The 144,179-nt window shown below is 42.2% G+C and overlaps 6 protein-coding genes across 7 annotated transcripts; 2 read left to right on the top strand and 4 right to left on the bottom strand.

Moving 5' to 3' along the window:
• Positions 1–4,921: 4,921 nt before the first annotated feature.
• Positions 4,922–6,497, top strand: LOC306972589 (beta-2 adrenergic receptor). Its single transcript, XM_079569251.1, has one exon. The coding sequence runs from the start codon at positions 5,167–5,169 to the stop codon at positions 6,205–6,207; it is 1,041 nt and encodes a 346-aa protein (XP_079425377.1). The 5' UTR covers positions 4,922–5,166; the 3' UTR covers positions 6,208–6,497.
• A 19,968-nt stretch (positions 6,498–26,465) lies between these two features.
• ndufaf6 (NADH:ubiquinone oxidoreductase complex assembly factor 6) lies at positions 26,466–58,086 on the bottom strand. Of its 2 annotated transcripts, none has more exons than XM_079569865.1 (9): positions 57,884–58,086; positions 55,572–55,671; positions 51,954–52,076; positions 50,044–50,100; positions 49,861–49,963; positions 49,632–49,765; positions 36,452–36,553; positions 29,675–29,731; positions 26,466–26,684 (listed from the first exon to the last, which is right to left on the bottom strand). In XM_079569865.1, exons 1-9 carry the CDS (start codon positions 58,072–58,074, stop codon positions 26,556–26,558), a joined length of 996 nt encoding a protein of 331 aa, XP_079425991.1. In that variant the 5' UTR covers positions 58,075–58,086; the 3' UTR covers positions 26,466–26,555. The 2 variants fall into 2 exon arrangements, with proteins under 2 accessions (XP_079425991.1, XP_079425992.1); XM_079569866.1 differs by having other exon boundaries at positions 55,568–55,671; positions 57,884–58,006.
• Positions 58,087–61,225: 3,139 nt separating this feature from the next.
• On the top strand, positions 61,226–68,441 carry LOC306972763 (N-acetylglucosamine-1-phosphodiester alpha-N-acetylglucosaminidase-like; the record flags this gene model as incomplete). Its single annotated transcript, XM_079569469.1, has 8 exons — positions 61,226–61,233; positions 62,476–62,642; positions 64,043–64,310; positions 64,378–64,465; positions 65,081–65,129; positions 65,217–65,328; positions 68,097–68,225; positions 68,333–68,441. The coding sequence occupies 8 exons, from the start codon at positions 61,226–61,228 to the stop codon at positions 68,439–68,441; spliced, it is 930 nt and encodes a 309-aa protein (XP_079425595.1).
• A 9,144-nt stretch (positions 68,442–77,585) lies between these two features.
• On the bottom strand, positions 77,586–87,916 carry ccne2 (cyclin E2). The gene is made up of 12 exons (XM_079569832.1): positions 87,909–87,916; positions 86,047–86,086; positions 85,619–85,703; positions 85,485–85,538; positions 84,636–84,781; positions 82,595–82,730; positions 82,200–82,346; positions 81,570–81,665; positions 80,618–80,752; positions 80,431–80,542; positions 80,161–80,318; positions 77,586–77,803 (listed from the first exon to the last, which is right to left on the bottom strand). The coding sequence occupies exons 2-12, from the start codon at positions 86,058–86,060 to the stop codon at positions 77,690–77,692; spliced, it is 1,197 nt and encodes a 398-aa protein (XP_079425958.1). The 5' UTR covers positions 86,061–86,086; positions 87,909–87,916; the 3' UTR covers positions 77,586–77,689.
• Positions 87,917–97,815: 9,899 nt separating this feature from the next.
• On the bottom strand, positions 97,816–110,694 carry tp53inp1 (tumor protein p53 inducible nuclear protein 1). The gene is made up of 6 exons (XM_079569885.1): positions 110,377–110,694; positions 103,040–103,161; positions 101,785–101,962; positions 100,414–100,631; positions 99,986–100,308; positions 97,816–98,960 (listed from the first exon to the last, which is right to left on the bottom strand). The coding sequence occupies exons 3-6, from the start codon at positions 101,903–101,905 to the stop codon at positions 98,750–98,752; spliced, it is 873 nt and encodes a 290-aa protein (XP_079426011.1). The 5' UTR covers positions 101,906–101,962; positions 103,040–103,161; positions 110,377–110,694; the 3' UTR covers positions 97,816–98,749.
• A 16,797-nt stretch (positions 110,695–127,491) lies between these two features.
• On the bottom strand, positions 127,492–143,936 carry LOC306972987 (N-acetylglucosamine-1-phosphodiester alpha-N-acetylglucosaminidase-like). Its single transcript, XM_079569765.1, has 13 exons — positions 143,767–143,936; positions 141,325–141,533; positions 140,161–140,428; positions 138,291–138,378; positions 137,120–137,171; positions 136,926–137,034; positions 133,213–133,341; positions 132,688–132,893; positions 131,719–131,766; positions 131,465–131,593; positions 130,993–131,124; positions 130,667–130,748; positions 127,492–128,192 (listed from the first exon to the last, which is right to left on the bottom strand). Exons 1-13 carry the CDS (start codon positions 143,841–143,843, stop codon positions 127,940–127,942), a joined length of 1,782 nt encoding a protein of 593 aa, XP_079425891.1. The 5' UTR covers positions 143,844–143,936; the 3' UTR covers positions 127,492–127,939.
• Positions 143,937–144,179: the final 243 nt, after the last annotated feature.

The following is a 144,179-nucleotide window of genomic DNA, read 5'->3' as shown; positions in this document are numbered from 1 at the left end:
AAGAAAAGAAAGAAAGAAAGAAAAGAAAGAAAGAAAGAAAAGAAAGAAAGAAAAGAAAGAAAGAATTCAGAAAGAAAGAAAGAAAGAAAGAAAAGAAAGAAAGAAAAGAAAGAAAGAATTCAGAAAGAAAGAAAGAAAGAAAAGAAAGAAAGAATTCAGAAAGAAAGAAAGAAAGAAAGAAAGAAAAGAAAGAAAGAAAGAATTTAGAAAGAAAGAATTTAGAAAGAAAGAAAGAATTTAGAAATAAATAAATAAATAAATAAATAAATAAATAAATAAATAAATAAATAAATAAATAAATAAATAAATAAATAAGTGCCAAGGAGAGCGCTAGTTACTTGTGCGATGTCACTGTGAAACCTCTGCTGGAGGCGACTGACACAGCCATGAGATAAAAATGCAATAAAGTTTTATTTGATTTGATACATTCATATAAAATAAGGCAATTTATGCGTGATGCCAAATTTACACCTGAGGCATTAGCATACGTGCATAACCTTTTTTCCATTATACTCTCATGACATTTACATTAGCATTTAGCTGCCCTGACGCCGTAAGCGTAATTTTGGCTTGTCATTGTAGAAGCGTACAACAAAATAGTGCTCAGGTGTTCGTCCTGAGCCGCTGCCACTGTGGGTCAACCTGGCTGCCCTCAGTCTCCTCTGATCCTCTGAAACAGTGCACCGCCTCCTCGGTTTGTCCCTGTGTCAGAGCGTGGTGTCCTGCACTGGTCAGCTCCACCTCCTCCCTCCTCTTCCTCCTGCAGCTCCCTCTGCTCCACAACAGTCTTTCACCATCTTCTCGTTTGTCCCTTTTTTTGTTTCTGTCACATGTCACTCCCAGGGGAAGCTCCTGGTGTAAATTTGGCGTTAAAAAGCCTTATTTTGAGGAAACACAATCTGAAGAATCAATAGAGCAATTGTTGTCATATTAGATACAAAGATACTTTCTAAAGAAGTGTAAAATGCCATCTTTAATTGTAGTTTTTAGTTTAGTTAAAGGTATACAGGAGGATTTTCCCGAATTTTCTCCACTTTTTAAAAAAAATGCACATGCGCAACGCTCTACCTGCCTCCGAGGAGGAAGAATCTCCCAAAAACACTCTAGTCTTGTTTCTCTCTTCTGAAGCCTTTCTCTTCTTCTCATACACTTCGAAGACACTTTTTCTCTTGCCCCTCTGCCAATTTCAAACGACTCGGTGCGTTCTGCGAGCAGCAATGGATGGCTAACAGCGTAACTCACATTGGGTTGAAAGTGCGCATGCGCAGAAATTAACAAGGGGCGAGCGCGCACGACGGCCTTACGTAGGCATATCACCAGAATGATTGACAATTAGGAGGACCAATCGTCTTGATGATCCACCCGGAAATAGAACATCCTCCGCTATACCTTTAAATAAATAAAAAAGAGACTTGTAAATTGCTCAGAAAAAGAAAATGTGTTGCCTGTAGGTGCTGCTTATGTGGAGATGTTGTAGGAAAAATGCATTTTGAACGGGAGGTGTTCCAGGCATGTCCTATAGGGAGGAGGTCTCGTGGAAGACCCAGGACACTCTGGAGGGACTATGTCTGGGCATCTCTGCTGAGACTGCTGCCCCCGCGACCCGGCCCCGGATAAAGCAGAAAAAATGGATGGATGGATGGATGGATGGAGGGATGGATGGAGTGATGGATAGATGGATGGATGGATGGAGGGATGGAGGGATGGAGTGATGGGTAGATGGATGGATGGATGGATGGATGGATGGATGGGTGGGTGGGTGGGTGGGTGGATGGATGGATGGGTGGATGGGTGGGTGGGTGGGTGGGTGGGTGGATGGATGGATGGATGGATGGATGGATGGAGGGATGGAGGGATGGGTGGGTGGGTTTATGGATGGAGGGATGGATGAGTCCTTTGATATTACAAGCTGAATCTATCAGTGCAATATATTAAAAGCGTGTTGTGAACATTTGGCATTTTCTTTGTTTCCTTGTGAAAGTTTCAATGGGAACAAACTGTCCTGAAACCCCATAATACTGTAATTAATATTCAGCATTAATTAAAGTTGGCTATACTGTGTGTGGTTTTCATCGTAGAAGGAAAATGGAATCCCAGCTCATTTCACGGTGCATATAGCCGGCCTGTAATCCGAGTCTTGGAAGAAGAGATTAAATGGGTTTGTTTACTATTGCAGCTGTGGGATTATGTTTACTGTGGGTGAGAGAGAGGGGGAGAGAGGGAGAGACACGTGAGGGGTGGCCGGGGTCAGTGCTGTCACCGCTCCAGCCGCTAACGCTAACATGACGTAATGGTAAAGGAGAAATCTGCAGAGCGGCACAGCGGCGGCGACACCACGGGATTAACCAGAGCGAGGATTATCTGACATGGAGACAACAGCGGACATGAAAGCAGGAATAAAACACGAGAACACCGGGACTTAAAGAGGACTTAAACTAAACCAGGGACTGAACTAAGGGTTTGAACACTTTCAGTCGTAGTGAGCGGAAAGACTTGACCCCAGTCACAATAAATCAAATATGTTTGAATTTGAATAAAGCCGGATCATCACTACTACTTCACTGATGGATGAATTCCCTAATTCACAATCCTCTCAGGATGCTGTGAACAAAGCCTATACAAATTTGACACACCTTTTGGAGGAAGAAGACCACATGCTTTAATTCAGTAATCCTCTCAGATTATTCGACGAGGGGTCTCTTCCCTAGAGACAAAAATGGGAAGCGATCCTGAATAAATGCTCCTCTGACTTAAAGGGACTACACAGAATTTAAAAATGTTAAAATTATGTATTTTCCTCCCCCTTCATGTTTCAGCCACGTCCTAATGTGTAGAATGAGCTCAGACCTGTTCACCACAACTGCCTCTAAAAATCCTGCACTGTCACTCAAAAAGTGTTTTTCAAAAATAAATGCTTGTATTTAAAAAAAATGGACTGGGTAAAATTCTACATGTGGCTTTAAGATCATTGCTGAAGTGAGGTAGACAATAAAATTAAGAACTGACATAGAGAAACATACGCAGAAGCCTAAACAGCACAGGGGCTATGTTTGTCCATTTAGACATAATCTATTATAGAAAACGCTATCTCAATGGCCGCCGCCTGGGCGCCGCCATGTTTATTTCCCATACCGACTTTGAAGCTAAGCAGGAAAGTGCCTGGTTAGAACTGGGATGGGAGACCGTTCCTCCGATGCTAAGCAGGGAAAGGCCTGGTTAGGACTGGGATGGGAGACCGTTTGGGAACACCAGGAAGCCTGGCGACAGTACTGAGTCTGTGCGTGGTTGGTGTTATTACATCCGCGGCCGGCCCCCACGTGACGAGTCCCACCGGCCGCGGGCATTGACCACGGGTCCATATGGACCGCGGTGCTGCTGTCCGAGGACAACCCGCTGTCACAAAAACGCGACTGCACGAGATCTGACTGCCGTGCGTGTGCGCGCGTACAAACAGGGCGATGTGTGTGTGCGTGTGTGTGTGTGTGTATGTGTGCGCGTGCGCATCCAAACAGGGCCATGTGTGCGTGTGTGTGCGTGTGCGTATGAGTGTGCGTGCGTGCCCAAAACCTCCTCAAACACGAGCCTCTAATCACACGCGCTGCTCCGACATTTATCCTCCGTGTGCGTAAAAGCGAAAATGACACTACAACTTAACGAGCGCATGGCCTGCACTGCGTAGTTTTTTTCCTTTTTCTCTTTTTTTTTCCTTTGCTGCTGTAACATTTGTTTTCTATTTTGCTTTCACGTATTGAGCCCGGAGGAACATTTGATTCTAAAGCAGCTTGGAAAGCATTGCCAATTTTATTGTAAGGTTATAAATACTGTCTAACAACGATAATTAGGCTATTTCATTTCAAAACCTACTCATTATTTGTTTGATTGTTCACTACCGTGATGCACCAAACCACGGGTCCTGCACTTTGAACCAAAGCGTTAGAGCTGAACCCCTAATATTTATCTATCATTATTCCACTGTCTCTTGAATTCTATTCCCTGAGTTTAGCGAAAATATTGTTGTTGTAGTTTATAAGAAAGGAGCACGGGTGCATCAAACACTCCAATTGCCGTTTGTTTGACATTTTTTTTTGCATTCATTCTTTTACTCATTTGTCGTGGCCATAGTTTTTGGCATGGGTTGGGAACCACTGGCCTACAGCTGAACTGTGTGACGGGTTGGACATTTCTTCGTAATCACTCATAATCTCAGAATATCAAATGTGGAGACTAGCGAGGCCCGGCCGAAGGCCGGGTCTCAGCTAGTGATAATAATAATACACCAAACTTATGTAGCGCTTTACATGGGAAATAAGACAAATCAAAAAAGGGGTTTAAGGAAAAGCTACTTTGAACAGATGGGTTTTGAGAACTGATTTAAACATGTTATAAAAATAAAGGCCCCTCCTGGAACCGCCACCTTAATGTGGTGGAGGGGTTTGAGCGCCCGAATCATCCTGGGGGCTCTGTTGTCGGGGGCTTCATGTCCCTGATAGGGTCTCCCATTGCAAACAGGTCCTAGGTGACGGGTCAGACAGAGAGCGGTTGAGAAGCCCCTTATGAGAGACCAACAGGCCCGGTTAGATTCGTGAGGCCGTCCTTCTGTGGACCCACCACCTGCAGGAGGAGCAAAAAGGGGCTGGTGCAATGTGATTTTGACCCAGAAATGGAAAAGTGGAAGAAAATGGATGGATGGATAAAAATATAAATAATATCAAAATCAACAAAAGGCACTGCAGTATTTGAAAAATAATCTAAAATGTTTTTTTTGTTTGTTTTTTTTCCAGGTCGGGACAAAAACAAGACACGAATGGAACAAAAGATGAAACTAGAACTGCAAGAAAATCTACTCCTCCACCGGACCGAACCACAACTTAACCAGGAATAAACCAGGACTACACTATACCTAACGTAGGACAAAACTATGCTCAGGACTAGTCAAAAGATTGGTTTCCTTTCCATCAGTGAAGATCGAAACTTTGGATCAAACAAAGCCCAAAACCAGGACTAACACGGTCAACACAATAACTCCCTGAAAATGGGACGATTCAGAAGATCCACTGCTTCTCCACCTAAGAGGACCTAAAGCTGGACTAAACCAGGTCATACCAAGGATCAACCCGAAACTAAACCAGGTCTTACCAAGGTCTTGACCCAGACCGAGCCAGGGCCATGATCGAGTCGAGCACTGACTCGTGGTGGGACTTCTCGGAGACGTCCCGTTGCACCGTCTGCTGCTGCACCACTTTAAACAAAGTTCTCATGGTGGTTTTCATGATCCTCCTCATCGTGGCCATCTTGTTCGGGAACATCGTCACCCTGGCCGTCGTCCTGGGCACGAAGCACTTCCACACCTCACAGGGCTACCTCAAGGCCTCCCTCGCCGTCGCCGATTTAGCCGTGGGCATTTTTGTCGTCCCCTTGTCCGTCTACGCCGAAGTGTTTCTGATGGCGACCGACTCTGCCCCCCAGTGGACGACGTTCAACTCGCAACTGGTCAGCTTCCACCCGTGCAACGTCATCGGACCCATCTTCGCCGGATGCACGTTCGTCTCCATAACCACCATTTTCCTGCTGACCATCGAGCGCAGCGTGGCGGTGTTGAGGCCTCTCCACAAGGACTCCTTCATCACCAGGAAGCGCACGACCATTTTGATCATCCTCTCGTGGATCGGCAGTTTTTTCCTCGCTGTGTCGCCCATGATCTTCAGCGGCGAGATCACGCTTGAGTACAACTCCTGCAGCCGCATGTGCAACTACGCACTGGGCACCATCTCCGAGTTCCCGTCCCAGGCCTGGAACATCCTCCTGCTGTTCCCCACGTTCGATTTCACGCTTCTGGGAGGAACCGTGGTCATAAATATCATTTCGTTATCGAGCATTCGCCAGCATTCGAAAAGAAGAGAGCACCTGGCGGAGAGGGAGCGCCAGACCACGAGCAAGCCCACGTTTTCTGACATCAAAGCGGCCAAAACGATCGGGGCGTTGACCCTGGCGTTCACGGCTTCCTTCACCCCGATCGCGGTGTTTGTGGTGGGAAACGTTCTGGGCAATGAGTGGTGTAACTTCTCGTTCTTTGCGTTTTGGATTCTGGCGTCGAACAGCTGCTGGAATGTGATCATCTACAGCGTTCGGGACCACAAGTTCAGACTGTGCGCGCAGAAGCTCCTCGTGCCGTTTAGGAGAAGGACCTCAGTCAAAAGTCAGACTTAAAACTTGAAAGGACAAGTGTGAGGGGTTTTCCATTGTAAACAAAGGTTCTTAAGCTGTCATCTCTGCTGGTTTGTTTGAGAGTTGATGACATTTCACCTCTCGTCGTAAGAGGCTTTGTCAGCAACAATCTTTAAGCAGCTGTATGACTATATATTGCTCTTGTGGGGAAGGGTTTACCTTTACATTGGTGCCATCCAGCTCCAAAAAGCTAGTCGTGTACTATACTTGTACAATAGTCTGTTGTTGAGTCTCTGTATCAGTGTTAATCAGGGCTGGACTGGCAGAAAAAATAGGCCTGAGACCTTTGGGTCATGACTGGCCCTCTAAAAAATCCATCAATGCAATAGTCGAGGCCATTAGCAATACAATAAGTCCTTGAACTAAAACAGTATAAGCTACAAAACCGAGGACAATAGCTGCATGTTGTTTCTGCCTAAGTCAGAAACGACTCATAGCACTCACGATTTAGATCTTGTCCTTTATTTGTAAAATTACTAAACAATCTTAACATTTGTGTTCTGTTAATGAGGTTCCTCTCGCGACTGAAACACAAAACATCTTCACAAAACCAACCAAATGCTCCCACTGTAGATTTGGATAATGAAATGGTAAAACTCACCACAGATTTAGGGATGTGTGGAGTCAGAATAGAAGTCACAAAAAAACCTTGTAAATGCTTTCAATGGAAACCAGAAGCAGAAACTGCAGCACTGACAATGATGAGCAGGAGGGCGAGTCACCAGACAACTCCCAACATGCACTTCTTTGCAGGCATTTGTCTAAAATGTATAACAATGTATGTGCTGGAGGGTGTTACAATAAACTCTGTTCACTTGTATTTGCAAATATGATGTGAGGGGAATAAATAATGTTATATCTGAGAGAGAGACCCACTGCTCAATACTGTATGTACATATATGGGAACCATAACTGAAGAAAGTGCTAACAGAGAGGTGTCAAATGCATCAGAGACCACTGGTGGATAAATTATGTAATTGCATCCAAATAATGATATGAACATCAGTAGAACATGTATTGTGGGCCGGTGTGGTGCAGTGAAGGCCTCTCTACTCTTCTGGTCTGACCGGCCCAAAAGTACGTTGTCCACCTGGACAACTCCTGGTGCTCCCGATGGCCAGTCCAGCCCTGGTGTGACTTCTCAGTCGTACAGAAGTTTGCCGTCGCAGAGACGTTTTTTAAAGTTGTCATCTGTACTGGTTGTTTAGAATGGACTTTAGCCTTTCACTTTGTCAACAGAGGTTCTTTTCACGATTGCGTGACGAGCCGTCAGTCAATAGTTTGGTTTGAAGTTTATTTATTTATCAGGGACGATACAATCAATATAGTTACAATGAATGTTTGCAGCTGTTGCGATGCAGGAAGAGCTTTTAGCTATTGCTAATTCGCAATATATGGGCCAAAATATTATATCACGATTAGGTGATGCAATATGTCTTAAAGTCCAGTGTTAGTCTTGTTTTGGTCCTGATGTAGTGTGTATTAACACATTGAGTGCCAAAAACAGAAATACTTGTTATGTATAGTTTTGGCAGCTCTGTGATGAACAGAAGTGAAATAAATGACGATCAAAAACTTATGAAGAGTCACGATCTGGATATGTCATTATATTATTGCGTTTCTTTTCTCTTTTTTTTAGTCCGAGGGGGCATGGAGTTTTTAAATGGTTAAAATTGGTCCAAGGACGACTGAGAAACATCCTGTTAAAGTCTTCAATCAGAGAACCAGGCTGTGTAAATGCACACATGATAAAAAGCGATCGATCTGCGGCAACACGCGGTGTTTCAAAACGTGTCAACAATGTTGTTAAAATTGACTTGAAACGGAGATATCTAGGCATTTGCCTCTTCTCAAAACGTTAGTGTCAGAGAGGAGAGAGGAGTTAATCTGAAAAGAGAGAGTTTCATAAAACATGCAATATCTCTGTTTCTAGAAAAAAATCTGTGATTTTGATCAAAACTAGCCTCTGTTTAGCTATAGCTTGCTCAGGAACCGAGGCACGTAGAATTCAACTGTTCTCACCGACTGAGAGCTTAGAGTCTCTCCTTTCAAACGAGGCATAACATGTGTCCATAGCTAAAACATAGAATATGCTGTGGTGCTACAAATATCATGAAATATGGTCTGGATTGTTGGCTCTCTACAGCTAAATCCTAAAAACAGCGCAGCCTCAATGCGTTAGGTCGTCTTTTGACACAATTTGCTGAAAAACTAGTTACTTGTGATTTGTGTTTGATTAAAATGGAACATATCAAGTTGAAATGGTTTAGTAAAATATTTCAATATCATATATATCATATCATATATATCAATATAATAAAATCATTGTTATTGCAGTATTGTACAGCCAAATCGCATATTGCAAATTACTTCACTTTTAAAACACAGTTGATGAAGCTTTCGCCTCCTATATTTTGAATTTCCTTTAAGGGATTATCACAATGAAACACCATAGGCTTTTATAGAAACAGGAAAGACAGTAGCACTGCCTAAACGCAGATGTGTGAAAAGGGCTTTTTAACTCAAATTTAGTCGGAGAGGTCCTTTTTATTGGCACCGCCTTGTCCAGTGTCCCTTTGGATTCCTCCAAAACCATTTGGTCCAGTTTTATACAAGCTCTGTCCCAGGGTGTCCACCAGTGCAATGCCAGAAAAAGCGTTTTTTTTTTAACTTGAAACGTAAAGAGTTTTAACCATGTCTGCATCAAACATGACGTTTCATTGCAAAACAAAGCTCAAAGGTCTATGGTCAATTAAAAGGATAATTGACATTTTTCAGCTCCTGCTACAAATTCTCATTGTGTCCAGGTTTGTAATGTGAAAATCTGGTCGCCTTACTCCAACTTCTATTGTTTTGTTGGCTGACAAAGCCTCTTATGGTGAGAAGTGACACGTCCTCAACACTAAAACAACCCAGTACAAATGGCATTTTTCATGACGTACAACATCAAAGCAGGATAAAAAGAGAGAATTTGTCAAACGTGGGTCCCTAAGTGCAATTGTTCTCTACTGCTGAAAGACTGAACTCTTGACTGGATATGTTTTCTGTGAAGTCAGACGTAAAGGTGATCCAGACTGAGCCTGTGTTTGATGAACCGCATGTTTCTGTGACTTGTGTTTAAAGCATGGACCGTTCTGTTCAAACATGAAGCCGTAACTGTGAATGGAAGTCATGTTTGTATTAAAGTCTGGTGAAAATGAGAAAGTGTCTGGTGTTGTTTTGCTCTCAGAAGGTTTAAGAGGAGAACGGGACAAAGAATGTAGGTTCATAACACTACTTTAGTGCACAGTGGTGATCGGTGCTGCATGTAGCCACAGCTGTCCTGGGGCAACGGAAGTGTGGACAACCAACCAACCAACCAACCAACCAACCAACCAACCAACCAACCCACCCACTAACCCACCAACCAACCCACCCACCAAAGCACCCACTAACCCACCAACCAACCAACCCAACCAACCAACCAACCAACCAACCAACCAACCAACCCACCAACCCAACCACCCACTAACTCACCAACCAAAATCCCAATCACCCACCCACCCACCAACCAACCAATCAACCAACCAACCAACCAACCAACCACCCACCCACCAAAGCACCCACTAACCCACCAACCAACCCACCCACCAAAGCACCCACTAACCCACCAACCAACCCACCAACCAACCAACCAATCCACCCACCAAAGCACCCACTAACCCACCCACCACCCACCCACTAAGCCACCAAACAACCCAACCACCCAATAACCCACCAACCAACCCACCAACCACCCAATAACCCACCAACCAACCCACCCACCAAAGCACCCACTAACGCACCAACCAACCCACCAACCCACCAACCAACCAACCAACCAACCAACCCACCAACCCACCAACCCACCAACCAACCCACCCACCCACCCACCAACCAACCAACCAACCCACCCACCAAAGCACCCACTAACCCACCAACCAACCCACCCACCCACTAAGCCACCAAACAACCCAACCACCCAATAACCCACCAACCAACCAACCAACCAACCAACCAACCAACCAACCAACCAACCAACCAACCAACTAACCATGTCCTGATGTGTAGAATGAGCCCAGACCTGTTCACCACAGCTGCCTCTAAAATCCTGCATTGTCACTCAAAAACGTGTTACTTCGGGTCTGAAGGGCCGTCATGCATGAGCTTAGTATAGAAGCTGCAGTAACACGTATGGCCTGAGGTGGCAGTAGTGAGTATAAAATGGCCAACTTGCATCTAGCCTCTTTAAATCCATCCCTAAAATACCTTTTGGCATTTCTAAGAGATGAACTCACGTATCAAACAATAAAAGTGCCTGTATATTGCATTCATACATTGTCACTAACACACACTCATTTGTACCAATATATATCCACAAATGCAAATTATGTTACGACCAACCCCAGTCATCCCCTAACTGTGGACAGACGGGCACCAGGACGAAGATTATAAAGACATAAACCAAAAAAAAGTGCCTTATTGAGCAAAACCATTGTGATTTTTGGATGCAGCAAAAATCAAAATGTTCCTGAATCAGTTCTCAATGGAGGTAAAATATGAACTGTAGCTGATGAATCCTGGCATTGACCAAGAAATCTATTGCTGGAATTATCTGGTTGTTCAGGCTATCAGCTGATCTCATTCTGTGTATATGAACTAGAATAAAAAAACACGTCTCCCTTGCGTTTCAGAACATGTTTGTATAAATCTACTGCCAGGTTTATAATGAAGACCCACGGGATATTTCGCTTTGTGCTGGAAATATTCTCATTTCACACCTGCATCCAGATGCCGGTGTTTACCCCGACACACAATAGCTACGGCTCCGACCAGATGGAACCGAGCTGATCATGCGGTAATGCAGCAGTTAAGCCTCACAGCAAGAAGGTCCCAGGTTCAATCTCCGAAACGAGTGAGTGAGGGATGTTTAAAGTCACAGTTTCAATGGATACTTTAGCAAAGACTAACACTAGCTAAAAAGTGGAGAAAAGAGCCGTGGAACGACTCCATTTGCTGCCGAGTCACTACGGTGCATATAGTTCATCTAGCTGTAGTGTCCAAGTGTGAGGGTCAAGGTTAGGTTTATTCATAACATTTACAAAGCTGTCCTAAAGTGCGGGACAGGTTTAAAACTGCCCCCGGTGACTCCATTTTGGCCCGGCATGGTTGCATTCCCACACTGCATCACTGGAAGTGCCATCTCCGAAACAGCGAGCTGGGTAAGGGGGAAAAAGCATGAGCAAAATCAGGCAAAAATCAATAATCCAGAAGTAGAGCTGAGTGTAGCTTTAAAGTGCACAGTAGATTAAATTAAAAAAAACAGATTAAACATTAAAGGGATATTTCAGGATTTCTGACATAGGGCCTCATTTCCTTGTTTTCCACAGTGTTGTTGATTTCCGGAGATATATATATTTTAAATTCATGCAGTCCTTATATTTAAAGAGTTTAGCGGTGCTAGGCTAGTGCATGTCTATGGTAACTACTAGCCTGCATTAATAACCTCCACTCCTCCACAGTGCACCAATTTAAAAAACAGTTCAAATTAACAAATATCAAATCTTACACACTACTGTAAATATTAGATTTTAACTTTCAGTACGTGTGGCTTAAAGCATAATACCTGCGAATCAAACCTTTTTTTTTTGTCTACTTTTTGTGTTTGAAGAAAGGGGCACTTAGCATAAGCGTTGTCTTCATCGTGCTCCTTTTCAATCATGTACAAAAAAAAAAATCATGTACAGTTGTTGAAATGTGAAAACATTTAACTAACATGACTAAAATAAATAAATAAATAAAAACAAATAAATAAAAAGCTCTTCAAAATCATGGGGTCGAAAGCTCCTTTGTGAATTCCACGTGTAGTAATGCGGCCGCAGGTAAACAAACTAGATCCGGTAACCTGGCAGATCACTCCACTTTCTGGAGATCTTTTTTTGTAATTCATGCAGTTCTTATATTTGAAGAGTTTCGTGGCGCTAGGCTAGTGCATATATATGGTATCAGCTAGCCTGCATTAAAAACAGTCTGACCCGCTCCACAGTGCACCTGAGGCAAATCACTTATAACGCCAGACTAACCATATAAATGTCTGTGTCGATAGAATCATTTTAACAATTTTGCATTTAAAAGAGCTTATATTTGAGCACCATCAGCTTTGTGGTTGTATAAGCCAGTGTCTTTCGTACCCCTTTGGCCTTTCAGTGGTCAACCGTGTACCCCCTACCTCAAGGGTGTTACAGTTTATTTAAAAAGTAATTACTTAAAAGTGGTATTTGTAAGAAAAAGGACACTGTTGCAGTCAAAATAAACCAAAGCAACACATTTTACTGAAAAATATAGCTTTTCCTATACAAATTATTTTACATTTTCCACTTTTTTCAATCTGAAATAGTTCCAAGTACCCCCTGCTAGGTCCTCGAGTACCCCCAGGGGTCCCCATACCCCTGGTTGGGAAACACTGGTAAAAGCTACGCAGCGGCGGAGTGATCTGCTAGAAAATAGTCCCTCAAAATGTGATCATTCATGTGATGCAAAGTCAGTTATATTCCAAAAATGATTCTATCGACACAAACATTTATATGGTTAGTCTGGTGTTATAAGTGATTTGCCTCAGGTGCACTGTGGAGCGGGTCAGACTGTTTTTAATGCAGGCTAGATGATACCATAGACATGCGCTTGCCTAGCACAAGCCTAGCACTTAAGTCTTCAAATATAAGGACTGCATGACTTTAAAAAAAAAGAAAAGAAATCCAGAAATCAACAACACTCTGGATATTATTCTGCCCTGCCTCTTCCTGCCTCTTTTTGCCTCTTTTTGCTCCGGATCGGCACTTCCTTTGTACTGACACTCCCCTGTTCATTTGCACCAGTAAGTCAACACTGCACTGTTTCTCTGGGCGGCCTGAAAACGGCTTTGTGCCCGTGTCCTAGCTGATTTTCTCTCGCCGTCTGCAGTCCTTTGTAAACTAATCGGAGTGAAGGGGCGGGCACAATTCATGGCGGCGCACACGGGAACTTAGTCCAGGATGAATGAGAGTGTGTTTGTGTGCGCGAGTGCGCTCCTCACATGCCCCGTCTCTATTGAAAATCTTCTCCTCTCCCTTGAACCTCATCAGAAACAGGAGCAGGTCATTGTCCTGTATAATGCAGGGGGTGAGTCATGCGCCGCCTCTGCCCATGTACCAAGGTCTGCTCTCCTGATGCATTAAACAGCCTTTTATCAGTGCTTTTGCACATTACCTCGCACTTTAAGATGGACGGTTGTGTCATCTGAGTTTTCAAACCCACGAAAATCCATGTTGAAAAGCTCAAGCTGGTGAGTTCAGACTTATTCATCTATACCATTAATTAACAACACGGCAATGTCAGAAAAACATGAGAGATGCACTTAATCGGTTCATGGAGAGGAAAGTTTTACTGCAGCAGGAAAAGAACGAGGGGCAGAAGAGAGACATACTATGATGATAAAGTTCCATTTTGCCTCGTCAGAGCAAATGTCCTGTCCTTCTCCGAGCAAAAAAGAGGCGACTCAAAAGGTTTTAGTCCAGTTTTAGAATCTCCTCGTCCTTTGATCATCAGTTTGTATCAACATATTGAGGCTGTTTTGGGATATTCTGTTGAGTGCCAACAATCCAGACCATTTTTCAAGATGTTTGTAGCACCACAGAGTATTCTATGTTATAATTTGAAAGGGGAGACTCTGAGCTCTCCGTAGGTGAAAACAGTTTAATTCTACGTGCCTCGGTTCCTGAGAAATCTAAGCTAAACAGAGGCTAATTTTGATCAAAATCACAGATTTTTTTCTAGAAACAGAGATAACAGGGCTTTTATGCAACACTCTCCTTTCTGATTAACTCCTCTCTCCTCTCTGGACGGACACTAACGTTATGGGAAATAAATGTCTGTTTTGAAACACCGCGTGAAATTGATCTCTTTTTATGGCGTGTGTTTTTAAACAGCCTGGTTCTCAGATTGAAGACTTTAACAGGATGTTTCTCAGTCGTACTTGGACCAATTTTAACCATTTAAAACTCAGAGAAATGTTAAAATCTCAACTGTTTCGACCTTTCCATGGGAAGCAGCTCTGCTTTGTCAAGAGCGCTCCAGAGAACTAAGCGACACAACGACCCCTCAGACTAAAAAAAGAAAAGAAACACAATAATATATATAAAATGTACAGATGTGACTTTTCACACGTTTTTGATCGTTATTTATTTCACTTCTGTTCATCACAGAGCTCCCAAAACCACACATAGGGTCTATAAGAGAGTCTAGATTCGTAAATTTAACCCCCCCCCCCCCCCCCCCAGCAAAAACACGTTTTTCACTCAATGTGTTAACAGCACCGTCAACGTAAACTCTTGTTTTAGTCCTGCCATCATTACGTCATCGTCATAAAAAAAGATCCATCAACTAAATAATGTCATTATGGGAAAATAACACTGTTCCTGGACTTTTTAAACATTTAGATTGATGTTGCTGTGCTAATGTTTGCCCAGTAACATCCATCTGATTTCCTGAACAAAGTCAAGAGCAGCGAACGCAAGAAAAAGATTTGTCATTATAACATGATTAACATTTATCGGCTCTTCGGTCTAGAATGACGAGTTTGTTTCTTTCTGGCGTCATGAAAAAGTAAATCAACAGAATCCTGAGCTGCCTCTTGAACTTTACATTGAACACCAACGATTGGAGTCCCATTAAAGAGCCATAGGCCTTTTTGTTTCATGGGTTTGATCGGCTACAAGAGACAGATTATTCCCGTGTCTGAGTCTGCGTCACTAAGAAGTGCCTGCAGTGACGCCTTCATCGCAATTTACATCAATCCATTTAAATGCAAATGTGGAAAAGGAGCTTCCGGCCACTTGCTCGGTGATATGAGAGCGCACAATGAGGAACAATGAGGCGAGGGGAAATAAACACCTCAAACAACCTTTCTAAACAATGCGGCTGCTGTTCTCTCACACGGCGCGATGATGGGAGAGTGCGGCCATTGAGTAAAGCCTTCTCCAGCACATCCTAAAGATCCTCAGTGAGTTTAAGATCTGGACTCTGTGGCAGCTGGTCCACCTCATGCTCCCTGAACCACTCTTTCACAATTTTTCATTTATTTATTTGTCAGGACGATGTACAATTACATCATGCTCGTGAGCAAAGGCGCTTGTGCCAGGACAACAGATAATGATGGACAATGATGGACATTCTTCTCAAAGCGAGAAGAGGCATGAGGACAACAACAGGAACTTTATCTTTTCCTAAGACAGTTTTAAACATCGCCACATCCGGCCCGCAAGATGATTGAATCCGGCCCACGACGTGTAGGGCATAAATTCCTGAGCATGTCAAAAAAAAAAAAAAGCCTCTAGCCCAGGGGTGCCCAAAGTGGGGCCCGCGGGCCAAATTTGGCCCGCCGAAACAATTCTGTTGGCCCGCCAGAGGGTGACCTACTTTTGGGCTGCGTGTGGTTAAAACTCTCTTCCATTCATTCTCAATGGTAAATATGGATGCAGTACACTTTTAAACCACCAGTGTCAAATTGGGGGCGCTGTTTCACTCCTTTTGGAAACACTATTGTGGTGTCTTGGTATTTATCAGTGTTGTAGCATCAACTTTCAGTTTTCCAACTTTTATTGCAAAGGTTGTAAACATCGACAACAGCACATGTTAAAAATGTACTTATAAAAGAATTGATGCTGAACTGACACAAAATAATCTAATGTGGCATTTTCTTTGAGTTAACGAATGAGGTAAAGTTACTGTAGATGCAGTTATTTTATTTTTTTTACATTTTGCATTAAATTGCTACAATAGTTGACTTGTTCTATTAAAACTAGGCTTTTGCCATAGTCACCATTTGTTTTAATACAGTATGTTATTTGCATAGATAGAATCAAATGCAAATGTAATTTGCAGTTATATGTGTTTCGTGCTTGACATCGCCGTGTTTGGCCCGCGACTCACAGGCACTTTTTCATTTTGGCCCTCGGAGACAAAAAGTTTGGGCACCCCTGGACAAGCCCATTCCTTTGCAGAGTTATGATTTTTTTTAAAGAAATTACCAGAATGCTGACTCCAGCCACTAGGGGGCAGCTTACATAAAAATAAAAGGAAAGAATTCCACACATGTCCAGCAGAGGGCACTGACATAATGAGAGATCATGATATAAACAACACATTGTCTACAGTCTTGTCAGGCGCATTATTATTCATTTATTGAAAGAAGTTTCCTCAATAGTATTTTCCCAATCAAAACATATTTTTATTTAGGAGCTTTTGTTAATGGACCCCGGCGATACACTCCCCATGTATGTTTTGGCCCCCAGGGAAATTCACTCACCCCCCTGCTATTGCTTCACTAGAACACTTGAATGAATTAGAAAAGAAGTCGATCGAGGATACATAACATAATTTTTGATTGCTGAAGTCTAAGTTTTGTGCTTAAGTGTTGCCATCGTTGGTATTAGAGAAATTCTCAGTCTCAGCTTCAGCCTAAACCCCTTTCGGTCAGGCATCATTTAGCACTTAGATTCTTAATGTATGTGTTTTCTTATTGTATAATGTCTAAAATCTTTGATTTAAATGTTCATAATGACCGAAGAAATTAAATTAACTAACTAAATTAACTCACTTCCCAGAAACTCTGATGGAAGCTCAGGGGTGCTTTCAGTGCGATGGTGACATTAAAGAGTATAAGACGTTGAAAAAGCGATAAACGATGCACACACATGGGCGTTCTTGTCTTGATATGGCTAAATAATTACCAGTTACTCAAAATACACAATTTAGTGTAATGTACAATAGGATAAAGTTGCAGAATAAGTTTGAGTTATTGTTGGTGCGGCTCCGACTCAATACAGGATTCTTATGTGGCCTCTTATGAAAATTAATTGCTAATAAATTGCTGATAAACAAATGTACAGACGGCATTGTTAGTAAAAAGAAAAGTTGGAAGTGAGGATCAGAGGACGAGGAGAGCGGGCGCTTTTGGGGAAAAGTCCTGTTCAGTGACTCTTCTGCCAGTGCCTTTGTGGTGTAGTCAGTTTGTCAAAAGCTATAAAGCCAAGAGATTATTATTATTTATCACAATTTGCAATACGTCCATCAAAATTAATTATTGCTTTTTGTAATGTACCGTAAATGCTCTAATATAGGCCGGGGCCTTTATTTACTCAAGGGCATCTAGGACCAGGCCTTTATTGGAACCAGGCCACAATTAGAGACAGGCCTTTATTTCTATTTGAGCAAAACGGACGACCAGGAAAACGAAGAAAAACGAGATTTGTGTCCATTTGCACCTAAAATATTAGGTTCAGTTATTAATTAACATTGCAAACACTCTCCCAGCGGCTGGAACATTGACGCCTTTTATTTTGTCGGGACAACAGGAAGTGTTTCGTTGCTGTTAGCGGAGCTTTGACATCAATGTCACTGCAGGTTTCTGTTTTGTTTTTACCGCGGACTCGGATTATTTGTTGTTATCTTGTGTAAAAGGCGAGTTTAGACGGAGCGTTTGTGTTTGTGATCGATCATGAGACTGACCTGAGAGAAGACGAGACGCTCGCGCTGATTGGAGGAGTTAGTTTGAGGCGTGGGACTGACCTGCACACGGAGCAGCTGGACGTGCTTTGAAGACGCGATGGAGACTTTATTAAAACCCTGGAGGGTCACACAACATCTGTTGCTTTCCCTGTGTCTACAAATAGTCACTGGAGGTTTGAAAAGTGTGAATCTGTGTCAAAGTTACGCTCGGATCAGCTCCTCCGCAGCGTCCCCCCTCGGCCCGGGTTCCCGTTTGTTTACTTCCTGCACGTGAGTTTTCATTTACACGAGTATGAGACAAATTCCTAACATGGGGAACATTTCTACCGCTATAGTTTCTAATTAAAGCCCCGGCCTGTTTTAGAGACCGGCTTTAATTTGCCTCCGCCAGCCGCGAACCCGGCCTCTGTCAGAGACCCGGCCGCTAATGGAATACAGGCCAGTATTAGAGAATTTACGGTAACTGACTAAAACGTGACTAAAACTAAAATCATTTTCGTCCAGAATATTAAGACAAAGGGCTGCCAAAAACATCACAGTGTCTGGGTAATAAGGATGTCGGGTCACCCTAAAGTAGCTGAAGTCAGGACCCACAGACTGACTCCATGTTCACACTGGCCTCAGCTCAAACCTCCCCGACTCGTCTGCGTCGTGGACTTCCTCTCATTGAACATGTTCTCATTATTAATCTTTGAACCCCTGCGTTTCTGCACAAATCCCCTGAAAGCAGCCGGCGTCGACCCGGACATCAGCGGACAGGGACACTTCAGAATAAATTAATTGAAATGCGCCGGGGAGCGAGACGCGTCGCCGTGGCAACGTGTTATTAACAGGTTTCCCGTGTTTCTAATGAGCTCTGGACATTAATGCGAGTGAGGAAGAGCGAGGAGGAGGAGGAGGAGACGAGCGACCGGCCTGTGATTACAAGAGAACTGAATGTCCCAGTGTCTCTATGAGGGCTTATTACACAACTCTGTAGTTCAAACCTTCATGGGTAGCTTTCTTCCTTCACATCTCATTTAAACACAGTTATTTTGGAGAATGGACTTTTTAAATAACTTTACTGCGGCTTAACTGTGTGAATAAACAAGTCTCTCAGTCAAATTGCTTTTGGCTTTCCCGCCGTTTTCGTCTTGCAGGAGAAAGTAACTGTGTCGCTAAAGTAAAGTGCGATCGCATTAGACTTGATGTATATAATTAATCAGAATTTATATGAAAAAAAAAGTCCCAGCCCTACTAGTTATGTTATATATAACTGACCTGGGCCTGCAATAAGTAGGCTAATGTTAATAAAATGTATTCCTTAGCCTCTTACCACCCGCCTGAACCAAATACGTTCGGTCCTCTTTGGCTATTATATAGGTCTGTGTAACACCTCATTTGAAAGCTAAGACCCACAAAACTGATCTTTTTCCTCGCGTTGTTGCTGTGTTGAGTCGCCTTTTTTATATTTGTTTTTGGTCACATTTTTGTAATTTTTTTTGTTGAGTTTTTGTCACTTTTTGTTTAATTTTTGTCATTTTTTTGTTTAATTTTTGTCATTTTTTTTTTAAATTTTTGTCACTTTTTGGTTGAGTTTTTGTCACATTTTTGTTGAATTTTTGTCATTTTTTTGTTTAATTTTTGTCATTTTTTTTTTAAATTTTTGTCACTTTTTGGTTGAGTTTTTGTCACATTTTTGTTGAATTTTTGTCACATTTTTGTTGAATTTTTGTCACATTTTTGTTGAATTTTCGTCACATTTTTGTTGAATTTTTGTCACATTTTTGGTTGAGTTTTTGTCACATTTTTGTTGAATTTTTGTCACATTTTTGTTGAATTTTTGTCACATTTTTGGTTGAGTTTTTGTCACATTTTTGGTTGAGTTTTTGTCACATTTTTGTTGAGTTTTTGTCACATTTTTGTTGAATTTTTGTCACATTTTTGGTTGAGTTTTTGTCACATTTTTGTTGCGTTTACATCCTTGTTTTCTTCTCATTTTTTGTGGCTGTTTTGGTGCTTTTTTCCCAAGAAGCTTTTTGATTAGGGTAAAGCCAAACTGGAGCAAATGGGATCCGTTCAGGTGGGAGTTAAGAGGTTTATGTTTGTCCAATCAGGAGGGGACATTTTCAATCTACTGCTTTAAAAGGTTGTTTTATTTCCACAGTGCAAATGATGTAATAAAAACTCCAGCATAGCTTTTATTGTGGTTATTGTGTAAAATCTGGGAGTAATCATGGAATCAGCCCTGAAATGTTCCTCATTAAGACTCATCAAGTCCAGCTCCACTAAGATAATAGTATCCGACAAATACCTTTTATTTTAAAATTGCTGTTAGCGAGCGGCTAACTTTAGCTTGTTTACTTTTTCAGTGATGTTTATTTGTGTATTTAGTCCTAGCGATTTGGGGCCACAATATTTGAATAGTAGTTTAATGCTTATCCATGTTGTTACATGTCACGCTAATACTCACTGTGTCTGTTCAGTTTCATTCATGCAGCCAATAAAATACTCATCAAAGAGGAACAACGGTGTGGTCATTCTCGTCTAAACAGATAAAGACTTGGAAATTATGCTGACTGTCATCAATACCGTAATTTTAGATTGAGGGAGACAAAAGGGCGCACAGCACCCCCTTTCTTTGGGCAGGGCGGTCAGCGAGGGCCGATAATCACCCCTTGTGGCTATATTTTTTATTGTGTTGGTGAGTCGGGTGTCGCTGAGGGACATTGAGTTGTCATGTACAAATAAAGTTGCCTTGCCTTGTTGTGCTGTGTGGTTTCAAGGATAACTGTCTGGTTTTCTTTCATTTTCAAAATGCACTTGTGAAGAGCTTTTGTTTCTTTTGCTTATAATGAAACAGATAATCTTATTTATTTGGACAGCGTCTGCATAATCCAGCCTTTATTCAAAAACTATGATCCATATCCATATATTTCCTCTCCCTGAGTGTATTTAATTGGCCCCCACTGCGACGTGTTCACTGCCGCTCGGTAAATATACGGCCTCATGTCTCATTAATCTGCGGATAATGCTGCGTTTAGTGACACGTTCTGTGGCAGAGAAAGGCGATTTACGTCAAACGTCCACAGAACTAACAGGTACTGGATAATGTGGCAGGTGTGGGATTAAAATGTACTCATTAACTGTGGATTTAAGTCAAAGCTGCACAAACAACTCCTCGCAATTATTTTGTCTGAAAAGCAGAAGAATCTTTCTCAGTCGGGGAGAGGGAATCTGTATTCTGAATCGATTACATAAACGCGGAAATGAGACTGCTGGACAGAGTGAGGCAGAGCTGAAGAGTAATATCATGTCAGTGATTAAAGTTGACTTTTGGAGGTGGTGGAAGTTTAGTCGAGAGGACTCAGAATCAGACCTAAAATCAACCCTAAAGGATCTGGCATAGGGCCTTTAGGGCTGTTTAAGTTTCTGCTTTCATTTGTATTAACATGGGAATGATCATTAATATCAATGGGCCTCGTTCACGACACGCTCTTTCACATGTTTTAAAGGGACTATACAGAGTTAAAAAAAATTCAAAGTTCAAATTAAGTATTTTCCTCCCCCTACATGTTCCAGCCATGTCCTAATGTGTAGAATGAGCTCAGACCTGTTCACCACAACTGCCTCTAAAATCCTGTCACTCAAAAACCCTAACCCTCGGTCCGAAGTGCCGTCATGACCTGAGGTGGCAGTAGTGAGTATAAAATGGCCAACTTGCATCCAGCCCCTTTAACACCTTCTTAGGAAGGTTTTTGGCATTCACAAAATGTGTTCTTAGGTAAAAACGTTCCTCTGTAAGAACAGTCCGAGAGACTCTTACGAACAAAAACATCTCCACTTCTGTCCACGATCATGTTTTTGATGGAACCCAAAAGTCTAAGTCATATTTACATATTAAATATTTTACTAATTCATTCTAAGAAACATCCACATATAATTATAATAAATCACGTACACCCTGTTTATTCAGTTTTTATAATGCTTGTACAGTGAGAGGAAAAAGTATGTGAACCCTTTGGAATTTCTCACACTTCTGCATAAATTGCATCCCAGGAATCTCGCTGAACGGTTTTGTAAAGAGGAAACGTCCTGGATTCCTCCTGATCGTCTAATCTGCAACTACAGGAAACATCTGGATGAAGTTATCGCTGCCAAATGAGGGTCAACCAGCATTTAATCCACTTACTTTTCCCTATCTGTCCTGTGAACGTTTACCTGTTATGGCCACTAAAAATATGTTATCATTATAATTATGTTCTCAATTATAATGATGACATGTCATTTTTTGGGTGGTATTAGTTTAAGCAGACACTGTTCTCAACAACTCATTCTTATGATTTTGATAACGATCAGACCACATTTTACGAGCAAAGCCTCCACAGCCATTTGTGTATTTGAGTCCTCCAGCCACCATTTCTGCTCTCTGCTGCCAGGTCACTGTATTCCTCCGTTTTTCTTTCAAAAGCAACTTCTATAGTTTCCTCCCATAGCACGGTGAGTTCTGCAATAATGGCCACCACAAAAAAAGAGTCAACAGAGACTATGTTTCATGAAGACACAGGTGTCCTTCCAGGTCAATGTTGAAAATGTTTTCCGATGCTTTTGTGGAGCGAGCTCTGACTGGTTGAGTCGTCGTTGGTTCAGGGTCATAACTGAGGCACAAAAGAACTCTTAGAAAAGTACAGTCACAAGCGAAATCCTCGACATTCCTCTGAAACACATTTAATTTGCTCGAGCTCTGGATAAAGCAGATAAAATATGATCGGACTCAAAACATCCTCTGGTTAGAGAGTTTGAGGGAGGTTGATCAAATCAAATCAAATGTATTTATATAGCACATTTAAGAAAACTGTTGTCGACCACAGTGCTTCACAAAAGGGTCTACAGTACAGAAAAAATAATTATAATAAAAATAAACAAAACACAGTATACAAGCAGCAAAGCACTAACAGCTCAGATTTTGGCCATGATTTGTGCTAGACAGTGTTCAAAGCTTTTGCATAGAAATGTGTCTTAACCCTTTACCATTCGGTTCAAAATATCCACTTTGGACTAGTATAAGTTGGGGTTAGACTAGTTAGGGCTGGTTTAGAGCAGGTTTGGGCCTGTTCCGACCTAGTTTGGACCGGTTTAGAGCAGTTTGGATAGTTTGGACCGGTTTAGAGCAATTTTGAACCAGTTTAGACCAGGTTTGGACTGGTTTATGCTTGTTTGGACCGGTTTAGACCAGGTTTGGACTGGTTTATGCTTGTTTGGTCCGGTTTAGACCAGGTTTGGACTGGTTTATGCTTGTTTGGACCGGTTTAGACCAGGTTTGGACTGGTTTATGCTTGTTTGGACTGGTTTATGCTTGTTTGGACTGGTTTATGCTTGTTTGGACCGGTTTAGACCAGGTTTGGACTGGTTTATGCTTGTTTGGACTGGTTTAGACCAGGTTTGGACTGGTTTATGCTTGTTTGGTCCGGTTTAGACCAGGTTTGGACTGGTTTATGCTTGTTTGGTCCGGTTTAGACCAGGTTTGGACTGGTTTATGCTTGTTTTGTCCGGTTTAGACCAGGTTTGGACTGGTTTAGAGCTGTTTTGAACCGGTTTAGACCGGGTTTGGACTGGTTTATGCTTGTTTGGACCGGTTTAGACCAGGTTTGGACTGGTTTATGCTTGTTTGGACAGGTTTAGAGCTGTTTTTCACTGGTTTAGAGGAGGCTTCGACAAGGTTTCGATCAGGTCTGGCTGGACTAGTGTGTGCTGGTTTAGATTAGGTTTGGACTGGTTTATGGCAGGTAACTCAGAGGTCTATACAATAAATAACATATAATAAATAATAATAAACATAAACAAATGACATTGATGTTTGTCCTCCAAATGCTTAGAAAACACCAAAAAAGGGTGAAGGGGTGACATTAAAGGGTTAAGCAACGATTTAAAACGGTCAGGTGTCAGCTCTGATGTGAAAGGGCGGCTCATTCCACAGTTTTGGAGCTGCAACAGAGAAAGCCCTGACTCCTTCGGTCACAGACTTGGAGCGAGGAACCTTCAAAAGCAGCTGACCAGCAGATCTCAGAGCCCGAGCAGGGGCGTGACGTACAAGAAGCTCAGACAAACACAGAGGAGCAGCGCCATGGAGACGTTTAAAAACGACAAGTAGAAGCTTAAACCTTATCCTGTAATACAGCCAATGTAGAGCAGCGAACACAGGGCCCCCTGGAGGCAATGAATGGGACGCTGACCAAGACCGATGTACACAGAATTACAATGATCAAGTCGCGAAGTTATAAAAGCATGAATGGCTTTCTTTCACACGCAGGTTTCAGGACAGGACTGGTTTGGAAGGGACACTGTTATTAATTGTACCTCTTTGTTCCTCCAAGCTAGGACAAACATATTACTGCAAAAACATTTTAATTCCACTGCAAATAACCTCAATGCATTTAGAACTATCTATAAAGACGAGCGTCGGCCTTGATCTCGCAAAGTTGTGTTTACAAGTCGAACGCTCTCCTCATGAAGCTGCGAGGGCGGAGCGTCATGTTGCCGCCGCACCAATTCAGTGTAAGGGGTGAACCCTGTTGTGGATTTTCTTACCAGTCAAAAGGAAAACATGAAGAGATGTTGTCTGATCAAGTGTGAGATTTATTACTCATGCAAATTCGCCTGGGGCACACACATTTGGGTGGGTGCTTGTGCGCCTTTGGCTGGATTAAAGTTCTTTTTTTCCTTTTGAGGTTTTCTGCCTGTTGCGCATGGCACTCTTTTTATGGTGAAAGAGAGAGAGACATTCACCGAACTCAGGACACAGGTGCAAAGGATATTTCTGCTTAAAGGGACTATTCAGAGTTTAAAAGTATTTTCATCCCCCTATATGTTCCAGCCATGTCCTAATACAAATGTGTCAAGGTCAAGGCCCATTCCTGTGCCGAGTTATGGATTTTTATAGAAATAACCAGTTTGCTCACTCCAGCCACTAGGGGGCATCTTAAATTTAAAAAAGGAAAGAACTCCCCACGTGTCCAGCAGAGGGCATTGACATAATAAGCGATCAGGATATAAACAGCATATTCCAGAATAATTTTTGGAATATAACTGACCTTGCATCACATGAATGATCGCATTTTGAGGGACTATTTTCTAGCAGATCACTCCACCGCCGCGTAGCTTATGCAACCAGGAAGCTGATGCTGCTCAAATATAAGTTCTTTTAAATGCAAAATGGTTAAAATTACTCTATTGAAACAGACATTTATATGGTTAGTCTGGGGTTATAAGTGATTTGCCTCAGGTGCACTGTGGAGCGGGTCAGACTGTTTTTAATGCAGGCTAGCTGATACCATAGAAATGCACTAGCCTTGCACTAGCCTAGCGCCACGAAACTCTTCAAATATAAGAACTGCATGAATTACAAAAAAAATATCTCCAGGAATCAGCAACACTCTGGATAACTAGGAAATGAGGCCGGATGTCAAAAATCCTGAAATATCCCTTTTAATATAGAGACTGCAGTTACGCATTAGACCTGAGGTGGCAGTAGTGAGCATAAAACTACCAACTTGCATCTAGTCTCTTTAAAGAGGGGGGTTTATGCAAAATTGACTTTTTCAAGCTTTACATCATGTTATTATGTCATTCCCTCATTAAAAACATGCCTGAAGTGTTGCCTTGGCACATTCACGTACTGTAAAAACTCTGATGGCGGCCATTTTAGGGTTAGGTTTGCCTGAGTCCTCCTAGGAACGCCCCCACCTCCTGGAGACGCCTCCGAGCTTTCATCACCAGCCGAGTAACCAACCACTGCTCCTCAGCAGAACCCCCTCCCCACTGATGCCACAGACAGCGTGTGGAGGGCGCGTGTCGGAAAGAGTCAGAGGTTCTTAAAGAGACAGAGGCCTATTTCAAGACATTCACTACAGCCATTTTGAGAGAACAATTTTATACAAGGCAATTATTCTAATTTACTGCATTTACAGACCAACAGAAGGTTTGGTCATCATTATAGTGTGATATAGACTGGTGCTATGTGATTGAAAAAAGCATAATACCCCCTCTTTAAGAATGTGTCATGGGCGTAGTTTTCTGACAAAACCAAGTACAGATTATACGTTTTTAAAGAAGATGTTGATGCATGAGGCCTCATGTCTTTCAATAAATATGAACACATGGTTTTGAAATAGATTTAAACTGATTTTTTTGTGAAGCCCCTTATGAGAGACCAACAGGCCCTCTTAGAATCGTGAGGCCGACCTTCTGTGGACCCACCACCTGCAGGAGGAGGCATGGGGGCTGGTGCAATGTGACCCCAAAGTGGAAGAAAATGGATGGATGGATGGATGGATGGATGGATGGATGGATGGATGGATGGATGGATGGATGGATGGATGGATGGATGGATGGATGGATGGATGGATGGATGGATGGATGGATGGATGGATGGATGGATGGATGGATGGATGGATGGATGGATAGGGGAATTTCACTCCTGTCGCTTCATAAACAAAAAGATTGCACAAAGGTGATCAGTTAGGTTTTATTTACAGGTGTCAGCTTAAAGGCAGCGCTTTACAAGAGTCCCACATGGTCCGTCCTCCTGATTTTAAAGGCTGAAATTGCATATACGTGATATAAAAGATAAACCTTGTTCTTTTGGGGATGTGATTCTGTCACTGCACGGAGACGACTTCGATTAGGCTCTGCTGGAGTTGAATGGAAAAGAACAATTATGACATAAATAAAAGCTGCTCGCAGTTCAGACAAAGTTCATTTCAAACACTCTGGGGTTTGTTGACACAGTTTCAGTAGTTGCTCCTCCATGATCGGATGTACAGCTGCACAGGGAGCAGCGGGTTTCTGTTCTGCAGGCTGGGGTGGAACACGTCAAAGTCCGCTCTCCTCAAGCGCTGCAGATAATCCTCCAGCACCACCTGCAACAGCAAAAAGCCACATTTGTCCAGGAGTTATTCATCCTGAAGCTCAGAATGTAAGCGTCCAGTTCTGCTGAAACTCAGGACATGCGTAAACCCGCCTACTGCACTTATTTACAGCTTCACTAATTACTAGTCTTTGTTCTTGTCCAGGTTCGATTCCCACCCGGACGTGGCCTTTCTGTGTGGAGTTTGCATGTTCTCCCTATATATTTGGAGTAATTTATTTAAAGTAGTACTAAGTAACATGTTTACCTTAGTAAATCCTTTCCGTAGTCCCTGTGGGGGCAATACAAGTGTTTATGGGATGATTGGAGGGTCTTTCATCTCCCCCTGTTGTCTCTGGCCAGAAAACCATGTTTGCAACTTGACTGCCATCGGACCGGAGCCACCAATACACACTAATGGAATCACGAAGAAGCTAACATGCTAACGGGCAAAGCTAACTGCGGGCTAACGTCACTTTAAACAGTATTTACAGCCAAGTTTGAGTGAAAAAAATGATTTCCATTGTATAATTGGATGCACAATAGCCGTCTCCTTTCCTGTCAGCGTAGTATTTACTCTCCAAGACAATTAATAAGTTAAAAAATTGTAACCTGCAGTTATGGCCTCTAGGGACAAGAGTTACTTAGTGCTGCTTTAAAGTGCATCAACATAAACAAAATTACAAAGGCAAACCTTTTCTCTAACTGAAAAGTCACTGTGCAACAAAGATTGTTAAACATCCAAATTATTTATACTGTTTTTGGATTGAGCTAATAAAACAACAAAACATCTGTAGGTGGGCTCTGTTCTTCCTCTGAGCAGAGGGCAGAGTGCAAAAAAACAAACTTTGACTTTGGTCTCGTCCGTCTACAGATCATTTCTCTTTTCTCCAGATGTTTTTTGGCAAATGAGAGACGAGCTGTTGCGTTCTTATTTGTCAGCAGTGGTTTTCGCCTCTCATAGTGAAGCTGCAGATCTTCAGACGTCCTTCTGGGTTCTTTGGAGACCTCCTGGATGAGTCCTCGTTGCACTCTTGGAGTCATTTCATGGCGTTAAAGGTTTTCTTGTGAGATTTTGTAGCATTCTTCTTCTGTCTGACTGGTCTAAATGTGATATTTTCTTGATTCAACAAACCTGGTGGTAATCAGACTAAAGAACCTGAACTCAGCTTTTCCAAAAATCTGGTTATGAAAAGTATTTCATCTTTAACTATCCCACTACAAACATGACATGCAATGACATAAACCTTCTTAGGGAAAGTAAATAAACTACTGGAAAACATTTGATGAAAAATGCAGATAAATGCACAGACGATAAACACTGAGCCAAAAAAGTGTGGTTTATCTGTTAGTATGATAAGTCGATAGTAATTATTGTGGTGGCCCGTGTACAACTTAAAGAGCAGGACAATCGTCTGCAGCAGCCGCAGATAAACTGTGCACTTTGTGAAAGGTTCTGCAGTCGCTGACTCGCTGTATTGACCCACAGACGCCATTATAAACACACAATGCTCTATCAACAGTCGCCGGCAGAAATCACAGCAGTAATGTGTGTCAGAAAATAATTGGTTTTCCAAGGACATAGCTCTGAAGCAGGATCCAACCCGGACTAAAGCAGGATTAAAGCAGGACTAAAGCAGGACTAAAGCGGGACTAAAGCGGGACTAAATCAGGACTAAAGCAGGACTAAAGCGGGACTAAAGCAGGACTAAACCGGGACTAAAGAAGGACTAAAGCGGGACTAAAGCGGGACTAAAGCAGGACTAAAGCAGGACTAAAGCGGGACTAAAGCAGGACTAAAGCAGGACTAAAGCAGGACTAAAGCAGGACTAAAGCGGGACTAAAGAAGGACTAAAGCGGGACTAAAGCAGGACTAAAGCGAGACTAAAGCGAGACTAAAGCAGGAGTAAAGAAGGACTAAAGCGATACAAAAGCAGGACTAAAGAAGGACTAAAGCGAGACTAAAGCAGGACTAAAGCAGGAGTAAAGAAGGACTAAAGCGGGACTAAAGCGATACTAAAGCAGGACTAAAGAAGGACTAAAGCGAGACTAAAGCAGGACTAAAGCAGGACTAAAGCGGGACTAAAGCGGGACTAAAGCAGGACTAAAGCAGGACTAAAGCGGGACTAAAGCAGGACCTGCCCGCACACACCACGATCTAGGTGCACGTACTATCGACTCGCACACCTTTCTGTTTCCACCACACCCACATCTGTTGTGGGCGGTGCCCCCACAGAGGAGCTGTACAGATCGTCATTAAAAGTTTCTAGAGTCGCGATGTGAACAAATGTGGACAAATGCTGCCCTCTGTTGGGAGTTATGGAATCATTCAGATGTGCCAAGCTGTATTAAAACAGAAAAGAAATTGCTAAATACAACTATGAAGGTAAGCTACATGCTAATGTTATGCTAACAGCAGCTAAAGCTGCGCTAACATGCGGCTAAATGCTAATATCGGTAAAATCCCCTTTTAGCACAGCGGTATGATGTTGTGAAATATTAAATCCGTATGACCTGTGTGTTAATAACGAGGCCTGTCCACTCTCTCTTTGCCAACCAGCGGTCAGCAGTCTGTTCACGTCACATCAGACACGAGTTCGCGCTTTGGCCACAGCCAGAGGTCGGTCCCAAAGCCTACACCTGGTCAGACCGGTTTGGCCTTTGTTATGGAAAAACTCGACAAAGCCGGTGAAACAGCCATTCGGCTGATACGTGCCTGCATGTGGAAGCAGGACTAAAGCAGGACTAAAGCAGGACTAAAGCAGGACTAAAGCAGGACTAAAGCAGGACTAAAGCAGGACTGAAATAGGTTTTAACTGGGACTAACAGGACTACAGCTTTTTCTTTTTTTTTTTTTGAAATACAAGGACAACAATAGACTTGTCGAATTGTATATTATTTGTAACTACTGTAAGTCTCTTGTCCCTCCACTCACAAAGGTAAATGTCGCTCTCCTCTCGCACTTGACTTTCAATAAAAAGCATTTTTCTGAGTGTTTCTTACCGTGTGTAGAAAAGCCGGCGCTGCAGCCGGGGAGACATTCTGCTTGAACGACCGCGCCTAAAGAATGAAATAATTGTCGTCAAAATCAATATTTCATCTGTGCAGGACAAATCCATGTGGGTTTAACACGAAACCTTCATGTTCAGAAAAATAAAACAACTCAAGGTCATCAGGGAACTTTGGCCCTGCAGGTTTTAACATGTTTCTTAGCATCGGTGCAAAGTCCAGTTTAACAACGCTCATAATACGCCCCAGATGCCACACAAAGTAATGTATGTATTTTATCATAATTACGCAGACGATACTCAGATCTATGTTTCATTGACAGTGGGTAAACATGGGCCTGTAGATTCACTGTGTCATTGTATCAAACAGATTAGTGCGTGGATGCAAAATAAGTTCCTCCAGCTGAATACAGATAAAACTGAGATAATTGTCTTTGGCCACAAAAACACAGAGAGGTTGTCATTGGTCATCTTGAAGCTCTTTCACTGGCACCCAAAAGTCAAGTTAGAAATCTCGGGGTAATCATGGACTCAGACCTGAATTTGAACAGTCATATTAAGTCCAATACATCAGCGGCCTATTACCACCTAAAAAACATTGCCAAAATAAAAAACATAGTGTCCAAACCAGACTTGGAGAGACTAATTCATGCTTTTGTCTCTAGCCGGTTAGACTATTGTAACGGCCTGTTCACTGGCCTCTCTAAACGAGCTGTTAGACGACTGCAGTACATCCAAAATGCTGCGGCCCGAGTCCTGACCAAAAGCAGGAAATACGACCACATTAGTCCAGTGCTCCGGTCTCTGCACTGGCTTCCTGTTGCTCAGAGGATAGAGTTTAAAACAGCCCTGCTTGTGTATAAGTCCCTTCATTGTCAAGCACCAAAGTACATCTCTGACATGTTACAGCCGTATGAACCACCTCTGGCCCTGAGATCGTCAGGGAGGGGCCTCCTGGTGGTTCCCAGAGTCAATAATAAACACAGTCAGGCTGCATTTCAGGTTTATGCAGCAAAAGTCTGGAACAGCCTCAATGAGGATCTGAGACAGGCCTCAACCCTGAGCATTTTTAAGTCCAGGCTGAAAGGACACCTTTTTACTGCAGCCTATGGAGATTGAAACTTTTTTTTTTTTATGAAAATGTAACTAATGATTTGTTTTCTTGATTTTCATTGTGTTTTTAATGCTTTTTATTCTATTTTTACTATGTTTGGTGTTACTGTGAGGCACATTGAGTTGTCAGGTACATGAAATGTGCCATACAAATAAACTTGCCTTGCCTATTTGAATGCACTGTCATGTATTGTTAGTGTATGAACCACAGCATGGCAAGTCCAAGACAAATTTCCCTATGGGACAATAAAGTTTATCCAAATCCTAGTCGGCTACACTCTACTACAACTCGAAGTGCACATAAATATTCTAAAGACTAACATTTCTAAACCTAACTCTCTGAATCAAAATGCATTATGTCATATATACTGTACAGTTCCCTCATCCTTACCTTTACCTTTTTAACTCGATGCTACAGTGAAGGCAAATACAAATCCACCAGTGCATTTCCCGCCGTGTGAATGTTGGACGCAGCGTTACATCAGAGTTTGACAGGTCCATTAGCAAAGAACCAGAGAAATGCTGTACATTCGGTTTCATAATCATCCTAACGATGTTCAGACACGTACAGCTGCACAATGGGAGGAAGCGGTCACAAAGGGTCAAATAATGCCCTCTGCAGAGATCTAAATGTCTCTCTCCATGGGGTTTTATGTGTAAAAGCCGCTAACAAGCTGGACAGACACCCATGGTCAGCGGTGATGTTAGAGCGACCTTTTTCCTCCAACCATTCTCTTCCATGGCCAGGAGGGGGCGAGGGGGGTTTGGGGGTGAACCTGTGCTTTTGTTTGGATCCCGTTTCGACCGAGGCTACAGCAGGACTGCAGGTATATTCTCACAGATTTGCAAACAGCATCTGAGAGAAATTGGTGAATTGTTTGAGTTCAGAGCATGAGTAATGGGAGCAAATGTGTTTGTATTATTGTTCAGTGTTAATTCCTGAAGCAAAGCAGGAACTAAAGAGGACGGGACGGTTTTCTTCGATTGTGCACAGTGTGAAGGAGCCCATGTATCAACCATCCATCAGCTCCATGCGGCTCTGAAGGACGACAAACACAAATCTACAAATGAACTGACTCAGATTTCTAAAACGGACATAAAATCTTTTTTTTCCTGAGCACATAGACACAGTTGTAGTGTAAGGACAAAGCACCTGCCTTCAGTGCTTATACAGGATTGTAAAAGCGTGTGGTCTGGCTGCCCACGCGACATGTTTATTCATGCAGGGTTTGTAGAGAGCTTTGTATTTGACTTGTTTACCGCTCGGCCTCTGCCATTTCTGAGGCTGTGGTTAATTAAGTGCTTTGGTCCTAATTGTCTGAGATGGAGGAGCAAAGAGCACTTTGATTAGACTTTTCAACTGCAGCTGCATGCTATTAAAGGCCATACAATAAAGGAGGAATATAGGACATTTAGTCCTGTGAGCTGAGGTTTCTGCTGTACTCCTGTGTGTCAGATGCCCTCCCGTCCTCTTATACTCCTGCACTCTTCAGCTGCACATAATAAACAGGTTAATAAACACTCACACTTTACTCAAGCGCTGCTTCCCCTGCGTATGAGTCATATACCTTTAGGACAACAACAACAATTGTTATTAAACCTGGTCAACGTTTTATTTTACTGTAAATGGGCGGCACAGAGGCTCGTGCTTCACAGCTATAAGGTCCCAGGTTCGATTCCCACCTGGACGGGGCCTTTCTGTGAGGAGTTTGCTTGTTCATTTACTAAAGTACATGTAATTGAGTGTTTTTTATTGACATTATTAGAGTAGGTACTTTATACGTCTACTTGAGTAAAAGTATTATGAAGTATCTGTTTCTTACTTGAGTAGAAATTACTTTTTCCACTGAGGAAATCTTGATGCTTCATTTTAATCTGCACAATAGATGTAGATCGTCTCATGCTCCTTGTTCTTCAGAATCCTTTAGTTTTCTGTATTTTTTTTCCAAATGATTTTATGTTTTGTTTCACACAATTTATTACATAAGTGAAAATAAATCAGACTTTTCTAACGACCTAACTGACCTGAGTTTCAGTCTGAACGGCCCTACTCTCAGCTGATCATGCTAATTACCTGCCTATTGATCTGAAACTCAGCCCAGGACAGGTAATAGGCAGGTAATTAGCAGTGATCAGCTGAGAGTAGGGCCGTTCAGACTGAAACTCAGGTCAGTTAGGTCGTTAGGACTTAGAATAACAAAGACTCACAGTTACAAAGATGATCATCCACAGGTGAGAGTAGCTGTTAAGGATGAAAATGATACAAAAATGTGTCAAAAACGCGTCGAAAGAGCGACAAAAATGAGCTGGAAAAGCAACAGTAGAAAAATTAAAAAGCGACAAAAACGTGACGAAAACACGTCAGAAAAGCAACAAAAAAGTTGCAACAAAAGTGCCCGAAAAGCAGCAATAGCACAACAAAAAAGTTACAAAAAAAAGTGACAAAAGAGTGACAAAAAACTACAAAAACGCTTCAGAACATGTGACAAAAAGGTAGGATCACTTTTGAAAGGCCTTAGCTTTCAACTGAGGCGTTACACTGTTGCTCTCGAGTCGAGAAGCTTTTAGATTTGGGTAAAGCCGAACTGGAGAAAGTGTGCTCGCTTCAGGCGGGTGTTAAGAGGTTAAACTTAAGTGCACTGACGAAGCCTTTTGGATGAAGAGGCGAAACGTTCATCCTCAAACCCTCAAACCAGTCCAACAAACAATCCACCACAGCTTCTCTCCTCAAACCACAAAACTCCTCCTGCTTCTCATCTTACAGATTTAGAACCAAACAAAACTTATTTTCCTCCGACTTTCCTTCACAAAATGGCCGCTTCTCTGCACTAAACACTCACCGCCGGCACAATCCCTTCAAACTCAGGAATAATTACGAAAACACGAAGACCCGTCGTGTGCACTTTAATGATATACATTTTCCCGTCAGTCACGGTTGGTCCAGGTCATTTTAAACACGCTCCATTTCAATCCTATTATTCACGCTACAATAGCCGCTGCTCCCATTATGTTCAATTGGGGTCAAGAGCAGATGAACCTAACTTTTATATCAGACACAGTAACAGGCGAAAGGAGGGGCTGGAATGCAGAATCCTAATCACAATGGTCCGAGTTAATGTATTAAGCTTCGAGTGACAATGTGCAGATGCGATTCCTCAAAGTTTTGTTTCTGGAAGTATTGGATAACGTTTAACTTAACTTAGAATATATTCGCACTTTTTTTCCATAGTTTTAGTAGGGGGTGCATCTTATACTCGGAGTTACACAGCATTTTGTTACATTTTGTTGTGGACACTTATGGATGAGCGGGTTCCATTCAGCCCCATTCATTGAAAAGGTTTCCGAGTCGTGTGTGAAACTTAAAGGGATATTTCAGGATTTTTGACAAAGGGCCTCATTTCCTAGTTACCCAGAGTGTTGCTGATTTCTGGAGATATATTGTTTTGTAATTCATGCAGTTCTTGTATATTTAAGAGTTCAAAACAGTCTGACCCGCTCCACAGTGCACCTGAGGCAAATCACTTAGAACACCAGACAAACCATATAAATGTCTGTGTCCATAGAATCATGTTTGGAATATAACTGACCTTGCATCACATGAATGATGGCATTTTGAGGGACTATTTTCTAGCAGATCACTCCGCAGCTGCGTAGCTTATACAAGCACGAAGCTGATGCTGCTCAAATATAAGGTCTTTCAAATGCAAAATGGTTAAAATTACTCTATCTATATGATTAGTCTGGTGTTATAAGTGATTTGCCTCAGGTGCTCTGTGGAGCGGGTCAGACTGTTTTTAATGCAGGCTAGCTGATACCATAGAAATGCACTAGCCTTGCATTAGCCTAGCGCCACGTATCTCTTCAAATATAAGAACTGCATGAGTTACAAAAAAAAATATCTCCAGAAATCAGCAACACTCTGGATAACTAGGAAATGAGGCCCTATGTCAAAAATCCTGAAATATCCCTTTAATGGCCGCTCTGCCTCCTCCGCCCTGCAATCACGGAGTGGGCGGAGCCTCCACAGAGCTCCAGAGCTTGATTCACAGGCGCTGGAGCCTGGAGTTAATGCACTGAAAATGCTTCCAATTTTCAGGCTTTTAAACAAAATCCAGCGTGGTTAAAAATATTTCACCTCCCCCAGCGTGGTCACATGGGTAAAAGCATTTTTAGAAAAAGAAAAACTCTTTGGAGCCTTTATTAGGATGTTTGAAGTCCCATTAGAATCAATGATCCCGAGTGTCTCTTGGAGTCGCCTCCGGCCACCAGGGGGCGGTATTACAGCATTGTCAGCTCCCCGCCATAAGGACCATAGAGAAGCGCGTTCCTCGGCCATTGTGTGATAAGTATCGGATCGGACAAAAGAGTATCGTTCCAGCCATAATGAATAATGAGCTTTATCGGGTTGAATGATTCACGCAAAGTCAGTAGGGGATTAAATATGATCACACGAAAATACCGGCCAATCTAGCACCGATAAAAGCCAATATCTTCGAGACTGAAAAAGATACATTAACCTGGAGACATAACCTGGAGAATCCAATCACTGTCTTAACCTCCTGTATAGTGTTTTGGATCGTCGTGCAAAACACCGTGGCTAGCAACTGTATGCTAATGCTAACGGCAACTTTTCAAAGCCTGGACAGAAACTATAATTGAATCACCTAAAGTAATGAGATAAAATCGACCACTGCTGGAGTGGCCAAGTGTTTATGTTTTTACAGGATTGTAGATATTTAGAAAAATCAGACGAAAATATCGGTCGAGCACATCGGCATCGGCCTTAGAAAAACCCACATCAGTCGACCTTTATATATTAGAGTTACGTATGAGTTTTCTTACAAAGCCACAAAGTGAGAAAGCTTAGCACTAAATTGACCAAAAACATTTCTTAAGTTGACTTTGATGAGAGGAACAAACCTTAATTTATGAGTAAGATTTGTTTTTTGTTAAGTGAGGGAGTGGATCTCTGTTTCTTGTGGTTCTCCCCGCGGCTCCTCTTAATCCCCCTGGGTTTTGGACGTTTTCCTGGCTGCGTAGGAGAGTCTAAGGCCTGGAGACGCCTGGGGCACGTTTCCATCTGCTGCTGACTGCAGGCATTAGATTGATTTGTTTAATTGTTTTAATGTTTGTGCAGTCCTGTGAGGCAACTCCTGTTGTGAGTTATTGAGCTCGACAAAACAATTTTAATTTGATTTAAGAAGCTAAATAAGTATGGAGTGCACTTCAGAAAGAAAAGTCAGGAAGTCTCCTGGCATTCAAGAAACACATAAAAGCTACAAGCTGTATGAATATTAGACATGAATAATGCAGGATATTTGAGTTTAAAGGGACTATACAGAGTTTAATAATGTTAAAATAATGTATTTTCCTCACCCTACATGTTACACTGCACTGTCACTCAAAAAGTTGTTACTTCGGGTCCAAATTGCCGTCATGCACGAGCTGAATATAGAAGGTGCAGTTACATGTATGACCTGAGGTGGCAGTAGTGAGAATAAAATGGCAAACTTGCATCTAGCCCCTTATACAAACATAAATATAATATAAAAAACTGTACATATTTAGAGAGTTGGACTAAACGATGAGAAATTGTTTGGAACTCACTGGATGGAAAATGTAAATATTGTTCTTGTTGACGCTTTACTTTAGTACGTACGTGTTGTAGGTGGGCGTGGGCCTGGCTGGCGATGTCAAACACCACATCTTTAATGGGTCCGTCTCTGCTGCCTCTGATAAAGTCCTCCTGGGAAGCTCCGTGCTGGAAATATAGACAAAGGAAATGAATGAAACAAGCCCAGAGATCACGGCTAATGGTGGAGCGATATCAGCGAAGCCAATATCAGGATGAGAGGAAGACTGTAGCATCATGAGCTTCCATAAGAAAAGGGCTGTTTCCTCAACTATGCGGGACTATTTGCTGTATTCACAACAACAGATGTAGTCACATATAATATGGTAAAATATAGGGTTGCCCAATTTTTCATTATTATTAAATTGTATTTTTGTCCCATAAGCACAAAGTAAGGCTGGGACGACACGTGGTTTTCAATATTTCCCAATACAGCTTTGCCGTGATGCATCAATACATTAATACATCAATTTGGAAAAGCATAACAAATATGTGGGTCGTCAGTGTGGACGGAGACACGAGATTCGGTTCACGAGAACAAGATGAGACGAGAGTTTGACATAACTGTAACAAAAGAGTGGGTTTTACTGAACAGTTAAACAAAACGAAAATCAATTAAAGTAAAAGTAAATACTGGAGGGTAACTATAAACTAACCCGCACCAACAGTAGAGTCCAAAATGTTACACAGTGTGCCTTTAAAGCGTATAGGCCAGTGCGACGCCTCATTTCAGAGCTAAGGCCGAGAACAGGGGTAGGCAACATCAGGCCTGGGGGCCAATTCTGGTCCTCCAGCACAGAACCTCTGGCCCCCAATAGATACAGACGGCATCTCTGGAATCGCCCATATATGGTCATGTTTGAAAACAGTTAAGGGGGAAAACAATTTAGAGAAAAATCTAAACTTTCTTTTTAATTATTCAAAAACTACTTTAACAAACACTGAAATATGAATATAGTTTTCTACTAAATACAGATATAAAGACATGGAGAGGAGCAAAGTGGTTCAACAGCCCATAAATACATAAATAACGGAGAATGATAACATGATGCTACATGTTAGCGTCGGGCTAATGCTAACGGTAAGCTAGTACTAGCTACAACTGCCTTTTTTTTTTTTTTACTTCTACTGAACAATCTGCTGTGAGAAAATATCCACATGGGCCCGATTTACACTTGACTTCATTTATGTGATAAATAAGTTCATATTCCACCAGAAAATGGCTAAAAAGAGTGAAAAACTGTGTGTCTCTAAAGATTCTATTTCCCCCCTCGGCGAAGCCACGCCCCCTTTCATGACGAGATGCCGTCTGTATCTATATGATTTTGAGAAATATTATTATGCATTTTTACACATTTTTAAAAGTCCTTGCAGAACATCTCACTTGGTCATGTATAAAGCAAAACAGTGATTCTCAACTGGGGGGTCGGGACTCAAAAGTGGGTTGCGAGCCTATGGGAACTTTTTTTTTCAATATTTTCCATATGAAACTACACGGAAACACACTGGAGTTGTTTTGATCATAATTTCAGTCTTGTTCAATAAAAACATGTTTGGTAAATACAATATTTTACACAATATATGACAAATAACAGTTTTATTTGTCTCGGAGCCGGACCACTTTAGAACCACTGATGTAAAACATGGGCATTTGTAGGAAATGGTTCTTAACTTTAGGCTACAATGGTGAGGTTGGGCGCTCGGTGTTTTGGCAATCAAGATGGTGGGCCTGACAAAGTCCTGCATCTCGGCCGGCGTCAGTGGAGGAAGCTGTTGTTTATCCACTTAGCATCCACACTCGTCGCCTCACTTCAATCTCTACATCTGTGTCTTAGGACTGAAAATAAGCTCCCGACGCTGTGGACCAAAGATCAGCCGCTTGATTCTGCCCCGCAGCTGTTCACAGAGAGGATCCCCGTGCGCTGTGGGGGGCCTGACACAAACAGAACGATGCAGCAACTCACACTGAGGAAATAAACATCTCTCAAATCAATGTGTTGCCTCATTTGGACATGACAGGGAATGAGTCAGCGGTCACCAAAGACCAATGTTTGTTCTAGAGAAAACCAGCCCAATCGATCTGACTCAGAGCCGCTGAGGTTCTGTTTTTAGGTATTCCAGGCAAACTGAAATGTCAAGTCTTGATCGATCTATTCTGTTCAAACGGTGGCTGAATGTCCTCGCTAACCCCTGATTCCCAGAAAGAGCGAGGCCTTTCCACGTTCTTTATGCGCCTGATCGAGTTTCCTCCGGTTGTCCATCTTCACAACACAACATCCCTTCAGCGAGAATAATGCCAACTAAAGGGCACATTTTTGATAAGGCCCAATCTTAGCCTCTCCTCCCCTACACCTTAAAACCGAGGGCAACCCCTAAACAACAGGACAGTGCTCGGTGTCAGCCCACATTCTCCTTCCCCCCCGTCCGTGTGTTTCTGCCTTCATTGCCGGGTCACTGTGGCTGCATCCCGTTAGCTTCAGAGCTGTGAGAGAAAGAGCTGGCCTGACCTGCTCTGGGTTCTCCGGTTTCCCCACATGACTTTTAAATATCTGAACAACTGTGTGTCACCACTGTTCTCTGGCCTCATGGTGAGGGTGGGGGGGCTCTCTCAGACCTTCCACCAGAGCTCCCAAAGTTTCAGCCTCTCCTTCAGAGGGGCTACACTGTGGAACTCTCTCCCCACTGCTCCGAAACTGCAGACTAACATTCACATCTTTACCAGAGGCTCAAACAGTGGCTCAAATCGGACCAAAGTTGTTCCCATGGGTAAAAAGTGAATGAATGAAGACTCCAGTTTAACGCTTTGAGAAACTGTATCATTGTTATCTTTTATTATTTTGGCGGGTTGTCTCGTGATTGGGCAATCGGGGGTTTGAATCCCGCCTCCTGAAGGTGCTCCCTGTCATCCTGTCCTTCTGTGGTTCTCCCCGAGGTTTCTCCGTTTTCCCCCTGGGTTTTTGAGCTTTTCCTCGCCTGGCTGGAGTCTCAGGACAGGGGACACCTGTGCCGCTCATTGCCACCTGAACTTTACATTGTCATATTAATTGCTCTGTTTTATTGATTTGTTGATATTGATTGATTGATTAGGCAAGACACTTCTCCCTCTTTGCCTCCAGTCTCTGCGTACACTGGTGTATGAATGAAAGTGTGAATGAGTGACCGGTTGAGACTATTTACCATTTTGAGAAATCAGAGTAACTGCATCTCCATGATCCGCTCCTGCTTCAATAACCAGACAATCCACAATATCGTTTCCCTCTACCCCTTTATGAACTGGAATCCATAGGCTTCTGATAAATATTTGCAACCAACAAACCTCGATGAAATCCGGCCGGCTTTGAGATGAAAAGGATGAAAACACTGCTCAGGAATCTGAACAAATAAGGATTTCCTCCAACCTATTTTCCCCTCCCCCGTGGGGCCACACGTATCACCATGATTCTACTGTGTAATACATACACAGTACATGTCTAGCCTTGGTATTGCAGTATTCTGTTTTTCCTGACGCTGGATCCTACATTACTCCTCCTTTCTGTTCATGTCATGCCTCTGGTTAAACCCTGATCCAGACCTCCTTTAATCCTCCTCAATTCATCACCCGCTGCTCTTCGTAACAATTCATCTTCTGCTTCACATTTTGCATTATAGTATCAGTTGACAGTGATCTTAACAGAGCAGAAAGGATATTGGCAGCATTATTATTCGAGAATACTCTCCCAGACACAAACATAAATCTGTATCAACAACAACAGCACTGAGCATATAAGACGTCCTGACTTTACTTTCATGTCACAGTGGACAGTGAGCTCAACGCAGCTCAAAGCCGTCAGCACAGCGGTGAGAGGAGCTGGTTGTGACATGAAATCTCATTCTATGTTTCATGATTTGAAAATATGTAAGAATTAAATATTAACAACATGCAACGACAAACTAATTTCCCTACAGTCAGGCCCAACTAAATGTACCCATAGGCCCCGGGGCTTAAACAGAATTGTATGACCCTAAATCCCACAAAAACCCTAACCCTGGTACTCCTACATGTATCCCTCTGGGCCAGGTAGGGCGGGGCTACTCCAGGTACACACATCGCATACAGTTAATCATGCTGCAAAGTGAAGTGACAATCAACGAATCACCTTTTTTTTCCCTTAAAGGAGGGGGTATTATGCTTTTTTCAATCACATAGCACCAGTCTATAGCGCACTACAATGATGACCAAACCTTCTGTTGGTCTGTAAATGCAGTTTCGTTTATTGGTTTATTTGGTTGGGACAGTGCAAGTTAATGAACAAGCCACACCGGATTGTAGCCTTAGACTAATTTCCATCCGTCGTCCCCCAAGCGCACTCTCAAACACACTCTCATTCATCCTGGCCTATTGAACATGTTTTTAGTGGTAGGGGAAACCGGAGTACCCGGAGGAAACCTACGCAGACACGGGGAGAACATGCAAACTCCACACAGAAAGGCCCCGTCCAGGTGGGAATCGAACCCAGACCTTCTAGCTGTGAAGCACAAGCGCTAACCGCTGTACTGCCGTGCCGCCAGTAAATTAGAATAACTGCCTTGTATAAAATTGCTCTCTCAAAATGGCTGTAGTGAATGTCTTGAAACAGGCTTCTGTCTCTTTAAGAACCTCTGACCCTTTCAGACACGCCCCCTCCACACGCTGTCTGTGGCATCAGTGGGGAGGGGGTTCTGCTGAGGGGCAGTGGTTGGTTACTCGGCTGGTGACGAAAGCTCGGAGGCGTCTCCAGGAGGTGGGGGCGTTCCTAGGAGGACTCAGGCAAACCTATCCCTAAAATGGCCGCCATCAGAGTTTTCACAGATTACTCAAAAATACGTGAATGTGCCAAGGCAACACTTCAGGCATGTTTTTAATGAGGGAATGACATAATAACATGATGTAAAGCTTGAAAAAGTCGATTTTGCATAATACTTTAAGTCTGATAGGCCCTCGACTATGGTAGGCCCCTGGGCTCCAGCCCCTGCTCGCCCATTGGATAAGGCGGCTCTGCCTACGGTGATGAATAAAGCTTCAATCTATGTGTCTAGATCTGTATTTGAAGATGCAAAATTAATATCGCAAGAAAACAAAAAGTGTGGCTGAGGGACACACAAACATGTGATCATAAAAAGATACAAAACTGAGGCACTCAAAGAAAAGTATTGGTAAAAGGCCTTTATTGCAGCATGGCCATTAGATTAAAACATTGCCTACACGTTTCGTCAGGGCAGTACTCGAGGAGACTTTTAAGCCTGTCGAGGGGAGGCGACAAACTTAAAAGTCTCCTGCAGAGGGAGTCCTTCTGGATCTACACTCTTAAAGCAACAGATTATCCAGGTCTCAATGGTGAACTGGACCAGTGTTTCCCAACCAGGGGTACGGGGACCCCTGGGGGTACTCCAGGACCTAGCAGGGGGTACTTGGAACTGTTTCAGATTTCAAAAAGTGGGAAATTGAACATAATTTTCAAAGGAAAAGCTATATTTTGCAGTAAAATGTACTGCTTTGGGAGAATTTTAGGTTTATTTTTACCACAGCATTGTCCTTTTTCTTACAAACACCACTTTTAAGTAATTACTTTCTAAATAAACTGCAACACCCTTGAGGTAGGGGGTACACGGACGACCACTGAAAAGCCCAAGGGGTACGCAAGACAATAAAGGTTGGGAACCACTGAACTGGACGTTACCCCTTTTCTTTAATGCTTCTGTTTATGGAAGATGTTTGTAAATATGACTGCAAACATATTTTTCATTTTTGTGTTTTATATGGCTTTTCTTGGTCTTGTAGCTTGTATTTTGCTGCCCATAGGCTGTACTGCATCAGCTGACTGAGTTCCAGCCTCTACGGGTCATGTGACCACTTAATACAGTTTAAAAGCTGCATCCTTACACATCACTCGAGTACTGCCCTGACGAAGGCCCTATACGGCTGAAATGGTAGGCAATGTTTTAATCTAATGGCCATGCTGCAAAAAACCCTTACTTTTCTTTGAGTGCCTCAGTTTTGTATCTTTTTAAAGTCAAATGCCGATCCCTGCACTGAAGAGCACCAAAGTTAGATTTTTTTTGAAAGAACCAGTATATCCAAGTAGCGCTCCTGCATGTTTTAGTTTGCTTAATTTTAGTTTTAGTTCATTTCAGTCAGTATCTTCACACAGACACGATTGGCTACAAAACATGAAAACACAGAAACAATGACTGAAAACGGTTTTGGCTGAAGTGAAACACTTTTCTAAAGCCAAGCCCTATTGCAACTTAATAGCAACTTAGAGTAAACAGCAGTTTTACCATCTGCAAGATGAGGACAAAATGATCATGTTTCTGTATCAATTAGTTACAAAATTAATTTGCACAAGTCACACATCAATCAATAATGTAATGTTAGTGCGCTAGTGCCATATAACTACTAATTACATTAGATTTGAACATTTTTTTGAAAGCGTTTAAGGATGTTGAGTTTTTTAAGGTGTCATTCAGAATATTCCAGACGTTTACTCCTCTGACTGAGACACATCTGGCTTTGGTGTTTGTTCCAAATGCACTTTTCTGATAGATATGAGTTCCTCTGAGATTATAGCCAGTCTCTCTGGGTTTAAACCTTTCTTGTTACATTCAGGAAGCTTATGGTTATGCACCTTATACATAACAATAGCTGTGCCAAGATCAACTCGTTAAGTTTTAGTATTTTTAATTTAATGAACAAAGGATTTGTTGGGGCATAATAATCTGCATAGCTGACAATTCTGAACATGTGATCATGTTTAGTTAATCACGATAGTGCATTACAAAACGGGAAACAATAATCAGTGTAATAAGGATGTACAATAAGAGTCAGTATAACATGGGTTGTGCAATAGAGAATGGTGCAATATGGGTCAGCGCAATATCAGGTCTGTCAGGGCATGTGCAATATTGGGGTTTGTGCATTTCCGTTACTATTATATTGTCCTTTGTTGTTCCCTCTTGTTGTTATTGTTTTAACATGATGTGACTATTCTCGTCCTCACTGTTCATAGGGTGTGTATAGTGTCTCTATGTTTATACTAACTTGTGTGTAACACCAACCTGCCAGGGTCTTTTAATTTATTGTATTGCTTTTTATATCTGGTTTTATTTCTATTTACTTGTTTTAATCTGTTTTATTCTCATGTATAGTTTTATGATCTTCTGTGCAGCACTTTGGAAACGTTTTGTTGTTTAAATGTGCTATACAAATAAAGTGGATTGGATTGAATATGTATTGTCCCTCCTTCTCAAATAAATAAATAAAATAATAGATTGACACATGCTTTTGCTCACACAGCCTAAAACAATGAGTTTATGAAAGCTTAAAAAGTCGCATTGCGTTTCTGACACTTTCTAGAGTTTGTCTTTGCACTTTGCTAGTTCACTGGGCATGAATTACGAGAGTGGGTTCAGGAGGCGTCCACAAAGCGTGTGTTGTTTTTGTTGAGGCTTCACTCATTCACACACAGAGAAAAGAACCCCAGGGAATGTAAATCAATGTCGGACTTCATTGAGACATAATTGGACACGAGTCGACCGATCGCTGGGGACTGAAGCTTCGTCTGAACAGAGAATCATTGATCCGTGCTCGGTCAAGCCTCGGCCTCACCACGTGCCCCCGTCGTAGAAGCAGGTCCTGACAGATTTATTCAGCGCCCACATGGTCTGGAATTATATTGTTACACTGTGGGGCAAAAGAGTGTAGTGACGGCAACGGCGACAAGAAGTAATTTGGTTTTCTAAGCCCTTTCTAAGTCGCTCCACATTTCTGCAAACACATTTATGGCTCAGACTTTAGATTAATGCTCTGAACATGTTTAACACAACCCACAGACATTTAGGGAAACATTGTATAAGCCTTGCATTCATTTTTCACCAAGATCTTGTATTGATGATGGGAGAGTGTGACCACAGCGTAGGGCGGGGCGATTTTGGGGGTACATTTTTTTTTTTTTTTTTGGTTTTAAAGGGGGGGGGGGGGGTGGTATTATGCAAAATGGACTTTTTCAAGCTTTGCATCATGTTCTTATGTCATTCCCTCATTAAAAACATGCCTGAAGTGTTGCCTTGGCACATTCACATATTTTTGAGTAATCTGTAAAGACTCTGATGGCGGCCATTTTAGGGATAGGTTTGCCGGAGTCCTCCTAGTAACGCCCCCACCTCCTGGAGACGCCTCCGAGCTTTCGTCACCAGCCGAGTAACCAACCACTGCTCCTCAGCAGAACCCCCTCCCCACTGATGCCACAGACAGCGTGTGGAGGGGGCGTGTCGGAAAGACTCAGAGGTTCTTAAAGAGACAGAGGCCTATTTCAAGACATTCACTACAGCCATTTTGAGAGAGCAACTTTATACAAGGCAGTTATTCTAATTTACTGCATTTACAGACCAACAGAAGGTTTCCTCATAATTGTCGTGTGCTATAGACTGGTGCTATGTGATTGAAAAAAGCATAATACCCCCTCTTTAAATAAAAATATTACAATCAATGTGGGCTTTCCTGGACTAGCAAGTGAACAGATGCTGCGGCCAAACTGAGTACTCAGCACTAACTCGGTAAACAAACTCCACACTTCGAACGTGACAGTAGGGCTGCTCGATTATTGAAAAATAATAACCACAATTATTTTAGTCATAATTGAAATCACGTTTACTCAAACGATTGTTTGTATTTATTTTATTTCTATATTTATTTTTAAAAAAAACTATGCTGAATATTTTCTGTTTTCTGAAGTCAGTCATAAAAGTACAAATGATTTCAAGTTTGCCTCGATTAAGGAGAGGTCTCTGTTTCACACCTGCCCCCTGCTGGCCAGCCCTCACACCTGCACAAGTAAACTGAGCAGTGCGGCCTGATGACATCATCACACAGCAGTGTTTGTTTTTATGTCAGGCAAAAGCATGAGCCGTGGCACGTGAAATGCGAAGGGAAAATAATCCCAACGCCATGAAATAATGCAAGTCTGCTTTGCAAAAAATAAAAAAATATATTGATTATGCTAATTTTGTTATTGTTTAGTGTGATCAAATTTCGATTAATTGCACAGCCCTACGTGACAGAACAACGTCCCATCACCTGCCCAGTGCCCAAGCAACACACAAACATCTGCAAAGGATACGCAAAACACTGCAATGTTTGAAGAATGTCAGAGGCGACATAGAGCGCGTGTTTGTGGGCGGAGCCTCAAAAGGCCACGACGTCACAGAGTGAAGCGCTAACAACTTAATATGTAGGGTACATAAAGAAATACGTGGATTTATTATTAAAAAAAGACGATCAAACCTATAATTCACTGTTAGAATTCAAGCTAATCCACGGCTGCAGCCTCAAAACAAATCCACATGGTCCAAACAGCGAGGATAGTTTTCCTCTTTGAAGGTAAACTCTTCATCCCTGTGTGTGTCCTGGTCTCTGAGGCTCCTCACATGTTTGTGTTTTACCCTTTAGACGAGATAACACAACTTTTTAGCTGATTTTACACGTAAAAATTACCAGGTCCTCTCTTCTTTGTGCCGCATGTGCCATCCTCTGCTTCCTGTTTGTTTGGGCCGAGTGATCCCTGGGATTGATCTGACAGGCGCTGCAGCCTTATTTTTTTCCAGAATGCGACAGGACCGGACAATTCTCCTCGATTAAAACGCACCACAGGATTATCGTGATCAACCTTTATATAAATCACGATTAGATTAAAATTCGATTCATTGGCCAGCCCTACCACAGCGCAAAGTCTTCTCCAGCACATCCCAAAGATTCTCAACAGAGTTAAGATCTGGACTCGGGACTGGGCGAACGATCAGGCGAGGTGGACACCGAAACTAGCATCAATCTATTTATTTATTTTTCATGGACACACACATTTTAACATAACTAGTTGGCATAATAGGATCAATGGTAAACAGTAAGTAGTAATTATCAGTAATCCAGGCAGTATAACATGCTTTCAAACGACAGAATATCTGATGTATAAAAGCTGCTGCTCACACTGTCGCTTAAACATTCAGCTCATTTCCGTCTCTTCCTGATTGTTACTATGTTTAAAATGCGCTCAGTGAACTGAATCCTCATTTGAAAAGAGAAATTGTCAATCGTTACATAACTCTGACTTGGCTCTGATGGAAAGTCAATATGGAGCTGATGGAGGCGCTTCCTGTTTGTGTAAATGTGTCACGAGCGTCATCTGCCTCTGAGTCAGACCTGCAGATCTGAAATTCACTCTGAGCTGTGAGAGGCTGGTTCAGCGCGTGAAGGAGGAGGGCAGGACGCGTTATTAGAGCCATGACATGTTTGCTAATGGGTCACTTATAGTCAAACATTTGCTGAAGTCAAAACATCGGCTCAACAGTCGCCTCGAAACTTGCTCTGGTTCCAGGAGTGAAAATGACCATCTTAAATGACTTAAAATGGCCTAAATTATAGTATAACAATAATAATAGATGCTTTATGTTGAATTTGAGTCGATCTGAACTAACCAAAGCCTTGCAGCGTCCATTTGTTAGTATTGGATATTCAGCTGTTTTTTTCATTAAAATTCTCAACGAAATGAAGTGATGCCAATGTCGACTGTATAGTTACATGCTTCCTGTCTGAAGCATGAATATCATTAGAGGAAGGCCAGTTTTAACATTGTTTGGTCTGAATAAATGCACAGTTCTGCTCCTACATGTACAGCAGTGATTTTTTATTTATTTATTAGTTTATTTGGTCGGGACAGTGCATGTCAATGAACATACATGGGTCTCATGCATGTAAACACGGCACACTGGATTGTCGCCTTGGACTAATTTCCATCCGTCGTCCCTCATGCGCACTCTCAATGACACTCTCATTCATCCTGGCCTATTGTACATGTTTTTAGTGGTAGGAGAAACCGGAGTACCCGGAGGAAACCTACGCAGACATGGGGAGAACATGCAAATTCCACACAGAAAGGCCCCGTCCAGGTGGGAATCGAACCCAGGACCTTCTAGCTGTGAAGCACAAGTGTTAACCCTCTGTACTACCGCGCTAATGGTTAATGGCAAGAGGTCATCAGGCCGCAGGTGTGAGGGCTGGCCAGCAGGGGGCAGGTGTGAGGGCTGGCCAGCAGGGGGCAGGTGTGAGGGCTGGCCAGGAGGGGCAGGTGTGAGTGCTGGCCAGCAGGGGGCAGGTGTGAGGGCTGGCCAGGAGGGGCAGGTGTGACGGCTGGCCAGCAGGGGGCAGGTGTGAGGGCTGGCCAGCAGGGGGCAGGTGTGACATAGATCATTAGTTTTAATAGTTTAGAAAGAGTACCTTAAGTCTCTGGATGTTGTAGGACTGTCTTGGCTGACACGTCTCTGCAACATCGCGTGGCGGTCGGGGACAGTGCCTCTGGATTGGCAGACCGGGGTGGTGGTCCCTCTCTTTAAAAAGGGGGATCGGAGGGTGTGTTCCAATTACAGAGGAATCACCCTCCTTAGCCTCCCCGGTAAGGTCTATTCCGGGGTGCTGGAGAGGAGGATCCGGCCGATAGTTGAACCTCGGATCCAGGAGGAACAATGCGGTTTTCGTCCTGGTCGTGGCACACTGGACCAACTCTATACCCTTCATCGGGTACTCGAGGGTTCGTGGGAGTTCGCCCAACCAGTCCACATGTGTTTTGTGGATCTGGAGAAAGCGTTCGACCGCGTCCCTCGTGGTGCCCTGTGGGGGGTGCTCCGGGAGTATGGGGTCCGGGGCCCTCTGCTAAGGGCTGTCCGTTCCCTGTATGACCGCAGCAGGAGCTTGGTTCGCATTGCCGGCAGTAAGTCAGACCTGTTCCCGGTGCGTGTTGGTCTCCGCCAGGGCTGCCCTTTGTCACCGGTTCTGTTCATTACTTTTATGGACAGAATTTCTAGGCGCAGCCAGGGGCCGGAGGGTGTCCGGTTTGGGAGCCTCAGAGTCTCATCTCTGCTGTTTGCGGATTTGTTCTGTTGGCTTCAACAAACCAGGACCTTCAGCACGCACTGGGGCGGTTTGCAGCCGGGTGTGTAGCGGCCGGGATGAGGATCAGCACCTCCAAATCCGAGGCCATGGTTCTCCACCGGAAAAAGGTGGCTTCCCCTCTGCAGGTCGGTGGGGAGTCCTTGCCTCAAGTGGAGGAGTTCAAGTATCTCGGGGTCTTGTTCACGAGTGAGGGACGGATGGAGCGTGAGATCGATAGACGGATCGGTGCGGCGTTAGCAGTGATGCGGTCGCTGTATCGGTCTGTCGTGGTGAAGAGGGAGCTGAGTCCGGGGGCAAAGCTCTCGATTTACCGATCGATCTACGTTCCCGCCCTCACCTATGGTCATGAGATTTGGGTAATGACCGAAAGGACAAGATCGCGAATACAAGCGGCCGAAATGAGTTTCCTTCGCAGGGTGGCTGGGCGCACCCTCCGAGATCGGGTGAGGAGCTCAGTTACCCGGGAGGAGCTCAGAGTAGAGTCGCTGCTCCTTCACGTCGAAAGGAGCCAGCTGAGGTGGCTCGGGCATCTGTTCCGGATGCCTCCTGGTCGCCTCCCGCGGGAGGTGTTCCAGGCATGTCCTAGTGGGACAAGGCCTCGTGGAAGGCCCAGGACACGCTGGTGGGACTATGTCTCCGAGCTGGCCTGGTGTCGCCTCGGGGTCCCCCCAGAACAGCTGGAGGAGGTGTGGGTGGATCGGGAAGTTTGAGCATCTCTGCTGAGACTGCTGCCCCCGCGACCCGGCCCCGGATAAAGCGGAAGAAAATGGATGGATGGATGGAGTTTAGAAACGCAAACATATTCAATGTTTTTTTTATTTTTGTACAAATATTTTGCCTTTTTGTCAAGCTTTTATTTGTATTCTGTAATGTAGATAATACAAGGCAGATGGAAAAGAGGCAAAAGCTTCCTACAGCAAATATAGTATATAACTAAATGGGTTCACAATTGTTAAAAGGTTAAAACGTTTTTTTTGCCTTGGTATCGAAGTCTGTATTGAGAATCAAGCTTTATTTTCAGTATCAAAATTTTAGTATCTGTGTCTTATATTTTAGTTTTATGATTTAGTTTGAGAGCTAAACCCCGCTCTGCTGGCCTTCGAGGGACGGGCGGAGTTTGCCATGCTCTCCTCGTGTCTGCAATAGCCTGGCTCTACCTCTGGAGAAAAGTCATGACCAAATAACACCGTATTAGAGTGACTGAGACACTGCGGGGCTAACTTCACTCAGGTGGTAGACCACGCCCCTCACCTTAATGCAGATGTCCATGGGCAGGTAGACTCTGCGCCTCCCGCTGTGGTGCGGCGTGGCTCTTAAACACGTGACGATCCCCTGGGCTTTACCGATGTGACTGGCTGCGTGATCCGCGTGGACGTCCTTCAGACCTGAGCGTCACCAGAGAAATTAGAAAAAGGAATTGAGTCCATGAGGGAAAATATAAATAGTATAAATATAAATAGTATATAGGTCTGATTCTTACCGAGCGTCTCAAGCAGCAGGTAGAGCAGAGAGGACTGAGTGTTTTCAGAGTAGGTCTCCAGCTCCTGCAGGTTCCTGTAGGCTCGATCCTCCAGGCCCTTCTCCTGGAAACACAACATTTTATTAATTACACAGACGTTTAGTCCATTTTCTCAAACAGAGGCTAGTAGGCAGAGACTCGTACTCTGTCGTTGACGATCCGCTGAAGCCATCTCTTCGTCAGGTAGTGTTTCCTCACGGCCTGAAAACAAAGAGAAACTTTCCATTTGTGCAAGAGACAGATTTAGCACAATGTTAGTTAAAATATCCCTATTTACTTAAGAACAGTTTTATCCACCAGGCTGTCAGGAAGCTGAACTCCCTCCCTTCCCTCTGCTCCCAACCCTCACTCCCCTCCCCCTGCTCCACAACCAAGGACGAGAGAACGATAATTTCAATTCATTGACAAATGAATAAACAAACAAAAATCTTTACATTTTGAATCTATTCATGCCTTTCAGTCATGTGACCTTTGTTGTTATTGCGGCCATTTTTAATACCGAAGTAGCATTATCTAGTACTACCACAACTATATCTCTACTCTGCTATGAAAATAAAAGACAATTGATTGGCAGTGACATTTTTATGTACTCGTAATGATTGCTCAAGAAAATAACAGTAAAAACACGGCCCCAGAGACGCACGACGTTTATGTGACGAAACCAGTGAGTCAGTATTTAAGATGCTAGCATTCTACCGGGTAGCATTAAGCTTCAACAGCTCAGCTGAACCACACTCCAAGCCTTTGCTGCAACTTGTGACAGAGCTCAGAGCTGAACTGTTCTCCAGTGTTCATAGATGTGAGCCACACATGTGTCTATCATGTTGAAGCGGTTGACATTGACAGTTGATTGAATTAACTGTCAATGGTTAACAGTTGCTAACCGGTAGCATGCTAACGTCTTGAGCAGCTTAAACACTGACTCAGACTGAGACTTTGTTGACATGACAAACTGCAAAAATCACAGAAAAACGTTTTCAGTTTCCTCTTCGATGAGTTAGTTTAGCCTGCATAATGCTACTTCGGTATTCAAAATGGCCGCCGGAACTATGCGTGATGTCATTGGAAACGCAAGTATTAAAAAAATGATATATGATTCCAAAACGATTTTTAGAATCCAATATTTTCAAGATCGTTATAATAGCCAACTCTACGTCACAAAGCGTGTGAGCTGACTTACATTCAGGTGACTTCTTAGCGGAGCCACAGGATCTTGTAATGAGGAGCCTTCTCCGTGGCTTAGATCCTTTAAAAGCCTTTTTCGCTCTTTGTTTGCCTTTCGTTTACATCGTTGTTGCTTCCTAGATTCCTCCACATCTGAGCATTGCCAACGCTGCAAATTTAATTCAGATCTTTCTCCGCTATGTCTAAAATGTAAAACTCAAGTGGCTGCTCTTACTCATTGCTAATGGTCCTGCCGAAAAGTTCAGTATTTTTGGTATATTGTAAAATGTGAACTTGATAAAATATTCTGTTTCTACTACTACAGAGTGCAACCTATTGCCCATGTTGCTCAAAGCTTTATAATGACCTTTGAAGCTTCAAATGCTTTGAAGGTCATTCATCAAAGCTTTAAAATGAGCCCCAACACAACTTCCACGGCCTCAGGAGAGCGAAGAAACGTCGCAGTAAAAATCGGTCACAAGTTTGTACAACTATTTTATATAGTTTATGTTCTAGACTTACCCTTTTTGGAATCTACTGGCACGACTCAAATCTACTCAAATATGTGCCCTTGGACTGTTTAACCAGGAAGTTGCACTGTAGAGGTGACGCATTTTATCCAGTACATTGGTATGGACATGTCTTCTATTCTTCAGAGCCACAATGGGAACTCGTATGGCATTGTAATAATTACGACAAAGACAGACTCTGAGATTTACACCTGTCTTTGAATTGAGTTGTTCTGTTTTTTTCTTTTTCTTATGTATCCTACAATTCAATATATAAAACAATGAAGAAAGGCAGGTTTCTTCAGCCCTGCAGCTCTGAGCCGGACAATCCTCATCTGCTCCTCTGTCTCCCCCTGGTGTCCAAACACGGTGGTGCTTTACCCTCCACAGCTCGGCGCTGACCGGTTGGTTCGGGGGCTCGTCACAGAAGATTTCTTCGATGGCTGTTTTCCAAAACTGCATCCGCATCAGCCCAATGGTCTTCTGGGAAACGGAGTCCTTCACCTTCAGACGATATGAACAGTTATTTTGTTATTTTAAGAGGACTGCGTTGTGTTTTTATATCACTACTTTGTGAAGTGCTAAGGAATCGTTATGGCTTTAAAAATGTGCAAAACAATGACGTTTTCAAATATCTGGCCAACTGTGTAGATACATGTTCGTCTTCAGGGTCATCTGCTATTTTAAATATGTTAATTGCACATTATTTCATTTGTGTTTAAAAATGCATTTGAGTTACGTGGGTTTTCTGGTTTAAACCCAGTGTAGAATCAGATTAATTTGATTAGCCATTGGCAGTAAAATCACATTGGAAAAAAAAGTGCAAGGAGCTCAAAGTGCAATATCAACACATAAAAGAGTTTCCGACCTTGAAAGAAACCTTTGAAAGCACTGTCCTCTTCCAAGCTCAGAAAATCACTGAGAATCCATCACATTTTCTGAATGGTGAATATGTAATTCTCCCATCAGGAAGACGGTACAGAGCACACAGTTTCAAGAGCAACAGATACAAGCTCTCATTTCTCCCCAACTCTGTGTCTCTTCTAAACAAACTGAAGGATAAAGAGCAGGTGAAGAGGCGTCAGAACGAAGATGAACTCAATTGTTTTATTGTGATGTACTGGCTGCACTGACTTACTGAATTGTTTTATATGAATGGTTGTACTGTATGTGTGACAGCTGCGGGCAATGAGCCCAAGACAAATTTCCTCATTGAGGACAATAAAGTTTATCCATCCATCCATCCATCCATCCATAAGGACACAATACAGAAACAAGCAAATAAACAAATTAACAAATGTCACATTAAAAGCTTAAGGGTAAAATACTGTACAATAAAAGTCTGTACAAAGAAATAAAAGTGCTTTGTTTAAAGTGATCACAGCTTGAGGAAAGAAACTGTGATCAGTAGAACATTTGACAGAGCGATACCTTTTCCCTGAGGGAATTTCAAAAAAGGCCCTTGCGGAGCGGCCTGAGGCGTCATTAACAAGTTTTGAGCTCGATTTAAGAGTCGAGCTTTATTTATGTGTGGCCTCCAGGAGCGGCAAAGTGCAGCCAATGGTCCTGCTGGCTGAGCGAACCCCTTCTTCTCTCTCAGAGTGAGACCAAACCACACAGTAATACAACTGGTTAGGACACTCTCATTTACACAATAGTAAAAGTTCAAAACAATCTTAGTATTTTGAGTAAACTCTCGAAGCCTGCGTAAAAAGAAGAGGGTCAGTATCGCTTTCGTAGTTTCTTAGTTTAGGGATGATTTTGAACAAGTTTGGTTTATAATAGACTCTTCTTAGACTTGGTTTGGTCCTATTTTGACCTTAAAGGGGGGGTATTATGCAAAATCGTCTTTTTCAAGCTTTACATCATGTTATTGTGTCATTCCCTCATTAAAAACATGCCTGAAGTGTTGCCTTGGCACATTCCCGTATTTTTGAGTAATCTGTAAGAACTCTGATGGCGGCCATTTTAGGGATAGGTTTGCCTGAGTCCTCCTAGGAACGCCCCCACCTCCTGGAGACGCCTCCGACGCTCGCTACAGCCATTTTGAGAGAGCAATTTTATACAAGGCAGTTATTTTAATTTACTGCATTTACAGACCAACAGAAGGTTTGGTCATCATTGTAGTGTGATATAGACTGGTGCTATGTGATTGAAAAAAGCATAATACCCCCTCTTTAATCTACGTGAGCCTGGTGGTGTGAAAAGTGTGAAAACCTCTTAGGAAATTATCAGTCAAAGTTTAAAGCGGCCACCATTTCCAGTCTTCTACAAACCACATAATCTGATCACTATGTCTAACAGCTGCTAACCCTGTAGTTTACGCCTCTACAAAACATGTTCAGTAAGTGCTCGTCCTGGGTTTGAGTCCGGACTTAACCTTTCTGTGGAGTTGGCATGTTCTCCCTGTCTCTGTGTAGGTTTTCTCCGGTTTCCCCTACTACTAAAAACATTGAGTGTGAGTGACTGGTGGTGGTGGTGGCGCAGACTGGCAGCCTCTCTTCTGCTAGTCTACCCGGGGGGCGGTCGTGGCTACAGCAGTAGTTTACCACCCCTGAGTCTGGAGCAGAGGTTACATTACAATTTCAAAGGCTGTCCGTCATTTTGAAGGATTGAAAATCAAGCCGTAATGAAAATAAAGACGCAGCTCTGCTGTTTTTCATAGCGTGCGGGCTCTCTCTCTCTCTCTCTCTCTCTAAAGTTTCACACCGCGTCTTGTCTTGGATGAGCCCTTACAAGTTGTATCACTGCCTTTCTAGCTACCTTTCCAGACACCGGGTGCTAACAACAACAGAAAACCACGATGCAAACGCGGTTAAAGGCTAATAATATCCTTCCCATATGAAGCCGCTCTTCTCACGTAAGTCTCAGGACGAGCTCATCTATTTCTCCCTCTCTCTCTTTCCCTCCCATGTGCGTAGCGGTGGCCCGTAGTGCAGTGATGCCAACATGGTAAACATTGTTCCGTTCACCCACCGTTTCTCACATTCCGTTAAAATTGACAAATGCAAATAATAAGCTCCACTTTACATTTGTATTAGCGTAATCTGAGCCTTGATATTGATGAGCCGGTGACGCTCTGAAAGTCGACCTCCTCTGAGACTTTTACGCACGAGTTTATACACATTTCTGCTGCAAAATGTACCAAGACTGTTCAAGATCAGGTTTAGTTTAGCTCCATTTATCCTGCAATCGCACATTTTTACTAACAAACAATATGCAGCCTATATATATACATTTATTAAAAAATAAAAATTAAAAAAAACGCTTATGAGAGATGAATTCATGGATAAAAATTGCTCATGAAGGAGAGAAATTATCCCGAGCGAAACCACTGGTCTGGAGTGAATGAAAAGTGACTACAGTGTGGCAGTCTGAGAAACTTGGTAACACAGGCTTGTAAAAGCACAATAGCGTAAGCCATTATTATTCAATACAAGACAAATTAATTCTGCCAAAATGAAGGCCTTAAAAGTCATTAAAAAGCCTTAAAGGGGCTAGATTCAAGTTGGTCATTTTTGTACTCACTACTGCCATCTCAGGTCTTAAGCGTAACTGCAGCTTCTATATTGAGCTCGTGCATGACCCGAAGTAACACCTTTTTAAGTGACAGTGCAGCGAACAGGTCTGAGCTCATTCTACACATTAGGACATTGTTGGAACATGTAGGGGGAGGAAATACTTAGTTCTGACATTTTTAAACTCCGTATGGTCCCTTTAAGTCTTCCTGAAGATGTGACACTGGCCTCAGCCCTGACAATGTTCAAATCCAGGGTGAAAACAGTTCCATTTAGAAGTGACCGTATTTGATCTGCTCTCTTCTCTTGTTGATTACTAGATAATAGACAATATTAATGTAAATTGATTTTATTAGTCTTGTGTAATGTCCTTTATTTCAACAAATATAAATGACTCTGTGTACGATCTGTGCTACAGATTCTTGGTGTTTCCGGCGTCTCTCAGAGGATGTTGAACTGTGTGTGTCTGTGCAGTACCTGCCTGAGCCAGCTCCACATTAAAGGCCCTCAGAGCCAGAGACGACCTCCGCGCCTCCTCCGGGAACAGCAGCGAGCACACGAAGCCGTCATAGTCTCTGGACCTACAGGAGAAAAACATGGAGTTTGTGCCCGTTGGAGTTTCTGAAATAAACATGTGAGGAGGGAGAGGGAGGAGATGGAAGCTGTGTCCACCCAAGGCATAAAAAGACACATATGCATTCTTCTCTCACTGTCAACTTTAACTTTTATAGGTCAATAATTTCTATTTGATAAATGCCAGAATTATATGAATGATAGAATTTTCTACACGGTTTTATATGACTTTTTACAAAGCCACATTTCATTAACATTGTGTGGCATTGCCTTTAAACTGTATATTTTGGGTCAAACTTCCACAAGCTTCTCACAGCTGGAGTTTTGGAGCCACATTAGGCCACCTTGCGTGCCTATGCCTTTTCAGCTCTCTCCAGACAGTTTCAACTGGATTGAGATCAGGACTATGTGAAGACCACTTCAAAACATTGACTTCGTTTTCCTTAAGCCACTATGTAACCAGTTTGGCAGCTTTGGGTCATTGTCCAGTTGGAGGAAGACCCATCTGCGCCCAGGATTTAACTTCCTGGACATAATGAAGCACTGTCATTGTTTTCCATGAAATGTAATTAATGCTATGAATCTTACGCTTTAAACCTATGTAGTCAAAGTCAACGTGTAGAACAGATCCTGAAAATGTAACACATTTTGGGCAAACTGCTTTAAAGGTACACTGTGTAACATTTTGAACTACACTGTTGCAGGCAAAACAAAACATGCTCCTAATGAGCAGCTCGAACACAGAAAATGCTGTTACTGCAGTGTGTAATAAAAGATTTGGATGAGGACCTAACCTGTTTAAATCTCAAATTCTGCTGCCTTTCTTCACATCTCCATGGAAACGAGCTGAAGACGCACCCACTCCCGGTAAAGTGTACAGTCATATCTTAGGAGGGGTGAGCCTCATAAATGTTTGCTTGTACATTTATGAGGCATTTTTCAATGATGATGAAGAAGAAGAAGATCTTTATTTATATAGCACCTTTCACAGACATGGTCACAAAGCGCTTTACATGAGACAAATGTACATTCACTTCATACTCGGTGGTGGTAAACTACGTTTGTAGCTTCAGTTTCCCCTGGGGGAGACTGTCAGAGGCACTTTTGCGACTACACACGTCTGCGCCAACGGACCCTCTGACCATCACCATACATTCACTCACACACAGCATTCATCCTGGCCTATTGTGCATGTTTTTTGTGGTAGGGGAAACCGGAGTGCCCGGAGGAAACCTACGCAGACACGGAAAGGCCCCGTGCAGGTGGGAATCGAACCCGGACCTTCTAGCTGTGAAGCGAGAGCGCTAACCGTGCCGCCCGATGATGAAAAACTCTGTCATAAAATAAATGCTTCTTTTTCAATTTTAATTATTGGGTTAAATTCTACGCGGTGTGGCTTTAAGTTAGAGCCTACCACACTTTACAGACTTTATACTGGCAGCAGCAAGTAAAATCATTGCTTTTTAAATGCTGTTTTAATACCCAAATAGTACATTTTTAATTTACAAACAAAGCAAATGTGGTTCTTTCTTGAGTTTGGCAAACATTCCATCAAACAAGACTGAGGAGGGATTATACCTTTATATAGAGGAGAGGAGAGGCTGAATGCTAACAACATCTTTGGTCTTTTTGTTGGACTGAGCACACGCACAAAGACCAGACGGGTACGCATCAACTCGTCTAAGCTCAGGTAAGAACAAACCTCAGTATGTTCCTTTAACCCCCACCTGAACCGAGCACATTTTCTCCAGTTTGGCTTCACCCACATCTAAAAGCCTCTTGAAAAAGCTACTAAAATGAGACGAAAGCGAGGATGAAAAAGTGACAAAACTGCACAAAAACGCAAGGATCCGTTAAAATGAGTTTGGTAGGTCTTTCAAATGAGGCGTTACACTGGCCTATAGGCTTTAAGTTTTTAGATTTGGGTAAAGCTGAACTGGAGAAAATCCACCTGGTTAAGGGGTTAAGGTTTTACCCAGAAAGCTTGGTATTGTAGGTTCATATAAAATAGATTTTGATCCATTTTAATCATATTTAAGGCCTTCATTTTGGCATTTTGGCCTGACATTGTGCACTTATATAATCCTAACTATTTGTGACGCTGCAAAAGACGCAAACCCCAGACTTCACTCTCTCGCTGTTGAGTTTATCAGTAATAATCAATGATTCCAGCCCTGGTTTAGTCGTGGATCGCTCCTGTTTTGGTGTCGGTTTTCGCACCTGACCAGCTCCAGGCAGTACTTCTGGTTGTGCTGAGAGTCTGCGGAGTGACTGGCGGATCTGTAGCTCGTGTTTTCCGTCGCTCTGTTCAGAAAAGTCTCTCTGGGCGAAGTTATCCTGAGCAGCGCGGAGTAAATGTGCTGTTTATTCCCCAAAAGTCCGCGTCTGGAGCGGACACAGGGGGCCGCCATCTTCCCCTTCAACTTTTTACCCCGAGACTGGAGCGGAGACAGCGAGGGCGACACCTGCAGGACGGGAGGAGGAGGTGCGCACATATTAACCTCTTAACCCCCACCTGAACCGAGCACATTTTCTCTAGTTCGACTTTAAAGCAGAACTAAGTAACTTGTTTACCTTAATAAATCCTTTTCGTAGTCCCTGTGGGGGTAATACAAGTGTTTATGGGATGATTGGAGGGTCTTTCATCTCCCCCTGGTGTCTCTGGCCAGAAAACCATGTTTGCAACTTGACTGCCCCTGGTGCGGAGAAAGCAATACACACTAATGTAATCACGAAGAAGAAGCTATCATGCTAACGGGCAAAGCTAACTGCGGGCTAATGTCACTTTAAACAGTATTTACAGCCAAGTTTGAGTGAGAAAAAATATTTCTATTGTATAATTGGATGCAAAGTAACCCTCTCTCCCTTCGCCTTTCCTGTCTACTCTCCAAGACAATTAATAAATTAAAAAAACGTAACTTGCTTCTACACCTGCAGTTGCGCTTATGGCCTTTAGGGGGAAGAGTTACTTAGTACTGCTTTAAAGCAGAACTAAGTAACTCAAGCCCTTGTTTTTTTTACTTATTAATTGTCCGTGAGAGTAAATACTACACTGACAGAAAAGACAAAGGGAGAGAGGGATATTGTACATCCAATCACTCAGACTTGGCTGTAAATACTATTTAAGTGGTGCTAGCCCGCAGTTAGCTTTAGCTTCTTCTTTGTGATTCCATTAGTGTGTATTGGTGGCTCCGGGTCGGAGCAGGGAAAGCTGCAAGTGTGGTTTTCTGGCCAGAGACACCAGGAGGTGAAAGACCCTCCAATCATCCCATTAACACTTGTATTACCCCCAGAGAGACTACGGAAAGGATTTATTAAGGCAAACAAGTTATGTAGTACTGCTTTAAATCATCATGACACCAAAATGACCCTGATGAAAAGTTCATACACCAGTTCTTAATACTGTGCATTTCCCCCTTTAACATCAATGACAGCTTGGATTCTTGTGTTGTACTTATGGATGGGCCTCTTTATTTCTCGGATGGTAAAACAAAGAGTCTCCAATTCCTGTAATTTCCTGGTCTGTCTTGCATGAACCGCACGTTTGAGATCTCCCCAGAGTGGCTCAGTGATATTGAGGTCAGGAGACTGAGATGGCCACTCCAGAACCTTCACTTTATTCTGCTTTAGCCAATGAGAGGTCGACCTGGTCTTGTGCTTTGGATCGTTGTCATGTTGGAAAGTCCAAGTGCGTCCCATGCGCAGCGTCCAGGCTGATGTGTGACACTTTTCCTCCAGTATCTTTTAATAACATGATGCATTCATCCTGAAATCAATTTTGACCAAGTTCCGTGAAGCTCACACATCCCCATAACATCAGTGATCCACCTGGAAATGATCACTGTTCATCACAGGCCTTGTTGACTCCTCCAAATGAAACGTTTATGGCCAAAAAGTTCCATTTTAGTTTCATGATTCCAAATTACATTGTTTCAGAAATGTTGGGGCTTGTCTCTGTGCTGTTTGGCAGATTGTAAACAGATACTTTGTGGCATTTGCGTAGTAATGTTTTCTTCCGGCCACTTGGCCATGCAGCCCAAGAAGTGCCTCCACATTGAAACAGCTACAACAGTTGTTTTGTTTTCCTCATGACTCAGTAAACAGAAATATCAGTGCATCACATGATGAAAGATGGAAGGGTGTGTCTCTGACCGTTAATAATTACAAATACAGATCACAAGTGAGGATTCTTACCTTCTTCGTAGCTGTTCAAACACGTCTGTGTCGACTTGTGTGCATGTTATCAGACATAAGATCACCAGGATGTTTGGCACTTTCTTTTGTCATTATGATTTAGGAGCAAACTCAGTTGTTTGACCATAAATGGCTTTGCACAAACACTAACCATGAGTGAAACAATATAGGTTGTATTATCATTCATATTCTCTGAAAAAATAGTAAAAAAATAAACAATTCTTCCAGGGTGTGTAAACTTTTGAGCACAACTATACGACTATGCGACGTGAAAACAGGAAGCGACCTCCCTCTCTCCTGGTACAGCTTAATTTTTTTAAATCTTTTTTTCTGCAAACTGCATTTGTGGTTTCTGTTCCACATTGTTTTTCTGGATACTTTTGTACGTCTTTGCCGTGTTTTTGCGGAGGTTTGGTGGATTTGTTTATTTTTAGAATCAAAAATGGTCCTGAAGAAAGCAGCTTTTTAAAGGCAAACAAAATGCTAGCTTGTTTTTTTTTTTTTTTTTTAACCCATTTGAGATCTACAAAGTTGTTCTTCTGAAACACTGAAGAGGCACCAGGAGCCCCCACACCTACAGCACAGAGGAGGCGTCACAAGAGGGGAAATGGTGAAAGACTGCTGTGGAGTGGAGGGAGCTGCGCAGGAGGAAGAGGAAGGAGCTGACCAGTGTGGGACACCACGCTCTGGCACAGGGACAAAGCCAGGAGGTCCTGCACCATTTTAATTTCAGAGGATCAGAGGGAGAGCAGCCAGGTTTCTTCCAAGTGCTACAGTTTCCTCGTCCTCCAAGGTCATGTGGGTCAGGTTGACCCACAGTGGCAGCGGCTCAGGACTAACACCTGAACACTTTTTTGTTGTACAATGACAATAAAGCACTTACTTTCTTACTTACTTACTTATTTTTTATATTCTACACAATTGTATTGATTTATTGAATGACTTAAATGTGCAGTATTCTAAATCAGTCTACAACACGCCGACACAGTCAAAACATTACATTGCTACAATAGTACTAATAAAGAATCCAGTACTAATATAGAGACTAAGCAAAGCAACAATGAAAAGCACCAGTCAGAGATGTACTTTGGTGCTAATGTGAGACAGGGAAGCACCACTTTCTTAGTAAAGAACCAACAATCCCCACATATAAAAGGAGCGTCATATTAATTGAAATGAAACTCCACCCTGAACTGCCGAAAAAGAGATCCTGTGCATTCCGGTGAACTGGTCCGACCAGACTGTGAGCACTGCCAGGCTCCACTCCGGCTCCGGCTCAGATGTGCCCCACGGATGCGAACCAGGGACCGGATGGGGACGCGGAGGTTTGTGCTTGTGCTGCTGTGTCTGTGGATGTCTTGCGCTGAAATGACGAGGTGAGACCCGACATCACACTTTATGTTAGTGAAGTCACACCGGGCAACATACCGGGAGACATGTTTTTACGAGCTGCTAAAGCGGCGTGAAACTCGACTGTTTGTAAAGCTTCTCCACAGAGACGGGCTGGTGATGTCCCGCTCCCAGCAAAGGAATGAGTCGGGTCTGAGGGGAGACGAGCCGCTCACAGTAAAGACCAATCTCTTCATTAACGTCAAGGGAAGCTGAACTTTCTCCAAAATATCACTCAAAGAATTGTCAAAATAAAATGTATTTTATTTTGGCAAATTTAGACATAAATTTACATAATAAATCCATGTGTGTGTTGAATTTAGTGATGCCAGTTGTTGTTTATTAATATGTAATGAATTTGTCAAATTGAGCATCGCACAACAGCTAATGTCAAACGTTTGTTTTCATGTTGTTCAGTTTCTGCATGTAATAATAATAATAATAATAATAATAATAATAATAATAATAATAATAATAATAATAATAATAATAATAATAATAATAATAATAATAATAATAATAATAATACATTTTATTTGTAACGTACTTTTATGATGTAGTATATAGAGGGGGGGGGGGGGGGGGGGGGGCTTTGCTTCTTTCCAGCCCCTTTTTAGTCAGTTAGTTCCTTCAAATCTGCCTGAAACTTTATGGAAAATCCCATTGAAGCAGAGCAGGAGGCGATGTTGTGACCTTCACCAGCTGAATGCTGATTGGCTGCCTCTACATAAGGAGGGAAAAACTCCTCCTCCTTATGCTCCTGCTCTGTGTCTTGGAGAGCAGCATTAGCATTAGCATTAGCATCAGCATTAGCTGCTGTCACTGAGAAGCTACAAGAAGAAACTGTTGCTGTTGAGACCAACATGACAGAGATGGACTTTACTTTAGTCGTGGGTAACATGTTTTATGGAAGCTTTCAAAAGAATGTACTTTTGTGGATAAGAGACTAAAACAGTGTTTTCTGGTGTTAGCTCCTCCTGCTTTTAGCTGCTATTAGCCTCATACAGCTACATTATGACACAAACACAGCAGCTCAGAGTTAGCCCAAATGTCGACCTGGTTTCTTTGTTTAGTCCTAGTTTGTCCTGTCCTTTTTGTATTGTTCCAGTTTAAAGCCTATTAGTGTTTAGACTTGGTTTAGTCGATGAGATAATGGACAATATTGGCACAGCTTTAAAGAAAGACGAATGATTTATTCTTAAACACTTCATGATCTTTTTTCTTTACAGAGAGACTCAGCCGATGATCAACAGCGGCCCCTCCTCTCGTCGCCATAGAGACCGCTCAGTGGTTTGGTCCCAGTCGTCGTTTGAGTCCTGGGCCTCGTCTTCAGACCCACACCCGGTCTCCACCCACACCTTCATCTCCGAGCCCAGCAGGGGGCGCTACGTCCACGGTCAGTCCTGCGGCAGAGTGTTTATATTATATGTCATTTTAGTCTGTGAGAATCTTCACGTCCTGCAGCTTTCCATACATATGCAGTCTGGTGATGGCATGGCTTTACAAGAACATTTGAGACTTTGTTCATGATGATTTCATGGATCCCAAGTTACTAAAAGGTCTAGTTTCTGCAAATCCAGATGAGGAACCACATAAATCTTATTAATTTATGAGAAGAAGGGTCTTATGTACTGTTAGAATTCAACCTGAAAAGATTCAAAGAAACACAGCGGCATTAGAAGTGTTTTATCGGACATGAATCATGTTTGGTGCTCAGACCTCGGCGAAGACAGTGGATAAACAGGTTGATGTACATGATGCTCCGTCCACACCAAACTCGATTTGGGCGTCAAAAACGCGCGTCACGCCCGTTGTTGGACGCCTGTGCTCATTCAAGTCAGACGCTCGTTACCAAGCGTCAAGACGCTCTCGACGCGCGTCAAGAGCGTCGTCGTGGAGCGCGTTGGGAGCCGTTGTCAGTTATCAGTTATCAACATGGATGACATAGAGAGAGTGGCTTGGCTTTTATTGCTTCATAAAGCCAGACAACGTCGTCTACGGGCTCGTCGGCGCCGTGTCTGGATTCATGAGATCGTCCGAAGGCGTTAGGCGTTCTCAGTTTGGTGAGTTTCCCCTATTTGCTCCAGGAGCTGCGCTCGGACGAGAGTCGCTTTCAACGGTACTTCCGCCGCTTTTAATCCTGGTGTTTAGATAAAGAAGCACTGATGTGTCTTTCTAAAAAAAAAAAGTCCCAGAGCGGCTGTAGCTCCGGTTCACAAAGAAGCTACGTCCGTGACTTGCGACTTGTTTACATCTGTGGGGCTGGCGTAGAATCTGCCCCGGTGGCTCAGCTACAACGTACGTCACTATGGGGAGAAAGCTCCTGATTGGTCGACGCTCGCGAATTTCGCCAAAAAGTTCAACATTTCCCAACTCGAGCGTCGGCCGCGCTCGACGCCCTGGAGGCGCGTCAAACGCTCACCAAGCGCGAAAAACCTCAAAACGCGCCGCGGAGGAGGAGCGTGACGCGCTGCGGGACATCTTGACGCCCCCCGGAGGCGCGTCCTCCATGTATTTTAAATGTAAACCTGACGCTTTGGAGGCGCCAAAACGAGTTTGGTGTGGACGGAGCATGAGAATGATGAATGAGATCCACCGGATGATGAGCAGAGAGGCGAGGCCAGGTGGCAGAGGGGCGGAGGAGGAACGCAGCACAGATGGGAAACGGCCGAGGCAGTGAATGAGGGGCTTAAGAGAGGGATCTCGGGCGATGATTTGCTGTCGTCATAGCGGGCTTCTATGGTGATCGGCTGACATGAAGGTTTCCTTGATCATCGTCCCTCCTCTCTCCTGCAGGGCGCCTGGCTGTGGTGCCAGACCCCCTCCGGACGCTCTCGGTGCTGGAGCCAGGGGGTCCTGGCGGGTGTTGGCTGAACCTGCTGGTGCCGGCGGCTCAGACAGCGCGCTCTGGTGGCTGTAAGGTGGCGGTGAACGCGGGCTTCTACAACGCCAGCACGGGTCAGTGTCTGGGTCATGTGATCAGCAAGGGCCATGTGGTGAGTCGCAGCAGAGGCGTCCTGAACGCGCAGTTCGGGATCAGGAGCGACGGCAGCCTCGTGTTCGGGTCAGTAACGTGTGGGTTTCTCTATTCATACATTTACATTAGTTAATGCTCATGTTTCTGTGGGCAGGTATCTGTCTAAGAAGGACGTGCTCCAGCAGAAGAACCCCTTTGTGCAGCTGGTCAGTGGAGTCGTGTGGCTGCTGCGGGATGGACAGGTACAGTCACTGTCCCAGCTTCAGTGGAGCATGTAAAGACCCACAGAGTTAAAATTAAGATTTTATTCACAAGGTTATAGTGTGGAGTGAAACTGGCCGAGACTGTGGGCGGAGGCTCCGTCTCAGATGAACCCAGCCCTTCTAAGCAGGAGAATCATTGCTGAAATGGAACAGACATGAAGGGAGGGAGGGCGGGGTCGACAGTTTCAAACAAACTGAGATGACGAGGCTTGGCTTGGTATAATGGCTCGTGGGTAATTAGAGGCGTGGTTAGGTGAAAACAAGAGTGGTTGGTATGCAAAGTGGGAAACGTTGAGGCGAACCAGTCCGTCTCTTCTCCTCTGTCACTCTTCCGTCGGCCCGTGGCGCCTGCGCCTCTCGGCGCCACCACTCCGGTGTATCCACAGTGTCCTCGCTGTCTGTCCCCTTGCCCTCTCTCAATCCACTTCCGCCTTTTACCTTGGGCAGTAATCAGTTAGCAAGAAAACCACACATTAAAAAACACTAACTGGCACCATCTCACAAAAATACATAATTTTTCCCTTTAAATGACATGTAATAAAGAAATGCTAGTGGTGATGTAACTCTAACACTAACATTATTGTCCTAATGCAGGTCTATATCAACCACAGTCTGCAGGTGGAGAACGACGAGAACCAGTCCAGTAAATAAACACTGCTATTACTACAAATACACACTCATTTGATAATTCTATGGTAATTCACCCGTGTACTAATACCCAGTTTGTCAGTGAAGTTGTTCCGGGACTTTGCGGACATGTTGTCTGCTCGCACGGCCGTGGGACACGACGCTAACGGGAGCGTGGTGCTGCTCCAGGTCGACGGAGAGACGCTGCACCGAGGGTAAAGTTATGTAACGCTTTTCAACGACCGGTCCTGCACTTGAACTGTTGAAGTCACACGGTGTAATATTTAGAAGAGAATACAGGCATTTGTTTCCTTTGAATTTCAAACCTTCGCTGTGGATTACTGACAGAAATATGACATAAAAAATAGATGAAGTTTGTTTTCTTTTATTTGATGTTTTCATATAAAAAATAAGGTATTTTATGCATCAACAACAACAAAACAATGGCCAAAATTGACAATGACAATTGATATATAGAGCCAGGTCGAATGTACGGTTTTATTTTGTGACATAGTTACAAAGATTTGCTCTGAGGGATCTTGTTTATTTTTTGTATAAGCTACGTATTAGTGCAATCTGTAAAAATTCTAATGTTTTCCTTGGTTTTGGGGGTTTAAAACTAAATAAATGAGGATCAGAAATAGATAGTAAAAAATCCCCCATTGTTAAGTGCAAGACTGGAAAGTTTGGTGCAACTGTGGAGACGTTGCAAGAGTGCAGAACCTTATTTAGACAAAGCGCATGCACAAACATGTAATTATCCCTGCGGACTTTCGCAGTTGGCATCTTCCATAAAAGAAAAGGATGCCAGGTTTTGGATCCCAATATTATTTATTTAACAAATGTGTTGCACAGACCAGAGGTGATATGCTCAGTTCCATCTGTCGTCCCTGGGCAGAGGCAGCAGGTTTATAAAGTCCATACACAATATAAAACACAGATAAAACACCCCACAGGCAGATGTCTGTGTAGGCTCTCAGTCGTACAAGAGTTTTTCATCTTCAATGAAGGTTCTTGAGTCATCTTCTGTGCTCTGTAGTGTCGAATGTTTCGCCTCTAATCCAAAAGGCTTCGTCAGCGACACTAAAGCTCCAGCTCTGCCTGCAGACCAGATAAAGACCACTGGGAGGAGCTTCGCTCGGTCCCTCCCCACTATTAACAGCTACTCTCACCTGTGGGTAAACATCTTTGTAGTTATGAGTCTTTGTAGTCCTAAGTCCTAATGACCTAAATCACACAGCTTCAGTCTGAACGGCCCTAATCTCTGATCACTGCTAATTACCTGCCTATTGATCTGTCCTGGGCTGAGTTGAAGCCTCTCCAGGCCTGGGCCGCAGGAGGTTGCTGTGCAGTAGAGACAAGTGAAATCGGAGTCGTCCATTCCTGTTCATGGATGGGTTCTCCTTCTTCACAAAAATTGCTCTTGTTTTTCTTTAGCTAAAATCTTGACCTCTCCGTCCTCAAAGGAGTGGTTGGTGGCTTTGAGGTGGAGGTGAACAGCAGACTGAGGGCCGCTTGTGCTTTCCCTGCGGTGTTGATAAAGCCTCTTCTGTAACACTTTATGGTTTCGCCAATAATGCTCTTTGCATTCCTCTTCTTTGCAACAAATAGAATAAACCACATTGCTTTGTTTGTGGTTCAGGGTTTTGTTTAGGGGATGAACTAATTGTTTAGTGTGTTCACTGGTTTGTGGTACCCCACAGGCAGCTACAAGAAGCACCGGCTGAAGGATCACCGCAAAAGCAGTCCAAATGCAGTATTTACAGTAACTTGATTCATTATTTAAGTATTATTCAAATTTTTTGAAAGATAACATGATTACCAGGTTTGTGCTATAGTGGCTACACTGACAGAAAAGACAAAGGGAGAGAGGGATATTGTACATCCAATTACACAATGGAAATATTTTTTCTTATTCAAACTTCGCTGTAAATACTGTTTAAGTGGCGCTAGGCCACAGTTAGCTTTGCCCGTTAGCCCGTTAGCTTCTTCTTCGTGATTCCATTAGTGTGTATTGGTGACTCCGGTTCGGTGTCAAGTTGCAATTGTGGTTTTCTGGCCAGAGACACCAGGAGGAGGTGAAAGACCCTCCAATCATCCCATTAACACTTGTATTGCCCCCAGAGGGACTACGGAGAGGATTTATTAAGGTAAACAAGTTACTTAGTACTGCTTTAAAGGCAAAGACACAGACATTCTCCGGGGCTGTGGGGCCAAATCCTGAAGAAATGTATCCACAAGTGACTAAACTAAACTGACATTTCAAAACAGAATTTAATTTTCAAATGTTATTAATTTATATTTCTTGCAGTTGTGGTATACGACAGGTTGTCTGATTTCAGACAAGATCCAAAGACAAAACGTCATAAAATGAACATCATAACGGGAGAGTTTTGTCTATTTTAATTCAAGACATCAAAACTAGCCAAATATCTAAAAATTGTACGGGGAGGATGGCTTTCTCCATAGCGTTCCTTGTGCAACTGTAGCTTGTTCATGCTAGCAGTTTGACTGGGCTTTTGGAACCAGCTCCTATATATAGAAAGGGGTGAAATTATGAACAAAAATAGTGAAAAGAAAGAATTGGACGACGTTGTGCATGTTAAGTCATTCTTGCCATTTTTACATCCACGCATTTGTCAGGGCAAAAAAAGTTTATTGGAAAGTTAATCACAGCAAAGGACTTCCGGAGCCTGATCCATTTCCTATCAGGCATCACGAGCTAATAACGATGGTACGTCCATGTTTTTCAAAGTCTTCAGTCTCAGTTTAGATTCTCTTTCATGTAAATCTCGCTGAGCATTGGGAGCATGTAGGCTTATTGCTGGCAGGTTTACGCTTTGTTTTTTTTATAACTGTTTACTTGATGAACACAGTCATTTCTAACCTGGGATGTGAAAAACCCCCATAGGGAAAAGCTAATGACAATGTCGACTGTTACTAGGGGTGTGGAAGGGCATCTGACACACGGTTTTGTGCGCAGGATGAGTCTGTGGGAAGTGGCGGATTTCCTGAAGCAGAACGGAGTCATTAACGCCATCAACCTGGACGGAGGCGGGTCGTCCAGCTTCATCCTCAACGGCACGCTCGCCAGCTACCCCCCGGACCCCTGGTGAGACTCGGACCGCGCTGCGCCTTCCCCTTTTCCACTGAGCTAAACTCATCTGAGCCAGAGCCGAGTCCGTTCCTGATCTCGCCTCTCTCTCTGGTGTATTTCAGTGTTGCAGACAGGAGGTGGCGCTGTGGTCGGGCCGTCTCCACTGTGCTATGCGTTCACCCCAGACCCTGTAAGGGCTGCAGGAAACACGCCCTCCACCTGTCACAGTGAGTTACTGTTTAAAAGTGTAGCATGAGCAGTTGAGGTAGAAGTGATGGTTACAGAAGAACTTGATTTGCCTCGGAGGAAGAAGGTGTGCTCTAAGCAGTATTAAGTAACGTGTTTACCTTACCTTACCTACCTAATAAATCCTTTCCGTAGTCCCTCTGGGGGTAATACAAGTGTTTATGGGATGATTAGTTTTTTTTTTATCTCCCCCGGTGTCTCTGGTCATAAAACCACAATTGCAACTTTACTGGCACCGGGTCGGAGTCACCAATACACACTAGTGGATTCACGAGGAAGAAACTTACAGGCTAACGGTCAAAGCTAGCTGCGGGCTAGCGCCACTTAAACTGTTTTTACAGTCAAGTTTGAGTGAAAAAAAAAATATTACCATTGTAGATTATTGTGTATTGTTCTAATGTGGGCGATTTGAGCTATATGTTGTTTGACAGTCGAAAAGTAACTTCCTTCACTCCTCAGTTTAGCATCGATTTGCAATATTTGTCCAAACAATTTTATTTTATTTTATTATTTTTTTTGGCACAATCGTAGCACCTGTCTGGGAAAACAAACCCCCAAGTGAAATTCATCTTCAACTAAACCTAAATCACACACACCACTAACCTGTCCAGTAGCAGTTGTAGTATTAACAGAAGTAGCAGTAGTAGTTGTTGTTGTAGTAGTTGTAGTAGTAGTAGTAGTAGTAGTAATAATCCTTGTCTCTCCTCAGACCCTCCTGGCTGTTGCTGTTGATCCCGACTTGTTTCTGTTTGTGGCTCGTGGCTCCGCTGTTCCAGTCCCTGAAATCTGCTCTGAGGAAGATCCTGAACAGAACCAAGTCGATGTTTGTTTGATCAAAGTGTCCATATGTACAGTATTAAAATATTGGTTATAAATAAAGTGAATCGTAAAAAAAAGAACTATTGAAGTCTCTGTTTTTTTGTTCTTAGTTTAACTCTGCAGACTGTGACCATTGAGCGCCCTCTGGAGGCGGCTGCTCTCCTCCTCAGATTTCCCTATAAGGGATTGGCAGTGACTCACACAAATACAGAGCTTGCAATATTCGTTCACTCCATACTCGGTGGTGGCAAGCTACTATTGTAGCCACAGCTGCCCTGGGGTAGACTGACGGAAGCAAGGGAGCCAGTCTGCGCCATCGGCCCCTCCGACCACTACCAACCACTCACTCACTCACTACATTCGCCCAGGCTTCCTGGTGTTTCCCAAACGGTCGCCCATCCAAGTGCCGACCAGGCCCTTCCCTGCTCAGCTTCCAAGTTCTGACGGGATCAGGCAGAGCAAAGGCGGTGTGGCTAACATGGTCGATGTTTTTGTCTCGAAGCTGAGCCAGATACTTGTACGGTTTTATTTCTTTTCCCCCCGATTGTTATGCTGTTGTAAGAAATAGAAGAGAACTACACACAAACACCTTCAAAGTTGAATAAAGTAGTCAGGTCTGCAATACAAATGTACAATACAAAAGTTTGTAAATTAAATATGTTATATTTTACTTATAAACATACAGTATAGTTTACAAAGTTGATAAACCTTATGACAAGTATACTTCCTTTGTAAATGTAAAACTTTCAGCTATGTGTAAATCATGTTATTTTCGCCCTCTGTCTCCTCTCTGCTTCAGTTTTTTCAAGTTATTTGTGTTTTGGTTCAGCAACAATGATCCAAACAGAACCAGTTAGACCAGTTTTCCTTTTGGCAGAGCGTTTAGGTTTATCTGAAAGAGTCTTAATCTGTGCCAGATCCAACTGACGGAAGGACAGCCTCATCCAGGAAGCTGAGCTCTCCCCTTCCCTCCCTCTGCTGCCCCCTATTAAGTGTTTGATTTTGCGTCTCTTTTTCCCACACCGCTGACCCCTGACCCCGAGACCGCGTCCCGTCTCCATAACCCCTGACCTCGGCTCACCTCCTCCTCTGTCTGAACCCCGTCCCGAACACGGGCCCATTATACGCCCGGGGGCCGCTCCAAACGCACCCGCTCTGCCCCAGCACAATGGAGACGCTCGGGAACAATGGGCTCCACTGAGGCGGGACCAAAACTGGGACAAGAACGAGGACAGAGTTAGGTCCCAAACCAAACGCACACGGCTTTGTTACGTTTTTTTGGTCACATCTCAGGCCGCACACTGTGAAGCGTTTTCAATAGATTGGCAATAACTTTTAGGGAGTCAGTGTAGACTAAAGTTTCTATGTTTTTCTCTTGGTACACAGTAAATGTTCTAGAGTAAAAAAACAACAACTCCTGTATTACTTTTAAAATAAAGTATGTGAGGAGTTGTTACATGTGTGTCCCAGTTCCTCTGAGTCAGGGGGGACCATGACTGATGTGGACAGGTCCATGTTACAGCAGACTGCACTTCAGTTCAGTTTCTCCAAATTAAAACTGAATACCACACTCCTATCCATATCTGCTGGTCCACCATGACTCAGATGAACAGGGACACACGTCCTAACCTGGCTAACACCAGGCTGCTGTGTGTGCTCGAATTATTTCGAACTGCACAACAGCCTGGGGACCATGGCCCAAATTTTCCGGTGGATTTGGGAACCAATCACAGAGCGAGGAGGGCCGGCAAGACGATGACGCGCTATTCGAAAGCTTGTAGTTTATTTACGGATAAAAAAAAAAAAAGTTTATTCACGGATCCAACATGACAGCAGCAGACACAATGGTATTTTTCGATCAAGCTTTAGACCTTGTTCTAAATAATTTAGCTCAAAGGTTTACAGCGGGTACGTCATACGTCATCTCATACGATGATATGATTGGCCGTGGCTACGTGCAGACGCATGATAGACTTTTTTTTTTTTTTCGTATCGCCCAATAAACGACTATGGACGATCGTAAACCACACATCTCCTACGAGAAAATGAATTGGTGTCCCCAGACTAAATATCACTTGTGATTTTAGTCTGGTGTTAGCCAGGCTACACATGACATTCAATTGTAGAGTTTTTCTTTCTTCCATCCATCCATCCATCCATCCATCCATCCATCCATCCATTTTCTTCCACTTTTCTGTTTCGGGGTTGTGGGAGCAGTTGTTGGAGTTGCCCAAATCACACTGCACCAGCCCCTAATGGCTCCTCCTGCAGGTGGTGGGTCCACAGAAGGGCCTGTTGGGCTTCTGAACCGCTCTTTGTCTGACCCATCCCCGAGGACCTGTTTGCCCTGGGACACACGAAGCCCCCGACAGCAGAGTTCCCAGGATCATTCGGGCGCTCAAACCCCTCCACCACCTTAAAGGAATAGGCCACCGTTTTTACATACTGAGATATGTTCTTACCTTAGCTTTGACGAGTTCTTTAGGACCTGTCTGGTTTTCACCCGTGCCTTCAATCACGTAAAGGAGGTAGTAAAGGAGTGCGAGAAATCCGCGCAGCAATATCTTCACTTTACTGCGTGGATGCCAAATTACTCCTGGTATTATTACGCCTTACAATATAGTCCCCCCTTTTATCCACTTAGAAAATCCACATTGTTTAATTTTGTGTAATTATACTTTGTAGTGGAACACTTCACGTAACCATATTTAAATAGGGAAAACGTGGAAGAGCTTGGTAGCTTCTATCTTGACCTGTTTTGGAGCTATAGAGGAGAGAGGGAGAGGCTAAATGCTAACGCCGTCTGCGCTGTGTTTACGTGACTGAAGGCACGGGTGAAGATCAGACAGGTCCTATAGAACTCGTGTAAGGTAAGAACATATCTCAGTATGTTAAAACGGTGGCCTGTTCCTTTAAGGTAGAGGTTCCTGGAAGTTTCTTTCTATAAATCTCTCAAAAGGTATTAATAATTACTTGAATTTCAGTATCTAACTTGTACGTCTTGAAGTCCTAATAAGTACGTTCGTCAAATGAGAAATTCTCCAGCTGCAATAAAAATATGATCAAATGTAAATGTTTGGGTGGTTTCAGTTCAAGCAGACACTGTTTAATCGTTCTTGTGATTTTAATAAAGATCTGACCACATTTTATGACAAATTTAGGCAGAAATGTGAGAAATTCCAAATGGTTACTCACTTTCTCCTCCCACTGCATAATAACACTTTCTTTAAGGCGTTTTCAGATTTGGGTAGAGCCAACGTGCTCGGGTCAGACCTTTGATCTCTGATTGGTGTAAAGTTATTTCTCTAAAGACGATGACGTTGATTGAACTACTTTTTGTTGTGGAAAATAGGAAACACACATTTGACCCTTTTTCATTATTCCTTAGCATTAAAGTGTCAGTTTTCACACGATTTGCCCAAACTGTGGGTAAACCGAGACCTGCTGCCGTCACACAAGTGTCACAATCTGCACCTAAAATGAACAACCACAGAGCTTTACAGGAGAGTCCACTGATGAAAACCATGGAGCCTTTAAAAAATACATAAATCTGGTCAAAAATTAAGAGATACCAATTTGAAGCTTTTGCTGTCGATGATTTTTTTTTGGTGAAAAACATAATGAATAATGGCTTGAGCCAGTTTTAAATATATGTTTTTTAAGACTTTTTCATAGAGGACTTTGGATATCAAGATGTTTATAAGTGGAAAAATCAGCAAAAAATGAAATTTCACCCAAACTCAATAAATCAAGTTAAGAATTAGATATTAAAAAATCCCTCAAAAAAACCCTTCATAACATTGTTGAGGTGAAAGCTGGAGAACATGAAGTCTGTAGGAGCTTCTGATGTGGAGATGTTGTGAGAAAACTGCTCTTGAAATTACAATTTCCCAAATAAATGTATGGAGAAACACTGAATCAGTGCAACAACTAACCTCTTAACTCCCGCCCGAACCGAGTGCATTTCAGCTTTGCCCAAATCTAAAAGCTTAATATCTAATTTTAAAGCTAAGGCCTAGAAAACTGATCGTAACTTTGATGTCGTCGTGTTTTTGTCATGTTTCAGTTGCTTTTTTGTCGTTTTTTTGTTGCCTTCTCATTGGTCCTTTCTTGTGTTGGTTTTGCCACGTTTTTGTCGCTCTTTTGTCACTTTTGTGTCACATTTTTGTTACTTTCCTCACGAAGCGTTTAGATTCAGGCTGAGCCAAACTGAAGAAAACAGGCTCGGCTCAGGTGGGGGTTAAGATATTAAACATGTCACTGTGAAGATTAGGTATTTTTTGTCTGTAGGTGAGAGTTTGTATGTTAAAGTTGACATATCACTCCATACTCTGTGGTGGTAAGCTACTGTTGTAGCCACAGCTGTCCTGGGGTAGACTGACGGAAGCGAGGCGACCAGTCTGCGCCATCGGCCCCTCCGACCACCACGAACCACTCACCACATTCGCCCAGGCTTCCTGGTGTTTCCAAACGGTCTCCCATCCAAGTCCTGACCAGGCCCCTCCCTGCTAAGCTAAGGTCTGATGGGACTGGGCAGAGCAAAGGCGGTGTGGCCACACTCGTCAAAAACAGACCTGGAGTAGAATTTCACAATATATACACAGTTTTGAGTTTCTTCTTCTATGGTGTCAGCGCCTCGTTTTGTACTTCCTGATTACACTTTGTCATTGTTCAAACTCAAAAACTGTCCTCCACATTATTAAAGCCCATAATCCCACGTTATTGACTCTGAGCTGCTCACGCGCCACATCCAACCTGGAAGTAATTTTTTTTTTTAAAGAAAATGATCCCTATGACTTCCAGCAGAAGGAGCCCCAGTCAAGATTTTCACCAGCTTTTTCGCCTGCATTTCATTATTACCATTTAAAGCAGAACTAAGTAACTCTTGCCCCTAGAGGCCATAAGCGCCATTTCAGGTGCCGTAACATGTAGCAGTTTTTACTTATTGTCTCTGAGAGTAAATACTACGCTGACAGAAAAGACAAAGGGAGAGACGGATATAGATCCAATTACACAATGGAGATACATTTTTTTTTAACTCAAACTTGGCTGTAAATACTGTTTAAGTGGCGCTAGCCCACAGTTAGCTTTGCCCAATAGTCTGCTAGCTTTTTCTTCGTGATTCCAGTGTGTATTGGTGGCTCCGGGTCGGAGGCAAGAAAGTTCCAATTATGGTTTTCTGGCCAGGAGGAGATGAAAGACTCCCCCAATAACAGAGGGGCTACGGAAAGGATTTATTAAGGCAAACAAGCTACTCAGTTCTTCTCTTTTTTTACAGACATATTCCTAAATTTCAAAAAGTAAAATATAAAAGTTTAGGCGCCCAAATCAAATGTTTTTATGTCTATTTTTAAGCTCCATATGCATGACACGTCCACTTTAAGAGACGACACATAAGGGTTAATTTCACGTCATTTTATTAAAAGAATCGTTATAAAAGAAATACATTTCAGTGGATTGCTCTGTACAAAAATACACATTTGTTTCACATGGTTCGTTCTGATGGAAAACGAGTGGTAAAGGCACAGAATCTGAACAATTCAAAAACAAACTATTATCTTACATATGAACACAATAAATAGCAATGGAATTAATAGTAAAAAAAAAACAAAACAGATTAGGCAGTTTCACCTACGCAAGTCAAGTTTACCAGGATTTTGGAGCGAGACTTTAAGGTTTAAAAGTCGTTCCTGTTGCTCCGAAAAACGCAAAATAGGTTTCATAAATATCCTATAAACATTTTCACAAAAGGGGCATAATAATAATCTACATTTGAGGATCAAAATCTGCAATGCACTTACTGGGAAATACTGTTTTGAAATGTTCTGAATAAAAGATTTGATATCGTTCAAGGATTTGTGGCTTTAAATACAGGCAGGTTTCCTAAATTCAAAATTCTAAAATCGTTAAATAAATTTGTTAGGGCTAAAAGATCAACATTTCCCTGAGAGAAGACGACTGTCAAATTCTCAGAAAGCACCGGCAAAAAACAAAAAGCACACACACACAAAATGATAATAAAAGGAATAAAAAAAATGGCCAAAAAAATTAAAAATCATCTCGACCAAACCATACTTTGTGTAGCAATGTAGCCGTATAAAAAGCTTCAACATTTCCTGCTACTAATTCAATCAATAAATAGCTCGTAAATATAGAGATCTAGCTATAGACAAAGGCATTTTGGTAACTGGTGCACAGAAGTTGAACGATTCAGACGACAAAGAAAGAGGAAGTTTCACAAAAGTCGACTCCGTCATTTCTCATGTTTGTAATATGGCTGTAGAGCTGCAAGGTTTATCAATATCGAATCGAGGTTTTGACTTCGGCAACAACCGAACCACAAGAGGCATCTTTGCAAGTGCCCATATATGGTCATGTTTGAAGCAGCCAGAGGGGGAAAACAAAAGAACTTTCCCCCATTTCCCCACCACTACTTTAACAAATGCTGAATTATGAATCTATTTTTTTCTACTAAATAAAGATACAGAGACATGGAGAGGAGCAAAGTGGTTCTGCTAACCAGGAAGCTACGTTAGCTTCATGCTACGAATGCTAACGTTAGAGTTAGGCTGTAGAGCTGCAAGGTTTATCAATATCGAATCACAATCGAGATTTTGACTACGGCAAAAACAGAATCACAAGAGGCGCTTCGGTCACTGGAATTTGAGTGATGGATACAGACGGCATCTTTGCAAGTGCCCATATATGGTCATGTTCAAAGCAGCCAGAGGGGGAAACCATATGAAAAAAAAATATATGTATTTTTTCTCCTTAATAAATGGAGACATGGAGAGGAGCAAAGAGGTTTGAAAAACAGACAATGCTAACCAGGAAGCTACGCTAGCTTCATGCTATGTGTGCTAACGTTAGCAAATTGATGCTAACGAGTGCCGTTTTTTGCTTCTACTGATCAATTTGCTTTGAAAAATATCCATATGGCCCCTGATAGATACAGACGGCATCTTTGCAAGTGCCCATATATGGTCATGTTCGAAGCAGCCAGAAGGGTGGAAAAAAAAGGGGGGAAAAAAGAACTTTCCCCCATCTCGCCACCACTACTTTAACAAATGCTGAATTATGAATTTATTTTTTTCTACTAAATAAAGATACAGAGACATGGAGAGGAGCAAAGTGGAAGCTACGTTAGCTTCATGCTACGAATGCTAACAAATTGATGCTAACGAGTGCCGTTGTTCGCTTCTACTGATCAATTTGCTTTGAAGGGTATCCATATGGCTCCTGATTTTGTCTTGATTTTATCTGTATGCAATATATATGTTTATACTGCACCAGAATACGGATAAAGAGAGTGAAAAATGTTGATTCAAATGAGATTTTCACCCCCTCAGCCATATCTGTATCTATAGATGTTCACCATGTTCTGAATTGTGGAGCTTCTGATCTCAAGCTCAGCTGCGACAGATAAAAGTTTGTCTGAATATCCATAAAGCAGATTCTACAGTGTTTAAATAGACGCTCTGTGACTCCATGGACATATTTTAGTCACGTGGCTGTCCCCCGGAGGTACTCTGAATGCCAGGGAAACTCCTCCAGAAGAGGGCGCTATTGTGTTTGACTAAAGTAACTTCCTTCACTCATCATTTTAGCAGTTTATGCGTTCAAATCTATCATAAAATCTATCGCAAAACAAAAAGAAAATGTAATGAGGTTTCTTTTCAAATCGTGCAGCCCTAAGTGGTCCACCTCATCTTCGTAAGTCACTTCCTGGATCAATAAACATCACAAAAAAATGTCAAACGAGGAAAATCTAAAGCCGAATTTTGCTCTATGTGTCACTTTGAAGAAGGACTTTCTGAAATACATTTTTGTTAAGTTTGAGTTGTCAATGGAAAGGAACTTGTGGAGTTTTAAATAATCCCCCCTTCATTGTACAGGCCTATTAACCAATCGATGCTCCTTTCATTAGGGACATTAGGAAGTTGATAAACTGAAACTGGCGCCTTGTAGCTCCCACTGTTTGTAACGGCAGTGGACAGATAAAAGCGCAGGTCGCTAAAAGATACAATTCCAAGACTTATTTCCGAGTTCATACATGTGTGCGGTCTTGGCAGTGGAACATCTAAGGACAAACGACAAGAATGTGTTTTAGTTCATTCCTAAGTCGGGCAAGTTGTACCAGTACATTTTGTAAACAATATTTTTTTCCCATCCAAACGAAATCCGAGGAACAAAAATAAAACACGGCTGCCCTTTTTTTTGTGGAAAATAAAAGTTCCAGTCTCTCTTTTTGGTCACGTAATAAAAAAAATGTTTAAAAAAGTCAGAGCTTAGTGTTAACTCCAGCTTCCGTCTCGTCCCGGACTCGTCCTCGTCCCGGGACTGGTCGGCTTCGCTCCTGGACGCGGCTGGCTCAGTGCCGTGTTTCCTCTTTGGCTCGTTCGAACTCTCGCTCTTCAGGGATTGGCCGGTTTCTCCGCGCTGTTCGGCGGCGTTAACGTGGACGCGCTGAGCGGGAGCGGAGAGAGCGACCCGTCGAGGCCGTCCGCCGTGTGCTCCTGGGCTTTCCTCTGAGAGAAGAGAGGAAAAAAACATTTAATATTTTCAAACGCCACAAATGCAATAGACTCATGCATTTGCCCGTCGTAAAGATTTGTTTCTAGCGCTGGGCTGTACTAGAGGTTAGATTTTTGGCCCGAGCCCGAGCCCGGCCCGAGCCCGACCCGACATTCGGGCCGGGCCGGGCCGAGATCTCCGCATGAGAGTCGGGCTCGGGTCGGGTCGGGCTCAAGTTTTTTTATTTTATTTTATTTTTTTTAAATTAATGTCATTATAATCTCTAATAAAAATCTATGCAATAGGCGGAGTCTATTGGATACAAAATGTGGCAATACGCAATATAAAATAGGGGAGTCCGGGAGGGAGGTGGTGCAGGTGCGGGGGGCGGGCGCACGTGCTGCTGTGTTATCACGTTTAAGCAGCGTGGTCAGGCTGTGATACCAGCGCCACACAGAGAACATCACTCTCCAGTCTTTCTCTCAGGACAGCGTTTCATTAACAGTGGATAAATAAGCAGTTTGGTTCCAGTTACTGCGTAAAAAGTAGCTTTTGTAGAGCGCCATGTTTATGAAACATGAAGGAGGAGGAGAGAGAGACGGAAAAGAGGAGACAAGACACATTGAGCTGCGGCGCTGGCTGCTCCGCGCCGCGTACGTCTCTGCCCACTCAGGTGTGTGCGCTACTGCTGCGTGCACGTATGCCGTGCGCGTAGCCGCGTACCTCGCAAACATAGTGCTGCTGTGCAGATGCACCTATCTGAGCCTTAAATAAATAATTATTTACATCGGGTTTGTTTCGGGTTCGGGCTGACAATTCACGTTAATTGCTCGGGTCGGGTCGGGTCGGGCTTCATAACCGCGGGCTCGGGTCGGGTCGGGCTTGATTTTTTGGGCCCGATCTAATCTCTAGGCTGTACCACTTTTATTTTAACTAAATCAATATATATTATCAAATAAACGTGACTTCCAAGTGAATCCTCAGGAGGCGGTGCTCTTCCTGTTCCGTTAATTCCCAATGAGTTTGCAGTGTTTTGTGTTTAAATGAATAAATTGCTGAAGCTAACGGCTAACACTAAACCAAAAGTAAAATAGCAACAAGATTTCTTTAGTGTAAATACTTTTTTTGTGATGTTGTTTTTGAAAGTAGCCGTTAGTCTGAGATAAAAAGTCCTCAATAAACAGTTTCCTGCCGTCAAAAATTTACATCCAATGTAATGTTTTTAACACGTAGCCAGTGGCCTCATAGACAGTGAGACATTTCCATCAGGATCTCACTGTCTATTGGGGCCGGGACAAAATATCACATCGGACTTGGATCGCAATACTTTGTATAATACCAAGTATCGATACTTTATCAAATGTTATCATATTTTTCTTATCATACATCATTTTCTCGAACTATTCATTCATTTGTGAAAGACATCGCTGATCCTTATGGGGAAATAGCGAGAGGACAGTGGAGATCGCACTCGGAGTCATGTGTTACTCCCTCTCTGAGAGCCTATAGAAGTCAATTCTTACATAATGTACATTATGTTTCACACATTAGGAGCATTGATACAAAATCAAACTTATTTTATACAAGCGCACTTATTTACCCCCTCCCCCATTTACCACAACATTTTTTGATTCAAATCCGTGCTTAGAATTGATACAATACCGATACATTTGGGCTAATTATATATGAATGAATGCATTTCAGTTAATGAACCTTTCTAAAACTGGTTATTTTATGTTGTAACTAAGGAGGCTGTATTAAAATGAATTTAAACAGTTAATTAACCATGTCAATGTTAAATTAACCACATAAGTAATTCAATGAATGCTTTAAATACACACAGAACATAAGCAGCTCCAGTCACATGACCATCAGCTGCTGTGGAGCAGTTTTGGCACAAAACAATGAAGTCTTTTGTGTCTCTAACTGCTGCCGCACCTTTTATGTTACAGGCTAATTAACGTTCATACTTTGGAATGGATAAATGTAATCAATACCAAATGGCTACTTTGGAATGATCCGCCATTGATCCCCATTCATAACTATTCTTACACCATGGAATAAAAATGGAAATCTGGATTATTAAACGGATAAATTGAGACACATATCGGACTGGATTTTCATTAAAACACTGTCAATTAGTCAGGATTTCTACAAGTTGCCGCAATTCAAACATTAAAAGAGCTTTGCCCAAAATCTATACATTAATGCCACAAATCTACAAAGATTCACAAACTCTCCATCCAACAAGAGTGAGAGGAAATGTCAACTTTCAAAAGCCATGGACATAATGGGCAACTCATGAGAATATAATGAGTTGTTTTTCCACTCTCTACAAACCCCCCCCTTTGGCGCGTGGCCGAGCACTCACCAGCAGGTCGAGGTAGGCCACGTGTGTCTGGATGTTGTGCCTGTCGTCGGGCTTGACTTTGGGGAAGCACTTGAGCTGAGGAGCGGGTTCCGAGCGCAGCGTCTCCATGAAGGGAGTCATCCACCGCACGCAGGGGGACACGCACTCCCATGACAGGCCTGCAGGGGGAGACAGAGGCCGGTTACACACTGGGGAACTTGACATGAGGTGATGAACGTATCGCTGCCTTGAGCTCTCTTCTGTTATTCTCAGATACAAAAGCGTTCTGACCTGAGACTCTGTGCACCACGTCGAAGGAGGAGAAGTGGCAGAAAGCAGCAGCCGCCAGCACGCTGTAGGAGAAGCCCAGAGACGCCACGTCCATGAGGGACAGGTCCAGCAGCTGCGGGACAGAGGGGACACGGTCAGAATCGACTCGACAAAACCACAGGAAAACGCGAGGAGTTGTATCTTATACCTGCGTGATCTGGATGTACGTCTCCTGCGAAAACTGCGGCACCAGGAAGTTCTGCGAGTCCGTCTGAGCCTCCACCTGACAGTAGAGCTTCAGCCACGAGATGGGCGTCTCCGGGCACAGGTTCCACTCCAGGGCCTGAAGGAAACATCAGACCACGGATTAATAAAGCACTTTAACCTCTTAACTCCCGCCTGAACCGAGAGCATTTTCTCCAGTTCAGCTTTACCCAAATCCTGTAGACCAGTGTAACGCCTCATTTGAAAGCTAAGATCTACAAAACTCATCTAAATGGATCTTTTTCCTCACATCAGATTTGTTTTTCCATCATTTTTTTGGGGGGGTCTCAACTCATTATTGTAACTTTTTTGTTAATTTTTTGTCAAAGAGTAAATATTTTGTCTCTTTTTGTCACATTTGTCCTTTTGTCAATTTTTTGTCCAATTTTTATCACACTTTTTTTTATAATTTTTTGGTCAGCTTGTTTTGTCATTTTTTGTATACAAAAAATTGTCCTTTTTTGTGACATTTTTTGTCCTTTTTTGTCATTTTTTTTTATACATCTTTTGTCAATTGTTGTGACATTTTTGCCACTTTTTCATAATTTTTTTGTCAAATTCTTGTCAATTTTGTGTCTGTTTTTTGGACCATTTTTTGTCCGTTTTTTGTCACATCTTCATTATTGTTTTTGTCTCAGTTCTGTCGCTATTTTCTCATCTTTTCCCAGAAGCTTTTAGATTGGGGTAAAGCCAAACTGGAGAAAATGTGCTCGGTTAAGGGGTTAAAGATGAGTTCATGGGTGGCAGTAGTAGTTCACTGGGTCAAGCTAATATGGCGCTTACGTCCAAGTATTTGTAAGAGATGAAGTCCCTGACAGCAGACAGAGATCGAGCTGTAGCCTGAAAGATGTGAGTAGCTTGCAGGAGGAGATGCAGTTTATGGTCAAAACCATTACCTTGAGGATGGTCAGCTCTGTTTTCTGGATGTCCCACGTGTCGCAGGCGCCGTCTGTGACGTAGGCGAACTCAAAGATCTTTGGAGGGTAGATCTCCTGAAGGAACACGTACAACAGAGAAGAAATTACACAATGCACTGCTTGAGATCACTTTGTCAGATTAAAAGGAGAGCGCTGCAGGCAGATAAGAGGAAAAATACAGTAGGTAACTTAGATTATGATCATGATAAAGCCAGGTTTAAATTCATAGTTTCTATTTGTTGGGGATTTTCAATATCTCATATAGTTTTTGAATGAGAAATTCAAATGTCGCTTATGTTTTTTTTTAGTTCAAAGCTCAATAAATCAGGCTGGAAATCGAATATCAACCAGTCCCTTTGATTTTTTTTTTTATTATTAAGTCCAAGACTGGAAAGTTTGCAGTCTGAAGGAGGAACTGTTGTTGCAAGAGTGTGATGAAAACCTCATTTTCCCTGCAGACTTTTGCACAAAGGAAATGCCCATATTTGGATTACACACTCCATATCTAGTTTAAATGTTCTGAGATGTTTCTGACTCTACTTGAAACACTTTGTCTTCATTTCAGGTTCATTTATTTGCCATAGTTTGCACTTTTACTGCTTTAAGTACCTCTATCTTGGCGGCGATGAAGAGCGAGGTGATGCCGATGAGCTGCAGGTAGTCCTTGTTCATGTCGTCCTGCGTGGACATGTAGCGGTCGAAGAAGTCCTGAGCCAGATACGCCGTCTGTCTGTGCAGGCTGTACACCTCGCTCACCTGCGCAAACAAATCATTTAGTTGAGCTTGTCCAGAGTTTAGGTCATTTCCATGAACGTATACAGTGATAATTGTTGAGCGATGTCAGAATTTTACAATACATTTTGGCCCAATGACACAGACTTCTAATGCTTTTTAATGCCCTGTGGAAACCCTGTTTAATGTCAGAGTGAAATTAGCAATGCTTCTAATTTTCCGAATCTGCTTGATGATGAAATAAGCCCCCGTGCTGTGGTCCCTGCCCTCACCTCCAGGAGCCAGTCCAGCAGGATGGCCCTCATCTTGGGCTGGATCTTGGGGTGTTTCTGGAGGTAGCTCTTGTCGTGGACGTACTTCAGCTCTTTGTTCAGCATCTTGATCCAAACGTCGTCGCAACTCGCCCAACTGCAAGAATAAACGCATCAGGTTTAGTACTGGTTTTATTAAGGTAAGATTGCAGAGGTTAGCGCTCTCGCTTCACAGCTGGAAGGTCCGGGGTTCGATGGACGGGGCCTTTCAGTGTGGAGTTTGCATGTTCTCCCTATGTCTGTGTAGGTTTCCTCCACCACTAAAAACATGTATAATAGGCCATGATGAATGATGTGCGTGAGTGAATGTATGGTGGGCAGAGGGAGGGTTGGCGCAGACGTGTGTGTCTCCCCCAGAGGAAACTGAAGCTACAAACAGTTTACCAACACCGAGTAGGGAGTAAATGTACGATCATCTCATGTAAAGCGCTTTGTGACTATGTCTGTGAAAGGCGCTATAAAAATAAAGATCTTATTATTATTATTTATCTCTGAGGAAACTTATTTGAAAGACAAAAATCAGCAGATTCCCAAACAAAAAAACGGTCTTGAACTCTTATGGTTCTGAACTTATAAGCAAAGTCAAGACATGTGACGGATTTTCACCACGATGTTTCCCAGCTCCCTTAAATATCAAAGGAAAAACAAACAAAAATTTCAGCCAAAACAGAGTCGGCTTCGTTTTGGACCATCTTTGTGGTTTTAGCAAAGTTAAGAATTAAAAAAAAATAGTCCCGCAATGTCACAATTTGCAACTGACTGTGTTGTTTTGTACAGTATATCTGATGTAATCTCAAGAAAATGCTCAGTGAGACAGAAGACCTTTGTGGTTTTTGGTACGACAGGAGTCCTCGTCTGCCGCCTGCCGTTTGTAAGTCAATGGGGGACGGAGCAGGAGCTTTAAAAATGCTAAACGCGCAGACAATACAAGGGACTTTATGATAATGTGCCTCGTTGGGAGTTAATGCGAAACTGTAGCCAACGCGAGGACAGAACAGGAAACCAGCTGCAGCCGATACAGGACAAAAACAGGAGTGAAAGCTTCAATCTGCCGCGAAAAGAAGCACCGTCTTCTTTATTCTGTAACAGGTTTATAACAAGCCATATGTTTTCATCTGGCTCCCTTGACGCTTGACACTGAAAGCTGTGGTTTCTGGCTGTGCTCTCCCCTTCCCTCGCACCACTGGCTCCTGTTATCTGCACTCTTTACAAATAAAACCCTTCCCTTCTCCAAATATTTTTAAATGTGACTTTGTGCACAAATTGTAATCTACATTTTAACTGCCTTTCCCAATTATGTTTATGTAGACTTCTGTGACATGTATAAAAATGCAGCAAATATAAAAAATACATTTCTAAGTGACGTCTCTAATCCTGTGTACGAGCTTCTAAAAATGTGCAATGTGTAAAATGTGATAGCAGGGGGTAGTTTATGAGAGGCATAGGGCTTATTTACTCAAGACATTCCTCAAGAGGGAGCTCATTATATAGGCCAGAATCAGCAGATTCCGAAACAAAAAACGTTAAGTCTCTATCTCTTATGGTTCCGAAATTCTAAGCAAAAGTCTGCAACATAAAATATATAAAATACGATCTGATGTGTACGAACTTGAGGCCGATGTTTCTCAGTTCCCCTGAGGGCTGGGACGTTTTTGGAGGCCCATGATCTGACTGAGCTCTTTCCAAAGCAAAAAAGTATCTTTCGGTTCTGGAGATATCGACCTCCAAGTTTCTAAGTTTAAATGAATCTGTTGTTTGCCTAGTTTTAGATCTGTCCCTCATATATTACTGAAATTGCAGTAATGGCTCTAGAAACAGAAATACTACAAGTTTTTGGGTTGTACCGGAGCTGTAATGCGAGGGCTGCCTGTTGTTCACAAATTATCAATGTCGCAATATTGATTTTTACAATATCAAAAACAATCTATCGCAAACGGCCTTAAACAAAAACACCTTCTTGCTTCCAGACTTTTTTTTCCCCCAACACCACGGCCTTAAATACCTGAGCTGTGGTAAAGGCGACGGCTGTATGAACAGGTTCTTGAAGGTGAACTGCCTGAAGCCCTTCGTGTCGCTGGGCTGCAGCTCTTTGTGCGGCGTCTCGATGAGGACGCAGGGACTGGCTCCATCGTCTGACCTCCAGCACTTCTGCACAACACCACAAGAACAGAAGAAATGGGATTAAAACGTGCAATCAAAATGAATGTGTAGCTAACTGAAGGTGAAAGTGACCTTACAGAATCTAAAAATGAGCAAAAACTAATGGATTTAGTTGTTTTGGAAACGCTCCAGATGATTATGCAACCTCAACAATGAGATGAAGTAAGACGAGGACATCTAGTGGTTAAACAGCGGTACTGCAGCTAGGTGGTTTTGAAGTCTGTGTGAAACTTAAGCTTCTCATAGACATTATCAAACCATTACAAGTGCTCATATTTAAATCAATTACCCGTCATATACTCTAAATTGCAAATTATGAGATAAGTCAGTGTACAGGGGTTTATTTTAAGCTCTGGTGTCATTTTATTGCCACAAATGCAAAAGAAATCGTGACATATTTCATTCCATAAGATCTGTAAATATTCAAACAAACAGGGGAATGAGAAATGTTGATATTCTAAATTAAACACAACGGGAAACTTGTCTGCTTTTGTTTTAGATCACAGCTTGTGTTTTTTGACAGTTGAGCAATGTCATCGTTGTGTGTTCTGTCTCTTAGGAATAATCATATTTTCACAGAAAGAAATTCCAGTTTGAATCCGCTGTAATGCTTTTTAATGACTTTTAAGGCCTTAATGTCAGCATAATTAATTGAAAGCAGAGTAAAGACTTGATGTAATGAGCTACTGACCTGAATCTCATAGCTCTGTGTCTTGGCGGCAGGTTGGAGCTTCTTCTTCAGAGGCTGGAGAAACAATACACACTTTTATAAGCAACGTTATACCTGTTTCAAAGTTATACAATAGAGTTGTACTGTAAACTTACCTCTGAGGATTTCCTCTTTTTCGGCAGTGGTTTGACCGTGGGTTCTAGCGTGTTTGAATCTCTGACTTGCAAAGTGAGGCGGCCGCTGCAAAACGAGGACAAAAATGATGAAAACACTGCATTACGATGATTAAACACACAACACGTCTTACTATGAGCGAGTTAGGCCTGTGTTTGCTAAATGTTGATTAATAAACGTTTAAATCTAGACAGGGACATGCATAAAAGGGACTGAACAGACAGACATCTACCAAAGCTATATCAATCTAATCACACGGCTGTCTCTGGAGATGGGCCAAGAAAACAAGGCCATTTATAGTTCCTGTTTTGGCAGCACAATGACAAAACAATGCAACGTTTGCTGTTTTATCCTGTGCAAAGAAACCTCTTAATAGTAACCTCCATAAACTACTGTTACATCGACATACCTGCGTCGAGACATGATGTTGGCTTGGTTTTGTGGCTGATCTGTAAAAAGGCAAAACAGAACATTATGATAGAACTCGTATGATTGAAGAAGTCACACAAACAACTCACATTCAAGTGGCAGAATAAAGAAGAATGAAGATTTGACGGGAATAAGGCAGGTATAACATGCAACTTGCTCATGTGGGAGCCATTTTAGGTGGTAACAGGCTACATAAACATGCTTAACTTGCACAAAAGCGGTGTTTTAAGTGGTAATACTGTAATGTAAAGGCAAATCAAGCATTTATTGACGTATATAGGCAGTAATAATGCATACAATTGAGTCATAAGCAGTCAATGGACATGGCAACTCTGCACAAGTCTGCCTGGATTATGTCTATAAAAAGGGCTAAAATCTAAATTTTCGAAGGACTAATGGTGAAACTGTTATGCCACAGTAATAGAGGAGGTTTGGGGCTTTTCAAATCGGTGGGCATTGTGCATCTTTTCTTAAGCCGATATGTAAATAAAAAGGCTAAATTAGCAAGAGAACAGAAGCTAAGTTTTGAATATGGAGCCAAAAAGGTGGGGGCAGTTTTGAGCGCTCGATTCTTGGCAAAATAAGCAAAAAAATCAGCATTTAACCCCGCATTATCGAGGGTATACTTGTAAATACGCGTCTCCCGGTCGAGTATATGTGTTTGGAATGAGCCAAAAGTGTCGAAAAATGACTTTAATCGAGGGTTGAAACTCGAAGACGCGCCAATTCAGAGAGCGCCAGAGCGGGAGGATTGGAGTCAGCCTCCCCTTTGCCCAAAGCGGGGGAACAGTCCACAAAAGTCCGCTTAAACCCGGGCATATCCCCGTAATTGCACATTTATGTACTGCTTCACACGCTGGGTTATCAGATATCTGCGGTACGGTGGTTTCTGGGGCTGACAAAGGCTCCAAAAGCGGGAGAACAGCGAGGCTAACGCAGATACGGGGATGCTACTGTAATTAGCAGCGGCTAAAGCCCGGTCACTTGCTAACTAGGTCAACAATAACCGGGTCCCATTGATGCGCACACAAAAAGACAAGATGCTAAACGTCATAATCCAATTTTATACGCTTTTTATGGGATTAGGAATACGGCACAAGTGAACAGACAGCCCAGGCAGAAGGATCAGATCGTAATTTATAACCCAACACTTGCAAGGCTATAATAAAGCATTTGGATGGGTGGTGGGCTCAAAATGCAGCTTTTTCACAAAAATGCGAGCTCAAAAAGGGGGTAAAACTACTTTGGGAAACTGTTACAGCCCATACATGTTAGTCACGATGAAATCAAGGCATGTGTATTACAATAAAGCGATTACAAAACTAAGCCAACAGTATGCAAACAATAGTCTGGGGGTTTGTCCAGGGTCAATCCTCGTCTAGCACCTGATATAAGGCTGCAAATAAACACCTTTTGTTGTTGTTGTTGTTTTAAACCTGTTAGCTAGACCTGTAAGATTCCCTCCATAATGTAAACTCACATAATTCTCATAGCATATATATAATAATGTATGTAAAACAAATGAAAAGCCAGGATTAAATTCGTAGCAAAGCGCACAAAGCTCTGGTGTAGTTTTGATTGTACTATGGTTATTTACGCGCATTTTCTGTCCTTGTTTGGTGCTAGTTTGCCGTAGCTTTGCAGATTCCCTCCTTCTTGCGATGCGAAACTGTACCAACAAGTTCCAAGTACAATGAAAGCTCACAATCTCACAAAACGGTGCGACCGCGGCTCATTTTAGCCACATCTAAGCGCGAACCCCGCAGATATAAGGCGATATAAGCATAAAGCGAGGGTAAAAAGTGTTGGGAAAAGCTCTAAAAAGCGCCGTGTGGCTCTTACCTTGTCGCTGGTGGGGAATGAATGAATGATCAGCTGTGGCGCCAACCCTTATATGAGCCCGCACTGCACTGACCACTGCGCATGCGGCTTCCCGGTTTCGCACAAAAGCGCTAGAATGTTCAAATCTGTGGCGCTATTTCCACATCCGAAAGACGACTTTTAGACGGGCACGGGCTTAAACTTTAACCAGGCTAGTTTATAAAGCAGCGCGTTTACGCTAAACCGAGTTTTACGCTAGCTACGGTTGATTTCGCCCGTTTGAAACGTTAGTGGAAGTTTTTTTTACGTAACGGTGGATTCACGTATTTTCCGGTTGGACTTTTAAAACACGTAAAGGTTACATTGTTCGCATCCAGTTGGAAAATCCGATCAGAAATTCGTATTTATGGATTTATTTGTGCTTTTTCAGCGGCTTCCGGGTACAAAGGGGGAGACGCGGCGACGCGCGGCCAATCAGAGCGCGCCGTGGGGAAGCCGCGTGGACCCGCTGCATAATGTCAACACAAGAGTCACGTGACGCAGCCCGATCAGCTGATGTGTCAAAACAAGGAAGACAGCGGGAAAATGGGTTTAGGAAGACATTTTATGGCTTAAAATGACATTTTTTATTGAATGTATCAGAAGTTAAGCCCTGCCTGAACCGAGGGCCTTTTCCCCAGTTCAACTTCTACAAAACAACTCATCTAAACGGATCACTGTTCTCGCATTGTCGTCATTTTTCTTTTTTCTTTTTTTCCCCCAATGCGTTTTAATTAATTAATTAATTTAAAGGCTCTATACTTATTTTTTTTCCATTTCAAACAAAGAAAGAGGAAGCCACTAAATTGAAATGTTGGTGGGGGTACAAACTCATCCCTAATCTTCCTAACACATTTGTAGCATCCCAATTCTTCACAGGGACATGTTTATAGGCACATATCACAACTTGCAGGGTCACTTTTCACGGTAGTGTTTTCCCCACAAATGTCTGAGTTTACAATATACTTAAGGACAACAAAATACATTTAATTTCAGAACTAGAAAAAAAATCAGGTATAGCTCCTATAGAGACAGTGCATATTAATGAACATATAAAATATGTGCATATGTCAGATTTTTGCCCTCAGCTAATACTGTTCAGACAATCTGTTGTCCCTAGACAGGCTGATGTGAAACTTTACATTGAACATTTAACAGTGAGATACATCAAAGTCACAAAACAATACAGGAAACAGGACAAAGAACAGTAGAAGCACAACATACACTGACATTCACATACACTGAATAAGGAACATTAGGGCTCTCAGGCGACTACAGTGACAAGAGACTGGACAGGACAGAGGACAGGGAAGGGTGAGGCAGACGCTGAAGGCGGTTCACCTCTAGAAACCCAGGGGAAGTCAGTTCATGTACTAAAATCATTAATTGCTACAAATATATAAAATATTGTGTTTTTGTCACACATTTTGGTCACCTTTTCATCGCCTTTTTGTCATGTGTTTGTGTCTCTTTAGTTGCATTTTCACACTCATTTTTGGTCACTTTTTTGTTGCTCTTTTTTTGCTTTTTTGTTGGGTTTCCGTTACACATTTTTGTCTCTTTTCCGTCACATTTTTGTCACGTTTCTGTCGCTCTTGTTACATTTTCATCCTCGTTTTTGTCTCATTTTTGTTGCTATTTTGACACTTTTTTCAAGAAATGTAACGCCTCATTTGAAAACATGTCATTGTGTTTTTGTCGTGATTTCATCTCTTTTCTGTCACTTTTTTGTCATGTTTTTGTCCAAACTGAGGAATCTGTGTTCAGTTCAGGAGGGGGTTAAGAGGTTAAAGGCCTTATACCAGTCAATTAAAATGTTAGTTGTGTTCCAAATTAATTCCTAACTTTCCTGACATGGAAGCATCCTAATTGATTGACTGCGGAATTCTTCCGCAGTCAATTATTGGTTTTCATGTTCTTTATTATTATTCCTCTTCCATCTTTTTCCCGATTTTCTAGAGCTTTCAGCACCTTCATGCTTTGTGCAATTTATGCAAGTTATGCATCAAAACGTTCCGCATGTTGAGGAGAAGGGTGCTATTACTTTTGGGACTTCTGCAACTTACGGTTTTTCCGCAATCGGCCAAAATGTCGGAGATTTTTCCCATTGACTTATAATGGGGCTGCCGCAAATCCATGCTTTTCTGCACTTTTTTCTGCATTTTATGCAATTTCTGCACTTTGTGCATGTTCAGCTTCTGCAACTTGTGGGTTTTGAGAAAAAATTGGCCTTCTGCAGATTTCCAGTTTTTTTATACGGGAGTTTGAATTTTTTGCATTGGTGTGTATGTGGGAATCCAGCCAATCGGGAGACTCCAGGACTTTCAGCCATTTGTGCAGCTTCTGCCAATCAAGCACTTTCAACAGTTTGACCAGTTTATGGAATTTAAAAAGTTTATGCAATATTAATAATTTATGCAAAGTAACCACTTTATGGGATTTAACCAGTTTGTGCATTTTAAACCGTTTATGCAACTTAAGAGTTTATGCCATTTAGGATTTATGAATTTTAAAGAGTTTATGCAATTTACATAATTTATGCAAATTAACCCATTCATGCATTTTACCACTTTATGCAGTTTATACAGTTTATGCAACATGACATTTTATGCAGTTTACCAGTTTATGCAAATTTGATTATGCAATTTGAAGAGTTTATGCAATTTCTGCATTCGCTTCCCGCATTTCCGCAGTCAATCGCAATGTATTTACGGGTACAAATACCGTAACCTAAGCTAAGCCCCTGTACATAGTATCAATTTGTCACACTTTTTTTTTCTAGAGTTCGCTGCTCATCAACAGAAAATCCCACAAGAGTCAGACCTGCATTAAATGAAAGCTTGAACTCTTGACTTGAAGTAGACCTCACACAAACAAGCAAAGTCTTCAAGTTTGAGTTGTCCCGTACATTCTTTCTTAAATGAGAGGAGCGAGGCCTTGTATCTCCCTCTTTTATTCTGGACGCACCAGAATAAAGTTAACATACATCACATGGCAGCACTGATTTTTACTTTCGCTTCAGTATGGATTGAGCCTAGAGGCCGATCAGAGATGGGTAGACTATATTAAAGTATATTTTATAAATTAGTTTAGGGTTAGGATTGATTGTTATTTTTGCACTGAATATGGAAAGCACTTTGGGGCAGTACTCTGTTTTTAAAAATGTGCTATATAAATAAACCTTGAGCTTGACCTTGCTATTGCTGTTCAATGTAAAGGACGTAATATAGAATAATTGTAAGTACTTTTTGTTGATGAGTGCTCTGCTCCACCTAATGGCCACATTTAGCATATACAAAGGTGCTTTGATGCAGGACTAAAGTATACAGTGATCAGGCTGTGGTTGTTGCCACATGAATATAAATGTCCTTGGCCACTCCCATAACGACACAGACCACTTTACCCTAAAGACACTTGAAACACAAACTTGTGGCCGCTGCCCCTCCCTAAATGAACTGGTCTGTAAACTGAACTGATCTGGTCCTGTTGAAATCCCCCTTTACAGTCCGTGCAAAAAAAAAAAAAAAAAAAAAAAAAAACAGACAAAAAGATGGGCAGCAAACGTTTCCAGAACATTAAAACATACACAGCATTAGTTAAAGCATTCACACACACCAATGTTCTGGACTGGATTGACATCACAAGAGACTTGAAACTATTTAAAGAAATAAGGTCCGTGATTTTTATGTCTTTCTGCAGTAAGTTCCATGTTAATGGAGCCAAATTTTTAAAAGACAAGATAAATAAGAAGGCCGTGTCCAACATTATCAATTTTGAGCCGTTCTGTGCTCTAAGTGTTTTTACACTCCTGGAGCTGCTCAGGGGCGGACTGGCCATATGTCCATTCTGGAAGAAGGGCCACTGGCTCTTGGGCCACCGGTCTGGCCTCTGAATTTTCTCCTTAACCTCTTAACCCCGCCTTAACCGAGCTTTACCCAAATCTAAAAGTTTAAAAGAAAACAAATGAGGATGAAAACAGAACAAAAATTTGCCGGAAAAGCAACAAAAAAGTGACCGAAATGTAATGAAAACAGGTCAACAAAGCAACAAAAAAATCAATGAAAAACCAACAGAAACATGATAAAAAAAAAACGGCAAAAAAGAGACTATAACACAATGACAAAATAATGAAAAAAGCCACAAAAATGTGACAAAAACACGGTGACAACGTGACAAAAAGTTACTATCACTTCTGTCGGTCTTAGCTTTTTCGAGAAGCTTTAGATTTGGGTAAAGTCGAACTGAAAATAATGCACTAGTTAAAATATGTGTTTGTGGAGTGCGCAGTCACAAAGCCAGGCTGGTCAGAGTCCAGGGCCGTTTTTCAGTCCCAGTCCGCCCCTGGAGCTGCTCACCACGCACTATCCAAACTGAAGTTATTTTTAAAGAAAATTGTTCCTTTAGTTGCCAGCAGGAGGAGTTCCAGTCACGATTTTCAAGCTCTTCTCCTGCATTTCATCACCATCAAATTATAAAACGTAAAATATCAAAACTGAGTCTCCAGAATAATGTTTTAAAGTCTATTTTCGATGCTATGAGGGAAGATGATGTAAAAAATGTGTATGTAAAATTGACTAGGTATTGCACAAGTAAAGTGTATAATGGGCAGCAGAAGAACACCAATGCAAATGTTACATCTGCCCACTCATTACAGTGGGCTGCATAAGTATCGGCCCCCCTTTACCTTTTCAACATTTTGCCACGCTATGGACCATAAACATAAACATATTTATTGTGTTCTGTGGACAGTTTCCCCCACCTGAGCTGTGTCTCTCTGCAGTTCATCCAGGGTCATCATAGGCTTCTTGGTAACAGCTCTGGTCAGTGCTGTCCTTGTTCGGTCAGTAAGTTGAGGAGGAACGGCTGGGTCTTGGTAGGTTATGCCATACTCTTTCCTTTCCATTCCTGGATGGTGTATTTAACTGTACTTTGAGACATGATCAAAGCTTTGGAAATCTTGTTATAACCTAACCCAGCTTAATACTTCTCAATAACTTTATCCCGGACCTGTCTGGTGTGTTCTTAGATGTTGTCTGCTGACCTCTGAGACCATCACAGAGCAGCTGTATTTTAACTCACTTTATATTACACACAGGTAGACTCTATTTAGTCATCGGGTCAACATGTGATCATTCAGAAATCATCAGGCAACTTCTGAAGGCAATTGGTTGCACTAAAAGTAAAGGCGGGTAGGTACTTATGCAAATCACACTTTTCAGTTTTTATTTATAAAAAAAATGTCTAAATCATATACCAATTCGTATAATTTCACTTCACGATTGTGTGTCACTTAGTGTGTGTCTTTCACATAAAATTTCAATTAAATATATTTATGTTTATGGTCTATAGCAGGAGTGTCAAACTCATTTTGGGTCGCGGGCCGAAATTCAGCTCCCATGGCGGCTCACGGGCCACATATAATAGAGAAAATGTTTCCAATAAATGAATAATAATAAGCTGTGATTTGATCAAAGCCCCAACTTGACTGTAGCTTCATCAATGACAACGGCTTATACTTGTATTGCACTTTACAAGCCTGTGTCACAAGTTCCTGAAAGTGCAGTAGTCATTATTCATTATTCATTCACTTGGTGTTGGTAAACTTTTATTGAAGCCACAGCCGTCCTGGGGCAGACTGTCCATTTACCACATGGCTATATAATGTGTTGTTCATAACCCGAGCTCTTATTATGTCAGTGCCCTCTGCTGAACACGTGTGGAACTCTATCCTTTTTTTTTTAATTTAATGCCCCCTAGTGGCTAGAATGAGCATTCTGGTTATTCTTTAAAAATTCATAAGGAATGGGCTAGAGACTTACTTTTTTTTTTTACATACTCTGGAATTTATGCTCTACAGGGCATTAAATCATCTCGCGGGCCGGATGTTTGACACCCCTGGTCTATAGTATGGTATAATCTCTAAAAGTTAAAGGGGGGCCCATACTTATGCACACCACTGTATATTTACTGAACCCCATGCTTTCCCCCCAAAACATTTAAACTGTCAGTGAGGATTGTATCGGCCAGGTAAGAGATACATAACTAAACAAAAAGCCTGATTGTGTTATTCTGAAAATGGATCTTCTTGTACTCGATTGCTTGGATAGAAATGTGTTTGTTGTAAAAACAAAAAGACCCCAGGAAGAGTAGCTGAAGCTGCAGGTTGCTGACTCTAATGGGATTCTTAACAAACATAAAACGACACAAATACAGAAGGCTGTGTGCATTTTATCATTTATTTATTTCCTTTGCTCTAGTAATGAGAGATCACAGATTGACAGTCAAAAACACTGACCCCAGTTACATCGCTCCTCAGAACTACATCCATCACACAAATGATAAGAAACAATAATACAACGTTATTACGAGTTAAATAACCCTAACATCCTTTTTTATTTAGTCTTTTTTTTTTGGCAAAGTGCAGAGTAATATTCAGAGTAAACTACACAAGAAACGGAAAAAAAAACAAAATGTGTGAGATTTTTTTTTTCTTTTCTTTTTCTTAAATGCCACAAATTTTCACACGTTTTATCAAAATTCAAAAGTTCCTGCTACATCGTACTGTGTGGTTTATATAAAGAACAACGACGGACACTGCTGGCTTTTCGTCTGACGAGGGAGTTGAGCGAAAATGTTATGCATAGTTATTGACAACAACGAGGATAAATTTCAAGTTTTCCATTGATGCATTGTCCAAAAAAACCTGGAAGGCACGTGATCCGCAATTATTTCTTTTCAAGGCATTGTTAATTAAAAAAAACAAAAACAACAATAACACAAAATTATCGTTATAAATCCCTGTGAAGTGAAGATATCGGAGAAACCAGATCCCTTCTGTAAAAAAAACACAATGATTGCGACGAATAGGTAAAAAGCTTAAATACTTAAAATGCACTCGAGTATCGATACGTACAGCAAAACGAAGCTAAAGCTAACGAAGCTAACAAGATACATGTTAGAGCTTTCAATAAATCGTTAAAGGGATATTTCAGGATTTTTGACATTTATATGGTTAGTCTGGTGTTATAAGTTATTTGCCTCAGGTGCTCTGTGGAGCGGGTCAGACTGTTTTTAATGCAGGCTAGCTGATACCATAGAAATGCACTAGCCTAGCATTAGTCTAGCGCCACGAAACTCTTCAAGCATAATAACTGCTTGAATTACAAAAAAATGTCTCCAGAAATCACTCTGGATAACTAGGAAACTGCCCTATGTCAAAAATCCTGAAATATCCCTTTAATGCTACAGACAGTGGAGGGGAAGCTCAAAAAAAAGTTAAAGAGTTAAAAAGGTTTGGACTCGTGCATGGCCGTCCATGACCCAGCTTCCCCCCCCCCGTTAACTTCCACAGTTTTCAATATTACAACCGTTTGAAGCAGAAAAAGCCAAGTTCTATCAAATGTTAAACACAACTAAATACAATAAAAAGTGAAAAAAGCTGAACGTTTCTGCGGCTACTTTTTTGGTTTATAAATATTTTTAAACAAATGTAACTTTTAAACTAAAAAACGCGCGATAAAAGAAACATCACCAACACACAGAGTTAAAAGTCTTCTGGTTAGTTCATGTTTACAAGAAGAAGAAGAAAAAAAGAAACGTTTTAAAAATCTGAGCGAATCTGCATTTTCCAAAAGTTAGTGATTGGTTGAGACCCTGAGAAGTGGACTGCAGATTTCTCAAGCAAAACAAAAAAAATATTCAAAATGAGAAAATCTCAATTCAGAATTTGCCCAAACATCGTCTTAACATACTGTACAACAATCATGCAACAATCGCAACACTTCAAGACACACCTCATACTGATATGTTTTTGTCTTTTAGAAAAAAAAAATATTTTGGAATTTTTTGTTTTTTTTTGTACAATACATTTTTTTTTCTATTTGTTTCAAAGCTACCGTTAAAACAAGGCAAAGATTAGTGATATTTAACCCAGTATTTTTTTTTGACATTTTCCCCCTTAGTTTTACAAAGAAATATCGTGAAAAGTACTGAATTGTTAAAAATACGAGGCAGGTTCCGCTTCCGAACGGGACAAAGTTAACAGTGAGTTGGTTTCAAGGCTGGAAATTAAAAGACAAAACTGATTCAGAAGCAAAGGAGGCTTCGGTTCTGGACATTGGAACGAATGTGCGTCGACGCGAAGAAACTGGAGGCCATTTTGTAAAAGCAATTTAAAAATGGCTTCTCATTCAGGCAGTGGTTTAGCGTGCCTTGTTTTCTCTAAACATGTGTCAAATTTGTGTCGTTTTTGCCTCTTTCCGAAGTCGGTGAAACGTATATTCCCCACAATGCGACTTCCTGTACAATCGCTGTCGTCCATTTTGAAAACTCAACGCATTTCCCTGATTATTAAGACGTGAATGTGTCGTCTCCAAAGTGGAACTACGGTTTTTGCCAAGCACTCTGGGTAATGTAGTCTCGACAGATACCGACGACAACGAAAAACTCGAGTTGGAATCAACATTTTTCACTCTGTTTAGCCGTTTTCTGACGGACTATACACGCTTTTCAGTCATGTGACTTTTGCTGTTATGGCGGCCATTTTTAATACCGAAGTAGAATTATGTAGCACTACAACAGGTAACAGTATCTCTACTCAGGATGAAAATAAAAGACACCCGATTGACAGTGACATTTTTATGTACTCGTCAGTACTCGTCAGTGCTGCACAAGTCGTTAGCAGGCTACCGGTTAGCATTTAGCTTCAACAGCTCAGAGCTGAGCTTCAACAGCTCAGCTCTGACCTCTCCAAGAGAAAGCCCTGAACCACACTCCAAACATCTAGCCTTGGATACAACATGTGACAGAGGTCAGAGCTGAATCAACTAATGACTAAAGCTAAATGTTATATTGCATAATTCTACTTCAGCATTCAAAATGGCCGCCGGAACTATGCGTGATGTCACTGGAAACGCATGTATAAACAAAACTATCACACACCACTAAAGTCAAGCCAAAATTGGGTCCATATGGATGTTTTTTTATCAACAGATTGTCCAGTAGAAGCGAAAAACAGCACTTGTAGCTAACGTTAGCATATGTAGCATGAATCTAACGTTAGCTTGCTGGTTAGCATTGTCCGTTTTATAAGTATTCATGGGCTGTTGAACCACTTTGCTCACTCCATGTCTTTATATCTTTATTTGGTAGAAAAATATATTCATAATTCAGCTTTTGTTTAAGTAATGGAGTGGAGTGATTGGAGAAAGTTTCATTTTTTCTCCCCTTCGTTTCCCCCCCTTGGCTTGACCACAAATGGGCGATTCCAAACATGCCGTCCGTATCTATATGACCAAACCGTGCTTCGCCTTTAGATTGTTTTCTCCTTTAAACATCAGCCCTAAACGACTCCCAAAAATGCCCCGTTGTTTTCGAACCTGCCTCGGCGTAAAGTGACCTACAGCGTCCGTGACAAAGATAAGACTCACTACGATAACCTTCCATACAGCCAGAAGAAAAGAGTGAACATCTAACTATAAAAACACGACTTCCCCCCCCTTCTTTGCAGTTGAACTTCGAGGGGAGAGAAAAACGGGCCGAGAAGAAGGCGGCCATTTTGTCCCGAGCCCTGAACAAAACAAGGCTCAAAATGGTGGAAAGTAAATTCAGACAAATGTTGATTAAGAATGTCCCCAAAACAAAAAAGTAAAAATTTGAAAACATCCAGCAGTTTCTTTGAGAGTAGATTTGTCGAGAAGGTAAGGCTCGGTGAATTGCGACGGATTCAAATGTCCATTTCAGATGATTAAAAGTTCAGTCCAGTTGACACAGTCTGGGAAAGGGGTGAGTGGATGTGGTTCCGGTGGAGATTTGTGTATTCTTTCTAAATGATTGCCCCATTTGTATAATAAAAAAAAAAAAAAAGGAGCTGACCTGAGTAGTCCTTTATGTCCAAATAGTGAACATCTCTTAAGCAATTTTTTACTCTTTCGTTTCTCTGCTTTGTAATGTTACTCTTGCTTGAGTAAATATTTAGGCTTCTCTTCTGCCAGACTCTGCTCAACTCCAAGCATCACATTCTGTTAATTCAAGTGTTGTATGTCAAACGTGACCCAAAAGGGAGTGGTAGGCAGTGGTTCTGAAATTGTAGCAGTACTGGCGGCGATTGGTCTTCTTCATCTGCCATTTTAGACATTTGAATTAGAGATTGTTTCATACATGCTTTAGTAATACAGTCAAGTTAGGAGCTTTTCTGGTTTACACCCAATTCAGACATAAATAAGCCCAACTGAAAACCTACTTTAGACTCTGTTTAAAGTAGGATCTAGGCCTGGCAGGACTTGGTGAAATAGTGAAATCATGTGGTACTTGAAGAAACACTGGTCAAGAGGTTATGCTGCAGACTCCAGGTGTGAGTGTGAGCTAAAGATGAACCGAGTTGTTGTTGGGAGGATCAGAACTACATCGTTGTCATTTCAAAACATCTTACTGTATGTCCACACATCTCCGTCTGTGACATAAAAACCTCCCAAAGAGGAGATTTAAAGGTTGTATTGACAGAAAAAGCTCTGTTTGTGCTGTATTTTTCTGAGAAGTTGGACGTATGTAACTTAATTTAGAAGCTTGCAAACTTCATAAATGGTAGAGGTAATGGGTTGGAGGTCCTTCGAGCCGGACAAAATCAGTTTGTTGAAAAGTTTTCTTGGCATTGTGTTCACTGAGATGTTCATCTTTGAAGTTAGAGATCTTTCATTTGATTTAGTGGCTTGTGTATGTCACAATAGAAGAGACTGAATTAATAAAATGGGTGGATTTAAATTGCAAAAGGTCGTGAGGATCCTTAAGCTGAAGATTTGTGGAGCTTCGCGGTGGTTCCCGGTTGGTCAGAAGTTGAGCTGGCGTTGGCTGGGCTGGTGCAGTTGCAGGGCGGCGGTCTTCGGGGGGCGCTGTGGGTTGAGGCGGCGCAGGGCGTTTTTGGAGAGCGAGTGGGGGGGCCGTGGCTGCAGGGCGTCGAGTCGCCCCGAGGCTGAAACATGAGCGGTGAGGGAGGCGGAGAGGCAGGAGGAGGCGGGACGTCGCTGGATCCCCTCAGGCCTGTGGAGAAACAGACGGGGTTCATTCATTGTTTAATTATGTTTCAAAATGGTATAGTGCACAGTTAGCATCAAGTCAAATGTAGTGCCTTTTAATGCCATTTAAAGCCCACATACAATATTTTTAATTCCACAAATGCAACAAATCACTTGACTTGTGGAGAGAATTCAGGAGACGGTACTGACTGACAAGTCCAGGAAGCCAAATGTGTGTAGCTGTAGCAAAAGGCACTGAATACTTCTTCATTTTTTTTGGTGCAACCAGCAGTAATGCTGTGGTTTCTCCTTCATCATTAACAACTTAAAGAGTTTTGTGGCTGCTGGATGTGTATCTGGCCCAATGGCCGCTGGGTATCGCTATTGCTCTCCATTGCTGCAGTACTTCCATACAGGGGCGGCAAAACAAGCTAGTTTTCCATAAGCTACCATTGCACTTTAGACAAGTTAAAAACAACTTTTGGTGCCTAATTTTCCTAAAATTTCTACAGCTAGATATTGCTCCTTTGATAATGCTGGGTTAGCCACAATTACAGGGACCAGGCAGGTTTTCGTAAGGAACATTTTAGAAATCTTGTATAGATACAGACGGCATCGCGTCACAGAAGGGGGCGGGGCTTTGCCAAGGGGGAAAATAGAATCTTTTGGGAAACACAATTTTCCACTCTTTTAAGCCATTTTCTGGTGGAATATGAACTTATTTATCACATAAATGAAGTCAAGTATAAATTGTTTTCCCCCTCAACTGTTTTTACACATGACCATATATGGGCTATTCCAGAGATGCCGTCTGTATCTATACTAATGAGGGCCAAACCGAACTACACATGTCTACAATGAAGCTCCCGCCCTTTTTCCCTTTTTAGGAACATGCTCCGTCACAGCAGGGTAGGAGGAGTCTGTAAATCCGCCATGATTTCCCCCTCGTTATCATGGCAAACGGGGAGGGTCTTTTCTACATTCTATGATCTGAGTACGTTTTTACTCTTACTTGAGAAATCATTTCGGTCACTACTTTCTACTCATTACCTGTGCTTGCTGTCCATCACTCCTCTCTTGGCCTTCTTGCCGTTGCCCGGTTTGTTGCCGTTGCCTGGCGCCCTCTGCAGGTGCGGTGGGCGGGGTTTGCTGCTCAGGTGTGGTGGTGGGCGGGGCCTGTTGCCGTGCTGCGGGTGCGGCCGGCCGTCGTTGGCGCGCAGGGGCAGCAGGTACACGGACATGGAGGGGTGTTCGATGAGCAGGTTCTCCAGAGGGCTGGGCTCCAGGGGCAGGGGCTGAGCGCGGGTGAAGCAGGCGGGGGGAGTCACGAACCACGACTCCTCCATGCAGCCAGGATCCAGCCGCAGGAAGTCCTGGAGGGAGGGGGGACAGTGTGTCAGATTCTCCTGTTTTTGTAAACTCAAACAAGGTAACAACATGACAAACACAGAACACTCCAGCCTGAGCAGCGTCTTCACCTCACAGTCCTGGTCCGAGTCCCGGTCCGAGCCCGGGTCTTGTTCCGGGCCGGTTGCCGCGGCGTCATCGGGCTCTGTGGTGGTGGAGTTCAGGGATGTGAGCGAGGGGCAGCGGACCATAGGGGGCGCCGTGGGGGAGGGGAGCATCACCAGGTCTTCATCCTCCTCCTCTCCATCACCAGGGCCCAGAGCAGAGACAGAGCCAGAGCAGGACTCAGCTGGAAACACAGGGTTCATCGTGAGACGGCGAGACGCAGGATCATTATGCAACACACATACTAAAATACATGAACATTAAATATAAATACTGAGAAAGAAATCAGCTATAATTGACTACTCCAAGTTGATGTTGCAGTGGTTGAACAGAAAATCTAGGCCACAAAAGGATCAGGCTAAACCAGATTCTGAGAAGGAGAGAGGAGCTGCCAAGTGTGAGGTGAGTCCGGGCCATGTCCTTACTGTCGCCCTGGTTCAATAGCTGGCAATAACTGGCGATGAAATGATGAGGATGTGGTGATAACAGCAGTCACTGAGGTCAGACTCAGCCCAGGCTAAAGTCCAGTCTAAATATAACCAGGTCTGCTCGGGCTGTTTACGCTCCGTCTGTCTGTAGGGTGAGGGAGTGTAAACAGAGAGAGAAAAATGTCCTCTGCTTTTCACCCATTCACCAAGGTCTAGTGAGGGGGTCCTGCAGGAAATGGGCTGAATGCAGAGCAGGAACCAGAGCCGTTTTGTCCCAGGGCTGGACTAAGCCTCTACTGTTACAGCCCTCTGCAAATGTCTTCTGTTTACATCGGAGATAGACCTGTTTGGACATGGTTTAGTCCTAATTTTAGTCCTGGGTTGGGTCCAGGTTAGGCCTAATTTTAGACACGGGTTGGTCCTAAATTAGTCCTTCAGATCCTAATAAGACTGATGAATCCTAACACTGAACTGGACTGGGCCGGTGTTTGGAGCCCAGTGTTTACTCTCGGCCTGGTTCAGGTTCAAGCTGAAGCAGGTGCACCGGGTTCAAGGTTTTACATGAGCAGATACTGCCTTACAGAGACTTGGTATTTGGCCGACGGGCCTTTCCCCGGGTGTTACCATTTTAGCTACGCATGGAGGCATAGTGTTTAAGAATAGACGCCACAGCAACAGTTTTTATGAGCAAAATAAATACTGTTTTTATGACCGTTCACTTAATGTTTCACTGTAGTTCATCTTTGCAAATCAACAGTGTTTAACATTGAGACATACACAACTTAATTCTCCACCTCTTATAATTCAAATCAATGCAATACGCTGCTGTTCCCCTCTGAGCTCGGCCCTACAGGTAGTTGGAGGTGAGCAGATTTGTTTATTATCGTGGGCCGTGCTTCTTGAACTCACTCAGGTAGTTGACCAGAATCCACTCCTCCTCTTCCTCGCTCCCCTCTGCAGCCTGAACTCCCTCAGGCCTGCCGTCACCGAGGTCGGCTCCGAACAGGGCGCTGGTGAACCGCTGGAACATCCTGGTCCTTTGGGGGGGGGCAGGGTCAGAGCCGTTTGAGGGGCGGGGCCACAGGAGCTGAGCACAAGGTGGGGAGAGGAAACAAAGATTATAATACTGTAGCTTTACTCGTCCTTTTATGAGCTTTAACCCATTGATTCTCTTTCGCAGACTGTGACCCCCAAACCTCAACTGTGCCATGTAATCCGACGCTTCATATAAAAGCAGAAACGCCTTTTGCTTTTGCTCGGTATTTCATAATAATTTCCAACACATCTTGATCGCTATCATGCATTTTGTTGGTTACATAATGAAACCTTGACCCAAAACAGCCTTTCCAAAGTTGGCCTATATTGTAGTATTGAAGGTTTGATATTGTTTTTGCCCCTGGGTGCTCTCTAGAGGACAAATAAGCTGTGGTACTGAGTAATAGCCGGGAGCGAGGTAAGGAGACTGCTTCTCAGGTACAAATCGCTGTGTGAGGAGCACCGTCTGAGCAGGTGTGATGATGGTTCGTTCAATAGTCAAAACAAAAGAACTCAAACTATGTTATTAATGAGGAAACTCAGATTCCAGTTAAAAATTGTAATAGATACAGTGCTAATAACCATGATGCCTGCTTTAACCATTTTATCACAATATCTGTGAGAATCATGAGAATCGCTCTCATGATTCTCACTCCCACAGATCTGTCTGAATGAATCAGTGCCACCGGCGGTTTGAGCCAATCACGTGGCGGGTGCAACATGTGCCGACAAAAACAAGCAGTGTTATCAATATTAACTAACCACACGATGATGAAGGAAAAGCCCGAGGTGCTGCTATAGACTTACAAACACGAGATGATTTGAGAGTTTTTAAGTACAATGGATTCAGTCAGCAGCTGAACCAAACGTTTGTCCTCTTTCTGAATGATTTAAACTGGAGCAATCCCAGATTGATGTCAGTGCTAATGCTGTTGGGAGTGTAATATTAATCTGGATCTTGCCAGGTTAAAACATAATTCCTTCGTCAGCACTTCTGTTTCTTTCCCACTGCTGGCCAACAGTCTTCATACAAAACGTTACATATCAAGTCCAATTCAAAAACATTATATTATTCTGGATCACCCACATTAGAAGTGACTGTCAGAAGTGACATTCGGACAAAACCCACCTTTGGTCATGAGCTGCAGGAAGACAGCGCCGTATACGGGTGTGAAGGGGCGGGACTAAAGTGCATGAGAGCCAATCAGACGCTCAGGTTCAGACACAGTGCAAACGGAGGATACAGGAACCCTGCAGGGACAAAAACAAGAAGATGAGTTTGTGTAAAAGAGATCTCAAGAACTTGTACTGCTGAATACTTGCTGACTGCTTTAACATTGTCCACCACCAGGGGGAGTCAAGCAGCCACTCTAACCCAAGGCTTTGAACCAGACCCAACATTGATTTTACAATAATTTCTGAGTAAATATTGTGTTTTATAAGCACCAAATTCATAATCTTTCGTTGAAACTAGGTCCCGTTTGATCCGAGAACACAAAGACTTCCTTTCTTGGAATAGTCTTCTTACAAAGCTATGAAATTTGGTACAAAATCGTTTAAGATGGAGAGGATAATAACTGTAAACACAATAACCATGAAAATACAATTAAAAAATAGCACACACAGCATTTGTACGCTTTATGGGACTAATCTGCAGAAGAATTGCAACTAGTCTTTTTCTTCTCCAAAATCGTGTAGCTCTAACCCGAGGCAACAGACTTTGAACCGTCTGATTTTGTTCCCGAAACTCGGATGCTTATGTAATCTGCCCTTGCTCCTACTGCCCCACTGACTATGGAGGTATTTACTAATCGGTTTGTGGCTTATGTAAGAAGAATCTGTATCGAATCCGGGCCATCTCGGTTGATTATAAACCTGCTGAGCGAGGAGAGGTGACATGAGAGACCAGCACGGTCCCAAATGAACCAGGGAAACTGGTCCGGGCGCTGGACTCACACCAAGATATGAATAGCTTTCATGTACAGTCTGCTGCGGCTAGAGCTTTTAAAAATAATTTGCTACATATTAGGTGTTTAACGGGGCTGAACACTTATGGAAATGTATGTCAACACAAGCTTACTACATTGTGATTGTAGATTAGGTTTACGCAGCGCATTTTAACATGTCAAACTCTTTAACGTTTGAGAGAAGACTGAATACCAGAACAATACACAATATCTATATACAATTTAAGGATGGGCGAATCGATATCATACTATTGATATATCAAGACAAAATGACTAAAAAGTATTGCGACTAATTTGTGTATTTAAAAAAAAGGCGCAGCAGCAGTTATAAACACAAAAGAACAATTTACGTCATTGTTCTGCGCCAAAACGATCCACCGCAGCATTGTGTGAATTGAGTCGTCCAAATCATTCTGGTTCAGGTTTGTCATTCATTTGTTTATGTATTTATGTTCACTTTGGCATCGTTTAATTAACCAGTTTAAGCAATATCATTTAAAAGTAACCAGTTTTAGAAATGTATATTGATTGAAATGAATTCACCCCAGTGGGCGAGGAAATCCCTTCTCTTTGGTCCTCATGGCAGGGAAGTTGACATTGCTGCAATACCACCCCCTGGTGGCCAGGGGGGGGGAATCCAAAAGACACCTGGTAAACAAGCTTCTAATGGAGACTTCACACCTCCCTAGCACTGCTTAAAAGCCTGGCTCCAAGAGTTTTTAAATATGTGACAGCGCTGGGGTAGGTGTCATATTTTTAACCACGCTGTTTTTTGTGCATCAGCACTAAAAATTGGAAGCCTAAATTTATGATTGACAGGCTCTGGAGCTCGGTGGAGGCTTGTAGCCGGTTCCCGCCTTTTTACCCTTTAAGAAACAGGCTTCGTAGGAGTTTGGGCAGCCATTTTGATTTCACAGACCACAATGGATCATTACTGTGAATGGGGCAGAATGGATATATCTCTTGTATATTATATCTATGAGCCCAAGCGTTTTGGTATCGCATTGATTCCCCAAAAATGTGATCGCCCATTACGAATACAATGTGAGAAAAAAATGTGATATTGTTTTAACAGCAAACTGTGTCAAAACAAAAACACTAAACTACAGCCAAAACAACTAAATTTGACAAATCATGTCAAAAACTAAACTTTTGCACATTTTTAAGTTTCCGTGTGTTTTTGTTTTAGGCTGCGCTGGCGAAAAATGTGCAAATCTCAGTCACACGCAACACGCTTTTTGAAATACATAATTGCTTCTTATGATATGACGATAACATATTCTCCCCTCACTTTGTGCAGTGTTTGGTCAGTGCCCGTCCTGCTTCACCTTTGTCCATACCTGCTGTGATGACAATAAACAGAAATCCTGACCTAAATATTCTTCGGTGTAACAATAGCTCACAGCTGCCTGACGCACGGTTACTGTGGCAGATTGGAAAATGCAAAGAGATTCTTTGTTTTGCCGAAGCTGGGCGTGGGATTTAAATACATGCTCCAATAAAAAGACTTTGTGTCAGACACTGTTACATTTTCTGTTATGCAACAAGTGGTGTTTTAGATACAGGTCAACAACAAAAGGTCAGTGTTGTTGCCATGTTGAGAGAAGTTAAATCATTGTAGACAGCAAACTTCTGTTTTCACTCAACAAACTGTAGCTAATTTGTCCTTATTTACAGGTATAAAGTTTTGTGAACTATTTAAATGAAAATGAAGCATACATTTTTAACTGAAAACGCCATAACCCCAACCATCACAGATACTATCCCCATACAAATTAATGGAGAAGCCGGTCTCTATATTAAAGTATGGTTGGGTACGACATGTCCGTTTCATGACATTTATATCATTTCTGTGGTTTTTCTATCATAGATTATGTTTAGTGGCCATTGGATGTGTATCCGACCCCACACAAAGAAACCTGACTGAACATGATTTAGCATTTAGCTCAGAGGCCACTTTTATTCGCTAATTTATACCTTAAAGGGTCTGTACATTCAATAATTTCTAACTAGGCTTTAACATCAACATCAATGTGTTGATACCAGTTTAAAACATCTGGATCCTTCATAAATTGCTAAGTTTGATGGCTAATGCTAACGGCTATATAAAAATACATTGGATTAGCCGACCTGCTAACTGTCTGCATACATTGGCCCTCATTTATCAAACTTGCGTACGGTGAAATCAGAGCGTATGTGGGGTGTACGAAAAATTTCCGCCTGTTTTGGCATTTATCAATCTGAGCGCACCGTGCACTCGGCGTACGGTGCGCTCAAATCCTACACCAAGTCAGGAGGTGGTGTACATGATACACCAATATTAACTAAACACTAAACAGCGCTGGAAAACAGTTTTTTAGTTTTTTTTTAATTGCACTGCCACACCGCATATAATCCACTTTGATGATTTAAACATGAAACAAGGCTAAAGCGTTAATGTTTATGGGCAGACTTGATTCCATGTTGCGCTGCATCGACCTGCTCCTCCACGCCACGGGCCGAGCTCAGAGGCTCAGCCCGGACCAGAGACACTAGAATCTGGACTGCGGGGATATTTTCTTTTTTAACAAAAAAGACCGCTGTGGCTGCGCAATCTTTGTGTGGATGGCTTCCCCGCCTCACATGCCGCTGCCGTCGGGACACCGGGACTCACCTGGGTCTCCGCGAGGCCCTGCTCCGTGTTCTGGCTGGTTTGAGCGTCAAGTCTGTGGACCGTGTTCCGTGGCGCGAGCAACCCGGGTGTCAAATAAATCCTTCGACAGCACCACAGCTTTCTTCGGTCCGGACGGGTTCATAAGGTCCAGGAGTGGCGCGCGCAGGGTCTGCTGACCGCGCGCTCTCCTCTCCTCAGGGGGAGGATCTGTTTTTGGTCCGGACGGGTTCGTAAGGTCCGGGAGCGGCGCGCGCAGGGTCTGCTGACCGCGCGCTCTCCTCTCCTCAGGGGGAGGCTCGTCCCGTCGTCGGGCTGTCTTCGGTCCGGACGGGTTCGTTAGGTTCCGGTTGGCTGTCAGCTCTCCGCACCTGTTCCCTCCCGGAGGAAAGCTCTGCTCGGCCAAAAGACGCGCAGTTCTGCCCCGGTTCACTGGTTCAGTTCATGGTCCAGAGTTTGCTCGGACTGCAGCGTTACATCCACGCTTTCTTCTTTTTTAAACACATTATTTTTTGTGGTTTAATTGTATACCCTTTTTTATGTTATTTAGGCCTACAGCGTATTTAATAAACGTTTTTTTTTATTATTAACCTATTTCTTTTCAGTAAATGTGATCTTGGATTGGCTATAAGGCTATTGTGGGTTTCTAATAGATTCTTTAATTTTTCTCATGCGCAAAAATATCATATTTGTTGTGTTAAAAACAATTCTTTATCATTTCCTGGTTGGAGAAATGTTCCTTTTTTGCCGTGTTTCGTGCGTGCGTGCCGTAAAACCCGTGGGTGAGGCCTCCTCATTATGAATATTTTTGGGCGTTTCATTCAAATGACGCTGGGATTTCTCCGTGGCATTTATCATCAGATGCTTTTGCGTACGGAGAGATCTGAGCGTAAAGCACGGGTTCATAAATGCCACGCGCACTCTGGCGTATATCGCAAATACACCTACACGTACACCGTTTTTGTACGCAATGTTGATAAATGAGGGCCATTATGTTCAAACAGCGCTTCTCTTTTTTATTTTTATACCCCACACTGCTCAACAGGAAGCGGGCCAAAAAACACCACACAAGCAAAATGAGAACCAAGTAAGGAGTAAAAGCAAAACTAAATAACGATTTTTCCTATAAAATATGTTTAAACATATTCGTGGCCATTCCGCCTTTGCTCTGCCCGATCCCGTCAGACCCATGAACCTAAGCAGGGATGGTCCTGGTCGGTACTTGGATGGGAGACCTTTGTCACACCAGGAAGCCTGGCGAATGTAGTGAGTGAGTGGTTGGCGGTGGTCGGAGGGGCCGATGACAGACTGGTTGCCTCGCTTCCGTCAGTCTACCCCAGGGCAGACGGCTACAATAGTAGCTTACCATCACCAAGTATAGAGTGAATGAATACGGCAATGTAAAGCATCTTTGAGTGTCCAGAAAAGCGCTATATAAACCTGATGCACTATTATTATTATTAAATAATAATAATGGACACTTGGTAATGTTCTAAAACGGCATAATCACAATCTTAAGAGCAACTTATATTGACACAGCGTTTGTTTGTATAAATTAGGTCAATTTGAATGTCCCTTTGCATTAAACTGACAGCATCCCTCGTTGTTTTGCATAGTCTGGGTAAGGTTCGGGTAAGGCCCAGGTAAACCGCGGCAGGTGTATCATGTTTACGCTCCGACGAGGTGAAGTCCTGATCCTGATAATCAAACAACACCTGTTTGATAAAATCCTCAGGGATCAACAGCAAATCAGGTCAGAGCCCAGTGTAAACCTGTGATAATCTCTATAACGCACTGTGTAACTATTAGACGCCATAGAACAGGAGATTAAAATGGATTAAAGACTGAAAAAGCCTTATAGCATTTTAGCCTGGAAAAACTGTGTACTATCTCTCTGTTTACTACCAAATAGTAGCTCAGTAAATAGTAACATAGCCATTATTAACTTGCATCAGCCACTAAAGTATCTGACAGCAAACATCTTTGCAATAGGGATTAGATTAAGCACAGACCTCTACACAATTGTTCTGAAATGGACATAATTATTAGTTTATCAGTCTATATAGTCTTCCTAAAAATGTTAATGCTCCTCCTGGACATGTGCAAATAGGACTGAATCAAAGCTCCAAAAGGCAAATCGTAAATGTAATCGCAATTGCAACACTAAACATCCAAATTAGATAATTTCTTCTCCAAAAACAAGCAGCCCTGAACTAATTTGGACCAAAACAAGCAATATTTTAAGGGGGAAAACAATTTGGAGAAAAATCTAAACTTTCTTTAATTATTCAAAAACTACTTTAACAAACACTGAAATATGAATATGGTTTTCCTACTAAATAAAGATACAAAGATATGGAGAGGAGCAAAGTGGTTCAACAGCCCATAAAATACATAAATAACGGAGAATGCTAACCTGATGCTACATGTTAGTATCGGTCTAATGCTGACGGTAAGCTAGTGCTAGCTACAACTGCCGTTTTTTCACTTCTACTGAACAATCTGCGGTGAGAAAATATCCATATGGGCCCAATTTACACCTGACTTCATTTATGTGATAAATAAGTTCACATTCCACCAGAAAATGGCTAAAAAAGAGTGAAAAATTGTGTTTTCTAAAGATTCTATTTTCCCCCTCGGCGGAGCCACGCCCCCTTCTATGACGAGATGCCGTCTGTAGCCAAACGAGCCAAACACGTTAGCTAGCTAGCCTGAATTTCCTTTTAAAGACAGATCTTCCTCTGGTAAAATGCAATATATCCCTGGCACTATTTCCTCTTTGTTGTTATTAATTGTATAAACACATTAAAAAAAAAAAAAAGCTAGCTAGCCTGAAACGTTGTATTACTGACAACCATGCACGATGGAGTGCGCTGAACTACGCCCCCTAGTGCCAGAATCCAGTAACATTTTAAGGTTCTGTAAAAAATCTTGTTTTGAATTCGTTTTTTATTTTGTCTAAACATATTTTTGTCCCGTTTTCTCCATAAAAAACACAAAATGCAGCACTAAATGCGAAGTAAGTGTCAATATCAATCGTTTCAATAGACTTTAAGATTGAAACCGCAAGATGATCCAAAACCTCTTAACAAAACTTCCACATTTTAGACAAGATTAGTCATTTCAGCTCAAATAAATCTACTGTATTACTCGAAAATGGCAAAGGTGAGTCAATGAAAGCAACGTCAATAATTCGGCTTCGTGTTTTGGTCACAGTTATGACGTAAAACAAAAATATTTTAGGAAGTGCCTCTGAAAACGCGCTGTAGGAAAGACTGAGCCAGCTGAAATTCGAAGCTGGGTTGGACTGTTGGCTGCCGTCCCTCTTTATGCAACAAAATCCTGGACATTTTCCAAAGATCATCATTACTAGCTGCAAAATTTGCGAGTATGTGGCTCAAAAGGAAATGTCAAATAGCCTATTTTACGCAAAATGGCAATTCAGGCCTAATAATTAATCACCATGGACAAACGCGTTGAAAATCTATGGACAAAACGGGAAATAAACAAAACAGCACCATTTGCAGCTGTAGCAGTCACTATATTCTCGAGGTTTTGTTCGATTTTGCAGCGATATGTCGCGACAAACAGCTGACCTCTTTACGGAGCGGCTTGAACGGTTGCACGGAGAGCCAAAGGGAGGCGTCTGTCTGGGAGGATAAAGCCGATTAAACGCCTCGATTTTCGGCTTGAAAACACGGCTAACACTCGCCACTTTAGCATTTTCCGAACACGACGCACAACACTGGACATTAATATCGACGCAGTTGACGTTGGATCGTAAATGTGGGTCAGAAATCGCCCCAAGAACAGAGTGTTAACGCGCACTGAAAACAAAGAGTCTCTCACCTGCAGACGACGACGAGCGAGAGGAAGACCAGCAAAAAAACAACGCAAATCCTGGCGCAGATCCCTGGGTATGAGGTAGAAAATCGCTCCCGAAGAAGTCTGTAGGCTTAAGGTTTCTTCACAAAAGAAATAAAAGTGTAAAAAAATGCCGTTTGTTTTCCCAGAGGATGCGCAGGTCTCTTGGTTTTTCCTCTCCGTGCGTCCTCGATTCCTCTCTCTCTCTTCGCCGAAGGCTTTTGTTGATGTTTTTGTGCAGCTCCGAACAGCTGATCGGGCTGATGTCAGAGGAGAAAGGCCCAATCCGAGGCGTCTCTTCGGGCCATGTGACCGCGCTCCGCTCTGGGAGGACCAGGGGACATGACTGGGCAACATCTGCGCAGCGAAGGGAGTTATGTAAAACGGCAGAGGCAGGGGGAGAGAGAGGGAGAGAGGGGGAGAGAGAGGGAGAGAGGGGGAGAGAGAAGGGGGGACGGGGTTAACAGTGAGTGGAAGCACAAAGGAGTAAAGGCCATTGACCCGTGGCTAGTTCTACAACACAACTAAGCTCTTCAGCAGAGTATAGTTGGAATAGTGGAGCTTCTCCAACATGATGCAATGATCTGAGGCCTCTTTGAAACTGTCATTGGAAGTTTGGCTCCTTTTTCTCTCTTCTTTTCCTTTTTTTTTTAGCTAGTCATGTTTTAGTCCTCAACAATATGTGGACTTTTAAGTGAGAAAGTCTCAGAGTCTTAAGCAACTTTTAACCCCCTACCCCCGCCTTAATTGTTTGCTAATTTCCTGCCTATTCTGCAAACCCCGAGTGTAATTCTGAGAGCTGAATGTAAACAAGTGAATTTCTCCATTGTGAGATCACTAAAGGCCTATCTTATTTATCTTATCTTACCTTAACCGAGCGCATTTTCCCAAGTGCGACTTTACCCAGATCTAAAAGTTTCCTGACTGCAGAGCAACAGTGAAATGCCTCATTTGAACGCTAAGGCTAACACAGGCACAAAAGTGAGAAAATAAATAAATAACATTCTAGCTCGAAAAGGAATGGGAAAGAAAAGCTTATTGACTCCCACCCCCCATTCAGATACTTAAATAATAATGTGGTTGCAGCAATAACAATGTTTAGTTCTTCTTGTCTTACGAAACAAATGCAACAATATGTTACATTAAGTCAACATTTATAGTATGTTACACTTTATAAGAAGTGTTTAATTTTTATGTTAGTATTACTGTTATTCATCATCATCACACCCCATATAGCATTACTTTGTATCAAAGTGCATGAATGATACATAATTTACTCCGCATTTATTCATGAAAACTATAGTATTAATAGTCTGACTGATGCTCATGATAACAAGATTGTGTTTTTGACGCTCTTTTGATGCTTCTTTGTTGCTTTTTTCAGAACTTTATTGTCATGTTTTTGTCAGTTTTTAATTTTGTTATTGTTGCTTTTCTGGCATGTTTTTGTCCCTTTTTTGCAACGTTTTTGTTGTTATTTTAACACTTTTTTGAAGAAGCTTTTAGTTTTGGTTGAAGCCAAACTGGAGAAAATGTGCTCGGTTCAGGTGCGGGTTAGTTTTAGTCAAATTTATTCAGCAAAAATATTTGACTAAAATGATGGTCAAATATTTTATCAGACGGAATAAACACCGGTAAGTGATGAAGTATTAAGTACAACTATAGGGCTGCATGATATTGAAAACACTTGCAATGTGTGTTCAAAGACCAACCAGAGCCAGTCAAAAAACTGTCTGAGAACAAAATTGCTCAGACGTCGCCTAAGCAAAAATGAGAAACAGATCGAATCATTCGCTTCAAATAGCAATGAATACAATAAGTTGGTGTAGATACAGAAAATGTGCATGTGAATAAACATCTTATATTGATTCCTATCCAGTTTACTTATCTATTGGTTACTTGGTGAGCTACAGTGATGACACTATTTTCCTTTTGGATTAATAAAGTTTGAATGCTTCGTCCACCTCACACCGTTTCACAAAGACTCTCCAATAGAAAAATCCACAAATGTTTCCTAATCACTGATATCAGGGAGGGACAAGGTCCGTTACCTCCTGTATTTATCCAACCAAACACATAAAACCTGCAGATCGACCTGCGACACTTGACCTCCCCCGGTCTTAGTTCAACTCTTCAGGAGCTTAGGGGGATGGGAGGGCATCTGACACACAGCAGGACCAAGTGCTTGGGCCAGATCTGGTCTAAACGCAGATAAATGGAATTTTCCCACAGACACTAAAATAACACCACGGTCTTATCTGTTTTCAACCACCTGCCAAAATAAAACTGGTAACGGTTACAAAACAGCTTCCTTATTGGGGGGCAGCTACATTTGATCAATACATTACGGTAACCATTTAAAAAGCTCTATTGACATAAAGATTCACCCACATTATTCACTCCTAAAGGAATTCACTTTAAATTATGTTATATTTTTGTAAAGAAAGCGCAAACATTTTAAAGTGCACTGTGTAACATTCTAGATTTACATGCAATGATCTACGTCACTTTATCAACTACTTGAACTATGACTGTAAACTTGCACTGCTAATTCTGACATTTTTGTCTGTTTGTTTTGTTTTTTACTGTTTATAGTTCTACCCCTTAAAGTTTGGGGTACTCATTGTATATTGTGTATAGGATACCTCTATTTACTATTTAATTGTTTGCACATTTCCTATTCTGAGAGCTGAATGTAGCAAGTGAATTTCTCAATAACGACTATCTTATCTTATATTATCTTAATTTTTGTCTGTTCCCTCTTTTTTCTTGTAGGTACAATTAATTACACATTAGGTATGGTGTATTTGCACGTACAAAGTTTCAATGAGTCTATATGATGGCCAAAATACCAGTACATTTGTTATACTTTATTCAGCATGCGTTTCCAATGACATCCCACATAGCTCCAGCGGCCATTTTGAATACCGGAGTAGCATTATGCAGTACTACAACATGTATTAATATCTATACTCAGGATGAAAATGAAAGACAACTGATTGACAGTGGCATTTTTAGGAACTTGTAATCAATGCTCAAGAAGAAAACAGTTAAAACACGGCCCCAGAGATGCAAGTTTATGTGATATAAGCAGCAAATGTGTCACAGACATAGCAGCTCTGTCTTTCGAGCTACAGCAGGATTTACTAAAGATCTGCTTCACTCTGAAAATGAACACGTCAAAGAGGAAACAGAAAACCTTTCTCTGGGATTTTAACAGTTTGTCATGTCAAAAGAGTCTCAGTCTGAGTCAGTGTTTTAGCTGCTCAAGACGTTAGCATGCTACTGGTTAGCAACTGTCAACCATTGACAGTTGATTCAATCGATAAACACATGTGTGGCTCACATCTATGACACTGAGGAAATACTACAGGAACAGCTCAGCTCTGAACTGTTGAAGCTAAATGCTAACTGGTAGCATGCTAACTTCTTAAACACTGACTCACTGGTTTCTTCACATAAACGTCCTTCTCTGGGGCCGTGTTTTAAGTCTTATCTTCTTGAGCAATGGTTACGAGTACATTAAAATGCCACATATAAATAAAGATCTTCTTCTTCTTCTTCACTGTCAGTCAGTGAGTAGAGATATTGTTACATGTTGTAGTACTGCATAATTCTTCTTCGGTATTAAAAATGGCTGCCATAACAACAAAAGTCACATGACTGAAAGGCATGTATATACTTTATTAAACCTTGCACTTTAATGTGTATTTACCGGTACCTACAAATGGAACTCTGTATCTAAAGTGTTTCCAATTCCTAATCTCTGAAACATGTGTTAGGTCACTTTGCGCAGCTGGCCTCAACGGCTGGAAGTCGGGACATGTTTGGAACAGGTGTAAATGAGCGACAACAGCAGCTTATAAATACTCTCACTAAGAGGTGTCTGTGCTTGCTGTAACTGTTGTAACATTTGCTGTCTTGTTAACATATGGCTTTATTCAGCTGGAACGCGCTGAGGTCGTAAATAGTCATTTTGAAATGGGAAAAATACCAGTTTCCAGTTGCCTGAAACGCACCATAATGTCCCAGTTCACACTGATGACGCACGTTTTTACAACTCTTATCAAGCTACTGTCGCGGTAAAGTCAAATGTCAGCTTTTATAATGTAGTGAAGGACATTCCAGAAACCAGGAATAGGGCCTGCAAAGGTAACCGGCCTTTAGCTCCACAACCGCACATTAGCATCGACTCCTGGCATTATCATAGTCTAACAAACACCAGAGCTCTGTATTCTGCCTTTGTTTCTGCCAAAGCTGTTTATTATAGAAACGACTGGCTTTAAATGCAAATTTAATTGAAGCCTGACAGTTCTAGCTGAGTGTTTAAACCACTTAAACCTGGAATAAGCCTTTTTGGATGACTCTACGTATTTGCAGTGGGAGAACAGTGCACAGGTTGAATAAATACCAAGTCACAAGTTTATTAATGTACAAAGATTACTCCAAGTGAAAGTTGCCCAGTCAAAGTCTAAAAGTATCAAGTCCTGAAGTAGTTCCTGCAAAGTAGAAAGTTTAATCAATAAATGTTGTGTATTTAGCAGCTTCAAAAACCTGAAAATCGTGCCCAAATTCATCACTGTTGGGTAATAAGATCGAGACTTGTGAGTCTGTCTGACTGACATTACATCGAAGGGGGCCCCCTGCAGTCTGGGAGTGCGTCATAAGGCGTTCAAAAGGAACAAAACACACACCGGCAACTTTTTAACTCTTACTTTAGAGACTTGTGTGTCATGTGTCAAGTACTCAGGCTGGGACGAAATATCGCAATATTGATACTTTATTCAATACTTGTGTTTGGAGGCGATAGACGGATCGGTGCAGCGTCAGCAGTGATGTGGTCGCTGTATCGGTCTGTCGTGGTGAAGAGGGAGCTGAGTCGGGGGGCAAAGCTCTCGATTTACCGATCGATCTACGTTACCACCCTCACCTATGGTCATGAGATTTGGGTAATGACCCAAAGGACAAGATACAAGCGGGTGAAATGAGTTTCCTTCGCAGGGTGTCTGGGCGCACCCTTCGAGATCGGGCGAGGAGCTCAGTTACCTGGGAGGAGCTCGGAGTAGAGTCGCTGCTCCTTCACGTCAAAAGGAGCCAGCAGAGGTGGCTAGGGCATCTGTTCCGGATACCTCCTGGTCGCCACCCCGCCTCCAGGCATGTCCTATTGGGAGGAGGTCTCGTGGAAGGCCCAGGACACGCTGGTGGGACTATGTCTCCGAGCTGGCCTGGTGTCGCCTCGGGGTCCCCCCAGAACAGCTGGAGGAGGTGTGTGTGGACCGGGAAGTCTGGGCATCTCTGCTGAGACTGCTGCCCCCGCGACCCGGCCCCGGATAAAGCGGAAGAAAATGGATGGATGGAATGATGTGTTTGGAGGCATTTTTATCATCACTCCTTTGTTTTCCAGTAACAGTTACACAGCACTTTGTTACATTTTGTGTTAATGCACTTTTCAACCTTAACACTTCAATAAATCTTGATTGATTTATTAACTTTGGACACATGGCTGTTTTCTTACATATTACTTATTAAAATTACTCACTGTACTGCAGGACGTATCGGATCGGCCCCTGTTATCGTGATACGTATCGGATCGTGACAAAAGTAGATCATCACACCCCTATAAGCACTGTATTTTTCATTCAAATGTTCTAGAGTATATTCAAAAGCACTAAGATCAGTCTCAACAAAAGAATTACTCAAATAAAGTGCAGAGCCTCAAAAATCATACTTGAATACAGAGTCCCAAATAAAAATAGAATCTGGGCGTTGTCCCTGTTTGGTGGCGTTTCCTAAAGTCGCCGGATTGTTGAGCACTGACCTCATTCACAGAACGCTACGTAACAACAGCGTCAGCGCGAGCCAGGTCTCCAGCTGTTTGTGTTGCAGAGCGTGTTTGGGGAGATTCCTCAGATTCTTGAAGATGTTGCTGATCTGGAGCTGCAACACGTCCAAGAATCTGAGGAATGGAATCGAGAGCCGAGTGTTTAGGTCAATGTCAACAGTGGCAGGTTGAGTTTGTAACAAAACAACAAATATTATATAAGGTTTAAACAAGAGGAGAACTGGAACAATGAGGTATTATATTCTCCGCAATTAACTGGTCTGAGGCCCAGAGAAGAGTCCTATGAGTAATTGTGCAATTTTATTTTGTGAAAATAGAGTTTTGGTTTAACGCTCACCCATCTGGTAACATTTCATTTTGATTCTTGCTGTGATTTGTATCCAGGAAGCACAGAATGACACGCTGATAAAGTATAGAAAGAAACAGCTGAATTGAAAAGCTTTGCCACAGAATTACTCACGACTGCATGAATGTAGTGAAATATTACTCCAGGTTTGTATTTGGAGAAACATTACAACATGAGCTAAAGCTTAAGTCACCTAAAGCAGCTGAAATTGGGCATTTAGCTGGTGCCCAATGCCCACAGTGACAGAATGTGACCAATAATGACAGGAAGGGAATCAGGTGAAATCATTGAAAGGAAAACTTTGAGGTACTGCTAGCAAAAAAATAAAACTAGCAGAAAATGGCAGCGTTTAAAAACCAATTTAAAGTTTTGTGAGCCTTGAAACAGCTCTAAAGAAAGCTGCTTGTAGGATTTACGGCTCTTTACTGGGAGACGAGTCTTTGGGATCCGTTCATTTCAAAGAGCCGTTCAAAAGACTGGGTCATTTCAATATAACATTTTAATAACGCCAGATATCTCACAATATCTAAGACACGATTGATAAAAGGCACAGTTTTTCATCTAAAATGTAACAGTGTTTGGCGTCATGGCGACGTGTAAACAGGCGGCAACCTCCCTCTCTCTCGGTATGGCTGCATTTTTTTGCCTTTTTCTGCAAACTGCATTTTTGTGTTACACATTGTTTTTACTGGATGCTTTTGTACATCCTTGGCGTGTTTTTGTGAGGTTTGGTGGAGTTTTTTTTTTTACTGCAGAGAGTCCATAATAGTCTTGAAGAAAGTGTTTTTGTTAAACGTTGGCAGCTAGCTTATGAGCTAAAGACATTAGAGACCTACACATTTCTTCTCCTGAAACACTGAAGAGGCACCAAGAGCCCCCACACCTGCAGAACAGAGGAGTTGTTACAAGAGGAGCTACAGGAAACAAGGAAGGGACAAACAAGGAGGTATCCGGGCGAGACAGCTAATCCGCACATGCCCTCTACACTTCTGGTTAATGGACGTCCACTGGAGAATAACACAGATTAACTGCTAAGCTCTTCCCAGAACATGGTGAGAGACTGTTGTGGAGTGGAGGGAGCTGCACAGGAGGAAGAGGAAGAAGGAGGAGCTGACCAGTGCAGGACGCCACGCTCCGAAACAGATACAAATCCAGGAGAGCAAAATCAGAGGAGCACTGAAGGTTTCCTCCGGGTGCTACGGTTTCCCCGACCTCCAAAAACATGCTGCCCAGGTTGGCCTGCAGTGGCGTATGCTACTTACTAAATGCCTCTGAGGACCCCACTTTGGGAAACACTGGCCTAGATAATGAATAGTACAATGCAATGTTTAGGAATCAAAGTATTGTTTGAGCCATTTCAAAATCCAAAGAAAGGTACAAATCTGCTTCATGGACAAGATTAAACACAGGCAGAGACTCTTATGTTATTGCAACAGTTGAATACAGTGTTTTTGTGTCACTGTTTCGCCAGAACGCCAGGTGACATAACAGCGGAAAATACATGAAGTACAGTAAGGTCTTATCAAAGCCGGGTCAGTGTGATCTTCACCTGCAAACACACCTGAGAGAGAGAGAGACTGGGCCAAAGTTTCCACTCACCAACACTGTTTTCTTCCATTTCGGATCGAAGGTCGTGGGAATTCTACCTCGGCCACATCTGAGCGGAAGCAGCGACTGGACACTGGTTCTCAAAGTGGGGTCTCAAGATGACACAAAAAAGAATTATATTGAGGACTGAAATCAGCATAGATTTGTGTATCGAAGTCAAGGAAACAATGCATATCACTAAACCAGACTTTAAATGTTTTTGCTTGATATTATCTATAATATTAATCAGTTTGCGGTCCCATGGATAAAAGAAGTTTAGGAACCCTGAGCTAAAACACTGCTAATGTTGCCCCATAAATACTTTGTCACTGTTAAGTCACGGCAACAACATTTGACGTCTGGCGCTTCCATCACAAAGTAAATGATTTCTGACCATTACGCAAGAAAACTATTGTTGTTGTGTCCAAACAGTAACTCCGTAAACAGCGAACACCCTGTCCCTCTGTTTGACTGACACTTCCTGTAAACTCTTTCAAAATAAAAGTTAATCATTGACCTCTCCCTCGCAGCAGCCGCAGACTCTGTGACGTACTTTATCACAACGACCCGGTGTTTACGGGGAGTTGCTCAATGTTTTGGTCCGAGGCGGCGAGGGGGGCGTGGTCTGACATGGGAAGTACCACCTGATGTGTTTTTGTCACCGTTTAGGGACAGGGCAGTGATAAGATAAGGTTGGTCAGTTTGAGAACATGATGGAAAAGTCTACAATCGATGTCTGCAAGAAATCAATAAGAAAATCCTGGTTGAGGAGAGAGCAAGAGGTGGGTAGTCACGAGAGTACAAGAACATATGCAATACTTGGCTTTATTGAATACATTTATACTTTACTAATGTATTTATGTTTGTGTTTTTTTCCAACCGTCTTAACCAAGTGCATTTTCACCAGTTCGGCTTTACCCAAATCTGACAGCTCCTCATTTGAAGGCTAAGACCTATATAACTGATCTGTGTTTGTACTGTTGCCTCTTATTTTTTATGTTCTTTTAAAAAAAAAAAATTGTTGCACTTTCATTGCATCATCCGCCAAAAGACTAAAACTAAATGAAAATATGTTGTCAATATTAACACTGGTTCCTTTTCTTGGAGAAGTTTGAAGCTCAGCAGCTGCAGCTTAAAGCAACTCTAAGTAACTCTTGCCCCTAGAGGCTATAAGCACAACTGCAGGTGTCGGAGCAAGTTGCGATTTTATTAACTTATTAATTGCCCGTGAGAGTAAATACTACGCTGACAGAAAAGACAAAGGGAGAGAAGGATATTGTACATCCAATTACACAATCGGAATATTTTTTTTCAGTCAAACTTATACTTTTAAAAGTGGTGCTAGCCCACAGTTAGCTTCGCCTGCTAGCCTGTTAGCTTCTTCTTCGTGATTCTATTAGTGTGTATTGGTTGCTCCGGTCCGGTGGCAGTCTAGTTGAAATTGTGGTTTTCTGGTCAGAGACACCAGTGGGAAAAGAAAGACCCCCCCAATCATCCATTTAACACTTGTATTACCTCCACAGGGACTACGGAAAAGGATTTATTAAGGTAAACAAGTTGAAATTGTCTTGAAATGCAAATGCCAGAGGTCTCCAAGATGGCGGCCATAACATCAAAAGTCACATGACTGAAAGGTAAAGAAATGGTCTACTCTTACCATTTTACTTGAACCTGAGTAAAATTTGTTGAACAGAACTAACTCTGGCTGCACTAACCACATCAGTGTGCAAGACCTGTTTGCAACACTTAAAGCCACACCGTGTAGGATTTCACTCAATCAATAAAATTGAAATACCAACATTTATTTTCCGACAGATATTTTCATAATTGAAAAATACTTGCCCCCGCGACCCGGCCCCGGATAAAGCGGAAGAAAATGGATGGATGGATGGAAAAATACCTCATAAATGTAAAAACAAACATGTGCTTTTGCTGTGAGGCTCAGCTCTTCTACATGACAGTAGCTTTACCGGGGGCAGAGACTTTGAGATTTTAATAGGTTAGGTCCTCATCCAGATCCATTCTTTGATTACCCACTGCAATAATAGCATCGTCTGTGTTGAGCAGGTCATTGGGAACACGTTTTGTACTGATGGCAACAGTATAGTCCAAAATGTTACGCAGTGTGCCTTTAAACTACCAAGTAAAGATGACAGCTTAGGAACGTTTGTCTATAAAGGAAAACTCCTGTACGACGGAGAGCTTACCCAACCAAGCTCTTGGAAGTGTTTACAATACCTATGGTGAATCAAACCTTCAAATTTCAATCTTACATTTTGGTTTATCAGAGTTGCATGTCCTGTCTCTTCTCTTATTGGTTGATTTTAAAAGAATCCTTGCTCCTGGTTGGTTGGTCGGGTCGGGTCGGTTGTGAAATGTGGCCCACTGACCTCCTACAGCAGACAGGTCGGATTTTTACAACCTCAGCTCCTCTGTCGCTCACTCATAAAACATGTGCACGTCAAAACCCAGGAGATAAAGTATCTGAGGCTGCAGCACCAGGAAGGGCATCTGTCTGTAAACGCCCATCAGCTGGCGGCTTGGATCAATAATGGACCTTGTCAGTAAAACAAAAAAAAAAACAAAATAACAAAAAAAAAAACATAAAAAGGACAAAGTTGTGGCTCCGGCATCTTCTAAGAGTTCATTTTGGCACCATATTTTCAATTTAGTCTGAGGCTTTTGACAATAATGTGAGTTTATCAAACACCTTCAGATTTGTCCAGTTTGAAGGTTTGTTTTGGGATTGTAATCTTCTACTCAAAGCTTCGGTCAGTTTGTTTCCACTCATGACATTTTCTGCACCGCTTATCGCCGTTTATTTCTGTTACTCAGGACTGACTAACAAACCTAAAGTACGACACAGACAGTCAGAGCATTGCATCAGCTGAAAGGAGAGGGCGGGGCCTGGGCTCAGTGCTGACAGCTGATTGGTCCAGGGCAGCGAACCGGTTTCGGATCAAGACCTAGACGAAACCGGTTCTCAAATTAAGCCTAAATCAGAGTTCCCACATTTAAAATAAGCTATATTTAGGTTATTTCTTGTTTAAAGGTGCATTATGCAACGTTTTATGTGAGAAATGGGTGAACATTGTCTCTAGAAAACATTGGTGATACCAGCTGGTTGTTTTTTTTTTTCATTATTTCCGTGGCTGTGCAGGTCTCCTCCGGGTGCTCCGGTTTACCCTTCTACTTAAAAACGTGTCAACAGGGCAGGATGAATGACGTCTGTGTGTGGTGACGGGTGGAGGTCGAACGGTTTGTTTGCGCAGATACGTGCAGGGCTGTCTGGATAATAACTACTATATTAGCTTCAGTAAATGATTTTCTATTGTAATACTTATTTTTTTTTGACCCAAAGTAAGTTGTGCCTCATTGTGTTTCATGTTCATTGTGGGATATTTTAAGATTAAGTACTTTTCAAACAGGGCTTAAATGTAATGTTTAAGGTTTAGAGCTAGTTTTTATGGCATTATAAGGACCATTTATTTTAAGGTAAGGTAAGGCACTGGTGCAGGTCATATAATTAGAATATCATGAGTGCACTTTCTTCTGTTATTCAACTGTAAAACTAATACATGATATAGACTCATTACACACGAAGCGACATATGTCAAGCCTTTGTTGTAGTTTTGATGATTATGGCTTACAGTCCATTTTCAATGGTCTCGGAGGCAGCAGTCTGAGCAGAGATGCCCAGACTTCCCGATCCACACACACCTCCTCCAGCTGTTCTTTGGGGACCCTGAGGCGACACCAGGCCAGCTCGGAGACATAGTCCCACCAACGTGCCCTGGGTCTTCCATGAGGCCTCCTCCCAAAAGGACATGCCTGGAAAACCTCCCGAGGGAGACGACCATAATAGTCAAAATAAAGGCTACATATCTCTCTTTGCATGTAATGGGTCTATATCATATATTAGTTTCACAATTTTAAGTTCAATAACAGAAGTAAATGCACCTTTTCATGATATTCCAATTAATGACGACTGTACTTCATTGTCCCCGTAGGGAAATTTGTCGTCTGCATTTGACCCATTTTTCAGTGCCACTGGAGCAACCCCTAAGGAGCAGTGGGTGTCGAAGGATTCATGTATTGTACATGTTTTTAGTGGTAAGGGAAACCGGAGAACCCGGAGGAAACTTACGCAGACACGGGGAGAACATGCAAACTCCACACAGAAACCGTGCCGTTAATCATGACAGTTTCCTGCCTCAATATATCGAACTTCAGATTTTGTTATCGTGATCAGCTTAGTAGTAGCATAGAGTCAATGTGAACGTAAATTGCTGTGAAAGATCCCATACAAATAAAGTCCTTCCTTTCTTCCCACTATGGGGAGGACACTGGAAAACAAAATAAAATCCATGAAAAAGCCGATTCTGATTTGACGGACATGTTTCTTGCAGGGTCGTCTCCGTTCAGCTCTGTCAGGCCCAGATCAGCCGTTTCCATTACAGTTTGCTGAGAGCGCGTTCAGACTTTGACCTGGTTACGATGTACAGTCGGTTCACGTTTCCGACCTCTCAAACTCATCCTCAGTTTACACTTTCACCTACAAACCACCGACCGAGGTCTAAACTGGGTCAAGTCTGAAGAACCAGGACTAAAATTAGCCAAGTTTAAAGTAGCACCAACATAAACATAATGTGCCCGACCCCGTCTTGTACTTGTTCAGAAAGATCAAATTTATGGCCCCATTTATTTTGCCTTAAACGCAATGTGTGAATTATTAGAAATGATGACACTAATAACTTATTCTTAGTTCTGAAAAGCTTATACATTACAATACAATACAATATATTTTCTCACATTTTGAGGTTTATACAGGTAGAGGAGCATGACAAAGTACAGACACTTCCTTTTGGCCGTAGGTTCAGGTGCCAAAATGCAAATACAACAAGAAGCATTAGAAGCATTTCTCTTTTTATTATTCTGGTAAATTCTTGTGTTAAATTTCTGCCCAAACTCTAGTCCATAAGTTGTGCATTTTCAATGAACATATGCAGTAAGTTCTACTGGTATTGAAAAAATAAAAGATCTTATATCTTAAATCCAAGTCTTGATGCCTGTTGGTCCGGGGACAACATCAAAGGAAGTAACTTGGTTGTTTCAGCTCAAATAATAACATTTTTTGCCCAATGTTGTTTTTGCCAATTTTATTCCTTTTTTGTTCTCATTTCCCAGCCCATTTTTTGTCTTGTTTTCCCAATTTTCCTCTAATTTTTGCTCATTTTTCATTACCAGTTCCCCTCCCCATTTTTTTCTTTTAATTTTTTTGTTTTTTTTGTTTGTTTTTTATTTATTTTTTCCTTTTTTCCCCATCCCTCTCAATTTCCCCCCAAATTAAGCCCCCTTTTTTCAGACATTTCTTGATGTTGATGAACCCAATATTGTAAATTTGTAGATCTTCCACACATTACTGTTCTAAAAAAAATGTATGGTACCCAGCCCTATTCATTAATGACTTACAGCAGTACTTAGTAACTCTCGCCCCTAGAGGCCATAAGCCCAACTGCAGGTGTTGTAGCAAGTTGTGTTTTTTTACTCTTTAATTGTCCGTGAGAGTAAATACTACGCTGACAGAAAAGGCGAAGGGACAGAGGGATATTGTTCATCCAATTACACAATGGAAATAATTTTTTTCACTCAAACTTGGCTGTAAATACTGTTTAAAGTGACGCTAGCCTACAGGTAGCTTTGCCCGTTAGCCTGCTAGATTCTTCTTTGTGATTCCATTAGTGTGTATTGGTGGCTCCGGTCCGGTGGCAGTAAAGTTGCAATTGTTATCTGTTGCAATTGTTTTCTGGCCAGAGACACCAGGAGGGGATGAAAGACCCACTTGTATTAGGAACTACGAAAATGATTTATTAAGGTAAACAAGTTAGTATTGCTTTAAAGCTTGTGCTGCGCGGAGTCAGTGATCTACAAAAATCAGGTCTAACTGAGGCCGACAGGAGTGGGGCTGTGGCTGCAGAGGTCAAAGGTGACGAGGAGGACTCAGTTTGAACTCGCTGAACCGTGAGATGTTCCAAAAACGCTGCCTCCACTGAACACACACACAACAAAGCGCTGGTGTGAGAGACGCCCGCATTATGAGTCCAGGACCAATGCGGGCACAGAAAGACAGAATGTAGACGCTGGGAAACGGCATCTGTGGACATTTTAAAGGTAAGATGGGTTTGGACCAAATCCAGTCGAGTAAGTCAGAGGTTTTCAACTGGTGTCGCTTCGGGGACCACCTTCAATGTGTCATGATCAGCCACGACCCAAACAAAAACATTTTAACTCCTGCATAATATCAAAATGCAGTATCACGTAGTTCAGCTGATTCAATCAAAGCACATACGGTTGACCCAAAATATCAAAAGTCATTTATCGACTTGGTTAAAGGCCCTGAAAATGCTTTTGCGACCCACTTTTGGGCCACAGTTCTCAATAACAGTTAAACGTTCACAGGTTTTATACTTCAGACTCGTGTTGAGCCTTTCTGTAATATTTTCTTAATGATTTGTAAATGATTCCTGCCTTATTCTCCTCCCTCGAACTGTAATATTGTGTTTTACAATATTTTTATGATCACACATATGTTTCAACTCACTCCTGTTTCTGAGCACACACATGACCTGAAAGACAAGCACTTGTATTAACTACATTTTGTAAGCCGGGACCCCTCCCGGAACCTTAAAGGGATATTTCAGGATTTTTGACATAGGGTCTCATTTCCTAGTTATCCAGAGTGTTGCTGATTTCTGGAGATATTTTTTTTTGTAATTCATGCAGTTCTTATATTTGAAGAGTTTCGTGGCGCTAGGCTAGCGCATTTCTATGGTATCAGCTAGCCTGCATTAAAAACAGTGCACCTGAGGCAAATCACTTATAACACCAGACTAACCATATAAATGTCTGTCGATAGAATAATTTTTGGAATATATATATATCGCATTTTGAGGGACTATTTTCTAGCAGATCACTCCGCCGCTGCGTAGCTTATACAGTCACGAAGCTGATGCTGCTGATGGAGCGGGTCAGACTGTTTTTAATGCAGGCTAGCTGATACCATAGAAATGCACTAAATTACAAAAAAAAATATCTCCAGAAATCAGCAACACTCTGAATAACTGTTGTCGGGGGCTTTGTGCCCCTGGTAGGGTCTCCCACGGTCCTAGGTGACGGGTCAGACAAAGAGCAGTTCAGAAGTCCCTTATGAGAGACCAACAGGCCTGAGAATCGTGAGGCCGTCCTTCTGTGGACCCACCATCTGCAGGAGGAGCCATGGAGGCTGGTGCAATGTGATTTCAGCAGCTCGGACAGTTATTGTGAAATGTAGGCGCTCATCAGCTACTTCTGCCAACTTTTGAACAGAATGTATACTGCTCAAATAAATAAATAAACTAACTAAACTCTCCATGGAGAGGACGACTAAAGCCAGATTTTTTCCTAACAAGTCATTAAGGAGCATGTTTTGTATCGCTGAGAACAGTACGATCTGAAATGTAACACAGCGTGCCTATGAAAGTGGCATTATGCAACTCTTTATGTGTAAAAAAAAAAAGTTGATATCTGTGTATATTTGATCTTGTGGTGACCCAGCGGCTGTATGGTCAACGTGATGCCTTTACTTTCCATGGCAGTGGTCTCTAGGACGCTCCAGGATCAACTGTTTGGAAAGTTTTCACTGCTGACGGACCCTCTCACCAGAAAACCTACAAAGCAATTGATCCTGGAGTGTTTTAGTGACCCCCCCATTAAAAAGTAGCACCACTGCCGATGTGTGGCAACTCTGAGAGAAGCTTAAAGGGCGTCAAAGTTGATGGTCCTGGTGTCAAACCTGAGACCCTCTTGCTGTTCAGTAAAAGAGCTAATGCTAATGTTTGGAAATCCCAGTTTAATGTGTGATGATCAAAACCACAAAGTCATTTTCATTAAGTCTTCGTTTTATTAAAAGTTAGTTGGATCATATTATTTAACATGATTTAAAAAAAAAAAAAAAAACTCACATTCCTTCAACACCATCAGTGTTTTGTGCTCAAAGTGTGAAACCCGTGGCATTCGGACAAACATTTGTGCTTAGTTTGATACATGATCTGTTACAATGAAGTGAAAAGTCCTGAAGAGATAAAGCAGCAGCAATCATTAATATCACTGTAAACACATTCATTTCATCGTTAGCACATCTTACACGGACAACTGTTTGAATTATCTTCATGGCACGACTTGCACCCGCAAATCGCCTCTGTCTCCTTAAGCTAGTGAAGCTTTGGTGATATTTTGCGATGGAATAACGCAACCACGAAACAAAAAACTTAAATTATATCCTCTTTGTGCCGACATTGAGCAGAAGAAAATCACATAAATGCGACCTATTGTACCTCATTATACTGTTTTTTTTCCCTAATAAAATGTGGTCCAGATACAAACATGAAATACATTATTTTCATTGCAAGTCCATGTTCTCCATAGAATCCCAGATATGCTCTCATCCCTCTCCTCCTGGCACTTTGTGAATAAACAACACATCGAGAAAATCCACACTCCACTGTCATTGGTTAAATTGTTAAATAATTGATGTCATATGTTTAATGCTTAATGTTACATGATTGCACTGAAGAAAATCCCTAGTTTATGCACCTGTTCACTGACAATAGCAATAAAAGCAATTCCGATTCTGAAAATATGTGGCACATTGGGGATAGTATTAGCACCTCCTACAAGCGTTAAAAAAAGCTGTGAGTGAGTTCTTACTCTCACTTCACGTGCCTCGGTAGCTGCACAACCAAATATGTTTAAGTCCTGTGCAGTTTCGTGCACAGTGGTTTCAACAAGGGATAAGTTGTGTTATTTTGACGGACAGGGTCAGGGAAAATCCGTCATCAGCTATTTGTATCCGTCATTAATTCATCTCTCATTATATCTGCATTTTCAAGCATCTGTTATCTATGTTAGTAATAACTCTGAGATTGCAGGGTAAATGGAGCTCAACTAAAAAGTGCGTAAAAGTCTCAAAGCAAGACGGCATCATCTGCTCGTCATATTTCACTATTCGAAATGCAAACTCTCTCTGTCCTTCGCGGATTTATCCAAATCAATGCTCTCAGCTCCGATGTGAGCGGGCGTGTTGGAGCCTTCGCGGCAGGAGAAGGCTTTTCTGTTTTTAGTTGCCGTGACAAATGCAAAGTGAAACCCTGCGGCGTTCCACAGTGATGAGCTTTAGGCAGAGCTGCCGCGCTCAGAGACGGAGCTGCGTTTGGACTTTCATCTGGATATTCAGTCTATCAGAATGACGGACAGCATTCAATATTTCCGTCAAAGCTAAAAAATATTCCCTAAATGATGGAGAATTTTCAGTTAATGTCACCTCTGCGCGCACACACTTTGGAGATGTATCAGACTTGTGTTATGTTTTATGATTATATGTTTAAGTTTATTTCCTCCTGTTGGTTTGGTTGGTTCGTATTTAGTTTATCACCAGCTGTACGAACTGGATCGTCCAAGAACGTGGACCAAATGTGGACATGGCCTCAATCTCTGCCTGGTGACACTTGGATATTATTATTAGGATGCTTTATGAGGTGGTACTTGGAAAATTAAATATTTCAGGAGGTGGAATCTTGTCTACAGACTGACACATGATCTGATTAGTCTTCTCCATAATTGTCTAATACCCATCAGCGTTTACAATCATGTCTCCACAGATTTAGCATTGGGCTAAAGACTCAACACAGGAAAAAGCCTGGTGCCAATGTTCGTGGAGGGCGCCGTGTCTTCGCGTGTCATCTGTCGGAGTTCGGAGACCAAACCTCGTCCTCGGAGTCCGAGTCGGTGTGAGAGACTCCGGTCGTGGTTTTACCTGGGTGCGCGGAGGTCAGGGAGCCGTTGATGTCGTGCAGCGGGACGTAGGAGTAGTCCCTCTGAGTGGGGTGAGAGGAGAGAGGGGAGGACCTGCACCAGCTCAGGAGGTGCAGGGACAGACTGAAGAACAGCAGCAGGAGCGCCATAGACAGGGAGAGGATCAGCCACGAGCGCCTGCCGAGAGAGAGATCCATTCGATATACAAAACCAGAATGAATTGAGAGTCTTGACCTCCTAATATTGTACGATTGTCAAGGTCAGCTGCTGCTGTCACTACAAACATTCAAAGAACCCACACTCCTAACTTCTGGATCACTATGTGGAAACATGTCCTGGGCACATACATCGTGTTGCAACTAGACAAGCAGCAGACGCAGGTTTTAGAAGATTTGAACATTCAAATATGAACTCCTCATTTGGCTGCATCTCTCTTTAGGCACTCCTTGGTTCAGCCGTTCAAACCGCTGATGATATATTTGTAATGAGTTTAGTTTTTAGACTCAGACAAACTATCTCTAGGGTGTCGCTGTCCACAGGAATGCCTGCACAGCTCCACAGAGAAATTAAATGTTAACTGATAGGGATGACAAGATTAACCGGTTTTACGATTACTGTGGTTGTAGAGGCTCACGGTAGGTAAATCGCAAGAATCAAATCCCAGTAAACGGCTGATGAAACAACTTATGAAGTCAGCAGCAGGTTAAATAATCCAACGTGCAGAGAGCAACAAATGTTCTATAATATCTTATTACAGAATATAGATTTATAGTTTAAAATCTTTTTTTTTTTACCTGTCAAGCACATTTTCTCCAGTTTGTCATCACCCGAATCTAAAAACTTATTGAACAAAGCAACAAAATAGCGACGAAAACAGGGATGAAAATACAACTACAAGTGATAAAGAAAGCAAGGAAAAAAGTGATGAAAAAGAAACAAAAAAAGACCAAAAAACCTCACAAAAAATAGATGAAAACATGACTTCTCTCGTTCTCTGGAGCACGTTTGACAAAGCAGAGCGGTTGGAAAGATCGAAACAGTTGAGATTTCAACATTTCTCTCAGTTAAATGGTTAAAATCGGTCCAAGGACGACTGAGAAACATCCTGTTAAAGTCTTCAGTCCGAGAACCAGGCTGTTTAAATGCACACGCCATAAAAAGTGATCGACACGCGGTGTTCAAAACGTGTCAACAATGTTGTCATTGAAAATTGACTTTAAACAAATATATTTAGGCTTTTGTGCCTCTTCCCATAACGTTAGTGTCCGTCCAGAGAGGAGGAGAGAGGAGTTCATTTCATAAAACCCCCGTTCTCTCCGTTTCTAGAAAAAAAAATCTGATTTGGATCAAAACTAGCCTCTGTTTAGCTTAGGATTTCTCAGGAATCGAGGCACGTAGAATTAAACTGTTTTCACCTACGGAGAGCTTAGAGTCTAGGGCTGAAACAACTAATCGAAAAAATCGACAACTAATAGATTACTAAAATAGTTGTCAACTATTCCAGTAATCGATTAATCGTTTTCTAGTAAACACAGACTAAAATTGAGCAAAAAAGACATGACAATTATGTTTTGGATGAAAACCTACTTTGTTTTTTAAAGTTAGGGTCTGCAGTGTTTTGTACATCGTAAACTTCATAAATATCTGTCTTTGTCTCGTCCAATCAAAGCAGAATTAGCACAAAGAGCCTCCTACAAACGTTTACTTTAAGTTTACTCCATCCACGTGTCCTCAAGCGGCGCCGCTTTAGCTTTATGTGGTCAAAAAATTGAAAAAAAAAACAATTTCCATGCACCTTTCACAGCCAAGTGATTAATCGATTAATCGTAAAAATAATCGGTCGATTAATCGATTACCAAAATAATCGTTAGTTGCAGCCCTATTAGAGTCTCACCTTTCAAACGAGCCATAGCATGTGTACATAGCTATAACATAGAATATGGTGTGGTGCTACAAATATCATGAAAAATGGTCTGGATTGTTGGCTCTACAGCTAAATCCCCAAAACGGCGCAGCCTCAATGTGTTAATTTTGATCATCGTCAATAATTGTAAAATAGCATTTTTTTCCTCAGAATAATAGTGGTTCAAAAATTCAGAATCGTGACATCCTTTCCAGTTTAAAACAACACTTGTGGCATTACTCACTGTATATCCAGGGACGCTTATGCAAGAGAAAAGTGCCACATATTAGTTCAACCAGCCTGGCAGTGCAGTCAGTATCAGGGGTTGGAATTGCTTTGATCATGTTTGAGTAACTCTTCACCTTACTACTACTGTGAAGCCTCCTTTAAGGGTTTGTGGGAGGCTGAAACCGCAGCACGAACAGGAAACACAAAGAGTAAACATACTGAAGGAAAAGCCTCTGCTGCCGACTCACTCACTTTTCAGACTGTTGTGGTGTTTTTAGGACAGAGGTGTGGACGACAGCTGGAGGACGTTTCACAGCAGCCGTTATAATGTCTGCGATTTATGCGGTGGGAGAGACTTCAGTCGTTCACCTATGACTGTTCTGAACTGGTCACACAGGTTCTCTAGGTCTGATGTTATCTGTGAGTGTCCAGAGGGCGAAGGGGAAAAGGGGAAAGCTCAAAGGGAAGTGTTTTAATCCTGCTTCAGCCTCACGGTTATATCTGTGTTGGTGAGACTCACTCTGACAGATAGCGCTGCTCCAGTTTGGTTTCCTCATCTTGTCTCCAGGATTTAAACATCTGTTTGGCCACGCATTTTCCCGCTGCAATGGAATGGAAATGAATGAATATGATGAATCTGTAAAAGCTTTTCGGGAAAGTATTTCAGCTGCAGGTAGTGTCCAAATGAACTCTTTTCCACATATCGAACACACAAAGGTTAGATGTGATGTGGCGTAGATAAGTTTGGTTGTTGTGGTTCAAAGTATTTCACTTATTGATTCAGTCATTGATTCTTACAGTCACGTAAGTTTAATGGCTTCCTTCAGTTCAGACTGAGGCGTGTACCTGAGTCCAGCCTGCGCCGGGTCTCTGGGGGGAGGGAGACGTTGCAGCGTCCGCTCAGGGCGTCGCAGTGACAGGAGTGTGAACAGTTACACTCCTCAGAGCAGGAGGCGCCGAACCACCCGACGGGACACACTGATGAGAGGACAGAAGATTCATCTACCATCATCATCTCCATTTCATTACTTCAAGCACAGATACTACCAGTCAATTATTCATACTTATATACAGTAAATGTAGTGGAGCAGAAAGTATTATTTTCATCTTTCAAATGTGGTGGAATAAAAGTAGCAGAGCAAGGTATGAGTACTACTTAAGTACAGAACTTGAGCAAACTTCCTTAAAATAAACGCATGTCCAGGTTATATACTAAGAAAGTCTGGTTAATGTGTTCACCCCAGAAAAAAAGGGTATTTAATGAGTGTTTGAGTCTTAGGATAGTATGACGTTTATGTGAAAGCTGTGTCGTGTTCACCGTTTTCACACTTGTCCCCGGTGAATCCTGGAGTGCAGGAGCAGAGTCCGTGCACCGGATCACAGGTGGCGCCGTTGAGACAGGAGCAGGTTTGATTACAGCCGTCTCCGAACAGGCCAGAAGAGCACACTGAGACACAACCAGACAGAATTATTCAGAACAAAAAACATATGGTGCCACTTCATTTCTTTGTGCATTGTTTTATAGAATTAATGACTGTCCAAAGTGATCAGATGTATTTTTAGGAAAGTCACCTTGGCTGCAGTTGTGTCCAGTCCATCCAGCGTCACAGGCACAGCCTTCTGCAAACATCACACACACAAACTAAAGTCATGCTATGTAATGTTTGCTTGTACTACATTTTGGTCTTGATCTTCTATTTCTTACTTTTACAATTTTTTTTTAAGAGTAACTCTGCCCCTTTTGACCAAAGACCATCATTGATGGAATATTTTTTGTTTTGACAGACAATTCCTAAGGCCATCTCTCATTATGACAGATTGCACCATGTGAACTGCTGAATCTCCGTTCCCAGCAAACAGTTGGCCATCTGTGTTTCTTAAACACCAAGTTAAGACTGAGGAAATGCAAATAATAACTTCTATTTAGCATTTTGAACACTGAAATATGAGCCAAAATGGCAGAGTGCACAAAAATTGTGTTTTAACATTGTATCTACAAAAAAGGGTGAGGAAAGGACCTCTCTTTGGTCCTCATGGCGGGGAGCTGACATTGCTGTAATACCACCCCCTGGTGGCCAGGGGCAACTCCAAAAGACACTTGGTAAACAGGGTTCCTATGTAGCTCTGGGCCTTGTTTAAACTGCTTAAAAGCCTGGCTCCTAAAAATTGCTATGACCCCTGTGACAACGCTGGGATAGGTGTCATTTTTTTATCCACGCTGTTTTATTCATCAGCAATAAAAATATGAAGCCCTGGATATGGAGCTCTGTGGACGCTCTTTTTGCCCTTTTAAGGAACAAGCTTCATAGGAGGAGAGTGAGTGGCTAATTAATTTCACAGACCTAACGGGATCATCACTATGAATCGGGCTGAATGGATAATCATCAATCTCTTGCATGTTATATCTGGTTTTGCTCATCTACTATTTCCATTGGACCGAAGTAGTTGTTGGTAGGAGCAGGATTGTAATATGAAAAGTGAAGTGGTAATAATAGTAGCAGCAGTAATAGTAGCGACAATATTAAAAGTAGTAGTTCTTACTCCTGGTGCAGATGCCGTGTGTCCCGCAGCCGTCCGCCTCACACTGCGGTCGGTCACACGTCTCTCCGCTCCAGCCGCGCTCGCACTCACACCGCCCTGAGCGTCCACAGACACCGTGTTCACCGCAGCCCGCCCCACAGCGACGGGCGTGAACACAGAGAACAGTGGAGACCGACCGGGCACAGCGCCACCTGCCGTCCGGGGCACTGAAACACACAACACGGTCAGGATAAACAACACAGATGGTTTAATCTTCTTTTACAAAGTGGCATTTGGAAGGTCAAATACTTTACGAGGTTGTGCTTTGTGAGAGAAGTACTTTGAGAACAACTGGATTAAAAGATTTGCGCATTAGCTGTAAAACTGAAAGGGTTTTCAAGTTAAAGAGGTGGTGCTTATGCTTCTTGGTATTTAATCAAAAATATCTCACGTCTTTATCACACATTGTTAGTTAAAGATGGTTTTATTTTGATATTATTTGTCACTTTCTTTCTTTTAACGTATTTGTGCTCTGATTATAGTTACCAGTGATCTGAGGGGTAGCTGGCTAGAGTTCTGTTCCTCACAAACGTAGAAGACCCTCCTCCATCCAGGTTTATGGCATTAATCACTCCGTTCTCCTTCAGGAAGTTGGCCAGTTCCACCAGACTCATCCTAAAAAACACAACAAACTGCTTTACACCCATTTCAGATATCTACTGTATTGCTGTTCACTGTTTCTAACTCCAAATGCAAGCCAAACTTAAGTGGCTGCTTGACTTTAGAAAAAGAATCATTCGACATTGTAAAATGTGTTGCCACCCCAGAAATGGTCCCTGACCCCGTGTTTCCACCCTTTTTTTTTCTAGATCGGCCCCCACTCACAGGGACAGGGACAGGCTATTCAAGTCCTATTGGCGTCTAAAGGCCTTCCCAGATCTATTGTTTTGCTTTGAAGGGCTGATTCGCACCCGGAGCAACACCTGGCAACTTAATATGTGTAAACTACTAGCGCTCCCGATTACAGCTGCTGGATTCGAGTTCGGACTTTATACTCGAAAGGCGACATGCAAGAGCTTGCAATATGTTTCTCAGTGGGAGTATTTATAACCTGCTGTGGACGTTAGCCCTAGCCGCGTTAGCATTAGCGATGAGATTGGGATAGGTATTTATTATGAAACCTGCAATACAGAGATGGCATGGTAAAAATGATCAATCATTTATCATTTAACCTCTTGACCCTGACCTGAACCTGAACAAAACCTCAAAACAGTGAGGAAAACGAGGATGAAAATACAAACAAAAATGTGGGGGAAAAAGCGTCAAAAGAGCAACAAAAACGTGCTGGAAAAGCAACAATAACACAATAAAAAAGTGACAAAAACACAACTAAAAGGTGACAAAAACGTGATGAAAACACACCAAAAAGCCAGGAAAAAAGCAACGGTGAGAGCAACAAAAATGACAAAACATGATACACAAAACTAGGCAAACAAGACAAAAAAAAAAACGAAAAAAAGAAAGAAAAAAACACAAATGCTATAAAAAAGTCAATCAGTTTTCTAGGTCTTAGCTTTCAAAACGAGGTGCTACACTGTGAGCTCCTGTCCGAAACTTTTAGATTTGGGCAAAGCCGAACTGGAGAATATGTGCTCTGTTAAGGCGGGGGTTTAGAGGTTAAAACTGATTCCCCCTTACGCCAATATTTCTCCAGTACTTTGGAAATGAGGAATTGTCATGATGTTTTTGCCAATTTGGAACAGAATAAAAAACCTGCTGATGGCGATTAATTTTGAGATACAACAGTAGCACGAGATAAGCGTAGAATAAATGTTCTGTGTTTAATTTTCATGTCTTCTTTACAAAAGCAGATCTCGGTTTAAGTAAGAGTCTATATATGGCTCCAGAATCAGGACAAGCAACCCCCCATCCCTCCTAATCACAGAGAAGCAATAAGCCCCAGTGAAACATCCATTTTATTGACCAACTGAAGGCGTTTCAGGTCAACAGGCAGGCAATCAATAACTTACCCAGTAACTTAGTGGGGATTAACTCTTTTTTGACCTTTTTAGGCATATTCTTTGCTTACAGATGTCATTGTGTTGCCTTAATCTTACATTTAATTAGAGATAATTTCATGTTTGCTTTTGTAATGCAATTAAGTTTGGTGTTTTTCGGGTTTACACACAAAACAGACATATTTTACTCCAATTTATAATCTATTCAAGACCCTTTTTAGACCCGGCTTAGTCCTGAATGTTGTTTTTAGCATTTTGGTCAGACACTGCACCAAACCATAAAGTGTGATGTCCAAAAATTCAGGTTAACCGAGCTGCTTCCTGGGTGATTACTGGTTACAGCCCAAAACCCGGTGTTTACTGCGCCCTTCAGGCCTCAGAGCGGTGTCGATCAGCTGTTGTTGTGACATAATGGAGTCAGGTCATTGGTTGAAATCATTATTTGTTTGAACTGGGACTTGTCCATCCGCAGCTCTGTCAATGTTTACACACAAGAGTCAATAGAGTATCACGAACGGGGCCAGAGGTTTAAGGATAACAGTGTTTAATCAGGGGGGTTTGCTGGCTTTGAGTATTACAAAATGACACCCAGGTTATTGGAAAGGGTCTGGAGTGAAGTGAATTTCGAATATTATCGACTGTACTGGGCTGTTCGAGCCGAGGACGTTTTAACTCAAAACTGGTTGAAGATAGAAGTGAAATTTCCTCAAGTCGATGTTTGAAAAAGGCTACGACGAGGAACATTTCTGCACAACTGAGAGCATTAAAATGACCGCATAGGCCAAAGGCTGTGGTCCAATGTCACGTACTTCATCATATATATTGTTGATGTTTTTCTGAACATTACTTACATAAATTAGGGCTGTTCTTTTTTTTTTTCCTCGAATAATTCCGATTAATTACATAAGGTTAAAGCAATACTATAGAGAGGGATATTGTGCATCCAATTATACAATGGAAATATTTTTTTTCACTCAAACTTGGCTCTAAATACTGTTTAAAGTAATGCTAGACCGCAGTTAGCGTTGCCCGTTAGCATGTTAGCTTCTTCTTCATGATTCCATTAGTGTGTATTGGTGACTCCGGTCCGGTAGCAGTCAAGTTGCAAACATGGTTTTCTGGCCAGAGACACCAGGGGGAGATGAAAGACCCTCCAATCAGCCCGTAAACGATTGTATTACACCCCACAGGGACTACGAAAAGGATTTATTAAGGTAAACAAGTTACTTAGTACTGCTTTAAATGTGATACTTCTAAAAAGTGAATGCAACCCCTAAATGAATGATTCTAAAAGGTGAACTTTTTATGCAAAAAAACTTGATTTGTGCATTAATGACCACTGTGGCCTCTACAACTCTCCAGGATCAATTGTTTTGTAGGTTTTCTGGTCAGCAGAGAAAAGCAGAACCTCTTAAAACAATTGATCCTGGAGCATCATAGAGGCCAGTGTGATTGAAAATAAAGGTGCCGACCGTCACGGGGTCACTGAAAGGTCAAATATGCAAAAAGATCTGTTATTTCCACATCAAAAATGGCATAAAGCACCTTTAAATGTGATTAATGGCAATTAATTTATCACAAAGGCCATAACTAACTTTTTTTCTAAACATCGAGCTCCACCACTATTATAAATATAAGAAAATATTTACTTTTTAATAAAAAAAAATAAGCCATTTTATGCATAAAGATTGTCAAAATTGCCAATATTTTTCAGCAACAAAATCTAACAATGGCTAGGCTCAGATTTAAACATTTTTTTTTTTTTTTTTTGGTTCAAGGCTCAAAAAATTAGGCTGGGAAATAAATATCAAAAAAATGGAGCACCTGCAGTGTGTAGGAGCTGCTAAAGTGGAGACGTTGTTACATCAGTGGAATGAAAACATCATTTTGAGAAAACCAGCCCTTAAGTTTTGTAATGTGTACATGAGCGAGTAAATTTATCCGGAAATGACCATATTAGGATTTGCAGGTCACGTGGATATAAAACATATCAATATTTGTGAAGGCATACGCGCATGAACCAGGCTTTTGCAGAGCGATGTCTCCGGCTCCTCGCAACAAAACATCAAATAAGCATTGTACAGGGCAACCTTTGTCTGTTTTATACTCTGACATGAAAATGAAGATGTTAAGGGAAAAAACAAGCAACAAAATCTCCCATTTACCACTGTGAAAAATGTGAAAAATCTGTAAATCCTAGACCCTGGTGTGAGAATGAATTTAATGGCTGCCGACTTTTACCCTCTGACTCCAGTCTGTCCGTCGATCTGAACCAGGACGACTCTGCCCGCAGCATCGTGTCCAACAGCGGTCCGAGCTGATATTACGTCCACGAAGTAACGGAAAGCTCCTAAAGATGAAAAGAAAGACCACAGTTATACCAGACTGAGGAGAGGCTCAGACGGAGCAGAAGACTGAAGGTGAATGCTTCGTACCAGTCATTTGTGTTTTGTCGCACTCGGCCTGGAGACTCTGGTCGATGTAAACCTGTATTGGGAGTAGACAAACACCTTTAAGAAAACTTCAGATAGGACATGGCGCTCGATGACAAGGTTTTTGGGAGAATGGGATTGCGAAGTGATGATGTCATCGCTCTACTTCCAGGTCCAATGGAACTTTAGCCCTATTCACTATAATGGGATTTTGCTGATACCTGCTGCAGAGCTCTATAATACTCTAAACATCAGATGACACAGAAATGTTTACTCTGGATTTTCTTTAATAAGGCTGATATCTCTGGAACCGAAAGCAGAGACTTCCTGTTTTTGCATTGGAAGGAGCACGGTCAGAATTTTTGAGATGAGCTCTCCCCACAACTTCCCAGGCCTCAGGGCAGCTGAGAAACATTGTGATGAATATCGGTCACAGGTTTGTACACCTCGGATTGTATTTTATATATTTCTGTGCTCTAGACTTTTGCTTATAATTTCAGAACCAGAGACTTACTGTTGTTTGGTTTTGGAATCTGCTAAATTTTGTCTTTCAAACTAGCTCCCCTAAAGTAGATACTAAACATTAATATATCAACCCTGTGCCTCAATAAAGCGCCCCCTTCTGTCACAGTTCAACAGACACATTTTACAGTTTAGGAGCATCATACACAGGAATACAGACAAGACATAAATATCGGCATCAGCCAACAAAAATCCACAAAATCGGCATCGACCTTAGAAAAACACATATGAGTCGACCTCTAATTTGGATCATTAGCTTTGTTTTGGTCCCGAGTTATTACTATTATCATTTCTAGTATTTTTGAAGTCTTATTTTGACAGCTCGATACAAATTGCTTATGATTTTTCTTTAAATTCAAAAGAACATATTGACATTTGAGCAAAGTAGTATAAATACTATCAATAAAGAGAATTAGCATTAGCATTGTTGAATGTATTAAGACTACGCCAGAGTAGACCTGTATAAGAAGTAAAGTTTGTATTTGTAATTGTGTATGTTTGACCTTTACGTAACCAGAAAGTCTCACTGAGATTCAAAAACCTCTTTTTCAGAGAGTTTCCAGCCTCAAAGGAGACTCTGTTGAATATGTTTAAGAGGAAGGAGAAACTAGAGCAGCCATGAGTATTTATGTTGTAATTGTATAACACAGACCTGCCCGTCTCTGAGCAGCCACACCACGCCGCTGACCAGCTGCACAAAGGGGTTCTTCTGCTGCAGCACCTCCTCCTCAGACAGATATCTGCAGAGGAGAGACAGAACACAGCATCTGTATCACATCTTATCTCATGTCAGGCTGGAAAAGGACATTTGAGGACAACAACTGTCTGATACTGAGCTTCTATCTTTCGAAGCCTGTAATAACACAGGATACTGTGGCCTATCCTCGTCTGACCTGAACCTGCCTCAGCAGCATCAGTTTGACCTGTGAGAGAAGCATTACTGTGACCTCAACTGTGGTGTTTGTTGGTTAAACTCAAACAGCTGAGACAAAAACACAGAAAAAAAACAGAGTTAAAGCAGGACTGGACCAGGACAAACATGAGGTCACTTGAGACTCTGGTCAAAGAATGATTCATCTGGAATCAGTTTTCCGTTTGGATCGACAAATAATTCAATATTGCTAGTGAGGATGTCCCGGTTCAATATTCAGTATCGGCTGCCAATCTAGGTATACGAGTATTGGGTTGGATCGGGCTGATTTGCCAATATCTTCTTGTGGATCTTCTGTTGCTAAACAGTTCTATTGCTTTCCTGAAGAGTTACTGCAGTGTTAATAATGCTACCACTAAGAGCAGCAGCTGAAACACTCACTGAAAACACTCAGCAGCTGCTAAAACATAACAGCAGAGAGAGGATCCTTTTATTCATTCTTTAGAGTTCTGTCAGAACGCTGAGAATCAAAGCCAACAGCAGTGATGAGAGCACCCACTTACTTACGGTACTTGGCCAAATGTGTTTATGAATAATAATTAGCCATGTGCTCCAAGTGCTTATGTCTTTTACATTCCCAAAAGTAATATGTTCAGACATAGCTAGAGCTGACACTAAAACATCGGCTGCTTTGCTGCCGTTGATTTTTTATTGATTTATTTGACCTTTATTAAACCACTGAGATAAAGAATCTCTTTTACAGAGGAGTCCTGGCCTGGGTTTTGTGAAGGGGCTTTAAATACTGCAGTTCTAAATATTAGTTTTAAAGCAAAATGTCTATTTTAGCAGTAACATTACATTTGTAAAATATTCATATTTTTAATAATTTTTGAAAGGTTTTTGGTTGGGATAATGCATGTTAATGAACACGAATGAGACACATGCATGTAAACATGCCACGCCAGATTGTCGCGTGGCTCACACACAGCAGGATAATTAGGCTGTTAGCCCGATTCTCCCATTCCGAAAATCTTAAGGATGTTCTGAATATGGTAATGGATCTTAAGATAATCTGATCATGTGATGACATGTAGCCAATCAGAAAGTGGAAGCACCAGGAAGAACTGAGGAGAATCCAAAATCAAAACAGCTGTCATGGCGCACCAGAAAGTCTGGTGGATGTTGGAGATGGCGGACCAACTCAAACAAACTACACACTATCGTCCTCTTCATCCGCCATGTTTGTTTACTCTGAAGTCACGTTTGATCTCAGGAGGTTTTGGGAGATTTCCCGACCTGGGAATGTTCTGCAGACAATTTTAAAATATCTCACTCTCACTCAACATGGCCTATTGTACATGTTTTTAGTAGTAGGGGAAACTCGGAGTGAACTCTATACAGAGAGACACGTCCGTCCAGAGATTAAACCTAAAACCATCTGTGTACAAACCGCTGCATCACAGTGCCACCCCCTTATTACAAAAGATCACAATTATACAAAAAGACTGTATCTGATCAGAATGAAGTTATAAGAGACTAGATGGGGGGTGTTTAAAAGCATATCAGGACATCCCTCATGATATCCCTCAGTCCAGTGCCCTGTGGTAGATGAATGCTGACCACTCTGCCACCATGCCGTCATATCCCTCACCCGAACACGAGGCTGCCGTCGCTCCTGATCCCAAACTGAGCGTTCTGGATGCCTCGGCTGTTCCTCACCAGGCGGCCCTCGCTGACCACGTTCCCCAGACACTCTTGGAAGCTGGTGTTGAAGAAGCCGGCGTTCTGGGCGAAGAGGCAGCCTCCCCATTGGGCCGTCTGCTCCACAGGGGCGACCCGGTTCAGCCCGCAGCCACCGGGACCTCCTGGCTCCAGCACCGAGAGGGTCCGGAGGGGGTCGGACACGACAGTCATGTGACCTGCAGAGGAGAGGAGGCACATGCAAGGAGGACTTTGGAGAAACATCTAACCGCAAATGAGATTCAGTTCACAATATGCACTGAACACATGTCCTATTAGGTGATTTTGAACACAGCCTAAAACAAAAATTAAGTTTTTATGATGATTTTTAGTGATTTAGTTCCACTTTTAGCCTTGTTTCCTTTTTTACGCCAAGTCTTGCTTTGCCTAAATTTGTTGAAAACATTAATGTTTCTTGTTTCATTTAATCACTGTATTGTTAAAGTGGTTTGGTAAAAAAACACATCAAGTCCATTTATCAAATATGTCATAATTTTCATGGAGACTTGGATCAATTTCGCCACATTTTTACTGATTGCGTTTTCTCTCCGGTCCATTCTGTGCACGTCATGACAAAAGGATTCATATTAAATACATTTGTTAACTTTAGACACATCTCGGGTTCTACGGCAGGAAGATAAAACAAGACTATTTTTGACGGAAGCCACAGCCGTCAGTTTTCACTCGACTGTCAAGGCAGAACCGCTTTTCTCTTTTGTTTCTGTTGGACAATAAACAGTGCGACACTCGTCCAAACACTTATAACTTCAAGTGCTCCTGAATAAAGGTTTTGCTGGCATCTCTCTTAAACATAGTCAGCCGGAATGAGCGAGCTGGAGCCAGAACTGTCTCTCCACAGTCCACGGCTTTCAACTTTCTCTCTCACACAGACACGAAAGCCTTTAAGGATAATGGAAATAAGCTCCTACAATGCCTTTTAATGAAGCAAATAAGCTGATATTTGGTCAAACGTGATAGCAAACCTACATTATTACATGTCGTGTGAAAAGAAGCCCTAGTCTTGACACAGGTTTTGTCACAGATGATGTCTGAACTGCCTGTGAGGTGGACTGACCGTTGACCCAGCGTGTCCCTGAAGGGCCTTTCACACTGGTCACGAAGACTCTGGACTCGGCCTCCTCCGCGTCCTGACTGGAGTCCGCGGTCCAGGTCTGCTGAGTGCTGTTCCCGTAGAGCAGGGGCTGGCAGTCCCTGACCCGCCGGTGCGAGTGTGCGGGGCCATGGCCGTTAGAGTAAGGCAGGAGCAGGTCTAAGCCCGGAGAGCTGAGGAGGGACGGGATAGAGAGGAAATGAGGAACATTATTGTACTTTATTGTTTTACATTTGGGGGGAAAAAACGTCCCACATCTGCCCCTATATGAAAATCCGTTTCAGAGGGTGGTGTCCCACACTGGTCAGCTCCTCATTCCTCTCCCTCCGCACCACAACAGTCTTTCGCCATCTTCTCCTCGTCTCCTGTCCCTTCTTCCTTGTGACGCCTCCACTCTTCAGTGTTTCACAAGAAGAAATTTGTAGGTCTCAAAAGTCTTTAGCTCATAGCTGTTTGTTTACTTTTAATAAAGCTGGGTCCTTCATGGTTAGTACAGTTTCTCTGCAGTACAAAATCCACTGCACCTCATGAAAAACACAGAAAATGCGGCCAGTAAAACAATGTGGAAACAGAAACTACAAATGCAGTTTGCAGAGAAAGGCACAAAAAAATGCTGCTGTACCAAGAGAGAGGGAAGTTACTATGTCTTTTACTGAAGTACAGATGCGTCATTTTTAACCTCTTAACTCCCGCCTGAACCGAGAGGATCTTTTTCCGTCATCAGATTTTTGTTGGGTATTCAACTAATTTTGGTCATTTTTTGTCATTTTTTTTTTGTCATTTGTTGTCACATTTTTGTAATTTTTTGTCAATTTTTGAATTTTTTTTTGTCACATTTTGTCAATTTTTTTATTTATTTTTTTTGTCAATTTTTTGTCAATTTTTGAATTTTTTTTTGTCACATTTTGTCAATTTTTTTATTTATTTTTTTGTCAATTTTTTGTCAATTTCTTGTGACATTTTTGCCACTTTTTCCATCACATTTTTTGCTACATTTTGGTCCTTTTTTGTAATTTTTTTGTCAAATTTTTATCACATTTTTGTCATATTTTTGTAATTTTTTTGTCACATTTTTGTCATTTTTTCGTCAATTTTTTGTCAATTTCTTGTGACATTGTTGTGACATTTTTGCCACTTTTTCATCAATTTTTGTCACTTTTTTGTCAATGTTTTCTCCATCATTGTTTTCGTCTCAGTTTTGTTGCTATTTTCACAGCTTTACCCCAGTCCAAAAGCTTTACTGGGGTAAAGCCAAACTGGAAAAAATGTGCTCGGTTCAGGTGGGAGTTAACGGGTTAATATTACTCAAGTAGAAGGAAAAAGTTCTGCATGAAAAAAAAAAAAAAACTTGGAAAAAGCGCAGATACTTCAAAAAGTTACTTAAGTCGATGTACTTGAGTAGTAACTGAGCACGACCCACCTCTGATGGTGCAATATTAAAAATAATGTTGCTAATAAATCAATATTCGATATGAACACGCTGCCCCTCATCTATGTGAAAACCACATTGTCTACAAAATATGTAAAATCATCCTACATTCCCTACTTTAAAAACAACAAGTTTCTGTAAAAACACATCAGTGACCAAGTAAAGCTTTAGATCCTGAACAACAAAACAGCGCCATCTTTTGTCTGTAACTGCAACAGCTGATCTCCAAGCAAACACCATCCAAATGTCCCTGCATTACATGTTCATTCTCACCAAAACTGTGTGTACTTTTGTAGCAGATAGGTGTATTTTGTTCTCCTGTAGTGTATTGTAAAGCTAGATATATGTGGGGGGAACACTGTGCTTCTAATTATGTGGCATTTTTTGCATCACTTTTATAAACTTGCAGGCTACTTTTCTGGCATTTCTGTGAGAGTGACCCAAGTGAACGTGGCCATACATCCTTGTCAAGTAGTGGGATGTTGTTATGGGTGAGTTTGAACCAGAAATAACATTTTAGTTTAGTGGCTTCCTCTCTTATTGATTGTGATCAAGAATATAAAGGGCCTTTAAAGTAAATGTATCATAGCCTAAAGCCTAAAAGCAGAACTCTTTATTATACAGTGAAAAATCCTTTAAAATAATATACACATTTATGCTTGGAGTCTAACTAGTGATGTTTATACAGAATACACGAGAAAAGACAACTATTTTAAGCTGACCTAATGTTTGTTTTCACTCACCTTTGAGAACTTTGGACGCTGACTAGGCTGCCAACTTTTCTATTACTAAATCTTTTTTTTTTTACCAGTATAAATTAAATATGTTGTGTCACATGCATAGCTTCACATTACACATAATATTTCAGATGAAAAAGTTAACTAAGCTGAGATAATCAGGATAATCTTCAGGTACAGCTGCTTGGTTAGCCGTTAGCCGCTAGTTAGCTCCTACAACCGACACTTCCGTAAACTCACCGCGGGCTTTCTGAAGCGTGAAGCGGGACACAGAGCCCCAGCAGCGGCCACACGAACAGGAGACAGACCGTGGCCATAAGCGGAGGGAAACTTAACCCGCCACGGTGCTCTCTCGTTCGGCTACAGCCCGCATCCTGGTCCCGGTGACAGCGGCGGTGCCTCCACTTGTGTGAAGCTACGACGAGGAAGAGAAACAACTTCCGGTTTGCTATTACAAAATAAGACACTAAAGGGAAGCTGGACTCCAGAACTAAACCGGACTGTTTTTGAACCGGACAGTTCAGTTTTACCCAAATCTAAAAGCTTCTTGACTGGAGAGTTTATAGCCTAAAGGCCACAGTAACGCCTCATTTGAAAGCTAAGACCTGCAAAACTCATCTAAGCTTCATCCTTGTTTTTGTTATCACTTTTTT

Source organism: Gobius niger (assembly GCF_951799975.1).
Source record: "Gobius niger genome assembly, chromosome: 13".
NCBI classification, from domain to species: Eukaryota; Metazoa; Chordata; class Actinopteri; order Gobiiformes; family Gobiidae; genus Gobius; species Gobius niger.
Note: the sequence above shows the minus strand (reverse complement) of the source record. Positions and strands in the feature narration are given on the sequence as shown.

Bases quoted from the DNA above. Each gene is read 5' to 3' on its own strand.
- ccne2 (XM_079569832.1), bottom strand. The intron at 84,782-85,484 runs GTCAGTAGCTCA...GGTGTTGTGCAG, and splicing joins CACAGAGCTATGAGATTCAG to AAGTGCTGGAGGTCAGACGA. The intron at 80,543-80,617 runs GTATAAGATACA...TCTGTCCCGCAG, and splicing joins CGTACATCCAGATCACGCAG to CTGCTGGACCTGTCCCTCAT.
- LOC306972589 (XM_079569251.1), top strand. From the start codon at position 5,167: ATGATCGAGTCGAGCACTGACTCGTGGTGGGACTTCTCGGAGACGTCC.
- tp53inp1 (XM_079569885.1), bottom strand. From the start codon at position 101,905: ATGTTCCAGCGGTTCACCAGCGCCCTGTTCGGAGCCGACCTCGGTGAC. The intron at 100,309-100,413 runs GTGAAGACGCTG...CCCTCCCTCCAG, and splicing joins ACTCGGACCAGGACTGTGAG to GACTTCCTGCGGCTGGATCC. The intron at 98,961-99,985 runs GTAATGAGTAGA...GTTTCTCCACAG, and splicing joins GTGATGGACAGCAAGCACAG to GCCTGAGGGGATCCAGCGAC.
- ndufaf6 (XM_079569865.1), bottom strand. From the start codon at position 58,074: ATGGCGGCCCCCTGTGTCCGCTCCAGACGCGGACTTTTGGGGAATAAA. The intron at 52,077-55,571 runs GCAGGTACTGCA...TATCGTCTGAAG, and splicing joins TTAATGTGGAGCTGGCTCAG to GTGAAGGACTCCGTTTCCCA. The intron at 50,101-51,953 runs GTAAAGCACCAC...CTTTGTTTTCAG, and splicing joins TCAGCGCCGAGCTGTGGAGG to GCCGTGAGGAAACACTACCT.
- LOC306972987 (XM_079569765.1), bottom strand. From the start codon at position 143,843: ATGGCCACGGTCTGTCTCCTGTTCGTGTGGCCGCTGCTGGGGCTCTGT. The intron at 133,342-136,925 runs GTAAAAGTCGGC...TGTGTTTTTTAG, and splicing joins GGACAGACTGGAGTCAGAGG to GATGAGTCTGGTGGAACTGG. The intron at 128,193-130,666 runs GTGAGTCTCACC...CTCTCTCGGCAG, and splicing joins GAGCAGCGCTATCTGTCAGA to GCGCTCGTGGCTGATCCTCT.